This window comes from Haliotis cracherodii, unplaced genomic scaffold (assembly GCF_022045235.1).
Source record: "Haliotis cracherodii isolate W230 unplaced genomic scaffold, xgHalCrac1.p SCAF_21, whole genome shotgun sequence".
In the NCBI taxonomy this organism is placed as follows: domain Eukaryota; kingdom Metazoa; phylum Mollusca; class Gastropoda; order Lepetellida; family Haliotidae; genus Haliotis; species Haliotis cracherodii.
This window is the reverse complement of record NW_027266277.1, coordinates 11,222,932-11,367,110: the sequence shown is the minus strand read 5'-3', so window position 1 is coordinate 11,367,110 and position 144,179 is coordinate 11,222,932. Positions and strand designations below refer to the sequence as shown.

General features: G+C 38.3%; 5 protein-coding genes and 1 pseudogene across 7 annotated transcripts in view; 3 read left to right on the top strand and 3 right to left on the bottom strand.

Annotated features, from left to right (window-relative positions):
* Window positions 1–13,122: 13,122 nt before the first annotated feature.
* Window positions 13,123–13,790, bottom strand: LOC139471081 (uncharacterized; annotated as a pseudogene).
* A 16,958-nt stretch (window positions 13,791–30,748) lies between these two features.
* On the top strand, window positions 30,749–48,586 carry LOC139470817 (TAR DNA-binding protein 43-like). Of its 3 annotated transcripts, none has more exons than XM_071253114.1 (4): window positions 30,749–31,093; window positions 33,950–34,116; window positions 35,542–35,682; window positions 36,252–48,586. In XM_071253114.1, the coding sequence occupies exons 1-4, from the start codon at window positions 30,856–30,858 to the stop codon at window positions 36,981–36,983; spliced, it is 1,278 nt and encodes a 425-aa protein (XP_071109215.1). In that variant the 5' UTR covers window positions 30,749–30,855; the 3' UTR covers window positions 36,984–48,586. The 3 variants fall into 3 exon arrangements, with proteins under 3 accessions (XP_071109215.1, XP_071109214.1, XP_071109213.1); XM_071253113.1 differs by having other exon boundaries at window positions 35,542–35,694; XM_071253112.1 differs by having other exon boundaries at window positions 35,542–35,694; window positions 36,237–48,586.
* Window positions 48,587–57,314: 8,728 nt separating this feature from the next.
* On the top strand, window positions 57,315–101,176 carry LOC139470816 (lysophospholipid acyltransferase 5-like). The gene is made up of 13 exons (XM_071253111.1): window positions 57,315–57,492; window positions 76,695–76,802; window positions 77,404–77,510; window positions 78,275–78,412; window positions 80,814–80,921; window positions 82,053–82,123; window positions 84,271–84,379; window positions 85,050–85,136; window positions 86,261–86,427; window positions 86,845–86,992; window positions 87,738–87,896; window positions 88,663–88,787; window positions 92,385–101,176. The coding sequence occupies exons 1-13, from the start codon at window positions 57,405–57,407 to the stop codon at window positions 92,407–92,409; spliced, it is 1,440 nt and encodes a 479-aa protein (XP_071109212.1). The 5' UTR covers window positions 57,315–57,404; the 3' UTR covers window positions 92,410–101,176.
* Window positions 101,177–109,080: 7,904 nt separating this feature from the next.
* LOC139470892 (protein-S-isoprenylcysteine O-methyltransferase-like) lies at window positions 109,081–112,548 on the bottom strand. The gene is made up of 4 exons (XM_071253218.1): window positions 112,345–112,548; window positions 111,539–111,797; window positions 110,782–110,999; window positions 109,081–110,136 (listed from the first exon to the last, which is right to left on the bottom strand). Exons 1-4 carry the CDS (start codon window positions 112,546–112,548, stop codon window positions 109,954–109,956), a joined length of 864 nt encoding a protein of 287 aa, XP_071109319.1. The 3' UTR covers window positions 109,081–109,953.
* A 4,137-nt stretch (window positions 112,549–116,685) lies between these two features.
* On the top strand, window positions 116,686–134,033 carry LOC139470688 (ultra-long-chain fatty acid omega-hydroxylase-like). The gene is made up of 12 exons (XM_071252929.1): window positions 116,686–117,021; window positions 118,965–119,115; window positions 119,712–119,899; window positions 120,183–120,307; window positions 122,641–122,703; window positions 123,434–123,557; window positions 125,556–125,700; window positions 126,839–126,968; window positions 128,767–128,879; window positions 130,242–130,407; window positions 132,375–132,440; window positions 133,747–134,033. Exons 1-12 carry the CDS (start codon window positions 116,845–116,847, stop codon window positions 133,853–133,855), a joined length of 1,557 nt encoding a protein of 518 aa, XP_071109030.1. The 5' UTR covers window positions 116,686–116,844; the 3' UTR covers window positions 133,856–134,033.
* A 9,394-nt stretch (window positions 134,034–143,427) lies between these two features.
* Window positions 143,428–144,179, bottom strand: part of LOC139470977 (potassium voltage-gated channel protein Shaw-like) — a 15,521-nt gene continuing 14,769 nt past the window's right edge. The window contains exon 2 of the mRNA XM_071253293.1: window positions 143,428–144,179. This exon is cut by the window's right edge and continues 286 nt beyond it. Within this exon, the coding sequence (XP_071109394.1) occupies window positions 143,428–144,179 (752 nt within the window).

Below are 144,179 nucleotides of genomic sequence, written 5' to 3'. Positions count from 1 at the left end.
GTCGGAATAGTACTATCGACTCTGCTTTTAGCAGAGATTTCTATTGAATGTGGTGAGGGTATTGTCCCTTTTATATATTTGAAGAAGAATGGGGACAGGACTTTGCTGGATTGTGGTAGGGTCGGGGGCTTTAGATGGAGACTTTTGTGATGGAAGTTGAAAGATGTTGGCGAATCGGACGTTGTGGTGATGTTGATGCCGGGATGTTGCTGTCGCTGTTGGCCGATTATACCATGAAATAATGTGAATGAATAAATCATAATGAGTGCGTCTTTTATTGTTGTGGCTCCAGCTCAGATGCGTGAAACCCTATCATGATCAGTTCATCTCGTATGTTTTAGCTTCATTTGTGACAGCCCACTTCCTACAAAAACGGGTTAGTCTTTTAATGTATTAGTACCATTTCAGACGCGCCACTTCCTATTAAAATGAGTTGTACTTTTAATGTTTTAGCTCAAGCTGAGATCCATCTAGATCTCTTAGAAGATGCAGATACAGACATTATCGTTTTCACTTTTATGGTTATTGAAATGAATTGGTCTTTTAATGTGTCAGTATCAGTTGAGGCGCTCCATTTTTATTGAGATGAGTGTATCTTCTTTAGCTCCAACTAAGACGCATTACTTCTTTAATAATGAGCTAGATTTTTGCGAAACGATCGTAACCCTAAAATTATCGTAAAAGTATCGCAAGGAAATGTTAAAAAGCATTATTGATATCTTTAAATAGAAAACCGATATCTTTAAAACAATAGAAGATATTGATGATTCTGTAAAAAAAAATGTGAAAACACCTTGCCACCTGGCCGTCAGCTGGCTTTGTACACCGCCCAGTGCCTCACTGTGATGACGTCGCGCTTTCTAACACATATACATTGTATCAACCCCAAGTGTGCTACAAAGTTCTTATTATTTCATACAGTGTAACCAAATTGTAAATTGTCTTTCCAACAGTATCTAAAGTCAACCAATCAAAAAGATCTATTAGACCAGTAGGAAAATCCCCTAAGTTAATTACACCTAGACATTTTCGATAACAGACAATACTTGTGCCAAAGGTATTCTCATGTTCATGTACCAATAACTTTTATTTTTGTGAAACTATGAGCATATGCGCTCATTTCTGTCCGTGGAATAAGATTCAGTTTATTTCTGTTATAACTCTACGATAGGGAATCAAAACAGTTATCGCCATCGTCTTAACAGCACGTACCACGTGATCACGCGCACCGCTTTAGTTATACACATCACATTTTTTGGTATATCGGGTATCGCATTCAATTTATTTTTTTCAAAGTGAATAAGAAATGCTATTATCAATTTGTCGTCTTCAAACAATATTCCCCGAATTCGATCTACTTTATTAGTACGTAACATCAAAGAAACATGGCGGATTGGTGTTCCATATAATGCATATGTACCAAAATTGGTTTTAGAATTGTATTTTGTGGATGAAATGACAGACAGGTAGAAAGCAATGACAGAACTGAAAATACATTTTCGTGTTGTTTGATGAAATACTCGCGTCTTTTCTAAAGTTGTCTGCAAGGTAATCAGGATTAGGATTTTATTTTCTAATTATTTCCTCTGAAGAGTCCATTTTATTCATCACTTAAGGATAAATATTTCTCTCTTCTGATGAAAACGAGCAAAAGTGAAATGAGATGCGATCAAGCGCGCGCTATAACGGGGAGCTAGCGATAATTCGTCCTCAGTGATAACTGGTCAGTACCCATATAAAATCCCGATGAAATTGTTAGTGTTTTTCCATCAAAAATAAATTGACGGAAGTGGTCGTGATTAGTTTGTACGCAGACTATCAAAGAGAATGTTACGATGCGAAATCCCGATTACGCCCATGTATGTTTCTGTGTCCGTTCTCATTAATTGGTGATAAAAACAACTTCGGGGTAATTGACATCGGACCTTTTCAAAGGACAAAATGTGAGGGATCGCTAAACAGCCCTAACAGTACTCACGTTGACAGCGCTCAATATCTGACTTCATTATTATTTCTTAATAATTAACAAGATTAGGACGTACTACCACCCAAGAGTAAGTACATGCATGTAGATTCAATCAAAATCGTTGAAACGTTTTCATGGGTCAACAAACCTATTTTCGATCACTCGTAACTTGGGCGCTGTATGTCATACAAGCATATTGTTTCGTTGTGCAATCACACAGACCGCTTAATTATACTCCTGGTGTTATGAGGTATGTTGAATGGTTTAAATCTACCTAACAAAAAAGCTTCAAACGAGATGTAATTGGACAATTTTAATACTTGAAATTGAAAGCTCCAGTAACATAGAGTAGGCTATATTTAATACAAGGAAACGATAACTTGCACAGGTGAAAGAAGGCAATATTATTGTTTTGGCGGTACAATAATAAGTAATATCTAGGTCAAGTGAAAGAGAAAATTACGAAAATATGAATTACTTCCACTAAATTAAAGTAGTGTTCAATGTATATACAGTTCATGTGCTCAAAGCTCTGAACAAATTTGTTTCACAATGACCACTAGAAAACATACATCCTCGTCTCAGCATGTATTTCGAACTTGGCTGCCTCATTTAGACCTTTGCTCAAAATATACTTGTAGGGTCAGTCCTTGAAATACTTTTACTGTCATATTGTTTCATAAATACGACTTTAGAAGTGTATTTTACATCTAGGCATGTACATGCACATTCAAAGACATTCGTGATAGTTTATTTCCATTTCATCCCATTCTACAAAAGGAAAAGTTTGAAATAATTTAGATAATGATCGTGGGTGAATGAAAGTAATGGAATTATTTGTCATACATTCTTGGTGTTGAACTTCGAATATATAACTAACACATTCTTTAATGTTGATGGTTTTCAGTTATGTCTTTCCTTTTTTCTTTTGGCCCCGCTAAACTACTGCTTGGAGGGAACGTACACAAGTTAAACATGTGACAAACGAACCACAAGAACGCATTCATTTTGCTCCTAGACAAGATTTTTCTTTTACAAATTCTATTTCTTACTAATGATGCAAAACAAAGTAATTATTACTAAATACGTATGGCACTGATCGAAGTATTTGATAATTTATATAGTGAAAAAAATAAAATAAAAACTATTATAAACATCAAGACGAAATCACAGTTAGTCTACACTGAAATCATTTTGTCATTCAGAAATCGATTATGAATTTACCTATAATTATATTGCTTGTAGATCTAATCATGTTTACTGTTTATGGTATAAATTGAACCATGCGCGATTCTAATATACATGTATGAGGCTTAATTTTTTTTTAAAAAGGTTCAATATTGGTTCCATTTTGACAGTTTTCATACTGTAAAACATTTAATTCCCTGACTCCACTAATTGCACATTAATTTCTTGGAATATCAAACCTTTAAAGAGATATGAAAGGCACATTCGTCAACATACCAAAGTTAGAAAACGGCCCCAAATATTTTAACAGTGTTAGTCTTGTGATAAACGGTCTCATTCACTCGTCGGTCGCGGTGGTAATCTTCCCATTCGTGATGCACAAGTCTACTTTCTAGTTCTGTCCAAGAGAATATATTATTATTTGGAAAGTGAACCACGTGTATCCATTATAAGACCACAACATTAGATCAAATCACGCGCACCTGTCAAGACGACAAAATCACAGCGGCGTGAATCGCCGACCGTCTATTAAGCCTACCCAAATGAAATTGAATATTGTAACATCATTAAACGAAAAAAAAAAATAATGCTTTTGCTCACTGCTGACTTTTCAGATATCAACTAAGAGTTGAAGACTTGCAATAGATTATCATATGTTATCACAGCATGTACCATGACTCACGGTAAATACTATTTCAGCAAACCAATCATAGCGCCATTATCACAGTTTCAATGAAAGGAAAAAAACAAATCGAAATCGAAATTTACACCACATCATATCCAAAACCGGTTAAACCAAATGCAAAAAAAGGAATTGCTGTCATCATTTAAGAACCCGTGAAGATCCGGGGTAGAATAGGTGTCATATGTTTCAGCTCTGGTTGTGACGCGCCACTCCATTTAATGATTTCGTCTCTAGTTTCTCAGCTGCAGTTGTGATGCACCCCTTCATTTAATGAGTTGGTCTCTGATGTTTCAGCTCCAGTTGTGACACACCACTTCAACAACCCGTGAAGATCCGGGGTAGAATAGGTCTTCAGCAACCCATGACTGCTGTCAAAGTTGACAATGCTTGTCGTAAGAGGCGACTAAAGGGATCGAGTGCTCAGGCTCACTGACTTGGTTGATGAATGTCATCGATCCCAATTTCGTGAATCGATGCTCATGATGTCAATCACTGGATTGTCTGGTCCAGACGCGATTATTTGCAGACCGCCATCATATAGCTGGAATATTGCTGAGTGCGGCATTAAACAACAAACAAACAAACGCTTCATATAATGTGTTGGTCTCAAACGTTACAGCTCCTATTGTGAAAAGCCACTTCACATAATGAGTTGTTTTCTTTTGTTTCATCTCCAGTTGCGATGCACCAATTAATATAATGAGTTGGTCTCTAATATTTCAGCTCCAGTTGTGATGCAAAACTTCATATAATGAGTTTGTCTCTAATGTTTCAGCTCTGATTTTGACGTGACACTTCATGAGTTGGTCTCGATTGTTTCAGCTCCAGTTGTGACACGCCACTTCATATACATGTAATGAATTGGTCTCTAATGTTTCAGATCCAGTTGTGAGCACCACTTCATATTAGTTGGTTTCTGATGTTTCAGGTCCTATTGTAAGCACCACTTCATATACTGAGTTGGCCTCTAATGTTTCAGGTCCTGTTGTAAGCACCACTTCATATAATGAGTTGGTCTCCAATGTTTCAGGTCCAGTTGTGAGCAACACTTCCTACTTCTATGAGCTGGGGGTTCTATGATTCATGTACAGTTGAGACGCATCACTCAGACGAAGCAGATTATTTTTCCAGACAGAATCACTTTTTTCATTATTATGGTTTAAACTCGGCCCTACTTTTACTCCAAATAGTTACTATAGTCACAGTGACTTTTGTAAACATGTCCTTCAGCTATTGTAGGTTGTACCTAGACGACCAAGGTGCCTGGACATGGGTTACACATTGCAACTGTCCGTGGTCATGTGGGCTCCATTCTAAGAAAGCTATGTTATGCTGGACTTTCTCTGTGAAGAATGTGGTCAGTAGATATAGGGGTGTATTTTGCTGGTCCGAATGTTCCGAGTAGTGGAGAAAGTATAACCTTCCGCATTCATGGTGAAGTGTAAGAATGAGTTGCGGGTGCTGTCCACACCCAATGATACCCCAGTTACCGTAGAAAGGCAGTTGTAGTGTCAGCTGAGGTCGTCTGGAAGTCTGATTTCTAGAGCACATATACTGATAGGTAATGGCCTTCAGCTTCAGGTTCAAATGAACAGATACATTGAATCTGTTTGGCCATTATTCAGCACAATAGTTGGTCTCTAATGTTTCAGGTCCAGTTGTGAGCACCACTTCATATAATGAGTTGGCCTCTAATGTTTCAGCTCCAGTTGTGAGCACTACTTCATATTAGTTGGTTTCTGATGTTTTAGGTCCAGTTGTGAGCACCACTTCATATAATGAGTTGGTCTCTAATGTTTCAGGTCCAGTTGTGAGCACCACTTCATATAATGAGTTGGTCTCTAATGTTTCAGGTCCAGTTGTAAGCACCACTTCATATGATGAGTTGGTCTCTAATGTTTCAGGTCCAGTTTTGAGCACCACTTCATATAATGAGTTGGTCTCCAATGTTTCAGCCCCAGTTGTGAGAACCACTTCATATGATGAGTTGGTCTCTAATGTTTCAGGTCCAGTTGTGAGCACCACTTCATATAATGAGTTTGTCTCTAATGTTTCAGGTCCAGTTGTGAGTACCACTTCATATAATGAATTGGTCTCTAATGTTTCAGGTCCAGTTGTAAGCACCACTTCATATGATGAGTTGGTCTCTAATGTTTCAGGTCCAGTTATGAGCACCACTTCATATAATGAGTTGGTCTCCAATGTTTCAGGTCCAGTTGTGAGCACCACTTCATATAATGAGTTGGTCTCTAGTGTTTCAGGTCCAGCTGTGAGGACCACTTCAATTAATGAGTTGGTCTCTTATATTTCAGGTCCTGTTGTAAGCACCACTTCATATAATGAGTTGGTCTCTAATGTTTCAGGTCCAGTTGTGAGCACCACTTCATATAATGAGTTGGTCTCTTATGTTTCAGGTCCAGTTGTGAGCACCACTTCATATAATGAGTTGGTCTCCAATGTTTCAGGTCCAGTTGTGAGCACCACTTCCTATAATTAGTTGTCTCCAATGTTTCTGCTGCAGTTGTGACGCAACAGTTCCTACTTGTAAGAGCTGGGTTGTTTTTATTCATCAACAGTTGAGACGCATCACTCAGACGAAGCAGATTATTATTCCAGACAGAATCACTTTTTTCATTATTATGGTTTAAACTCGGCCCTACTTTTACTCCAAATAGTTACTATAGTCACAGTGACTTTTGTAAACATGTCCTTCAGCTATTGTAGGTTGTACCTAGACGACCAAGGTGCCTGGACATGGGTTACACATTGCAACTGTCCGTGGTCATGTGGGCTCCATTCTAAGAAAGCCATGTTATGCTGGACTTTCTCTGTGAAGAATGTGGTCAGTAGATATAGGGGTGTATTTTGCTGGTCCGAATGTTCCGAGTAGTGGAGAAAGTATAACCTTCCGCATTCATGGTGAAGTGTAAGAATGAGTTGCGGGTGTTGTCCACACCCAATGATACCCCAGTTACCGTAGAAAGGCAGTTGTAGTGTCAGCTGAGGTCGTCTGGAAGTCTGATTTCTAGAGCCCATATACTGATAGGTAATAGCCTTCAGCTTCAGGTTCAAATGAACAGATACATTGACTCTGTTTGGCCATTATTCAGCACAATAGTTGGTCTCTAATGTTTCAGGTCCAGTTGTGAGCGCCACTTCATATAATGAGTTGGTCTCTAATGTTTCAGCTCCAGTTGTGAGCACTACTTCATATGAGTTGGTTTCTGATGTTTCAGGTCCAGTTGTGAGCACCACTTCATATAATGAGTTGGTCTCTAATGTTTCAGGTCCAGTTGTGAGCACCACTTCATATAATGAGTTGGTCTCTAATGTTTCAGGTCCAGTTGTAAGCACCACTTCATATGATGAGTTGGTCTCTAATGTTTCAGGTCCAGTTTTGAGCACCACTTCATATAATGAGTTGGTCTCCAATGTTTCAGCCCCAGTTGTGAGAACCACTTCATATGATGAGTTGCTCTCTAATGTTTCAGGTCCAGTTGTGAGCACCACTTCATATACTGAGTTGGTCTCTAGTGTTTCAGGTCCAGTTGTGAGCACCACTTCATATAATGAGTTGGTCTTTAGTTTTTCAGGTCCAGCTGTGAGGACCACTTCAATTAATGAGTTGGTCTCTTATATTTCAGGTCCTGTTGTAAGCACCACTTCATATTAGTTGGTCTCTAGTGTTTCAGGTCCAGTTGTGAGCACCACTTCATATAATGAGTTGGTCTCTTATGTTTCAGGTCCAGTTGTGAGCACCACTTCATATAATGAGTTGGTCTCCAATGTTTCAGGTCCAGTTGTGAGCACCACTTCCTATAATTAGTTGTCTCCAATGTTTCTGCTGCAGTTGTGACGCAACAGTTCCTACTTGTAAGAGCTGGGTTGTTTTTATTCATCAACAGTTGAGACGCATCACTCAGACGAAGCAGATTATTATTCCAGACAGAATCACTTTTTTCATTATTATGGTTTAAACTCGGCCCTACTTTTACTCCAAATAGTTACTATAGTCACAGTGACTTTTGTAAACATGTCCTTCAGCTATTGTAGGTTGTACCTAGACGACCAAGGTGCCTGGACATGGGTTACACATTGCAACTGTCCGTGGTCATGTGGGCTCCATTCTAAGAAAGCCATGTTATGCTGGACTTTCTCTGTGAAGAATGTGGTCAGTAGATATAGGGGTGTATTTTGCTGGTCCGAATGTTCCGAGTAGTGGAGAAAGTATAACCTTCCGCATTCATGGTGAAGTGTAAGAATGAGTTGCGGGTGCTGTCCACACCCAATGATACCCCAGTTACCGTAGAAAGGCAGTTGTAGTGTCAGCTGAGGTCGTCTGGAAGTCTGATTTCTAGAGCACATATACTGATAGGTAATAGCCTTCAGCTTCAGGTTCAAATGAACAGATACATTGACTCCGTTTGGCCATTATTAAGCACAATAGTTGGTCTCTAATGTTTAAGGTCCAGTTGTGAGCACCACTTCATATAATGAGTTGGTCTCTAATGTTTCAGGTCCAGTTTTGAGCACCACTTCATATAATGAGTTGGTCTCTAATGTTTCAGGTCCAGTTGTAAGCACCACTTCATATAATGAGTTGGTCTCTTATGTTTCAGGTCCAGCTGTGAGGACCACTTCAATTAATGAGTTGGTCTCTTATATTTCAGGTCCTGTTGTAAGCACCACTTCATATTAGTTGGTCTCTAGTGTTTCAGGTCCAGTTGTGAGCACCACTTCATATAATGAGTTGGTCTCTAATGTTTCAGGTCCTGTTGTAAGCACCTTTTCATATTAGTTGGTCTTCAATGTTTCAGGTCCAGTTTTGAGCACCACTTCCTATAATTAGTTGTCTCCAATGTTTCTGCTGCAGTTGTGACGCAACACTTCCTACTTGTAAGAGCTGGGTTGTTTTTATTCATCAACAGTTGAGACGCATCACTCAGACGAAGCAGATTATTTTTCCAGACAGAATCACTTTTTTCATTATTATGGTTTAAACTCGGCCCTACTTTTACTCCAAATAGTTACTATAGTCACAGTGGCTTTTGTAAACATGTCCTTCAGCTATTGTAGGTTGTACCTAGACGACCAAGGTGCCTGGACATGGGTTACACATTGCAACTGTCCGTGGTCATGTGGGCTCCATTCTAAGAAAGCCATGTTATGCTGGACTTTCTCTGTGAAGAATGTGGTCAGTAGATATAGGGGTGTATTTTGCTGGTCCGAATGTTCCGAGTAGTGGAGAAAGTATAACCTTCCGCATTCATGGTGAAGTGTAAGAATGAGTTGCGGGTGCTGTCCACACCCAATGATACCCCAGTTACCGTAGAAAGGCAGTTGCAGTGTCAGCTGAGGTCGTCTGGAAGTCTGATTTCTAGAGCACATATACTGATAGGTAATAGCCTTCAGCTTCAGGTTCAAATGAACAGATACATTGACTCCATTTGGCCATTATTCAGCACAATAGTTGGTCTCTAATGTTTCAAGTCCAGTTGTGAGAACCACATCATATGATAAGTTGGTCTCTAATGTTTCAGCTCCAGTTGTGATCACCACTTCATATAATGAAATGGTCTCTAATGTTTCAGCTCCAGTTGCGAGCACCACTTCATATAATGAGTTGGTCTCTAATGTTTCAGGTCCAGTTGTGAGCACCACTTCATATAATGAGTTGGTCTCTAATGTTTCAGGTCCTGTTGTAAGCACCTTTTCATATTAGTTGGTCTTCAATGTTTCAGGTCCAGTTTTGAGCACCACTTCATATAATGAATTGGTCTCTTATGTTTCAGGTCCAGCTGTGAGGACCACTTCAATTAATGAGTTGGTCTCTTATATTTGAGGTCCTGTTGTAAGCACCACTTCATATTAGTTGGTCTCTAGTGTTTCAGGTCCAGTTGTGAGCACCACTTCATATAATGAGTTGGTCTCTTATGTTTCAGGTCCAGTTGTGAGCACCACTTCATATAATGAGTTGGTCTCTAATGTTTCAGGTCCAGTTGTAAGCACCTTTTCATATTAGTTGGTCTTCAATGTTTCAGGTCCAGTTTTGAGCACCACTTCATATAATGAATTGGTCTCTTATGTTTCAGGTCCAGTTGTGAGCACCACTTCATATAATGAGTTGGTCTCTAATGTTTCAGGTCCAGTTGTGAGCACCACTTCATATAATTAGTTAGTCTCTAATGTTTCAGGTCCAGTTGTGAGCACCACTTCCTATAATTAGTTGTCTCCAATGTTTCTGCTGCAGTTGTGACGCAACAGTTCCTACTTGTAAGAGCTGGGTTGTTTTTATTCATCAACAGTTGAGACGCATCACTCAGACGAAGCAGATTATTATTCCAGACAGAATCACTTTTTTCATTATTATGGTTTAAACTCGGCCCTACTTTTACTCCAAATAGTTACTATAGTCAGAGTGACTTTTGTAAACATGTCCTTCAGCTATTGTAGGTTGTACCTAGACGACCAAGGTGCCTGGACATGGGTTACACATTGCAACTGTCCGTGGTCATGTGGGCTCCATTCTAAGAAAGCTATGTTATGCTGGACTTTCTCTGTGAAGAATGTGGTCAGTAGATATAGGGGTGTATTTTGCTGGTCCGAATGTTCCGAGTAGTGGAGAAAGTATAACCTTCCGCATTCATGGTGAAGTGTAAGAATGAGTTGCGGGTGCTGTCCACACCCAATGATACCCCAGTTACCGTAGAAAGGCAGTTGTAGTGTCAGCTGAGGTCGTCTGGAAGTCTGATTTCTAGAGCACATATACTGATAGGTAATAGCCTTCAGTTTCAGGTTCAAATGAACAGATACATTGACCCCGTTTGGCCATTATTCAGCACAATAGTTGGTCTCTAATGTTTCAGGTCCAGTTGTGAGCGCCACTTCATATAATGAAATGGTCTCTAATGTTTCAGCTCCAGTTGTGAGCACCACTTCATATAAGTTGGTTTCTGATGTTTCAGGTCTAGTTGTGAGCACCATTTCATATTAGTTGTTTTCTGATGTTTCAGGTCTAGTTGTAAGGACCACTTCTTATTAGTTGGTCTCCAATGTTTCAGGTCCAGTTGTGAGCACCACTTCATATAATGAGTTGGTGTCTAATGTTTCAGGCCAAGTTGTGAGCACCACTTCATATAATGAGTTGGTGTCTAATGTTTCAGGTCCAGTTGTGAGCACCACTTCATATAATGAGTAGTTTGTTGGTCCCCAATGTTTCAGGTCCAGTTGTGAGCACCACTTCGTTTCTGGTGTTTCGGGTCAAGTTGTAAGGACCACTTCTTATTAGTTGGTCTCCAATGTTTCAGGTCTAGTTGTGAGCACCACTTCATATAATGAGTTGGTGTCTAATGTTTCAGGCCAAGTTGTGAGCACCACTTCATATAATGAGTTGGTCTCTAATGTTTCAGGTCCAGTTGTGAGCACCACTTCATATTTGTTGGTCTCTAATGTTTCAGGCCCAGTTCTGAGCACCACTTCATATTAGTTAGTCTCCAATGTTTCAGGTCCAGTTCATATTAGTTAGTCTCTAATGTTTCATGTCCAGTTGTGAGCACCACTTCATATAATGAGTTGGTCTCTAATATTGCTGAGTGCGGCGTTTTACAACAAACAAACAAAACCCATATGGGCGAAAATATGCAGTGTAATATCTTATTATACTTGCACAGTGTGCAGTTGCTGATTCTCGAAGCTGATTGGTCAGTTAAACAAAGATCAATTTTCATAGATAAGAATCTTAACTGCAACTGAAAATGAAAACACAATGAAAAAGACTAAACTTGACAAGTTGTGACATTGACATTGTTACCATGACAGTTAAACAAAGATAAATTTTCATTGGACAACCGTACAATTTTTCTCTATTTCCATTCATTCACAAATCTGTTTGACGAATTTTTCTACCACCCGAATCCAAAAACCGGACTTAGTACAGACAGGTTTGCCTTTTGTGAACGACGATGACATCGATAAGAATCTTAACTGCAACTGAAAATGAAAACACAATGAAAAAGACTAAACTTGACAAGTTGTGACATTGACATTGTTACCATGACGTCACAATCCAATGACATCACTAATGGCTCTGCTACAGAAGCTGTGAGAAGTACTTTTTACACTTAGACACTGCTTATCACGGTCTACAAAATGAAAAAGTTGGAAGGATGATGTTGGGTGATATATAAAATCTCACCCTCTTTTGATATCAACTCGTGCTGATATATTTCATATCAAAAGACATTCGGGTCAGGTTTTCTATGTGAACAAACTCCTGTGATCCATTCGGCTGTGTCTACTCCACAAGTGTTTGACAAGTCCTCCGAAAATACCACTTGGACATGTTACCCATCAGTCACATTTGTCTCAAATTACACACGATGTTCATTTAACTTGTCCGGATTAAACTGTAACGCCGGTTCTCTTGTCATTCCTGGTTTCGGCTGTCTCATATCTCGGGTCACTGTGACAGCAATCGTACTTTTCAAAGTTAACCTACTTTTCGTAACTTTCCTCTAACAATCATGACTTCTGTACATTTCGTCTATGTTTTACTTATTGGTTTTGTCATTTTTGTCGAATGACACATGAAAGAATTGACAGGTTTTCCGTGTTTCCTCTTCTCAATGTGAAATGCTTGCCTTTGCTCATGCACGGCGGCGGCTTGTCTGTCGGTGACGAGATCTTGTCAAAACAAGCCTTGATTAAAACCCGATGAACCCTTTTTGAAACTTGTATTCTAGTATCAATGCTAGATAGTTTAGGCTGTCTAAATCAGACAGAAATATAACTGCAATAATGTGATCTTTAAAGGTTTTTACCAGAACTTTATTTTCCACTCGTAACAACACGTTAAAATTGGAGTGAGTGGACAGTGTTGACACAAAACAGCTGATTCTTGATCGGCGAGTTTTTCTTTAATTTTATTATGGGTAATGAATATGATAACCCACTCGGTTCGAGTGATTACGGAAAATATGTCACTCGTGAAATTAATGTTCTAAGTTCCTCGCTAAAGCAACATTAATTTGACCTCATGGGTTATTCTTTAAGTATTTCATTTCTCCATAAGAACTGTGGGGTAGCCCAGTGGTTAAACCGTTTGCTCGTTACGCTGAAGTCCCGGGTCCGATTACCCACATGGGCACAATGTGTGAAGCCCATTTCTGGTGTCCCCCGACGCGATATTGCTGGAATATTGCTAAAAGCGGCGTAGAACCATACTCACTCCTCCATAAATGTCAAATATGATCATGTCATAGAATGTCATCTATAAGGTCTTACGTCAAAGGTGCAGGTGGCCAAACTTGTCATGGCGTATTTCACCATACGAAATGTTTGTGTTCAGTTTTCCTTTAATTGCGTCTGTTATTTTCTTGTTGTTTCTTGATTGTCAAATGCAGTATCAATCGCATGAAGAACATGTAGTTTCCGGGCGTCAAGCATCTAGAAAGAAGCTGTTGCGGTTCATCTCCCGGTGTAATTGTTCTTCTGCTTGCGAATTTATTGTGCCTTTCATTTCGGGAACAAACGTTATACGCCTTAGTTCCTCTTACGATTTTGTAATACCTTCATGAAATCTATCAAACAAACAGAATGTTTCCTTTGAGGGTGGCAAGTGAGTGTCGGAGTCCAGAGCATTGACTGGAGCTACTGTCAGCCATTCTTTCATGTAAGGAATACTCTTAGAAAATATCCCTTCATTAGCTTTCTGTATGGTCTCAGCAGTTGCTTCGGCCAAGCGTTCCTCGTTGGGAGAGAGCATGTTCTTCCGCCGCTTGTTTTCATGGCGTGACATCATTGGGGCTAGTCACTTTTGATGACCGGTGGTTGTCTTTCAGGCCTCAGTTTGTTTGTTTGTTGTTTTACGCCGCACTCAGCAATATTACAGCTATATGACGGCGGTCTGTAAATAATCGAGTATGGATTAGACAATACAATGATTGACGTCATGAGCATCGATCCACACAATTGGAATACACTTATGAAATTCAATTCCGATAAAAAGTTGAAATCGTTTGAAATTGATGCATGTATATGACAAGTAGACTTAGAGCGTCTTTAATGGCAGAATAATGACAGCAGTGGATGACCTCGCCAAGGTGAACACTACCAAGCTGACTGTCGTTCATTTCCCCATGAACGTCAGTATGTCACATGATTATGTTGTCAATCGAGCGGAGACATACATAACTACTTTAGGGGGATACCTCAATGTCTAAAAATAACATTAAAAATCATTTGGGAAAACTAAGGGCGACATCGATTCAGGCTAAGAATGATGCAGGCAGATCATGCTTATGTCAGGTTACGTCCATTCGAAGCTATAACAGAGAATGCTCGACTTACCACAAGAAATCACTGAGCTCCACACTGGCGTGTATTGCTTGGCATCTTTTCCTTTTACAGTTCGTTATCTGTGCATTGTTGTCTTCTCAGTCGCGATTTTGGAAAACGAAATAATTTTAGAGTAATTATGCTAAGCGTTGTATTTTGAATAGCACCTTGTCCAAAGATACGACACAGTGACTTGCATGATATGACATCTTAAAATGAAAAAAAGATAGATTATTAATAGATAAGTGTATACAGGCATAGACAGGCATACTGTCTTTCATGCCCATGTCTCGATGTCAAAGATTTCGGGTTTGCTCACAAACTACTCTGTACTGATGAGGATGGTTTTCTTGAAGATAAGATTTCTTTTCATTCAAGCAGGTGGAGAATATTTTTTTTATTTACACAAAATTATGAGCTGTGGGTTTTTAAAAAACAAAACAACCCCCACCCCACGAAAAATAAAATGGTCCATCCCTGACGCCAAACTCAACGATTATGAGTAGTTGTCTCCCTATGACCATAAACACCAAACGAAATCATTCAAAACAGCCCCAGGTCATTAACAGTTAGGTTCATGGGGTACATCAACAGTGAAAACTGACACGTTAACAAACTGTTGATGAAGAAACCAATGACATGTAAATAATTGAAATGGTAATATACCTAGAATACGTCGGATAGTATACTTCAATGTATAGTATACAATTCAATGGACTCGTTTATATTAATATATAGTTTTGGTCGAAAGAGTTTCATTTATATGTAGCTAATTAATTATGGAAAAAAATGGGCGACCGGTGGAATTGCAAATGAAGTCCATTGATTTGTAAACACAATATATTCGAGAAGATCCGGAGTAGAATAGGTCGTCAGCAACCCATGATTGTCGTTAAAGGCGACTATGCTTGTCTTAAGGGGCGACTAACGGGATCAGGTGGTCAGACTCGCTGACTTGGTTGATGCATGTCATCGATCCCAATTGCATGGATCTATGCTCATGGTGTCAATAACAGGATTGTCTGGTCTCGATTATTTACAGTACACCGTCATATAGCTAAAATATTGCTGAGTGCGGCGTTAAACAACAAACAAAACGTAAACACAATAGGGAACGCTAACACTGTATAACACAACACGACTTACCATTGCACAATATTAATTTATGTGATTCTATAGGTCTTTTGGTAGCTGTCTGTCTGTGAGTCTGTGAGTATGGTTTTACGCCGCTTTTAGCAATATTCCAGCAATATCACGGCGGGGGACACCAGAAATGGGCTTCACACATTGTACCCATGTCGGGAATCGAACCCGGGTTTTCGGCGTGACGAGCGAACGCTTTAACTACTAGGCTACCCGACCGCCCGTCTTTTGGTAGCATTAAGGGAACCAGTTTTTATTCTGTCTGGCCAGATGGTACAAAGTATTGCCCTTCATGTTGTTATACTTCTTTGTTGTATGATGATTATTATGATTAGATCTGAATCGCTTGACACATCCGGTATCAGTTTGGAGTGATATCAATATCACAACTAATGCCCCGAGGAAACTATATGTGAACAGATAGAGTGGCATGTAGGTTAATAGGGGTCGTCTCAAAATAAAGATAACATATTATTGATGAATGTATCCAGTGTATTATATTTCAAATCGATTTTTTATCCAATTAGTATACTATTATATATGGATAAAAGTCATGAACACAAGTAATTTCCTCACTCATTGATCTCCCAGTTGTGCAATACATCCTATATTGATAATAAACCGAATGGCAATGTAATACACTTTATAATCCATGTCTGTGTCACTCAATCGTTTTGTTTGTTTGTTGTTTAACGTCGCACTCAGCAATATTTCAGCTCTATGACGGCGGTCTGTAAATAATCGGGTCTGATCCATACTATACTGTGATTGACATCATGAGCATCGATCCATCCAATTGGGATACGATGACATGCATCAACCAAGTCAGCGAGCCTGACCATCCGTTCCCATTAGTCTCTTCTTTCGACAAGCATTGTCGCCTTTTGGGTTGCGGAAGATTTATTCTAACCCGGATCTTCACGGGTCACACCATCGTAGTATACGTTGACCAGCAACACACTCAGCTGACAAACATAGGTTACTGTGGACCTTTTCGGCAAATTCTACAAGCAGACACACACAAGTGCATGCACGTCGCTATATAAGTGCAAATAATCTTGAACGCGACGCTAAACCCCATTTCACCTCACCGCACACACCCCTGATTATACAGACACGCGAGGCATCTTTTTAATTTATTGAAACGTTGTACTGAAACGGGTATCATGTCGTACTAACTGTGTGGTCATAGGTTCATCAGTCTTTACCCCTCCAGTAATGTATTCATCAACCCCCGTGTACATCCGGGTTGGCTTTGGTATCCCTTTAAAGGAAGCCATCTACCGATGCCCAAAGGCGGGAAGACCAAAAGTAACAAGTGACGTCAATACGTCACAATTGAATTGCCTTTTTTGCACACTACAACAGTGTTATCACTACCACTACAACACCTTGATCGAACTCGTGTATTTCGCAAATCAGGTACGTATTGGTAGAAAGATCCTTTGGCGCTGACAGCCGTTTCTCGGCAAACGGCAAAGTCTTGGAGATTCCGGGTCTGAAAAAGGCGACTATGCTTGTCGTAAAAGGCGACTAACGGGATGGGGTGGTCAGACTCGCTGACTTGGTTGATGCATGTCATCGATCCCAATTGCGTGGATCGATGCTCATGACGTCCCTCACTGGACTGTCTGGTCCAGACTCGATTATTTTCAGACCGCCGTCATATAGCTAGACTGCTGAGTGAGGCGTTAAACAACAAACAAACAACCTGAAAAAGTTCCTTGTCACAGGATTAACCAGTCCAGACTCGTCAATAATTCGTGAGCAGGAATACTGCCGGCTGCGCCGTTAAACAACAATCAGTCTCTGTTACAAGGAGAAAATTAATGAAAGGTCTTTCTGACACATGGTTTAATTAACACGTCCCATTTTAATTCTGGAAACCCAATAGTCCAGAAACTCTACGGTCTTTGCCGACTCTCGGTCAAAGGTGTTTACAAAATTAAACATGCTGTTTTCATGGGAACATACTAAGGAAGAAAAAATGAAAAACAAATTGTTCAAAAACTCAAAATTTATACTATGGGCGAGACTATGTTCCTTTACTTAAAACTCATGTTTTTGTTTCGCAAATACATATATGTATATCTTTCAAGTATCATGACACAAAATTTAACTCATTTTAACTTAATTCAACGATTTTATAGCGATATTGAGATATTTCGACCATGGGCTAGAAAAAGGTTTGGCCCATGGGCGAGAATATTTTCCTTTACTCAAAACTCATGTTTTTGTTACGCAAATACATATATGAATTATATTGAATTATTTCGCCCATGGGCGAGAATATTTTCCTTTCCTCAACAGTTTTAGTTTGGCAAATACATAAAGGTGTTATAAGCATGACACATGGTTCAACTCATTCTACCTTAATTCAACTAATTTATGGCCATGTTTTCGTCAGTCCCTTTAAATAATTAAGTAATTGTGTACAAAGTATATTGTATCATGTGAAATATACTTTATATTATATCATTCCATTACTATTTAAAAAGGGCCTTTGGTTGGATGTTTCCTTTACAGAAGTTTTACAAATTTCACCTGTTTTACATATTGTAGCGATTTTTAATGAACCCGGCCTTACCTCTCAAAACGTTTTGACAGTTTATCATACAAATTCACGCGCGTGTACTCCAATTCATTGGAGTTATTTTCCACAACATTAAAGTTTAGTTTGTTTCTATTTCATTTCCCGTTGATAGATCACACTGGGCAATTACGTGACACTAGGTATGCAGTATACAGGTACGCGTGCGCGTATTTTAATGGAAAAAACTATTCGTTTTTTATTGTATAACGTCTGGCTGAATATCTCACATTCTAACGACATCTCGAAATAATTATTTAATTACATGCGGTGTCGAACTGACCAGTGGGAATTATGTTTCAATGCGATTGAGGAAAACGTGAGTGAATATTGTGACACTAAAGCAACTTTTAAATGCGTTGTCACTTTTGGTATGAAAATGGTAATAGTTAAGAAAAACGCAACAGCCTTCTTATGATAAATCTCATATTCTCATTAGTACGTTGTATCTAATTACAGTGTCGGCCTTATTTACAGGTGATTCTACAATACCTGCTTTCGGTCAATTACAATCTGCCATACCACGCGTGAAACAGTTATGCAGGTGTTGCTGTGGGCAAATACATAGCCTGTACATGTATATTTTTTGTGGATACATGTATAACATATTTTAGTTGATATGTGGATATTTTAAGCACAAAGACACAAAAAGTTTATGAAAGATGAATAGGTGCCTTGATATATATATTCAACGAGAATGAATCTTGTATTTTCTCCGCGATCCTGATGTGTATCATCGTTTAATGGGCTATTAATTAAAAGTATGCTGTGAGGCGATATCAAAGGAGCCGCTCAATTTACACAGTGTCGTCCGTTTCGCATGAACTACCACCCCACCCTGTCAGTAAGAGTTATGTAATCGGTACACAAATATATTTGATGCGATGTCAGTGTGGAGGGAGTTTGAATTACGTCCGCCACTGGCCACAGAAATCCTCAAAGTATAACAACAATCAACAAGGACAATGCCGTACTAATAACCTAGTGACTCACGTAACAACGGCTGTCAATCTGTCTGCTACAGCTACCATACCATCATCCCTGTCACAACTGGCGTATTAACGGCCTATTCAAAATATTAATTGTAGAAAAGTCGTTAATAGACTAACGTACGTCGTATTCAGTCCTCAACGGGATGTTAAATTCCTTATATCAGCTAACAGCCCTGTTTGTGAAAATATTTACTTGAAATAAGATTTGAAGACTAATAAAATCAATTAAAAGACCGCATAGACCATAAAACCGAATAAAATATGTCTTGGTATCATCTCTTGTGTATTTGATGATGGTAATGACCTGATATGTTATAACGTTAGATGAAGAAGGAGAAACATTAAAGTGTTTTACAATACTTGGAAACATGAGCAATAAGATGTAGCAACATAAACATGCATGGAATAGGGAAAATGGTAAAAACAAATTGAAAAGGAATTTTAATACAAAATTATTGAACTAAATAACTTGCCTGAACAGAAGGGGTACCCAAACTTGTTTGACACAGTTATTCGTGTGTTGTAGACTGTCGAATGGGACTCATGTGTGTACGTAGGGTACACATACCTATTTCAAGTTTTAGTACTCATTCACTTTCTCTTTTTGTGTTGATATGATTTCTATTTTCGTACATGATATGATTTCATTTTTATCTTTGGCTGCTCTGTTTATATATGTTCGAGTAGCTGTCTGTCCCTACTAAATTGGCATAGTTCTGCCTCGCTATTGCATCTCTTGACTACAGGAGATCTACATCATACAGCGGATCTAACTGCAATTCTTGTTTTAACCAAGCCCGGGTTTGACATTCCAGTAACTGGATTCAGGTTGATTGCAAGATATGCATACCTCGTCATAGTGATTGTTGTGAATTCCTCAAAGTTTTGTTTGTTTGTTAGTTGTATAACGCCGCACTTAGCAATATTTCAGCTGTATAACGGCGGTCTGTAAATAATCTAAGATGACTATGCTTGTCGCAAGAGGCGACTAACGGGATCGGGTGGTCAGTCTCGCTGACTTGGTTGATGCATGTCATCGTATCCCAACTGCGTGGATCGATGCTCATGATGTCAATCCCTGGATTGTCTGGTCCACATTCGATTATTTACAGACCGCCGTCATATCGCTGTGATATTGCTGAGTGCGGCGTTAAACAACAAACAAACAAACATCCAAACATCCAAGTTGGATTCAGTTCTATTTTGTGTGCTGACAAATGTAATAAAATGAGGGACTAACACATTGTTCTAATGTAAGGAATTGAGTCCTTTCATTCCGACAATATGAACCACTTTTATATTGTGATGATACAATAAGACAATGATGGCTTAACGTACTAACCTGTCACCTCGAGATCAAGCTTCCACACCCGCCCGTTCTGTCTGGCTTCACAACCGCCCGTTGCAGTGTGCTGAGATAGTCATGGATATTCATCATGGAGGTAAGCGAATCAGGTGACGGGTCATTCTCGTCGAGTGTGTTTGCCGTCACAAGGCGTTCCGGGAATCCATCCTTTATGAAAAAAAGGTCAAATTACCGCTCTCCCCCAACTCCCCCGCACTCAACAATATAACAGGTATATGACGGCGGTCTGTAAATAATCGAGTCTGGACAGGACAATCCAGTGATTAATATCATGAGCATCGATCCATGCAAAAATATGGGATCGATGACATGCATCAACCAAGTCAGCAAGCCTGATCACCCGATCCCGTTAGTCGCCTCTCACGTATTCGTAAAGGAAATAATATATACATCACTCACAATGAATACATGTTAAATACATCGCTCAGAGTGAAAGGTGGGAAGTATTGTATATACATCATTCAGAAGTAAGTAGTGTATGTATAGCGGACATGTTATATGCATCATTTGGAATGAGTGAGTTAAAATTTTAAGTCGCATCGGCAATATTTCACTCAGAAAGAAAGGTGAAGGTGTATTCATATAGGATATATAATATGCATTACTCACAATAAAAGGAAATTGACTATGTATAGCGGACATTTTATATACATCACTTGGAATGAGTGAGTGAGTTAACATTTTAAGTCGCATCTGCAATATTTCACATGAAATGACAGCTGAAGGTGTATTTATATAGGATATATAATATGCATTACCCACAATGAAATGCTGGTGAGTATATATATCGGACATGTTATACACATCACTCAGAATGAAAGGTGAAGGTGTATTCATATAGGATATATAATATGCATTATTCACAATAAAAGGATGGTGACTATGTATAGCGGACATTTTATATATATCACTTGGAATGAGTGAGTTAAAATTGTAAGTGAGTGAGTGAGTGAGGTAGGTTTAACGCCGCTTTTAACATTATTCCAGTTATATGACGCCGTGTGAGCTTAATGTGGGAGGAAAGCCCGAAGTGATGCAGGTCTAAGACGTTTACCACTTGGGTGAAACCCAAGAGCACGGGTTAAAATTTCATACAGGATATATAATATGCATTACCCACAGTGAAATGCTGGTGAGTATATATATATCGGACATGTTATATACATCACTCAGAATGAAAGGTGAAGGTGTATTCATATAGGATATATAATATGCATTACTCACAATGAAAGGAAAGTGACTATGTATAGCGGACATTTTATATACATCACTTGCAATGAGTGAGTTAAAATTGTAAGTCACTTCGGCAATATTTCACATGGAATGAAATTTGAAGGAGTATTTATACAGGATATATAATATGCATTACCCACAATGAAATGCTGGTGAGTATATATGTATATCTGATATGGTATATACATCACTCAGAATGAATGGTGGATTTGTATTCATATAGGATATATAATATGCATTACCCACTATGAAATGCTGGTGAGTATGTACATTGGATATGTTATTTCCATCACTCATAATGAATGGTGAAGGTGTATTCATATAGGCTATATAATATGCATTACCCACAATGACAGGCTAGTGAGTATGTACATTGGATATGTTATTTCCATCACTCAGAATGAATGGTGAAAGTGTATTCATATAGGATATATGATATGCATTACCCACAATGAAATGCTGGTGAGTATGTACATTGGATATGTTATTTCCATCACTCATAATGAATGGTGAAGGTGTATTCATACAGGATATATAATATGCATTACCCACAATGAAATGCTGGTGAGTATATATGTATATCTGATATGTTATATACATCACTCAGAATGAATGCTGGATTTGTATGCATATAGGATATATAATATGCATTACCCACAATGAAATGCTGGTGAGTATGTACATTGGATATGTTATTTCCATCACTCATAATGAATGGTGAAGGTGTATTCATATAGGATATATAATATGCATTACCCTCAATGAAATGCTGGTGAGTATATATGTATATCTGATATGTTATATATATCACTCAGAATGAATGGTGAAGGTGTATTCATATATGATATATGACATACATTACCCTCAATGAAATGCTGGTGAGTATATATGTATATTGGATATGTTATATACATCACTCAGAATGAATGGTGAAGGTGTATTCATAAAAGGAGTTACTGTATATATTACTCATAATGAAAGGCGAGGGAGTAGGTATATCGGATATTTTATCTACATCACTCAGAATGAAGGACGAGAAGCAGAGTATATACAACATACAGAAGTCGGTAGTGTATGTATAGCGGACATGTTATATACATCACTTGGAATGAGTGAGTGAGTTACAATTTTAAGTCGCGTCGGCAATATTTCACTTTGAATGAAAGTTGAAGGTGTATTCATAAAGGATATATAGTGTGCATTACTCACAATGAAAGGATTGTGAGTGTGTATATTAGATATGTAATATACATGACTGAAGGTGTATTCATATGGGAATTACTGTATATATTACTCATAATGAAAGGCGAGGGAGTATGAATATCGGATATGTTATCTACATCACTCAGAATGAAGGGCGAGAAGTAGAGTATATACATCATTCAGAATAAAGTCGGTAGTGTATGTATATCGGACATGTTATATACTCAGAATTAAGGGTTAAGCTGTGTTATATATGATAAACAGTGGATTGTTTTGCCCAGTCTGAATTATTTACAGACCCCGGTCATATGGCTGGAATATTGCTGTTAACATATATATATATATATCATGGCACCTGTATCTTATCAGCGGTTAATTATCTGCAAATATATTTGATCTACAAAATTATGAAACAGACCAGTAATTAATCGAAAGGTAGATTCTTTCTAAATATCTTCACCAGCACATGTTAGGCGTGACAAATCGTGAAGTACTTTCTTTGTGTGCAGGCTTGTCACTGAGGTGGTTTCAGCTTTTTTTTGTTCCCTTTGGGTTAGGCTTGGGGAATGGGAATGTTATATAATCTGTCTGGTTTGCTCTTTGTCCTGAACGTTGGTGTTTTCACCAGTATCCTTCGTCGTAAGCGTGCGATCAAACACCGCTCGGGATTTGTGCATCGAGTCCCACACAAATCTACTTTCCTTTTTGAAACATTAGGGACCAACCATTTGATCTTTAAGGGGGGTAGGGGGGTAGTGGTGAAGATAACAATAAGAAAATATAAAATTATGAGTTCAATTATGTTTTTCAACATAAACAGGTGCTAAATTATTATACATAAAGAAAAATAACGAACTGTATTCTTTCGACATTTTAGTTTAGGCTTCTGTACAGGATGATCAGATCACAGTTTAATCAAAGCTGTTGTGTATTGAAATTTGAATTGGTATTTCAATACACAACTTCTGCAAGAAAAAGATCACATATATGTGTTCCTATATATGTTTTCCTACAACGTGATAATATATATTCAGTAAAACAGGGGCTTTGTTATAGTTTTTAGACCCCTTACCCCCTGAAAAGCAAATGGTTGCTCCCTAAGACTTGAACCCTATAAATAGGAAAGCAAGACACACTGACTTCGGCACGCTGCTTTTCCGGGGGACCAAATGGGTAGAGTTTTTGTCAATGGTGCCCAAAGTCTTTCGGTTCCAAATTAGATCCACGCCGATTGTACTTTGGGAGGTTCGTTTCTAGGACCTGACTGTCCGTCAGGGTGGCTGTAATCAGCCTAGGGTTAGGGTCGCAACACTCGTTAGCGCCCAGTCTTTCTCGGCATTCACCAGTAGGCCAAAATGCTGATTTCACATTGACTGGTAGTTGGTAAGCTAGAGACAGGGACCCCCATGCTTTGTCCGCATGATGCTGTCTATACCCGGCATTAATTAGGGATTACGCACCATTTATTTCCTTCAGTAGGTAGTTCCCAGACAGAGCGATTCTCGGCTGGCGACTTGGGGGGGTAGCGTGCCCAGGACCTGCAAGGGCACGTGGTGGTAAGTATTGCCATATTTCAATTTGATATTCATGTTTCATTTCGGTTTTCACGACCCAGCATATGTTGGTTTGTTGTTAAATTATGATTTGTGTAGTAAGAATCAATGATTTGAAATGTTTTGTCAGCACCATACCCGTGCTCATGGGTTTCACCGAAGTGGTAAACGTCTGAGACCTGCATCACTTCGTGTTTTCCTCCCACATTCAGCTGACACGCCGTGCTATAACTGGAATACTGTTAAAAGCGGCGTTAAAATCCATCTCACTCACTCATGTGAAATATTCTTTGCTTTTACTTTAAGGTGCCCAGAAGTCCTCCGGAGGCAATTGATGGCCAAGAAGACACCCCATGGGCAGAAGAGGACCATGAAGGCCCGTGGAGGCAGGACGATGCCAAGAAGTATATACAGTTTAAACACCCCGGGGGCAAAGAAGACATCCTGGAGGCAGAAGAGGACCATGAAGTCCTCTGGAGGCAGGACGATGCCAAGAAAACCCAAGCGACCCCCAAAGAAGACATCCTAGAGGCAGAAGAGTTCGCGCCATATGGCTGAAATATTGCCGATGGCCAGAACAGTTCGCGCTATATGGCTGAAATAATGCCGATGGCCAGAACAGTTCGCGCTATATGGCTGAAATAATGCCGATGCCCAGAACAATTGCAAGAAGTCCTCTAGAGGCAGATCAACTGCCAAGAAGAAACAAGGGGGCACAGAAGAAGAGGAAAGAGGCCCAGGTAGGCAGTCTTTCATATAATCATTTTAGAAAGAACCCATAGAAAATATGAATTCTGTGTATTTTCCCAATTGCAAAGACATTATCGTGAGCATAAAACAACGAAAATTGCATGTCAACATGTTATTACACTATCTGGTGATGAAACGTGCTTATTGTATATGATGACTTATGGAATCTGTTTTATTACAATTATTCAATATTGCAACCAATATTTTTGCCGAAATCTTGTGTGAACTTGGATCAACAGATCGCTCCAAACTCACCATTATTTCCAGCAACCGCCATCACGCCTTAAAACGACCTCGTTTGTCACAGAATATGTACCCAAGTCATAAATGCTTTTCTCATATTAGTCAGATATAACAATTATTCCTGATACATTGATACAATGTCTATATAGAAGTGTGATAATGATGCTTATCCTTGACTGTCATTTCTTTCAGACGCAGGAACCCGGGTACTCTTGGATTAGAGGTAAGAGTGCGCCGCGCTCACTGCCCATGCGTCGCCATGTGGATGGAACAGATCCGGGGCAAATAGGACGCAAACTGATCCAGGGCGGGGGTGTATGCTTCACGTTAAGGGCTAACTGCACTAACCCCGCACTAACTGCACTAACAACTTGCACTAGGCGCATACCTTCTAATGGATTACTTTTTTTCTCCTACGGAAGCCGGATGTGTTGGACCTTATCGTGGTGTAGGAGTCCAGTCTATGTTTTGCCATACACTGCAAACACAACACAACGTTAACCTGTTGTTGCAATATTGTGATCTATTTATACAGAAGAAATAGAATGGATGTACAAAGAAAATACATATATATTTCTATAATTAATGACCAGTAATTATCGGTATCGTGCACATAGTCCCAATAACTGGATGCATGTGTAAGCTTTATTCTGAACAACTTCGAAAAAGGGGCCATTTTACAATCGAATGTATAACATAAATATACTATTTCATGCTTTGACAAATACGATGTATATCTCATCTCGTGAAGTCTGAAAACCATAGTTTCACTCGTTCCTCGTGAAAATGTTTTTTAAACGTCACCCGATGATATACATTTTATTTGACAATGCATAAAATAGCCTCTATTTATTATACACATGCAGTTATGAAAGCAAAGAATAAGTATTGATTTCACTGTCATAAAAATTAAAACCAGTAAAACAAAAAAACAGTAAAACCTGAATAAAACAAGTTGAGCAACAACCTCCCGTCTTGTGATATTGACAGCTTTCATATTACACCATATCTGTGTTCTTGTTTGACTTTATTACCACATGTATTAATGTACTTTCGTCACAAAATAGGTTTAATATATTTGTTGAAGGTTTCATTTTCTTCCAAATATGGAGAATATACAATAGCGTGTGAGAATGTGACTTTGCAAGCTGTTGACAAATCTTCGAAAAGGGGGCCATTTTAGCATCGAAATGTATATAATAAATATACTATTTCATGCTTCAAACACGATGTCTCATCTCATGTCTGAAAGCCAGTTTCACTCGTTGCTCGATGAGATATACATCTAATTTGACAAGCATAAAATAGACTATTTATTATACACATGCAGTTATAAAAGCAAAGTCGTATACTACTCAAAAGAAGTTAAGGATCACCTGATTCTTTCATATTACTATAGTTAATCGCTCATGTCATGACAGATTAACTTTACCATTATGAAAGAATCGGGTGATCCTTAACTTCTTTTGAGTAGTATATTTCACCGTCATAAGAATTAAACCAGTAAAACCTAAACAAAACAAGTTGAGCAACAACCTCCCGTCTTGTGATATTGACGGCTTTCATATTACACCATGTCTGTGTTCTTGTTTGTCTTTAGTACCACATGTATTAATTTACTGCGTCACAAAACAGCTTTAATATAATTGAAGGTTTCACGTGCTTCCAATTATGGAGAATAAAAAATAATATAAAAAAAACATTGCGTTTTGTTTTGATTTTAAAAGAATTGTGCTTACGCTGTCGATCACTCTGGCGACTGAAAATATGACTTTGCAAGCTGATGACAAATCTTCAAAAAGGAGCCATTTTACCATCGAAATGTATATAATAACAATACCGTTTCATGCTTTTTGTCAAATGCGATGTATGTCTCATCTCGTGAAGTCTGAAAACTCATTGCTTCTGAACTCGTGAAAATGTTTGTGAAACGTCACTCGATGAGATATACATTTTATTTGACAATGCATAAAATAGTCTATGATACGCATAACGCATTTATATGAAAGGAAGTCATATTTCACTTTCACACAAAGAAAAGCCAGCTGAACCGTAACACAAGATGACACAACCATCTTCTGATCTTGACAACTTCATGTCGTACAACTTAATAATACACTTGGAATGAGGAGCAAGTTTCACACGTTTCAAGTTTCAATTCATTTCCTGAGACCTTAAACCATGTTGTTGTTACCTCCCTATTCATACGGAATGACACGAGTTGTTTACGACTGAATAAAGAATGTTGTGGCGTATGCTGGAAACAGACGAAAACCAAAATAACACGTTCCTTTAAAAGAATGTACGATTCGAAGTTACATTTCTGCAAAATATAATAATAATAATAATAATAATAATAATAATAATAATAATAATAATAATAATAATAATAAATCACAAGGATGCGTTAAGTACACATCTATTTTTAGAAAGTTCATGTTACGCATGTACTTTCTATTCAGTCGCCCATGAGGCCATATTTCAATCAACCATAAATCCCATAGATTGTTCAGAAAACTACAACAAAAATAAAAAGTAGTTATTTACACCACAGACATTGAGAAGAAAAAAGTTTTTTCGAATGAATTATTCGTTCACAAGGTTCACTATAACTTTGTCCCAAGCGGTTACTATCCTGGGTCTCCCTTTCATTATTGTGACAATTTTCTAACACTACTGATGAATTTAGGGGTTTCGTAACTATACCTGAACAACTGACAACACCATCGGAATGTGTAAACATATACACTAAATTTTAAAATTGAATTGTCAGACAATTGAAGACAAAGTTAGAAATGCATGAAATTCCTGTACAATACACCCATAAACCCCCATGTGCCCACTGACGTTTAACTGAACTACTACAAACACAGTGGAATGAGTGAAATCCACAATAATAGGTTTCTGGCGTGCCTAAGGGACGCAACTCTGCACAGCGAGCACACGACTGGGCCGTCCCACTCGTCACTATTCGCAGGTTTCCGTAACCCACAAAGCTCCATTCGTCACCACTCGCATGTTTTCGTAACCTACAACAAGGCTAAAGACAACAAAAATATAAAGAAATGTCACACTTTCGATTTCAAAAAATCTATGTCCTACTGAAATATTAGAATTAGTAAAGTGAACTTGTAACTATGGAGATGGTAGCATGTGCTCAGGTCAGTCATGTTTCATGGTTTTCATGACCCATGTCAAAAGTACACACTTGAGGTCCTTGTCAGCTCAGCCGAGTTTAGTTTGTTTACAAATTATAGCTCTTATCAACTATATATAAATATGTCTGTGTCGGACATCGCTCTGGGGCATAAAGTTGATGTATACCGGATAGCACTGACATATATGGAGACAATCCACTTCCATAACTAGTGCTTTATCAATGATGTTTAACTTATCAAACGTAGGGTATTCGTAATACATATATGTACATTTAAAACGGATTTAATTGGTATATTCAATATATATTTTGGTGATTATCTGGTTTCTAAGATACCCCTACACAGACACTTGTGTTATGTCAGATCCGTGTCAAATACCTTTACAACATGAAAACTGAAAAAAAGAATACAGGTTGCTAGAAAAAAAACGGATTCCTCAATAAACATTCACAACCATATGATGGTTTATATTCCACAAATAATAAACCCACAGATACATAAGATTAGAACGAATTATATTGCAATTTGTAAAAGAGAAAGCTATCGGAAAAAGATCGGTATTAAATACTAACAGAAATTGTCAATGAAAACTTAATGTAATAATCAACGCCAATTTATTATCAAACGTTTTCTCACTTCTTAATATTATCTACATATCTCCTATGGTCTTAACGTTATCCGCCTATTATGTATAACTTGCTTTTCTTTTGCGGTTGAGTATATATGAATATACAATTTATTGTAAAATTTCCAAATTGATACCTATCTCACACGCTACTTGCCCACCCGTTCATTCCGCAGCACAGTTCCTCCAGACTAAAAAAAGAGAGATTGTTGCATTATTATTAATTGTAAATAATCGAGTGTGAGCCAAACAAAGCTATGGAAGTTTATTTTATAGTGTGTCATCTAATGATGACGCGCAATCAACCAAGTTACCGAGGCCGTTACAATTTCGCCGCCTCCTATACGACAGGCAACGGTGTGACTGGGATCCTATTGTCAATGGGGTCCCCACAAGCTGAAACAATGTACAAGATGTATTTCAACAGGTCATAGCGAAATGAACCCTTCCTAAGACCATCTTATTAATTCTACAATAATAATTTGGATATCCGTTTGGGTTCACTTTTGTTTTATAACTATGTCCACATTTTAAAGACATGTTTCTGTATGAGACTTAAATTACTTAGTTTATTTATATAAACTTAAATTACTTAGTTAATTGTGTAAACAATTATCACTTTTGTTCAATTTATTTTCCTTACGCACAAGGGACTCAGTTATATTGGTTTGGCGTTGATCTAACATAGTTTAAGAAACAAATTATCTTTCTTCTAAAAACATGCTAATGTAATTTATATGGAGAATTTGGTTTTCCATATTCCCATTGTCATGATAACAACAAATCATGACAAATTACCCACAAACTTAACTTTGATATGCAACACAATAGATTAGTTAAGTCTCCCCGTCTATAAATGTTCACTAAATGTTAAGATAAACCGCGATAAGCCATACGATTAAACAGACTTTCAGTTGAGCAGAGGGCATTTGCAAAGGGAAACCTGCATTTCAATAATAATACATACTTCTATTCATCAATGAGAGAAAAATTTACATAACAAACACCTCGTGTCGAGAATCAATCGGTGTCAATTTCCTTTCTATTTCCTGAAAATATAAAATGTGCTGTTCCGCATGCTTGGTCGCTGCAATAATTAATTATGAATATGCAGTCATATTACTGCAAATTACTGATGACATAATTCTAAAACGCGTTTCAAATGTTGAATTATGTCTAAATATCATACTTGAAAGGTAAACAAAGGCGTGTCGGTCAATCGATGACCAATACAGCTCATGTTTGACTAAATATTTACATGTACATCAAGCGACCAACCTCGCCCGCCATAATGTTTCAAAACGGGAGCTGCTCCGAGTGATAAGTGCGCCCTTTCGACGATAGTTTCCATCACAATAACAACAGAAATGACTTCATAAATCTCATAATGTGTTTAATCGGTCAATCGTGTGTACATACTGTCCACCACTGGAACATAAACGTCGCGATTGCTGACCAAATTATCCAGGAAATGAATTTCCAGAACAATGGGCACTGGGCCGGTGCGCGTTTCGACAGAGTTATCGTTCTTTGTTAGTTTCTGTCGATTGATCCCACCAAACACGATATCGTGCAATAATGATGTGTATAAAAATCAATAAAAACGCGTTTTAGACATTGAGTACTCGGAATCAGCATCCATTCAGCTAAAAATCACTCATCTCTTTACTTGTGAATTTTGCGATCGATGTTTTCCCATGATGCATTGCGCGGTAGCTGCCGCCATCTTCATAACTATCGTAGCCCAGGGGAGCTAGGCGGGCAAAAGAATTTCGGATAATTCCACCCGTTTCGTTCAACGTGCATTGCCTCAATTCGTCACATCATGAGTCAGTATATACAGGTTGCTGAGGATGAAGGCGATGAGCCAATGGAAGTCCCAGTGGAGGAGGATGGAACGCTGTTGTTGACAACTTTGGCTGCACAGTTCCCTGGGTCGTGCGGTTTGAAGTACCGTAACCCCGACAGCGGGAGTATGAGGGGTATTCGACTCTCCGATGGTCGCCTATACCCTCCGGATTGTGATTGGGGTCGCTATGTGTTCATTGCCGTGTTCCCGAAAGGTAAGCTTTCAGCCGATTCCACATGGGACGCATAATGAGCAGCTGACATTTAGAACCGAAACAACCGATTCTGTCGCTAGGAATTAGCTATCGGAATCGCGAACGTTGATGTAATTGGTCAGCATTTGTTGTCAGATATGTTGCCATTTGATATTTTAGACCCTTGTTCATCATATTTCGCATATATCATGCCCCAGTTCTGCTGTCAGGGCGCGTGAATTTGTATGTTTACAAGTACCAGATTGTTGATTTGACAGCTGGGCGAGTTTGACAGTTCGTTAGGGGAGGTAACTCTATACAAGCAAATGCCAAATCATTAAATTCAATGAAGTAACCTGCATTTTTCAAATTTTATGGTACGATTCATGTGTGGTTGATTTGATTTATTATGGAAATTCTTTATAGGTGATATTATGAGCATTTTTGTGGTGGCTAGTTATGATTTAGTAATTTTTTAGAGTTATCTTGAACATAGTTTAACACTGATTATGCAAAGGGATTGAGGTTATTGTTTAGAAGAGTGATGACCTTATTGTTTTCTTAAATATTAAACTAATTATTGCTCACTGTTTTAAGCAGAATATGTAATGACAATATTTTCTCTAGTCAAATGCGTGACTTCTTCATGTCTGTTGGTATTAATTATACAGGTTAAATATCTTATATACATGTTACAGTTGTGTGTACCTTTAGATTTCATATTGATGTTTAGTTCTGATGACAATAATGTATGGCATGATTGGTTGGTCGTATTTATATTTCTATATGAAAAGTCCATTTGCAATTTGAAATACTCAATAACATGGTAAGAAAAAACTTTAAATATTTTGTGTCTCAAATATTATCAGACTTTCCCCTCTGTTAGTGCCATAATCATGATTTTGGGCTAATCATGCTACAGGGGCAGTTGGGTAGCCTTGTGGTTAAAGCGTTTGCTTGTCACGCCAAAGCCCGGGGTTCGATTCCCGACATAGGCACATTGTGTGAAGACCATTTCTGGTGTCCCCTGCCGTGATATTGCTGAAATATTGCGAAAAGTGACATAAAACCATATTCACTCACTCACTGATCATGCTTCCGTATCAACTTTGTCAATAGTCAATGTACTCAGGATTTTTGTAATGTTAAATGTGTATATATTATTGTTGGCAGAATAATGAATATATTTCCATTTACTCGTTCTTATCTATACTACTGGAATTAGTATTGTCAATCTCTGATGTTGTGTAGACAGTAACCGTTTCCATTCTGTTGAATTTTTTTTGTTAGTTATATGCAAGTAAGTGTGTGCAGCTGTTACATTTTTCAAACCCATAAACATGAAAAACTATGCAAATCATACTGCTGTGGCACACATGCTAAAGTCATCATTGAAAGAATTTCAATGTTCTACTCTGAAGCTACTGCATCAGCAAGGCTTAAAGATGTTCAAAAGTAAGAATGATAGTCAAGGGGTCCTTGTACAATGTTTAATCCAGAGCACAGCATCTTGGCTTTGGCAGGTCTTTTTGATAATGACCCACTAGCAGCAGTTGGGTGTATGCAGAGCGCCAGATAACTTTTTGAGCAGTTGAGTCTTTACTCTAGGGTTTCCATTTATTTGGGTTGTTACATTTTTCATTGGGTAACCAATATTATTTCACTCTTCTGTTCATCACTCAATTGTTTTTTTCCCAAAATTAGTGAACATTTTAACATTTAAAAAATGAAATAATGTTTTAGATGTATTTAACTGTTCTAAATATACAGGCTTAGCTCAGAAAGTAAATTAGCTCATAATTGTTATATAGGGAACTAGCTCCTTTGTATGCATGCGAAAAAAGCTTCATTGGGTATTTACGTTTGCTGTTTTTATACATTTGAGTTGGTAGTCAGTAAGAAATGTCCCTATTCCATCTCAAACCAGCAGGGGTCACGGGTGGCCCAGTCGTCTAAGGTGCCGCAATTCTCTGTGCAGAGTTGCGTCCCTTGGGCAAGCCAGAAACCTATGATTGTGGGTTCTAATCCCGGTTCGCCCCGATTATGTTTCTAGGTTTGTCAGCACCATACCCGTACTCGTGGGTTTCACCAAAGTGGTAAACGTCTGAGACCTGCATCACTTCGGGCTTTCCTCCCACATTAAGCTGACACGCCGCGATATAACTGGAATACTGTTAAAAGCGGCATTAAACCCAACTCACTCAGTCACTCAAACCAGCAAAATCTTTGTTTTGTGTCTTAGCACTAAGATGACTTTGTGGAATGGTATCCAGATCAGAAAGTTAAACTCTGTAATACAAGGTTTCAAATCATATCATTTTCTTGGACATTAGCATTGTCATCCAAAATGTGACTGTCTAGAACACAATTATGTTTGGTAATGGTATTGATATATATGAATGTCTTAATGCCTTTAGTGTCTTGCAAAATAACTGATAATACCAAGTATGCCATTATCAGTTATGTATCACATCATTTTCAAACTTCCAGTTTACAATTTGTGCCAAAATCGTTGGAATCTATAAGCCTGAAGTTGTCACATGACATCATCCAATCATTTTCAGAAGATTTTAGCGTTAATCTGTGAAAATGTATCAGCTGACAAAGCTTACACCATGTACAAGGCTTGAAAGACATGTTACTGAACCAATGCTTTTAGTCTGGTTTCTTTAATTGCAGATTGTATTTTCTTTTACTTTTAGCAGTGTTTATAAGCAGGGCCCTTAGGCTTGCTCCTTTGGTATTTTAATCTAGGGACCCTTCTGAATCTTTAACGTTTAACATGCTATTACAAGACCCTTTGACCCTCATGCTAATTTCAAACACTACTTTCAGTTCAGCGTTCAGACTTTAACATGAGACATTTTCTCCTCTTAGAAAACAAACGAAAGGTTGAGGAGCCATGGGACAGCCTGCAACTGAAGACAAAGCGCGTGGAGAAGCAGCGATGTAGCGACCTGATTGTCCTGGGACTGCCATGGAAGAGCACTGAGGAGGACCTTCGCAAATACTTCTCACAGTTTGGTGACCTACTGATGGTCCAGGTATAACTGCTGAGTTTTATTATATTTTTCCTGGTTTATGGATTATTATGTTTAAATCTGTTCGGTAGGCGGGAGAAATGATTTAAAACAGACATTTCAGTTCTATGGATATGTTTAATGTATTTTTACCTGTGAAGATCCGAGGTAGACTATTACTTCAGCAACCCATGCTTGCCGTAAAAGACGACTATGCTTGTCGTAAGTGGTGACTAACGGGATCGGATGGTCAGGCTTGCTGATTTGGTTGATGCATGTCATTGTATCCCAATTGCATGGATCGATGATCATGATATCAATCACTGGATTGTCTGGTCCAGACTCGATTATTTACACACCGCCATCATACAGCTGGAATATTGCAGAGTGCGGTGTTAAACAACAAACCAAGTTAATGTATTTGCAGTACTCATGAAAACGGTTTCTTTTGCCTTTCTGATTAATGAATGGTATGCACCAGTTTTGTGGTGAAACAAATAAGTAGCAGTTGGCAGGGTTATTGAAATGTTAACTATACTTTAATGTACGTAAAAAGTAAAAGTAATTCATACAACTGAAATTTAGTGTTAAAGCTGGCTAGGTGCATGGCTGTCATATTTTGTGAGGGAAAGTAATATTTGGTCCTTTCTGGTATCTCTACCCAAGTCATATTATTACCAGTCTATAAAATTCCCCGAGATTTCAGTCAGACCGCTGGACATGCAACTTTGTAAGATTACCAGACAAGATAATATGTTGCCAGTCCAGAATGTTCTAGAATCATGAGAATAGAAATGTTAGTTCTCAGAAAATAATAATAAACCGGTGGATGGTCAACTATGTAACTTTAACCCCCGGTCATCGGGCTTGCAACTATTCAGAACTGACCGTCTGTCAGCAACATGGTCCATCTATGACTCTCCGGCAGTCAGGTATTTTAGACACTGTTATTTCCAACTAATAGTTTCGTAACCTACCATGAAATTCTTGTCCAGACTACAGTTAAGCGGTTATAATTAAACCAGTGTTCCCGTTTACTGGTAATTACTGGGATATTTTTACCAGTAAAATTCGGCTTTGGCTGGTATTTGATATGACTCCCTAGTCACTAAGGACCGAAAAATAAAGTACCTTATATTTTTTTAGTTGTTGAACAAAACATTGGTGATAATATTCATATAAGTATATTTTTCAAACAAAGTCAGCTGGTCTGTCACCATCAGGGTTTTCTCTTGTCTGTTGTTAGTGCAAGGAAATCACATTTCGCTTTGCTTCAAGGATAATATATATTTGCAGCGACATAGTCTCAAAATATATTCTTTTTTGAAAAGAGAGAATAGATCTAACTGTGGTACTTCAGAGATGACATCAATGCATTGAACATGATGTTGAAAGTATTAAACCAGGTATTTTTCATACATATTTTTAGTGATGCTTGTTGTTTTTTAGGTTAAAAAGGACCCAAAGACAGGTCAGTCCAAAGGGTTTGGTTTTGTGAGGTTCGCTGAATATGAGGCGCAAGTGAAATGTATCTCTCAGAGACACATGATAGATGGACGCTGGTGTGATGTCCGAATACCGAACTCTAAGGTAGATATACAGGTATAAACATTTTGTTATATTTTCTTATAGTTGCTATTCTATATTTCAGAAAGATTAATTTCAAGTAAAGAAGTAGCTTTGTTGCCTTTTATTGGGAGATGTTTATATGTTTGTGAACCTAATCTTGATTGTATTTACAATTTAAGTTGTCACAACTTGCAATTAGACAGGACAATTGTGAAAATCAAATGAATCAGAAGCTTTTTAATAGCAACACATAACTGCTGTGTACAGCATGGTAACTTTAATCGTGATATTGCGCTGACAAAGTCTTCTTGGATTACGTGATATCCTTATAGAAATAAATATATTTATGAATATTATTCCTCAAGATAAATTCTGTACATTCAGGATAACGTTAATGTGTTTTGGGTATTTAGGATGAATATGTTACAGTGTTCGAAATTAAAAGTTGTCAGCTTTTTTGCCTTGCATTTTCATCCAGGGACTCTTTTTATTTATAACATTAGGCTTAAGACTACTTCCCTTTGACACCCCTTGTTAGATTGGACACAATGTTACTAGATTGTGAGTTGTATTAGAATTGTTTTCTCCAGGAAGGAGCCCAGCTGATGATGAATCGCAAAGTGTTCGTAGGGCGATGCACGGAGGATATGACCGCCGACGACCTTCGACTCCACTTCAGCCGATTTGGAGAAGTCGTTGACGTCTTCATTCCAAAGCCCTTCCGAGCATTTGCATTTGTAACATTTGCGGATCCCGAAGTAGCCCAAAACCTGTGTGGGGAAGACCACATCATCAAGGGAGCCAGTGTTCATATCAGTGGAGCCGCGCCAAAGAACAACGAGAAACACACAGATCGACGGACAGGGCTCAACCACACCCCCTTTGGATTCAACCAGGCATATCCCCCGGGCACATGGGGACACGCTGGACGAGGGAACAGTCAAGGTCTCACCTCCCAGGGCAACAGCATGGGAACCAACTTGTCCAACAATCTAGGCTTGGGCAATTTAGGGCTTGGTGCACTGCAGTTAAACCACGCCATGCTTGCAGCAGCTCAGGCTGTTTTGAGTAGCCAAGGGGGGTGGGGTCCTCTTGGTCTAACTAACCAGGGGGGTAGCGCAAGTAGTGGGGACAACCCCACACCCAACCATGCCAGTGCCAACAGTAGCTTTGGCACGGTAGGGAATGGGACAACTAGTAGTGGGAGTGGTGGGGGTTTCCTGGGGTGGGGAGGGTCCCAAGGCAGTGATGGCCCCTCCCACAGTCCAGGGCATGTTGGTGGGTGGGGAGCCCAGACGAAGGCAGGGACAGGGTGGAACTGAAGTGAGTATAGGGCAGGCTGTAGCAGGGAAATGTTCATGTAGTAGAGTATTCTGTAACATAATTAAGTCAGATTGAGTTCTACATGTGGGTCTTGGTTTGAAGAGACAGGAAATTCACCAGAACCAGCAATGAAATGTATGATTTATGGGAACCAGAAAACGCTTCTTTTATTATTGCTGATTCATTTACAGTAATTCTTTTCAGTCTAGATCCTTAAAGTTTCAAAGGAGTGTCTGCAACTTTAACTACTAGTCAGAAGCCTAAGCATAGAAAGTTTTATTTTGGCTGGTAACACTAACATTTACTTCCCGACATTTGCTGAGGATCACACACCTTTGACTAAAGATGAGTATCTGGGTCCTCAGCAAATATTGAGTAGTACACACTAAACTTAATGCCAAAGACATGTTTTGACTGGCAGACTCCAATGTTTTTTTGTACAGACTGAAAAAAACCATTAGACATGAGGTGAAGGCAATATGAGATCTTCCCATACAGATTTAATAAGTCTTTGATTCTGTTACTGAATATTTTACGTCAGATTAACTCCACTCTGTTACATGTGAGCATGCTTGGTAATGTGTGGTGTGAAAGTTTGGCATCAAGCACGGACATCATGCATGAGTGGGACATCAGAAATCTCAAGTGCAAAGTTCTCAGTTGTAGAACGGACATCATGCATGCGTGAGACATTAGTAAATCACCCAGTCCACCTCCATTTAGTTAACGGCTTCTTGCCCAGTGCCACTGTCATCCTTGGTATGTTGATGCACAAGACGACAAGCTTGTCGTAGTGCGAAGGGTTTTACTTGTGAGTATTTGATAAGTGCTAACATTCATGTTTTAGTTCAAATTTAAATTTTTTGTGCACTTTTCAACAACATAACCACTGTTTGCCCATAGTTATTTACAAAATGTTTTTGACAAGGTAAAGATTGTTGTTTTAAATTAGATTTCTGTAGATTATTGTTGATGTATACATTATGCATCTTTGCCAAACTATAGGGAAGAGAGTTAAAGATTGTTGAAATTGTAACCTGCTTCCACTTCAGGTTCAAGTCATGACACAACTTAAATAGAACAAATTTAAATCATTAAGGTTTATACAAATTTGATAAAATTTGAAAGATCATGACATGTTGAAGTGGGCAGCAGATTTCATGAGGGGTGAGATGATACAACTGTGTACCGTTGCATTGTGAGTTTTCATGCGTCGATACGATACACGATACATTTTAAATCACTTTCTTGTCGTTAAATAACACCCACCCAATCCACCCCGAGAGCTTTTGTCAGTCAAATATTGCAATTAATTAATTAATTAGCCGTTCAAGTTCATCTCTAAAATTATTATGTGTCTACAGCAAGCTTTACATTTTGAACATGTTCTGAAATATTTATAGTCAAGAAGATACCATGAGATTTGAAGTTAATGTGTATATTGCGATACATAACATATTGTGACCTGTGTATCCTGATATGTATCGTATCGTGACCTTCCTGTATCGTTTCACCCCTAGTTTTTTTCATAGCTCACTATTACCTTCCTGTGTAGTGCTAGCCAGAATGTGTAGAGAAATAGTTACTGAAATTGTTAGCTCCTTGCTCTGTATTTGACACTCTATGAACCATTCGCAACACTACAGCATGTGTAAATGGGAGTTTTGAATGATGTCATTTCAAGAGAACAAAGTGTTGATTTGCCAGAACTGCATTGACTACCGGTACTTCATGTATACATCTTAGCAATTTTGATGATGCAAAGAATTGGTGAAATGTTTGAGGTGTTTTGATATTCTGATATAGTTTTGGACCTGGTATGAGTGAACCCACTCCCTCAAACAAATGTGAATATTATAGCCAAAATGTGGAAGAATTTTAAGAATTCTATTTTTGAAATCATGAATGTAAATTGCATGAAAGTCACTTTTAATTGTGCATACTTATCAAATTTGACAGTGCACTTTGTACATCATGCTCCTCAATATTTTATTAAGTTTGATAATGAGAGCAGTGTTTTAGCAGTGAGTGGATTTGAGACAGTGTTTGGTGATAATTTGTGTAAACATTTTGGTATTTGAGGCAGCAAGGTCTTGGCTTCTCTTGAGTGATTGGTCCAGTAGGATTTCGGTGCTTGTGTGACCTGAGGCTAGCCACATGCTTGCATATATGCGTTCATAACATTTTTATATGAATTTAACCAAAACAGATGACCAAGTGTTGTTTGGATTGAATTGTAATGCGTTTTGAGAGTGTTCTACAATGTTAAAGAGTGGGGGTGCTTTTTCGTTACCATGGTTACTGTTTGATTTGCAGGTCTCTGAGTGTATTATGTGTTTTCAACTGGTTTGAAAATGAAGCACCCCAACAATTTATTATTATTAATACCATATTTTTTTATTTTATAAACTACATCTACCAACCTTTCACAGTAGCACAGCCCTGAGTGCATAATAATTGTGTAGTAGTCTCATTTTAAACATTGTCTGGTTGGAGGGTGGCGTATGAGTGATCAATGGTTTCATAGCTTCCCTATCAATTCAGCTGAAGACATTTCAGAAATAGTACAATACACGGCAAGTGTCATTAAAATCTATGTGTTCAATGATATATTTGGAATCCTATTGTTTAGTCAGTTAATAATAACTGTCTCACTTCATAATCACTTGATAATCTGTCATGAACTATCTTGTTGAAAGGGAAGTTGTGAAATAATTCATGTCCTCAATAGTATCATGGTTACCAAGTCTTCAGCCAAGTTTGTTTTTTCATTGTGTAGGTATCTTGATGAAGGTTTAGAAATTAATCCTACCCTTCTAATCTAGCCAGTAAAATGTTCAAAGGGCTAACAAATCCTGCTGGCTAGTGGCTAGTTACTAGTGGTGGGACGATACACTGATGCATCGGTGGATCGCGATATTTAACTTCGCGCCACAAGTATCGATCACAGTTGCACACTAAGTAAACAATATCAATACATACCTTAAATGTTTACTTATATGGCTGTTACACCAAACACTAATTAGTAGTGAAAAAGTAAATATTTTCATCCATTGCACCATACTTGACACTGACAACTGTAAATCGTCAGTGTGCCAGATATTTGACTACCCTGTCTATGAAAAATATGGCTTGCGCACAGAAGACAAGAGCACATGCAAGTATCGCGATACGTATCGGATGATGTACAAGATATGGTGATATGTATCGGTTCGCACAGTTGGTGTACCGTCCCAGCCCTGCTAGCTATATCTATATTTTACTTTATCAGTGACTAAATTGGGGCTGCTTGCCTTTAGTCATCACATGTAGTAAATTGTAAACTGAAAGAGTACTTGTCACAAGAAAGATAAGCAAGCTTCTAAACCAAACGATATAGTAAGCGTTAGTCCATGTTGGTCAGGGCTTGTTTTTGTATTTTTGGTTTTCAATCTAAAGGTACTGAAGAGAATGAAAAACAATTATGAGTAATTGGTTAAAGCCTCATCACACTGAAGGACCAGTTTGTTGAAGATGTGGAAGCCCATATGCCCCTCCACAGTGACATAGTGTGATGTGGTGTAAAACAATACTCATACAATATGATGCCCTGGACTTAATATGAAACAAATTGTGTGGAATATTAAGACACAGATGAAGGATGACTTGGCTGAATGTTTGTTGACATATAAGTGTGGTGTGTGTGATCGTCCTGTTTCCTAGGTGATCGTATGTTAACTTGGAGTACTTCAGTCTGCATCATATATATCAGGAACATGGTGAATGAGAAAGTTGTTACAGTATTGTATTGCATTTGAGAACAAACTGAAGCCAATGTGAAGTTGAAATATAACCTCTGATTGTTCGTATTTAAGAGTTGAGCTGTTCGGAATTATGAAATTTTATCCACACACCACTCTTAGCGTGTGTGTTAAGTTTGTGAGATGGTGAGATGGTATGTCATCCTCATTTAGAGCAGGTGCACAACACAACTGGGCCCTGGTTGAGGATAATAGATGACTATTTTAATACTGCTGGGGAAAGGCTGTTCACCTCTATATTGAAACAACTGCCAGTATTTGCTGTCGATTGTGGTTTAAAAATGTGTGGATGGTGTTTTGGATATCTCAGCAGGATTTTCTCTTTTTCTATTTATATTTTAGCATGCATGAATTCTCATAAATGTACGTACTTGTTATTTATTGTATATAGTTGTTGATGTGGTTCCCACTGTTATGTGTTACTGATGTGTGTGGTTATGAATAAGACACTCACAAACATGGGAGAAAGGTGACTCCATCAATCGGTACTCTCAAAGGCTGGCTTGTTTGATGAGGCAATACGTTTCCATAGCAACCAGAGTATTGTTCCCATGGCAACCATAGTGTTCCATGGAAACAGTAGTAATACATACAACCCTGTTGGAAATATTAAGTCAGAAGACGAATCATCTTTCAGCTCATCATTTGGTCACATATGCTGATATATGTGCATGTAAGAAATGGACTAGAATATTTGATAAAAATAAGTTCAAATTTCATCTTTCTCCTTGAATTATTTTTCTTTCATTTTATGATTATCTTCAAAAAATCGATTCTCCCCATTGTTAAATTTGCACAATATTTTGAGATAGAGGCAATTTTACACCAAATGACTATCAAATATCTTGTTACAGAAACTGTTGCTGTTGTGTGTCTTTAATTTTACAATTTAAGGCCATTTTAACAGATTTTTTAGAACCGAAAGATTGCATCCTGTCTTAAAATGTTTCACTGAATTGTTATTTGCATAAAGGTTGGGATTTGCTGAGGTATGAAATGTATCACTTCAATGACTTAAGGCAACCTTTGAAGTACCACTGTCTGTTGAATCATTGCACTTTAGCCTACATTACATATTTATTGCTGCTGATTTTACGGTGTACCATGTAGAGTGAGGTCTGGGTGTGCAGTAGTGAACTGTTGGTGTATATCGTATGTTGGGAATGAGAGGAAAGCTAGACCCACACTTCATGATGGCTTCAAATTGGTACACTGGTTTCGTAACTTCAAAATCTCTTCAAATTGGTACACTGGTTTCGTAACTTCAAAATCTCTTCAAATTGGTACACTGGTTTCGTAACTTCAAAATCAAAGCATTTCTTTCTATGAAACCCTGTTGCCTTGAGGCGATATAAAGTGTTAAGATAATTATTTTTGATGTTTGACACTTCTACGAAACTTTCATGAATACACAGGTTTCATTCCCAATTTGAAAAATGGAAAGAAGGAATCCTAAAGTGGCCAACGCGGTCTATGACTTGATTTCGCTGGTTCTGCCTCAATGACTGTATAGGCTGTGATGTAACTGTAATGATTGATTGTGGATAAGCAACATTTACTCTCTCAGTCAATGTTTTGGAGGAAGTAGTCGTAAATCGACGCAGCTAAGAAATTATGATTTTGCAAGGATTCTTTATGGATCATGTACCAATTTGTCAAGACAACTGAAATCTGGATCTTCTTTTCCCTGCTGAGGTCCCCCTATTAAGTTTCACTTAGGACAACATGCTCAAAGCAACTTTTTTTGTGATTTGAGACCAAACAAATTATCTCTGATATCGCCTTGTGCTGTGGTTGTTCTGGGTAGAGTTACCTCCCTTGTATCTGGTGCACAAACCCGGTGAGCGTGTGTGTGTTGCCTTATTTGCAAAAATGGATCTTGCTGTGATCATTTAAAGCTCATCAGAGGTTCTGCTAGAACGCCAAGCATATGTTATGGCACGGTGGTTGCTACAGTTGTAATTTGTTTCATGTTTTGGTAGAGTTAGTAAAGAGTATGTTATGAGATCTAATGATATGGTGTCATTGCTATACATCATTAATATCTCTGTTCACTATGTTAGTGGATTCAGAAATGTTCAAGCTTACATTACTCTTTGTAAACCAGATTTGCTTTAATCTCTGTGTCATTTCTAAAGAAAGTCTGTATCAAGTTTCTCATGAACTTGTAGAAAATCGGCCTAAATCTGTTGTTTTTCATAACTTTATTTATTGTTTGTGCATGTATGGCATGATGCCAGTTGTTAGAAATTCAAATCAATTTATGCCATGAAAATACCAAATGTAAACCAGAAAACTTGTCTTCATGGGAGCATGTTGTCCTTGGTGGTGTTTGGGGGAAGGAGTACATGGGAAGGGAGAGAACTCTGTTGCCTCCTTGTGCAGTAAATGTGTTCCGTTCCTTGAATCTCTTGTAGCGCTGTCATTAGATAGTCATGAATCTGTCTTCACAGAATACCATGTCTGCTATCATGATCAAGGTTCTGTTTCATCCTTTTTCAGTTACCGTGGGAGAATTGACTAATTGTGCAAAAATGTCAACAAACGATGTTTAATCTGTAACCTGGTAACATTTTGACAATAAGAAGAAGGAAAGTATTTTCAAAAATTATACGTGTTACATTTCACCTTTTTGGAGCTCAGTTTCACCTTTTTCATGAAGGGACATTAATCTTGGTTGAAATTTATGAAAGTGGACATTAGTTTTTGGAGGATGTGAGTTATCTACTCCTGTTTGCCACGAAATGCAACAGGATTCTTGTAGTGAGTTTCCCTTGTCGTGCCACCGTGTGCCATCTCATGCGGATTTACGGTCTTCAGAAAACGTGCCATCTAGTACGAGGGTCGGTGTCAGCCTGCTTTGTGCGAGGCCCTGCACCACAAATGTCAGAATGGACAGTGGTAGCCATGTTTGGTTGTAGTCCCTGTAGTCACAGTGTAAGTCCCCTGTAGCTGTCTTCCAATACCACCATCAAATTAGACCAGAATTGTCTACTTTGGCTTTGATGACATTCGAGTAACCTGTGAACTAATATTTCTGACCAGTTCTCTCAATGGCTTGATTCCCTGACTTTGCAATTAACGTCATCTGTTTCCATGGCAACAGATAAGGAAACTGTTTCATTTCCTGCATATTCACATTGTCTCAATTATTTGTCTCAGAAGTAATCACTGCAAGCTGCAAAAGTGGTTATGGGTGTGTTAACAAGTGAGTCATTACCCCTTTTCAAAACCAAATGTAATCTAAGAGGATTTGATATTCTGGACCCTTAACTTTTAAAAATGCTGGATCTGCCCATACCAATAGTCCAGGGCTTAAACCCAGACTAATTCAGATAACGGTCCTTTGGCTGTTAGTACCATACTTAAGCTTGTGGGTTTCACTAAAGTGTTAAAAAACTACTACCAGAGTGACCAGTGGATACATCAAAGTTGATACATTACGATGTGACTGATATCCTATTCAAGGCAGTGTTTACAAAGGTTGGACCCCTACTCACTATGACTGGAATCCAGTTACTTCCCTTGGATCAGTATTCTAGTTATTGCAAGTGTTGGTGATGCAAGTCTTTGAGGGGTTCTCGTGTTAGTATAACCAAGGATTTGATGTCAGATAAAATGGCATGAGAGTAATGCTACCCTGATATTCTCTACTCTTTTATGTTTGACCATACACCATAGTACTGTGTTTGTGTGAGAAGGAACGAGAGACAGGTAGAAGACTATTCACCTATAATATTGATGTTATTTGTAAATTCAGTGCCTATCTATTTTCTTGAGATGAAGTGATGGTTTAGTATGTTTGTTTCATGTAGATCGTGTTACTCTGCAGAACCTAAGGGAACTTGAGTGTTACTTTCTAGGGGTGTAACGATTCATCAAGGCAGGACACTAATACAAGAAAGAAAACGTGTTAGCTCGTTTCTTTGACAAACAGTTGTGTTCTTACATAAATCAGAACTAGAGCTTTTTGTTTTCACTTTTCGCTATTAATACCATCTATTAACCAGGACGTATTAGTCTGTTTAAATGTTCATGTCAAGTTTAAATATTTATTTGAAAATATTGTTTCCATCAACGTTGTGTTAATTTGAATTTTGAAAAAAATATTGTTGGAAAATGTACCAATGTTTTATGAGCATGGTGTGTTGACAAGGTCTTGTTACACCCCTACTATTTTCTACAACCAGTTATCTGGCTATGAGAGCCCTGTGCTCCTCCAGGGAACACACCAGTTCACACAGTTTCTGGTAAATCATATTGAAATAACTCATTCCTTAAGAAATGAATTTTGCTCAAACATGAATGAATGGGAAATATAAAAATTTCATATTGAAATAATTTCTATGAAAATAAAGAATACTTTTTATGTAGATTTTTTTCTCTTCAAATATGCAATATCCAAAATGGCTTGAATGCAAGAGTTTGTTGTCCACAGTTATGGTATGTTTGAAGTAATTGAGATTTGATCGCCTTGGTTACATTAAACAGAATTACCTCTTTTTATGAAAAATTCCATTATGTATGATTGATCTGTTTAGTTTGGTATGAGTTGATATATGAAATCACCTGTTATCATTCGGCTTAGCTTTAATATATTTATTATGTGGTATTAAGTATGTGAAATCATGCAATCAGCATTATCAATGAGAATTTTTCACTTCCAAATTAACCAAATTCGTGTTTACAAGATGGCTATTAATCCCCAATTTTTTTAACATTTGTACAGTAATAACAGTCATGTTTGTCAAAAAGGAATGTATGACAGTATAACTTAACAATTATTGAAGTATTTTGCCGAAAATGCTTTAGAACTAAGTACCAGTTGATGACACTTGGTGGTGTACGAACATGCTACATGTTATCACACATATCATAGTGTTGCCAGTTTCAGTCATTTGGATATTGCAGGTATTACCAAAAGTACACATTTACGTTCCTGGGTTTATAGTTCCGATCTTCCATTTCACTCTCACGTCTTAGTTTCTCACAGTACTTAATTGATGCGTTATGTTTTTTTGGTTGTTTTTCAAGCATATTAATAACACAGTTCTGTTTAACAAACTAAATCCAAGAAATTCTTTGAACCCCATTTCTGATATTAACAAAGTTTTGTAATTACAAGGAGAATTGATCAAGGCGTTGCATAGCAATAGGCTCAACTGATATGCTTGAGTTAAGACTGTAACCATATCATGATATTCTGTTCACAATACACTGTTTCTAGCAAGTTTGAGGTCTGTATTTATTCAAAAAGCAGATTTGGTCCAGAAAACACTTTTTGATATCCGATGGTATTTAGAGGCCACACTTAGACATGGATCAGTCTGAATAAAAGATGTCACATAATAGGAAAATGTGAATCCGGGCCTCATTTACTGTTTTTCATTCTGAACTAGTAACATCAGTTTATACGATTCCATATAATGTGACTAAAATATACTAAAAAGGAGCCAAAATTGTATTACCGGTTAGGCAAGTAGACTCAAACGTTTTTTGCAAGGACTATAATTTATAAAATGATTTGGATTGAAACAGAATGAAGTACATGTATATCGTGAATGGGATCGTTCAGCTTATCATCACAGTTCACTAGAGAGTCTGTACCAGGAACTCCCAAAATAAGTAGATATTTATGGACTGACAGCATGGATGATGTAATAAAAAAAATTCTGGCATCTCATGTTTGCATTTTTTATCCTCAAATTTCGTATTTGATAAACTTGGATTTAGTTTGAGACAGATTGGTCACAATGTGACAGTTAATTTTGGGTTGGTTGCTTGTACATGTACTTCTGTTCATCGAGGGGTACTTGAATGGCTACCAGAGATTCAGAACATAAAGATTGGCATATTTGTGGAAGGAAATGAATGTCTTTGTCATAATTCTGTTTAGAATATGATCTAAATTTAAATTCATGAAGTTTGATTTAATTTTGAGACATATTGAACCTTTCGAGTTGGCTAGTTCATGCTGTGGTCTCATTGTCATTTACAATGTGCTTGTCTTCATGTTCTGTGTGTCAGGTGAACACGCTGTAAGATCCTAGAGCCAAGATAACTAGCAACTCTATGTAAAACACTGTCTTAGTCTCGAAGTCAACCACTCAGTTTCTCAGGAAGTTCTCTGCAGAAACTGGTTGCAGTGTCAGAGAGATGATCATCAGGGGGGATAATCCAAAACAATTTTTTAGAATTGATCACTAAAAAATGCATTGCAAACTATTTGTAACTAGTTTTCACAAGATCTGAAACATGAAAATGAAATCAATAAGGCTTAAGTGATACTTGTATAGTTTTTGATACATGGAATTGATTGTTTGGAATATGGAGGGAAATCGGTAATGTTGCCTGTATCCCCCATTTCTGTGACACTGCACAGTTGTTCTGTAACATCTTGTTATCTATTTTTGATACATTGTTGTGACTTTGTGTGAGGAGGTGACGTTAACCCTGCAAGTTCTCATCTTAATTACTGTAATATATTTTAAGCTAATTAGGACAGCCTGTTTTAATCACCACAACTGAACAAGCTCAGGACAGTGTCTCAGCTGCTTACATAACATTTCATTGTACTAAATTAGTTGAAGAATTACATCTTTTTGTGAAGATGCAAAAATTATCAGTATCTCAGTCAAGTATTCTGCTGGCAGAATTTGCAATTTCATAATCAGGACATTCCTTATTTTAGGTTGCCTTTTAAAAAAATTGATATTAGAACATTAAGATGTTCCAGTGATAAGTTTTGTGTACTTCTTTCCACAAAAATAACTCAGACAGGAAAAAGCTCAAGTATTTCTATATCTTCTACCTCAAAAGGATTTTTAAAAGTTAGATTATAGTGTGCAATAAAGGATGATTTTGTGCATAAGATTTTTAGATGGTTGCCATTGATCTTCATGCCAAAACCAGAAGGCCAGTAGACTTGATTTCTGTATTGCACAATCAGCTTGAGCTTGAGAGTACAGTATCACAGGTTGTAAAAATATCTGTCACAAAATGATGAAAGCTGCAGATATACCTGAAAAAATGTTGCATTTGAAAGTAAATTATCAGGTTGATGGAACATCTGGATTTAGATTGATTTCAGAAAGATTATGGTTTGTTGAAGCCTTATGATTGGAAAAATCACATGCTACAACAAAGTTGATAAAAATGAGAACTGAGGGCTGATGTGGTGCCCTTTGTTAGGGTGCTTTCCAATTATTTTTTTCCTTTTTACAGTCAGTTTTAAATAGCAGTTATACCCATGCAATGTCAGATGATTCTGTAACATTTTTAAATGGTTTATGATTCTATCCATGTCTTCAATGGTGAGAGAAAGTAACCCTGAAAAAAAAATGAAAAGAAGTCTTATAATAAGCTTACTCTGCTCTCATGGCAGCATGTTGAGATCATTTTTTTTAAAATGTAATAAAATTTCTGAAATGTTTTTTTTCAAAAGTATTTTCATTACCGATCAGTTTTTCATAAAGTCTGTAAACCAAGACAAAAAAATAGTCTGGCTGAAGTTAAAATTGCTTGCTTCCTCCAGTGAAGTTTGTTGAGATATTATGTCACTGTAGCACCTGTTTCAGTGTCCGGTATTGTTCACTGTGGTGGTGACGTGGGCTGTCCTACAACCAGCTGTGTAATTGAAATCCAACTCTGACTTTGAAGTGTGAGTGTAAGCGACAATGTGTTGTTTTCGTGTTATCGGTGTGTAACGTAGACAGCAGCTGACCGCCGGCTGGTGGTGAACGTACGTACGTGCAGCAGTTATACTACTTACCCAATAAAACTTGGCTTTATGCTAAAACTGGCGTGTGTTTTTGTAGTGTTTCACTTTCAATGTGATGAATAAATGTGTGTTTAGTCTGCACTATTCCAGCAAAATCAAGGACATACTGGAGCAGGAACACCATGGTTAATATTACCAAACAAAGACCCTGACTATTGGGGTATAATGACATGTAATCTCAATGCCGACTATTGGGGTATAATGACATGTAATCTCAATGCCGGCATGCATCAACCAAGTCAGCAAGCCTGACCACCCGACCCCGTTAGTTGCCTTTTACGGCAAGCATGGGTTACCGAAGACCTATTTTAACCGGGATCATCACAGGTCCCGCTGACAAGCACAGGCTGCTTGACTAACTTATGAGTGGATGGGTATAGGCTGCTAGAGCCAGAGACCATATAATCTATTATATGGTCTCTGGCTAGAGCTAAGAATGGAATGTTTTTCTGATTTGATTTTATTAACTATATGCAATGGGGTATGGAAAACAGACTTTTTAAAATTTAAACTATGAGCCTGGATATCTTTTCGAGAGAGTATAAATTTGTAATTTTGTGGCAGGTATTTTCACAGGCATCTTCCTTGAGGTGTTGGAAGGATAAGGGAGACAACTCACCTACATGCATGCCACTAAAATAATTATGTAAATTATCATCACAGTTCTGTCTCAGTTGACTTTTATTGTCAGTTAACTCCTTTGCTGCAGGAAGATGACCTTTGTTAACTGCAATTATCAAACAGTTAGTTTTCACTGCCCGCATTATGGTAATTTTTCTCCATTTTCGCTCCAATAGTGGTATTGACCGTCAATCACGTAACAAGAACACTTTGTAACAATCTTGGATAGAGAATAAGGCGAGAGGACGAATCACCAACTGATTTATTATCGCCTAACTGACACTTTAAGCTGGAGACTGTATAGGGTTGAAGGTTTGTCAGCCACAAGCCACAACTCACTTCAGCTCAACTCTGCAGAGGGGGTACACGGGTGGATTCGCTGTGCAGAGTTACGTCCCTTGGGTACGCCAGAAACTATGACAGCGAGTTTGAATCCCGGTTCGCCCCGATGATGTTTGTAGGTCTGTCAGCACCATACCCGTGCTAACCATAACCACCATTACCACCATAACCAACGCCTGAGCATCACTTCGGGCTTTCCTCCCATATTAAGCTGACACATCGAGGATATTATATGAGTGTATAAACATACAGAGACGAAGTTTAGTGTTTACCTTTTGTGACAGCAAGTCGCAACAGCAACGGAACCACAATTTGTTGAATGACGTCAACATTCTTCAGCTATGATGTCGTTTATTGTGTGACCACACGTCACAATAAGATTCGAATGACGTCAACAATGCTGTCCGGATGACGGAAACAAAACACTGTTGTCTCGTATCGTGATATGACCCTAGGGCACATATGATTTTTTTATGAACCCCGATATGTCTGGATGGGTAATAAAGCTGGAAATATTGTTCACCCCAAAACCCAAAACCCAAACCACTCAACCACTCACTTTGCAAAGTTGTCTCCCTTTGTCGTGCAAGGATAACTGGTTTAGGATTCAATCCCAGATTAGCCTGACTGATAACCGTCTGTACATGTGAGTTTCACCAAAGTGGTAAATGTCCATATCCCCTCTCCTCACATTAAGCTGATACCCTGTGTTATAACTGAATTACTGTTAATAGCACTTATACAATCTCGATCAGTGATTTCATTAAAGCCCATTATGTGTTTCGTTGTTTGTTGTTTAGGGTGGCAGTCGGCAATATTTCAGCTACATCATGACAGCTATATGTAATAATCAAGCCTGGACAAGACACGCCAATGATGACATCACACCATTGATCCACGCAACTGGGATAGGATGACATGCAATCAACCAAGAACGTACCTGATCCATTTTGTCGCCTCTTTTGATGGGTTGCTAGGGACATATGTTCTAATCTGGAATTGCTACGGGGAGGGTTTAGTGTGTGATTTGGTCAAGCAGGCCAGCCTATGGACCGACCATTTGATATCCTTGCCTATGGACCGACCATTTGATATCCTTGTAGAGTGGGGTGTCCTGATATATTTTTTGGAAAGAATATAGTTTGTTCAAGAAAAAGTGGAACAAAATAATTTGTCCTCAGGTTTGAATCGCTGGGCTCACGTGCATTTTCTTTATTGTTTGGCTCCATTTCACCATCTTCCCGAGGCAAGGGAGTTAACTGAATTTAATCGTCTAGTGTCCAGCCTTGCCGAACAAGGCTGGAATTATGGAGTTATATTTTGGCTGGACTGACGAGTCTTATGCACAGTCTCATCAAAATCCCGTAACGAAATCGAAATCCGGTTAATAACCAACATAGCAAAGGCCGTGTTGAATATCGTTCGATTGCTGGATTTGCAGAGCATATGTACCGTCGACTGGGCGTCAACAAATAGCATCCAAATCTTTTCATGTTTTTAATAAAGGTGCTCAAGTGATTTGATGCACTTCGCGAGGTAAAACCCGTTTTATTACAACACAGATCTTTAGTATCGATGGAATCGTCTGACCGGGCGCCATAATTTTGTTTGAAAGTGCAAGAGATAGGAGGGGTGGAGTCTGGTTGGTCAGTAGGGGGGACATCGAAGGGAAATAACTCGTAATAGTCACTGGAACAATCGAGCCTGAAAATTCCAGCCTAGTCCGGCAAGGGTGGAAACTGGCGGAAGTCTGTCTCTGGAACGCCTTTGCCTCGAGAAGATGGTGAAGGGAGCCAAACAATAAAGAAAATGCACGTGGACCAAGCGAATCAAACCTAAGGACAAATTATTTTGTTCCACCTTTCACAGACTACAATGGAAGTCCATTCTTGATGTCCCCTAGTGTATATGGGTAGAGTGAGTGAAGTCCATTCTTGGTGTCCCCTAGTGTACTTGGGTAAAGTGTGTGAAGTCCATTCATGATGTCCCCTAGTGTATATGGGTGGAGTGTGTGAAGTCCATTCTTGGTGTCCCCTAGTGTACATGGGTAGAGTGTGTGAAGTCCATTCATGATGTCCCCTAGTGTACATGGGTAGAGTGTGTGAAGTCCATTCTTGGTGTCCCCTAGTGTATATGGATAGAGTGTGTGAAGTCCATTCTTGGTGTCCCCTAGTGTACATGGGTAGAGTGTGTGAAGTCCATTCATGATGTCCCCTAGTGTACATGGGTAGAGTGTGTGAAGTCCATTCTTGGTGTCCCCTAGTGTACATGGGTAGAGTGTGTGAAGTCCATTCATGATGTCCCCTAGTGTACATGGGTAGAGTGAGTGAAGTCCGTTCTTGGTGTCCCCTAGTGTATATGGGTAGAGTACACTATTTCACCATCTTAATGTATTCACCACTCCATATTTCTCCATCTTAATGTATTCACCACTCCATATTTCACCATCTTAATGTATTCACCACTCCATATCTCGGCAACTTAATGTATTCACCACTCCATATTTCACTAACGTAAAGCAATCACCGGTGGATCTTTCAGCAACTTCACACATTCACCACTCCATATTTCACCAACTTAATTTATTCACCATTCCATATTTCGGGAACTTAATGTATTCCCCACTCCATATTTCAGCAATTTCACACATTCACCACTCCTTCATTCACCATCTTAATGCATTCACCACTCCTTCTTTCTCCATCTTAATGCATTCACCACTACTTCTTTCTCCATCTTAATGTGTTCACCACTCCATATTTCACCATCTTAATGCATTCACAACTCCATATGTCACCATCTTAATGTATTCACCACTCCATATATCGGCAACTTAATGTATTTACCACTCCATATTTCAGCAATTTCACACATTCACCGCTCCATATTTCACCAACTTAATTTATTCACCACTCCATATTTCGGCAACTTAATGTATTCCCCACTCCATATTTCAGTAATTTCACACATTCACCACTCCATATTTCACCATCTTAATGCATTCACCACTCCTTCTTTCTCCATCTTAATGTGTTCCCTACTCCATATTTCACCATAATAATGTATTCACCACTCCATATTTCACCATCTTAATGTATTCACCACTCCTTCTTTCTCCATCTTAATGTGTTCACCACTCCATACTTCACCATCTTAATGCATTCCCCACTCCATATTTCTCCATCTTAATGTATTCACCCCTCCTTCTTTCACCATCTTAATGCATTCACCACTCCTACTTTCACCATCTTAATGTATTCACCACTCCATATCTCGGCAACTTAATGTATTCACCACTCAATATTTCACTAATGTAAAGCAATCACCGGTGCATGTTTCAGCAACTTCACACATTCACCACTCCAAATTCCACCAACTTCATTTATTCACCACGCCATATTTCGGCAACTTAATGTATTCCCCAATCCATTTTTCAGCAACTACACACATTCACCACTCCTTTCTCCATCTTAATGTGTTCACCACTCCATATTTCACCAACTTAACACATTCACCCCTCATTCTTTCACCATCTTAATGTGTTCCCCACGCCATATTTCGGCAACTTAATGTATTCCCCAATCCATCTTTCAGCAACTACGCACATTCACCACTCCATATTTCACCATCTTAATGTATTCACCACTCCTTCTTTCACCATCTTAATGTATTCCCCACTCCATATTTCAGCAATTTCACACATTCATCACTCCTTCTTTCACCATCTTAATGTATTCCCCACTCCATATTTCAGAAATTTCACACATTCACCACTCCTTCATTCACCATCTTAATGTATTCCCCACTCCATATTTCAGCAATTTCACACATTCATCACTCCTTCTTTCACCATCTTAATGTATTCCCCACTCCATATTTCAGAAATTTCACACATTCACCACTCCTTCATTCACCATCTTAATGTATTCCCCACTCCATATTTCAGCAACTTCACAAATTCACCACTCCTTCATTCACCGTCTTAATTTGTTCCCTACTCCATATTTCACCATCTTAATGTATTCACCACTCCATATTTCACCATCTTAATGTATTCACCACTCCATATTTCACCAACTTAATATATTCACCACTCCATATTTCACCAACTTAACACATTCACCCCTCCTTCTTTCACCATCTTAATATATTCACCACTCCATATTTCACCATCTTAATGTATTCCCTACTCCATATTTCACCATCTTGATGTATTCCCCACTCCATACTTCACCATCTTAATGTATTCCCCACTCCATATTTCACCATCTTGATGTATTCCCCACTCCATACTTCACCATCTTAATGTATTCCCCACTCCATACTTCACCATCTTAATGTATTCCCCACTCCATATTTCACCATCTTGATGTATTCACCATCTTGATGTATTCACCACTCCATATTTCACCATCTTAATGTGTTGCCCACTCCATATTTCAGCAATTTCACACATTCACCACTCCTTCATTCACCATCTTAATGTATTCCCCACTCCATATTTCAGCAATTTCACACATTCACCACTCCTTCATTCACCGTCTTAATGTGTTCCCTACTCCATATTTCACCATAATAATGTATTCACCACTCCATATTTCACCATAATAATGTATTCACCACTCCATATTTCACCATAATAATGTATTCGCCACTCCATATTTCACCATCTTAATGCATTCACAACTCCATATTTCACCATCTTAATGTATTCACCACTCCATATTTCACCAACTTAACACATTCACCCCTCCTTCTTTCACCATCTTAATGTATTCACCACTCCATATTTCACCATCATAATGTGTTCACCACTCCATATTTCAGCAATTTCACACATTCACCCCTCCTTCTTTCACCATCTTAATGCATTCACCATTCCTTCTTACTCCATCTTAATGTGTTCACCACTCCATACTTCACCAACTTAATGTATTCACCACTCCATATTTCACCATCTTAATGTATTCACCACTCCATATCTCGGCAACTTAGTGTATTCACCGCTCCATATTTCACTAACTTAAAGCAATCACCAGTGCATCTTTCAGCAATTTCACACATTCACCACTCCATACTTCACCATCTTAATGCATTCACCACTCCATACTTCACCAACTTAATGTATTCACCACTCCATATTTCACCATCGTAATGCATTCACCACTCCTTCTTTCTCAATCTTAATGTATTCACCACTCCATATTTCAGCAACTACACACATTCACCACTCCTTCTTTCACCATCTTAATGCATTCACCACTCCTTCTTTCTCCATCTTAATGCATTCACCATCCAGTTCATCTTTTCCTAGGATAATTCCTTCACATTTCCCGAAGTCAATCTGACACCAGCGTTATGCACTCGACGACTCTTCAAACCGACCCTCATAAACCAGAGAGCATATAATACCATCTATTAAATGGTCTCTGCATAAACATAATACATTTAATTTTCATATGTTTTATGAAGTCTCAATCCTTTCAAATATCTACGAAGAGTTGTATGTATAATTCTATTATCTCCCACGATCAATCACACACATAATGCGTCCTTCTCGCGCGAAGTCGATCCTTTTTGCCGTATTGTCGCCACACAAGACGCTCTCCAGTCAAGTCAGCCTAGCCACACCTTTCGGGCGAAGTTTGTCCCTGGTCTATAAATAAACATGTATTTACCTCGTACATGGTGAATATACATTCTATCGCATAGCAATGACCTAAATAACCTCACGAGCGTATGGACATTGTCCATTCAAGCATTTCCTTCAGTGCAAGGCAAAGTCCGTTTATTAACATATATAAACAAAAGAACTCCATTGTAATCACCTCGGGGCGAACACATGTACCAGAAACATGTAACACATGGGCGACCGTATGTCGCCTTCACGGTTGCCACGAACAAGCCAAACTAAGAACGTGACGACATTCAGTGTAAGAAATTACATAATGTACGATTAGAGAGTCGGTATGAAAGTGGGAGAGGGGTAACATTTTTCCGATGTATATACTATTTTGGGTGATATTTATAATTATGTGAGAGAGTTATCGGTAAAATTTAAAAAGAGGAGGGGTTAAGCCCTCCCTACGGTCAGTACCTGTTTTTTTTCGAACCATATGGAGGCTATATAACTCCTACACTTTTAAAGTAATGATATATCGTGGATGCAAAATGACAAGTGATCTTACTACGCGTTGAATTCTCAAAGACAATTCGCGTCAAAAACAAATCGAAATGAAATAAGCGATAAATGGAGTCGGAAATGTACAGGTTGCACATATGACGTTTTAGTGTCATCGACTTGAATATCTATGTTTGATGAATTACACATATGGGGATTTGACATCATGTCAAGTTCGGAGTTCATGCCAAGTTCATCACCTATTCAGACACGGAAATCAACTTTTCATCTTTGTCTGTAGGTCACGGCCCTGTTATGTTTTACTGGAATTAAATCAAAAAGAGCTTTTTCGCAAGTCTAGCTCACATGTCACCCTCTTGCTCACGCGATATAACGAGATTATTTTAGTTCGGACGTGGATATATCTAGACTTACTCTAGTTTACTTTTCTATTTTCTGCGACACAACCTAAACTTGTTCGTGGCTTTTGTGAGTGGGGGAGTGAGTTGTGTTTTACTCCTTATTGAACAACAGCGTTACATTTCAGCTGTATCCCTACTTGTCTAGTAAATGCTAGACTAACATCTAGTCTCTGAAATGAACATATCGTACATAAAAAAACAGTTGTTCAGTTATCTTAATAAAAATATAATAAAAAAGTGCCCAGTGACTCTCTTCATTTTCAGAAGATACTTCAGTGATCTAGACTTGCCAAACATTATAAACTTGCATGGGCTGTATTTGATATATATTTGTATCAGGGTCTGTAAGACAGACTAAGTAAATGCATAAAGAGCCTAATTTGAGGCAGATCTTAAAGAAGTCATAACACATTTGATGAGATCGCCAAATAAGCAGGGCTGAGGTGTTGACGAGAAACAAATAATCAGGTTATACTTCTATAACAGAGATTTTTTTAACAGATTCAGAGAAATATAAAATGCAAGTATTAATTAAATGTTGTTCTTATTCTACATTTGTGAAATCCGTAAACCAAACAACAACAATAAACCGTTGTCTTGTGCTAATTTATATTCATATATTGCATCACAATGTCCGATTGCTGCAGTAAACGTCCGGGTGACACGGGTCTCACAGTGGGACATGTTTGTATATGAATTATTAATCGACCATCGATACCAGACGGTTTTTCATTACTATAAATTTGTTCATGAAGACAATATGCAGCGTCACAGGCAGAAAATGATATGCATTGTCACATACATGTCTAGGTTTCGCATGCAAATTGATTTAAAAGCTAACAGCAATTAGTATTTGTTTTACAACTATGTTATTTGAAGCCGATAAAAAGCTTCATAAATCGTAGTGAGGAAAGAAAAAGATAAACATATCTAAATGCCAGATTTGATCAATTGGTTTGGTGTCAAAATGTATTTTGGATAAACAAACAATGACGATATATTTTTTAGTTTTCTAATTGAATAAAATATGATCTATTAATCTAACTTCTTAGATACAAAGAGAAAACCTCAAGTATTGATATTTTTAAGTTAATATGTAACAAGATGTTTCATACCATGAAAAACACACGATCTCAAACCCGCAGCAGAACCTCACAATCGCCTTGCCCGTACAATGGATGCTCCCTTATCTCGAGGTCGCTCTCTGCAATTATCGCTCCCTTGAGGTCATGCGCGGTCACATCAGGCAGTTCGTTGCAACGTAAATTTTAGAATCCACATGTTGTTTGGCTTTGATACATAACACGTCATAAACAAACGGTAATGAGGGTAGAATGGTTGTGGCGGCAGTTGTAAGTTTTATCGCCACTTGGATTGGTGCGTCGGACAATGCGATTAGACTTCTGCTGTCCTTGTTTGCAGGTAAAGAGCATTTGTGTGAAGAACGCTGATACTAACACGATTTTCTGTATTTGTTTGTTTATTATTAGGAAACAGGTGGGTTTGCTTACCAACAAATGTCTGATATTTGTACTTTGTCAGTGACGTATCATAATTGTCAACACTGATTTGGTTTTCCTTATACATGTATTGGTACACATGGACTTATAAAATGATTTAGCATCTCATTCACAAACACTTATGTATTTATACTGATATCATTCATTACAGATGAGTCATGTTGCATTGTCTAAGGGTGTGTTTGGTGCATAATTCATGGCCCAATGTCAACAGAATTTTTTAGATGTGTTTCACAACTACATCATCAACCCATGCAGTTGCATGGGCTCAGTTTGGATTCAGAATATCCCAACAGGAGACCAGGTTATTGAAGGTGAAATTAAGCCTAGATGAAATGAAACAAGCTATCATGCTTTAATACATATTGTTCTTCAATAATAACCTACATTACAAGTACCTATAGTTGCGGTTCTATGTTGTGTAACTGGAACAGAATTGTGTTAAACATGTTACAATTGTGGTATATCTGAACTGTTTCTGTTAGCAAAATTGCAGGGAAAGACACGTTGGAAATGTGTACTGGATTTACAAGACCTGTGTCTGATTATAATTTTAATATATGTTTGAGATGTATATTAGACAATTCTCGCTTTTTAGCGGATGTATATAAGACGATTCTCCCTTTAAGCCGTATTTGAAATGACATATTTATCCATGTTTACCGTCTTCAGGTGTTCATGGCCCCATACAAACTAAATAATTGCCACATCACCATGATCACCCATCTTTTAATCTTGTTAATGAAGGCAGAGGTAATGGAAGGACTAATTGGATCCTTATTATCTGTTTGTAACCATAATAATAATAATAATGTAATAGCATAAGCAAGTAAATGCCAATTACACCACTAAGACCTGATCATCTGTTTCAGCTGGTTCATTAAGTGGGACTCATTTGTTGGTATGATTACAGATTCAACGTGTTATCTACTATACCACACATCTTTCAGACCCTTCAGTAGAATTTAGTCTGAAAATATGGCTATATGGCTGAACTTACCAGACTGAATTAAATGTAACTAGACTCAGGCTTTAGACTGGTGGCTAAAGTCACAGACTGCCCTTAGTTTGTCGCTCCTTCTCTTCATCATCATCTGTTTTGGTACATGTACAGAATATTTGACAATGCTTGAGGAGACTTTATAGTGTATTCCATTCTTTATACTTTAGAAATTGTCGTGCATCCACAGTTTCCATGATTTCTAGACATCATTTTAAAGATTTGACATGTATTAAAGCCTAGAACATATTGAAAAATGATAACATTTCACCTTGCTGTAATATGCTAACCAATATTGTGCCTTGTTTGAAAAGAAAACACAGAAATACAGCCTTAACATTTTGTTAGGGCTTGTATGTTTTGCATAAGTTGTTGATAAGTTTGTTGTTAACTCACTCTTCATAATAGTATAAAACCACCATGGTTTGGTCAATGTGTTGGTATCATTTGACATTTTGTTATTGTTAGAATAGATTGATTTGTATCACAATTCTTCTGAAATAATAACATTTGTCTTTCAAGCCTCTTTTAAGCCTTTCGTACATTTACCCAGTGTTTATGTTCTTTATATATATATATACTGGATATTGAGTCTATATATTAAAGCATGCCACATGACACCAGAGACCTGTGAAGATCTACTGTAGAATAGGTCTTCAGCAACCCATGCTTGCCGTAAAAGGTGACTATGCTTGACGTAAGAGGCGACTAATGGGATCGGGTGGACAGGATCGCTGACTTGGTTGATGCATGTCACTGGATTGTCTGATCCAGATTTGATTATTTACAGACCGTCGTCATATAGCTGGATTTTTGCTGAGTGCTGTGTAAAACAACAAACCAACCAATATATTGACCTGTAAATACATGGCTTGGACTGCTGAATACAAGGGCTGTTACCTGCATTGTCATTAATTATTCGCAAAAAATAGCTTATATATAATTTAAGTTGTATGATACTGGGTTTTCATTCTAAGAATAAACAACAGACAGATGAAATATCGACACTGGTCACTTTCATTGGGGCAGTTTGACCTTGTTGTCTAATTTCTCATTGACCTAAATATATGTGACCCTAATATACTGACATTATCAGTCAAAGTCACTTATGACATCATTCAAGAGTATGGCAACCTGCCAAAGTCATATGACATTGAGAATCGCTAATTGTTGTGAAAGGTCGAAATGAAACGGACTGGCTAAAGTAAGTTATGTCCAAGTTCCTGTGCTCCCAGTCCCTGTAACTGTCTGATATAAAACCCACCTGAAACACTGCAATGATTTCTTAAAAAGTCACAGCAGATTATGATATTTGCATGTTAAGATAATCCTCCTCTATTTACTGCCAGCTGCTCTCTCTTTTTTAAATTAATTTTGGGTTGACATATAACATGTTATACTTCCAACATTCCTTAATGATTCAAAACAACAGTGCTATTATTCAGTTTAATTAAACCAATACATTATCACAACACATCTAGTAATGTATGACTTAGATTTGATGCACTTTGCGAAGTTACACCTGTTTTATTACAATATCGATCTTGATTATCGATCAGATCACCTTCACGCCATTTTATTTGAAGCAAATGCAAGTGATATGAAAGGTGTCATCTGATTGGTCAGTAGGAGGGACATAGGAGGACATAACTCGTAATAGCCACTTGTGGAAAAGAACTATCAATATTTAGTAAATGTTGTATCCATTTCACCATTGTTTTTCAAATTTGGCATTGAGAAGAAAAAAAGAGACTTCTGGTGAAAGTATCCATATTAGTATTCGTAAATCTGAAAGATTTATGGGATCGATAAACATCTAACTATGTTTATCATCCCAAACTGTCTCCCACAGGAAATATGCTTGGATGAGATTAAGCGATGTCTACATTGTAGATATTGCTGCAATGAAATTGCATCACAATGCTTTGCAGACCATTGTGACATCATTGGTAACCATGACGTCACAATCAAATGACATCACTAATGGCTCTGCTACTGAAGCTGTTTGCAGTACTTTTTACACTTAGGCACTGCTTAGCACTGTCTACAAACTGAAAAAGTTGGAAGAATGATGTTCAATGATAGATAAAATCTCACCCTTGTGTCTTTTGACATCAAATATATCAACACTCGTTGATGATAGTGGAAAAAACTCCTTGGCAAGCCTCAGAGTTTTTCCACTTTAATCAACTTGTGTTGATATATTTGATATCAAAACATACTCGGGTGAGATTATCTATTTTTCAACTAATTCTTAATGCAGCACACTCCCATTCCTTTTACACTATAAAATCCACCCTAATTATGAGCTGTGAGATACCTTGGTGGATAAGTCAAAAATGGGTGTGCAGACACAGCATTTGAATGCATGTGTGTTTGCTCATTATCTTATGGCTTGTAATATGTGCCAAGATGGGCAGGTTTTTGTCTCATGTGTCTTGTACGGTAGTTGTATCATACTTCTAAGTCTTCTTACTAATTTAACCTAACTTAATTAATTATCAAATTTGTGAACAGAAAAATATTAATAACCCTCCATTTCTGAGCAATAATCATATTTGCCATATTGCTACAGGAGAACTACCGGTCCGTCTGTTTGGTCTGGCAAATTACAAAATTGAGTTATTTCCTAGCCTGCCTAGAGATAGAACTGTGCTTGTTGGCATATGGGAAGGGAGGTAATTCAAGTATTGGAAAGTGAAAATAGGACTTGGACATTGACTGATTTAGATTGTATCATTTGTGCAATTCATTTAATTTGTGGACAAATTATGTTTATTTTTCTCTGCAAATGAATCAGTTTTATCACAAATGAATTGAAATAACCTTCTGACTACATAATAAGTCATGTTCATCACTGTCTGCCAAATATGGTAATAGTCTTTTGTATTGTAACTAATTATTTTGCATTCCAGAAAGCAAAGGAAGTATTATGATAATTGTTTTGAGTTGGTTACATAGATATTAATTGTTAGAAACATGATAGAAGCAATATCAAAATGATAAATTAGATTTCTGCCTTTGAGGGAGCTACCTGCAGCTTAAAAAGGACTAATATTATATGGCCATCACTGTGGTGTAGTGGATGGAGCATCTGTCAGTGGAGCGGAAGTTCAGTAGTTCGATCCCATGGCTGCATCATACCATACTACATTTTTATATGGTACTTGTTGTTACCCTACCTGGAACTCTGCATTATGGGGATAAAACAATGACTTGTCAGCTTGGTGTCAGTATATTGTCTTTGATTGGGTTATTCATGTTAAACAGCGACATAGAAGCTAGAAGTGAATTAGGACTATGAAACTCTCATAAGTCCGGACTAGAACAAGCAGTGACACACACGTGGATGTATACACCCCATACGAGAGCAATAATCTTGGGACATGAAGTTAAGCCCCATTTCACCTTATCTCATCAATAGTATATATCATCAATTAGATCATTACCTCATGGGGACCTGCATTTGAATAATCCCTCAGGAACTTTATATAATTTGAATCCTGCATCATCCTAATCATGGCATATTCATGATATTGATTAAAAAAATCTATAAAACAAGATGTAATATTGGTCTGGTCCAAGTGCTATGTTGTCCATATTGCAGTGTAAAATGTATGTATTTTCAAGTTCAAGTCTTTATTATCTATACAAGGCCTCCAACACAGAGTATATTGCCTTGCAGCAGTATCATTTTATGTTCATAACAGATGATTCCACATTATTGTTATTATTTAACAGGGGAAAGGAAATGATGTCTTGACCACAATCTTATCCTGTTCAGCTGGTTGGGATAGATTAACTGTCATTGTTTGCCGAGTTTGTCTGACTAGATTCATGAACTATTACGACATGCACATCTCTGTATGTTTAACCATATCATGTATATTGTTACATGTTTTTAGTTTTATAAAAGGAAAAACTAACTTTTGGGGTTTAAATTTATTTTTTGCTCTGTTGGCATGATTAACTGAAGTTGTTTAGGCTCTTCATTTGTAGTAGATTTAATTGTTATTATATGGACTATTATTAGCTGAGCTGACAATACTGGATGGGACAGAATTTCAATTGTAGGATATTTAGTATTTTCATATCAGTCTGTGCAAAACACTTTTGAGTCTTCTAGCTCAAAAATGTATTTTGGCCTAAGTTTCGGTGTATAATAGTCTTAGCCTATGGACTGGTATAATGTGATCTTACTTAACCAAAGGCCCCGTGAAGATTTCGGGGTAGAATAGGTCTTCAGCAACCCATACTTGCCGTAAAAGGCGACTATGCTTATCGTAAAAGGCGACTAACGGGATCGGGTGGTCAGTCTCACTGACTTGGTTGATAGATGTCTTCGATCCCAATTGCGTGGATCGATGCTCATGATGTCAATCACTGGATTGCCTGGTCCAGACTCGATTATTTTACAGATATAGCTGGAATATTGCTGAGTGCGGCGTTAAACAACAAGCAAACAAAACAAACAGAAGAAATAGACTCGGGCTACAGACTACTTGCTAAAGTTTCAGGGTCACAGGAACATCACAGCTTGTATTTACTTCTGAGATGGCTTCTTTCTTTTTGGAGAGTTTTGCAGTGGCCAAAGATGCAGGAGATTGATGAAATACGATGTGATGGGTTTGGAGACCAATCTATATGGCCAATCAGTGTTCCCTGTGAAAATAGCCTAACTGTCATATTTCTGTTATTCAAAGGTACAAATTTATAATTTTATCAAAATCTGTCAAATGCCTGGTTTGGGGAAATGAGAAATGAGAAGGTCACTGTCAAGGTTCTTGTTAGTATTGAGTTGCTTGTTAACATTTTCATTCTGAAAGTATTGATGTGTTCATGTAAATGGTATGGAGTCTTCATATTTGTACTGCAATCTGTTTGCAACTAGATTTATTTATTTTTATATATTCATATATTATTGACTGCTTTTGTTGTATTTATGTTTGATAAAAAATGTCTTTTCCTGACATGATCACTAGTGCGGATTCTATGTTCGACTAGAATATGGCAGACATCTATCCAAGGTGAAGGTCATTAGATGATTTAGATCACAATACAGTAGAACACAGATATAACGAACTACAAGGGACCAGAGAAATCAGTTTCGTTATATCAATGTTTCGTTATACACATTTTCGCTCGGAAACGTCCACCATCTTGGATAAGACAAAACACAATACACGTAATTGCAGCATTGATTTGTATTAGCAGTGATCATTCAATTGATAACAATTTATAACATTGATTTTATAACATTGATTTAATAACATTAAATTCATAAAATTTTCCGAAGATTGTTATCAAATACATGTACAAAATGTAAACATATTTATCATTTTACGATTTACATACGGGATGTGTAGTCTGTGATTTTGCTTTGGCCTCGTTTCGCTGACCGCATTCGTGAAACGGCATCATTCAGATCAGCCAAACTGTCAAATGATGTCATGTCTGTTAATTTTTGTGTGTACTTAATGTTGATTTTGGAATGTCAAATTCCATTGCAATGTCTTTCTTGGTTTTTATGTCCAGCATCAACAGCATTAATAGTTCTCAATTTCGTCTCTAAACTGATAGCTTTTCTCTAAATATTGCCCGCCATGATAGCATATGCAAGTGAACTAACACTTGGACACAATCTTTTAAAATTTATATGTTTAATGTTTGTTTTACTGACAAGATTACATGTACAGGTAAGATTAACACAATGCAAATTTAACAAGGTTGATCCGTCACCGCTGATTGTATTGATTCACCGCCATTGTGTTGATTCGCCGCTAATTGTGTACAGCCACTGAGTGAGATTTTTCAGTTCGCTAGACACGTCACTAATTAGTGATAGATGGGCTTGTCGGTGATCAGATATCAGTTCGCTGTAGAGAGTTTGTTATATACGTAAATTTTATATGATATTATATAGGAGATAAATCAGGGATTTCTTAACAGTTCGTTGTATCCGTTTGTTCGCTATATCTGTGTTCATTATATCCGTGTTCTACTGTACTTCCGAAATACTTGGTTTGAAGTTTTCAGAGATTCAGACTGGCCATGTTTGTTTTCATTTCTTTCTTGGTTTCATCAAGGAAATACAATTCATAATTCACAGCTTTTTGTTGTTATAGTGGTCACCTGGGATCCTATTCTAATGCATTGGAATAGCACCCCCAAAACATTACTACAGAAAGTCCCAAGGACTTAGGCATGTTATCATGGACCTGGGCCACTTGTAAGAAGCCCAAGTCAAGTAATATGTTGTTCTGTTTGGTTAGCTCAGTTAATAAAAGCACATTTCATGCATATGTTAACTCTAAAATCTACTGAAATGATGCCAAGATACAAGTTCAAGTTAGTAGACTCTGGCACAGATGGTAAAGCCTAATGTAGCCTTAGATACATTGTCAGTCATGTTTAATTGTATGAGAACAGCTGGTTATGCAGGGTGTCTAGTAACAAGAGTATCATATGTACATTGATTATGATGCATAAAACGGTATGCAAAAAATTGTCCCTGAATATGTCAGGAATACTTCATCCTCTGCCAAAAACCTTTGAGTTTTGCCTTATTTTTGTCAATAATTTCTACTCTTTATATATATGCTGGTATTGACTTTATGATGACTTTATCAACTTTTGGTGAACTCCAGCATCAGATAAGTAGCAAAAGTAGTCTTGATATCTCATCCGCTTGTCCAAAGCCCAAGTCTTGTAAACCTTAATTTGTTTGGTCTTGTATGCTCGGGGGATATATATTTGGTCCATATATTAACAAGATACAATCGACTGTAAATGCTTTCATGATACAATTTTGGCATGTGGACAAGGAAATCATCATATGATGATCATTGGTACAGACTGCATTGGACTGATAAAATGAACATTATATGCATCTCCATTCTATTATGATATATGCCCTGGGACTCGTTGTCACCAAAGCAGAATTTCTCTTGTTAGTTTGCTTGAAGTCTACAACCAATCTTCTTATTGTGAGTTCAGTATAGACCTACATTCAAAACTAGTCAAAACTTGAGATTATTTATGAATTTTCTTTTGGGTGGGGAATTTATGAAGATGAAGATGGGAGTGCAGTCTGTGATCCCAGTTGTATTAAATTAAGCCTAAGACAGCCTGTAACTCGGTGATGTTGATGATCTTGTTTTATCATAAAAGAACAATGTAACTTGATTGGATGACTATTTCTAGGTTCATGTCATTCACATCGTGTTACACCCGTGAAGATCCGGGGTAGAATAGGTCTTCAGGAAGCCATGCTTGCCATAAAAGGTGATGATTCTTGTTGTAAGAGGCGAGAAACGGGATCGGGTTGTCGGGCACGCTGACTTGGTTAATGCATGCCATCGTATCCCAATTGCGTGGATCGATGCTTATGATGTCAATCACTTGATTGTCTGGTCCAGACTCGATTATTTACAGACCGCCGTCATATTGCTGAGTGCAACGTTAAACATTAAACAAACAAACATCACATTGTGTTACCCTAAAAGCACCTGGACTGGAATGGAGATAAAATACAGTGGATGAATTGTGAAATTGAAACAAAGATTTATTATAATATTGAAGTAAAAACTGAATATGCTGAGTATGGAATACTGTTTACATTTTCAATCACTGATCAGCAGTCTGCAACTTTACCCTCTAGCCCGAAGCCTGACACCAGTACACTGCCATATGCTAACACAGAAATGTACTAACAATGATACTAAATGCCTAGAATCAAGGTTTTTTGGCACAGACTGTATTAGGCACATTAATGTTCTATTTCACCTGAGTTCCCACGGGGATTATATAATAAGCCTATTTTGTGATGGCGCTGTATATTACCAGATTACTGCAGCATATTTTTGTTGTGGATTATCATGAGCTTTAATGCAGGTTCTTTTCAGCATGTCCAGAATTTGTAATTTTCTTGGTCATGGTTCATATTGTTTTCCATATATAGCGCCTCCTGGACACATGCAAATATTGAATGGACCCAAATAATTTACATTGGGAGTCCTGCATGGTATGGTTGTTTGAATCATTAAATTTAACAAAATTTTAGATTGCAATTATATATTGACATTTCTCTTCTGTTAGGAAACACAGTCAAAGGACAGGGTGTCAATGGTTGTTTTTCTTAAATCAAACACTGCAAATCCTATGTATAATATGCTAAATGCTTATGAGCTAGTGCAGAAATATGACATCAGTAAAATTCCATGAAATCAAATGAAGCATGCCACATGACACCAGAGACCTGTGAAGATCCGCTGTAGAATAGGTGTTCAGCAACCTATGCTTGCCGTAAAAGGTGACTATGCTTGTCGTAAAAGGCGACTATGCTTGTTGTAAGTGGTGACTAACGGGATTGGGTGGTCAGGCTTGCTGACTTGGTTGATGCATGCAATTGATCCCAATTGCGTGGATCGATGCTCGTGATTTCAATCACTGGATTGTCTGGTCCAGACTCTATTATTTACAGACCGCCATCATATAGCTGGAATATTGCTGAGTGCAGCGTTAATAAACAAACAAAACCTGACACCAGACACCCATTTTCCCCAATTTGTGTTCCTGAGAATCCCTTGGACTAGAATGTTGATAAAGTACCGCTGGCTATTGATATCGATCTAAGAGATCGATAGTCGCCAACTAAATATCGATCAAATATCTATAAATATTGGAGAAGTAACTTTCAGTAAATACACAAAGAGCTCCGAGACAAAACATCATATTTCACGTCACTGGCGAGTGGTGACACATTTATGCATGGTTTACTTTGTGGACGTTTAAGGTATAACAAAATTAGTTGCTTTCTGTCTTTGGCAGCAGACAAAAACAAGTCTGTTTCAGTTACTTAACACTTTATTTCATCACAATAGTTTATGTAAGATATTATTGATGACACAATTTTCATAGTGATTATTGTTAATATTTCTTCCCATCAACGATAATTCCGATTATCAATCTTTTTGGCCAGCCCTAAGATGTACCCAGTTAAGTCCCTCGTAGCTGATGTATTCCCTATGTCTGACAATTTGTGAATGGAAGTTAAAGCTTAGAATGACAGGCCAGCAAATGGACAGCAAAACACAAACTTTATTTTCCACCTTACTTTTACAGACAATGTCCTGTCATGTACCCTTTTCTTCATGGATCATCACTTCATATAATATGTCAGACAGTATTGTTGTCAAATGTGAAAGTGATTTCAGTGTCCTTACCATCAAATGATTGACAGGTAAACAGCTGTATACATGGTATAGCTTCATGAATTGGACCACATGCGATTATGACTGTTTCAGATAAAAATATCTTGGTTATCCAACAATTTTATGTACCTGGGTATGTTCAGTATGACAACTGAAATTTGAAACATTTTTGTCATAAACCATATGTTGTGTAGATTATATGAAAAATACTATATTTAGTATACTGATGGTGGAGTATAAAATTGATTAACAGTGTTTTTAGATATACTGTTAATGATAGTTTAAACAGCTGTGACCAAAGTGCTGTAAAGTGTGAACTTTATGATGGTGAAGTGGCTTACAGGACAGCAGGTGGCGGGGAACAGCAGCGTTTGCTACCACCTCTAATTGCCTCTGTGGGCAGCAGCAGTGGTTTAATCCCAGGTCATGTCATACCAAAACACACTAAAAATGGTACTTGTTGTTATCCTTCCTGATGCTTTGCAATAATAAAACAAGGACTTGTCAGCTCATAGTCAATATACTGTGAGACTGTGGAATCATTATTTTGTTCATAATTGGAAATATTTTTATGTCCATTTTTTCTTTAACCCAATACCAATAATCCTTTTTATTGGTCCTGTTATCAGTGAAATACAAGTCACATCTTCAAAGCCATAATATTTGTTATATCTATATTAATGTGTTGACATGAATAGGGAAAATCTAGTTTCCAAAAGTATCCAGGGTAATCTGCAGCATGGTACCGTACATGCATCTAAGTGGGCTTGCACTTTGAAACCAGTGTAAGTCTGGACTGGGATGTCACTCTTTGTCTGCCATATGTCCATTGTACATGTAAGATTTTGCATACTAAAACATGTTTTTAAAAAATCTACATATAAGGGCGATCATACTGGCGAATGATAAGCTGACTTCAAGGTCAAGGTCACTGTTTTTTTCATGATCATCTTGAGTTTTTTGTATAGGATAATTGGCAGACAAGACATATGCAGCCTGTTAGACAAAGTCTCCAGTTGACTTTCTTATGAAAGGTCAAGGTCAAAAGAATGCGAAACGACAACTGTCAAAGATCAGATTTTGAAAATGTGAAAATGTTTTTGATGCTGCTGTACTGAATTATAAGAACATATGTCATTTTTCAAAACTCATATGTAGAAAGTCCCATAATGCTTTTGCATGATTGAAGGCATCAATTATCAAAACATTGATTTGAGTTTTTCCAGTGGCATTCATACAAAAATGCTTGAAGCACCAGTGGCAATAGTCCTTTTATAATACTTTTAAATGGATTTATTTGACATGTGTTGTTACTGTAATTATACATAAGTTTTGAATGGTAAATATAGTTGTACATACCACATGGTATGCATAGATCATTTTACTTTGCTATGATGCAAGGAGGCACCTGGTTGTGATGGTAACGAACTGTGAGAATCTAATCTGTCACACTGAACTTATTTGTTTCATTAACATATTGGTGTGTAGAAGTACTAGACACAGTCTCATGTTCATGTAATAGCTTACAGAACGTGATAGGTGACTTGATACCTCACATGTAGATAACTCCTCGGTAGTAGACATGATTGAAATTAACAATTTTATCTCGCTTTTAAAGGCCACATGTTTAGCTCACCTGAACTGCAATAGTTTTATGTTTGTTTGTTTATTGTTTAACACCACACTCAGGAATATTCCACCTATACGAAGACGGTCTGTAACTAATCAAGTCCGGAACAGAGTATCCAGTGATGTGACATGATGAGCATCAATCCATGCAATTGGGATACCGTGACATGCATCAACCAAGTCAGCATTGGCTGCCTGTAGAACTATTGTAGTACTATGTTAGTAGATAAAATACCCCCACCCCCCTGTCTAGTCTTAACTATGTTAATATGATCTGTCATTTCATTTGTTGCCTTCGGGATTTTACTGAGTTACATTAGACATGCAACTGTCGCAAGTTGCCAAGTAAGCTGTAATGTAAGGCACAGCCTGTATATGCTGTATATGTTATGATGCATATCAATATGTTCTCAATCTGTTCATCATGATTGTTATGCTGATGCTGATGTTGATGAATAATGCTTGTCCAGATTCTATTTCACAGACTTTGTGAACTCTGTCAGTTGGCAGTGTGATGTAGGACATGTCAGATTGCAGTAGATATGTAGAGATGGTTATCTTGATGAAAGTCTGCTAGATGTTGTTTACCTATCAGAAATATGTTAGAACATAAGTACTTCTATCTGTTCAAACAAAAATGCTTCACACATTGTACCCATGTCGGGAATTGAATCCAGGTCTTCGGCGCGACAAGCTAACGGTTTAACCACTAGGCTACCCGACCGCCCCCTATCACTATGGAATAATTGACATCAAGTGATGGCAGTTGAGTGTAATATGCCACCATTTTACATAGTTAGCAGTATTCAAAATTCAGCTTGAAAGTCTAGGTGTCCTTGGTGTAACCCTAATGTTAAAAGATTTAAGAGATTTCTTGATTCAAATACCACAAGAATCCCCTTGTTAGAGTACTGTTTAATGGATGATTCCTGCAGTGTAATTCTAAACATGTCATTCCGATTTTTTAACATTATTTAGACTTGGCCAATGTGCAGTAAACAGTCAACTTCCTTTTGGCCTGATGTTTAGAAGTTCTACCACTGACATTATCATCAACATGATTAAGAAGAGAAGGGACACTGGTAGAGAAAGGCATGTTGATGTTAGCCATCAAGAGTGCAAGTATTGAGCATTGTACTGGAGATAGTGTCCAGTCACATTGTAATCTCTCCTATCAGCTTTATCAGAATGTAACATGATATAGGTCTATTCCTGACATCTAAACTGATACTAGCCTCCTCCAGGGATGAAACCTAAATACTTGTTGTCAAGGGTAACGAACTAGCGTAGCTGCCAGAGGAACGATTCTTATCATTTCATTGATGAGGTTTACATTTTTGGATCTTTATTATGCTATATATGCGTTTCTTGGAATGATAAAATGTGATAATGATCCTTTGGAAACTGTTAAGAAATCACTGGTTTTATTTTGGCACAGCGAGTGTTTTGTTGCCTGTTTTGTTTTGAGAACGTTTTGGTTGTTTTCAGAATGTTTTGGTTGTGTGGCTGCATTAGAAATCAAAATGAAAGCTTCATTGACCCAAGACATAGTAATAGTCATGATTGTTTTCTTGAAAAGTTCTTTGCATTTAAAACGTGTAAACCGTATTCGACGTAATAAGCGCCCCGCTTTAATAAGCGCCCACAGCGATATTTGCTAATATATTGGCTAGTGAACAATCCCAATTAGCACACCTTCCGATTGATCAGTGTCCACATTGCCTATTTATTTCTGTGTAATATGTGTAATATGCACCCTTAATTATGGGCAATTAGATTCTGGAAAAATATATCTGTTGTATATAAACATTTCAGGCTGTCAGCATAAACCACAAAATTTATCTTTCTCCAAAATAGTATTCTAATAAAAGCCCCCTATTTCTAATATTGAGAGCCCCCAGGGCGCTTATTATGTCGAATATGGTACATACAGAAATTGAAATAGTCCATGTCATGGTGTTATGGTCATAATTATGAGAACAGAATTTGTTTAAATCTTAGTATTAGACCTCGTATGTCAGCCCTGTATTTGTCATCAAGTAATCTCTTGGAACTTGGAGAACAGGATTTGTTTCAAATTTGGTGCCAAGGTGTCTGGGTGTTTGCAAAACTCGGTCGATAACATGGACCTTGACCATATTTTCAAGGTCATGGGAAGCATATGACCAATTTGCTGTTTGTTAGTGAAAATTCTCATGATATGTTTATAGGTTGTGTTCATATGAGGTGGTAATGACATTTAGCTTGTTTAGAAGAGTTTGCTGAACATCTTAATGGGTGCAACATTGGCCTTATTGTCAAGGTTGCAGACAGACCTCATTTGACAGATTTGGATAATGTACATATCCCTTTGCTGATCACTTCTTCATCCGTATGGAATTCAAGGATTTACTAGACCTACTCAGAGGCGATATTCGGCCCCAATTTAGTAAGCCTGTTGCAAATGTCCGTAAATTCCCCAAATTGGTATTAATCATTACCTAGTTTATGCTCAGACAGTACAACTAATGTAACAGCTTTGTCGAGGTGACTTGTATTTCACTGATAACAGGACCTATGTAGAGGAAGAAACTTTAATGCTTAGATTTACATTATGGCTTTGAATTGAATATGAAAGTACTTGTTCAACATGTTCAAATACCTTTGAGTTAAAAAAAACACTACAATTAACAATATCCAATTAGGAACCAAAAAAATATTTTTTTCCCATTTTTGCCTGCCAAGGGTACTTGTTTAAGATCAGTGATAAATCCCTGGGAATAATCACAATATTATTAACTGTCATGCCTTTTCTCTCAATGTGCCCGGCACCATTTATATGACTGGAGTTACAGGTATAGATGACATTCTTTACAAAGTCCAAATGCCTTTGGAACTCACCTGAGCTTGCTATTTATGCCCTAGACTAACATATAGTCTCTGAAATGAACATATCATACAGAAAATAAAAATCTAATAAAAAGGGAGCCCAGTGATTCTCTTCATACTGCAGTAATCTAGACTTGCCAAACATTATAGACTTGCATGGGCTGTAGTTGATATAAATGTATCAGGGTCTGTAAGACAGACTATTTATGCCCGATTGTTACTCTTGTGTCATTTCTCAACAGAAAACAAAGATACCTTTACCAGCTTAACATTTCTTATTGCATGTATTTTGTTATGGCTTATCATGGGTTCGAATCCTGGTTCGCCCTGATTATGTTTTTAGGTTCGTCAGCATCATCGTACCTGTGTTCATGGGTTTCACCAGGGTGGAAAACGTTGACACATGAATCACTTCGGGCTTTTCTCCCATATTAAGCTGACATGCTGTGAGATAACTGGAATACTTTTCAAAGTGACATTAAACCCAACTCAGTCACTCATTCTCAAAAAGACACGATCTCCACTGGAGGGTTTGTCATATCTTGAAACAGAGAGGCATCAAATAAAACTTACAAAGCCACAAAGGATTTACATTGGCTAGACAAAATGCATGCACATGAAGATTACAACAATGTCCTTGGTTCATTGTTATTTATTAAAGTGTGTCCAATTTAACGTCTTGTGTTCATTTCCAGCCTTGGTCTAGAGTTCTTATCATGCTTATTGAATGTCTTGTGTGAAACTGAAATATTGTCTTTTTGTAATTGGGGTAAGCATTAACTATTAAATTTGAATATGTCATAAAATTTGAGCAGGCAATCAGAGTGGGTTTTTAGACTGTTTGAATCCGGTTTCCTTGGACTGCCAGTTTGCCCATGCCTTTTGCCCCTTTAAAATCAACTCATCTCATAGACATCAGAGTGTCCTTATGTCCAGACACATCAATCAGATATGATGAAGTGCCAAGTAAACTGTGTGTAAACCACATGTCATAATCTTAAATTAGAGCCCTCAAGAATGGCTACAGTGGTGATTGGTTTGGTCAGCTAATTCCCTGAGAAGCTTATGGTGGTGTAGGAACTACTTATTGGAAGCAAGATGGGCAAATCTAGACATTGTTAATTTGTAAAGCACAAGCACCTGTCAAGCTGTGTGATCAAAGTAGCAAAGCATTACCTGCAGATTACCTTCAGTAGAAATCAGTCTCACAGTCATCTTGTGGACCCTGTTTGTGATTGAGAAAGAAATCATTGATAAGGAATTCTGACTGGGATATAGCATCCTCATCCCACTTCTCCACCACTCATTCTTCCTCTCCCCCTACCCCACACTCCCTCCAGCTTCCCTTCTCCATCCTGCTTTCACAAACCCCCTCTCCCCATTTCTCCCCCGCCCCTCCCTCCTCTCAATTCTGGATTCTCCACCCTAGGTTTTTCCTTCCCTTCCCCTCCCCTCCCCCTTTATTACCCCCTTTATATCTTATGGAATTAGCTTACCAAGAATCTATTGATCAGATCTTTGTTGACCCATTAACTCGTTATAGCCTTTTATAGATGCTGTGTCCATTTTTGGCGTGGAAGCTTAAATTGTACTCTGCTGTCCATCATGACATGCTTTCCTAGCTTTAGGTGTACTTTTAAGGAGGCTATTTCAGTTGTTGCCATTTTTAAGGTCTTAGATGATACTCTGTTTGTAAAAATATAATGACAGTATCAGTATGTATCAGCAGTAAGCTCTTGTTGATAATAGTGCAACTATTAAACTTTGCACTCAGTTGTGCGAGGATACAACTGACAAGATCCATTCATGCTGACCTACTTTTAAACGCCTAAATGATTATTTCCACATTGTCAACATGTGTTACTGTATCTTATGTATTTGGCGCCCACTGCTTATAAATGCCTGCTCATAGAATTTCATGTGATAATACAGAATTAGGACTTCTGGTTCTGTGGTGCTTTCAGTTATTTAATCGGGGGACTGCTTACATCTCTAAAAATTGAATAATAATGTTAACTTTCATCCTTAATTTCAAACACTGCTGTCATGCTAATGTTTTTTTTACTTACCAATTATTTACGTATAGCTTAATCCAATAAAAACATTAACCTAAAAAGGGGATTTAAGTCAATGACAACCTACTGTTATATATATTTGTATTAAACCATGTGTATACTTCATTGATATATATTTATAATATACACTGCTCAGCCACTAGCAGTGTTCGAAATAAATAAATGAAAAATAACCCAAATAGCCCACATCATATTCAGTGGGTCTCACTGTTTATGGAATTATTTTTAAAAGTGTTCGCTAGAATGAAAATGATCATAGTAATCTGGCTTCAGTCTTGTAGAACTGTCTGAAAAAGTTGTTTGTTGTTTTGCAAATGTCCTTGACAATCATGTTAGTCTCTAGTTTTAGTCATCTTGCAGTTCCACATCTTGAGTACTCAAGGTGCTAAATTCAGCAAGTATACGGTAGCCACTTCACCATGTTCACACAATAACTGCCATAAAACCTTTTGTCAGGACAGATATAAAATGCCAAGCTTTTATGACTGCATGACTGGTTATATCTTATGCATTAGGTGTTTCTAGTGTGCTACTGTATACTGAGGCATCTAGACAGGTCGTGCTAACTCGGTGAAACTGAATGATGTATGGAGAAGTTGCCTGGTTTGGGGACACTAACACAATGTTAAATAATTTGGCCCAAAATATAAACTGTGCCCACAAATCACTGTAAAGAGTTGGTTAGAAACCTTTAATCGTGGGCACGAATTCGGTTTGCCCCAATTATGGTTCTGGGTTTGTCAACATACCCGTGCTCGTGGGTTTCACCAAAGTGGTAAACGTCTGTGACCTGTATCACTTCCGGCTTTGAAATAATGTTTGATAATAAGTTATCAGGGTGTGAGTTCGTTCTTCTTCTCCATGCTGACCATGCTAACTGCACAACAGATTATCTGACCATTGCTTGACCTGTTAAGATCTGGGGTAGATGGGTCTTCAGCAACCCATGCTTGTCGTAAAATATGACTATGCTTGTCGTAAGAAGCGACTAACCGGATCGGGTGGTCAGGCTCGCTAAATTGGTTTATGCATGTCATCATATCCCAATTGTGTGGATCGATGCTCATGATACTAATCACTGGATTGTCTGGTCCAGACTCGATTATTTACAGACCGCCCTCATATAGCTTGAATATTGCTGAGTGCGGCGTTAAACAACAATCCTACCAATCATTGCTGACAGCACGACATCCTTTACTTGAAAATTAAAAACAAAAAGATATGATCTCAGACAACATCAGTTTACAGATCATCCTGCATATTTTGTACTCTTACACTGAGCAGGAACTGTGTCTGGGACAAGTACATTTATACTTTAATATTATTGAAATAAATGATCATAATCACCTCATAAGGATTACCGTGTTACAATGAAAATATTGTTTTGGCTAATGTGTATGTACATGTTCTGAAGATTGGTGGTCTGTGCTGTACACAAACAGGAAGTAAACATGTACAACGCGTGAAATGAAAGTAATTTTATTTCAAATAGTTAAGAATTTCAAATAGTTAAGAATCTTTTTTACATAATGTATCATTGAAAGAAGTCATATTTATTTTCCTGTTTGTGGAATATTTTACTGACTGCTCTTCATGCAGTCTGCTTATTTATGAACTTAGGCTGCACAAAATGATTTTAACCTGCACCAGTGCTGTCTAATCAGTGGGAAATTGCACATGGTTTTTAAAAAAAAAAAAGATCAACACCCTGTTTTTATTATTTTCTTTAACATATGCCTTGCATTGTTGGAAAAATGATATTGTAACCTTTTCTTGCAGACTTGCAGACTGTGTTAAAGTATCCCAATTGTGTTGGAAAAAAGAATGAGCACCTGTTTAAGTTGGGAAAAAATAATAACTCCTAATTATTGAAAAAAAGTATGCTGATCTCAAATCAAAATCGGGGCGGTCAGGTAGCCTAGTGGTTAAAGCGTTCGCTCGTCACGCCGAAGACCCTGGTTTGATTCCCGACATGGATACAATGTGTGAAGCCCATTTCTGGTGTCCCCCGCCATGATGTTGCTGGAATATTGCTAAAAGCGGCATAAAACCATACTCACTCACTCACTCACTCACTCAAATCAAAATCCCAGCATCCCCCTGAAATTTGAAAGGATGCTCTCTTAGCTTCGAAAATCTACCTCTCTTCAATTTTGGGTGTGGTGTGGTAGAGACATAAAGGTCTGGGTCCAGTTCCCTATATGAGAACTCCTTCAGTAGTACCACTCTTTTGATATGGCTGGAGTAAACCATTGCTCACCTCAAGTGGACATGCTACAGTGCTGGTACTCTGGGTACAAAGTGTCATTGTTATTTGCAGGCTACCCGCTGGCCTTCCTGTATCGGCACTGGATCATCCTTCAGCCTGCTCCGGTCAAACACATCTTCTTCACTGTCTGTGGCCTTGTTCTCTGTTACTTCAATTTCGGTGAGTATTGGAGATGCCAGAGTTGTAATTATTCATCAAACTTGATGCAGGAGAAAATATGAATGGTTTCATTTCTTGCAGACTATAATAAACCCTCCAAAGAATACAGTTTATTATTTTTAGTGTATATATAAAAAAAAAATTCAATTGAGCATCTCCTCTTTATGTTGGAAAAAATAATTGACATTAAAAAAAAGTGCTGATCACAAAATTACCCTTGCTCACGATCCAAAATGTACCATAATACTTGCATGTGCTCTTATCTGTGGTGTTTAAGCCATCTTTTTCATAGACAGGATGGCCAAATACCTGGCATACTAACGATTTACAGTTAGCAGTGACAAGTATGGTGCAATGGATGAAATTATTTACGTTCTCACTAATCATTTTCACTAGTAATTAGTGTTTGGTTGAACATTTATTAAAGAATACATTTAAGGTAAGAATCGATACCTTTTACTTAGTGTGCGACTTAAAAAGTAAGTAAAAAAGTAAAAAATTGCTATCCACCGATGCATCAGTGTATTATCCTACCACTAATGGAAATGTCCATAATATCTGTGTATGAGTTTTGACAAACATATTGTTCTGTTTGTTGCAGGTGATGCTGTCTCACACTCGCTTGTCAATATCCTGGTCGACTATGTCATTCTCTGCCTCATCCCGGGAACAGCGCTGTCTGTGGCCTTGGCTTTCGTTTTCAACACAGTGAGTAGATGTCAATTCAGTGATTATGGGGTATTGATTTACATTAGAAGAATACGCAGAGTTTGAAATTAATTATGTAAACTTGTTAAAAAGTTTTTTTACCAATGTTATTCTACAATGCGTCATGGTCATAGTTGAGAAGTTATGTTACCATTGTATTTATCAATATTCAGATAGTAAAATTTTCTAAACTCGACCCCACTGGGGATTCTGGGTTAGAATAGGTTCTCGGCCACATATTCTTGTCATAAAAGGCGAACACATTGGGTGGTCAGGTTCAGTGATGTGGTTGATGGTGTTGGACATTGCTCATAACATCGATCACTGGTTTGTTTGACTCAATTGCATACAGGTTGCTGGCATGTAGCTTGAATATTGCTCAGTGCAGTGTGAAATAAACTCATAAATCGAAGTCCTCATGACCTTCCTTATATTGTTATATGTAGTTTGAGACAAGCAGAAATCATCAGACCATATCTAGGGCCAATGCAATATATGGGGTAATGAAATTGAGCCTGCAAGGTTCACTGCAAAATATTACTGCAGGAGGCGCTGTTAGGCTTGTAATTGTTTCCTGTTTCCAAGGTAAAATATCTTAGTTCTACACATTGCACTGATTAGATTGAACGTTTAGATACAGTATACACAAGAAATGAACACAATGACATGGAGCAACTTCAAAGTCTAGAAAGACTTTACTATTTTTCATGATGTAAAGTGTTGAGATAAACGTTTAATTGGGATGCTTGTTGCTATGGTTACAGTTTTACCTGATGGCTGGGTATTACAAGGTGGAAACGGATGACTACCAGATCATGTGGACCATGCCCCACTGTGTGCTGACACTCCGCCTTACAAGTGTTATATTTGATGTCTATGATGGACACAGGAAACAGAGGAAGGTGAGGCTGCCCCCATTCCTATTGTGTAAAATAGCTCCCCTGCACACAGTGTCATTGGACATGACTAAACAAAAGTGGGAATCAGATGTCAGTTTGCACAGAGTGTGGTTTTATTATTATTTGGTGATCTTGGAAGATCAGGGTGGCCCAGTCGTCTAAGGCGCCGCGATTTGCTGGTGCAGAGTTGAGTCCCTTTCCCTTAATCCTTATTATGTTTCTAGGTTTGTCAGCACCATACCCGTGCTCGTGGGTTTCACCGAAGTGGTAAACGTCTGAGACCTGCATCACTTCTGGCTTTCCTCCTACATTAAGCTGACACGCGATGATATAACTGGAATACTGTCAAAAGCGGCGTTAAACCCAACTCACTCACTCACTCTACAATGGGGTGTCTATAGCATCAACGTTTGGTTGACTTCTGTGTTAGGTATAGGTCACAAGAAGTATTGTTCAGATTTCATGGAATTTTGGATTAATTCATGAAAAATCTATGCATTTTCCAATCATTTAAGATAGACTTACCATAAATAACTCAATAGCTGCTATTTGTCATGGTTGTGTCAGATTTTAAGGTTGTTTTGAAGGCCATTAACTCATTCAGGAAGATTTGTTATCATGGTATGGAGACTTCATATTTGTAAAACCACCTAAGTTTGCAATAAGTAATGTTCTTGCATGTGATTGTATGACTTTGCAGGTCAAGTAGTAATGTAAAGTAGACATCTCAAAATTCTTGTGTACACATCATTTACTTTGATGAAACTTTATTCAGATGATCTCTAGGTAGTTTATGGCTGAGATTGAGGGTCAAGGTCATTAAACGGGAAATGCATATAACTTTGTTATGAAGGTAGCTAGAGTCATAGGAATTTTTATTTTAGAGTTGTTCTGCATTGGGCATGTTTTTTCCGGGAGCAGGAAGTGATATTATTAAACCTGAAGTGTGTTTTAGCTTTGTTTTAAAGGTAGCTAGAGGCATAGGCTTGTCTGTTTCAAAGTTGTAATGCACTGGTAAGGTCAAATGTCACCTGACTTTATTTCTTATCGGAAAGTTTCTCGGTCATTCAGGAAGAGATTGGAGAGAACTGCTTCTGGTTTTTTGCATATAATGAACATGAGGAAAACACATTTCTTGTTTTATTTTACTTCCACTTTCATAAAAAGCTATCAAGTGGTCATGAGTGGTCATCTTAGGTCCCACATTTTGTTGTTCAGAGTTACATCCCTTTGACATGCTAGAAACTTACTGTCATTGGTTTGAATCCAAGATTCGCCCTCATGATGTTTCTAGGTTTGTCAGCACCATACCAGTGCTCATGGGCTTCACCGAAGTAGTCAGCATCTTCAGGTCTGCATCATTTGGGGCTGACATATCATGATATGATTGAAATAGTGTTGAAAGCGGCGTTAAACCAAACTACAGTAAACTATGTTTATAATGAGCACGCTTATATCGAACCGACCTGCTGACAGATAGAACAAACATATTTGTTTGTCCTGGCCATTTTCTGTTGATATGCTGTATGTATGCTTATAATGAACCACAGGTGATATCAAGCTAAAATCAGTGGTGTCTTTGAGTTTGTTATAGCAGTAATTTGTTGTAACTCTTGTCAAATCCCTCAGGAGTTCTTTGAACCTTTGGCAAGAGTAGGTCTCTGAGGTTGCTGCTCATGTGGAACTTATTTTCCTATAAGATTGAATAATTTTTGTGGTGTGATGATTCCGAAGTCACTTACTGCTAAACAGCAGAAAAATTGGTATGAAATGCGAGTTTGGGGACGTCAAGAAGCCATTGACGCAGACATGGTTCACATGAAGTTCATGCCCTGTGTGTATTTGTCAATGTGTCAACGGGCCCATTAACAAACCTCATCCCCGACTGTTATCAACTGCACAAACATTGCAGATCCGCAGTTTCAGTTGGCAGTTACTGTATTCGACATAATAAGTGCCCAGGGCGCACTCTGAATTAGAAATATGGGGCTGTTATTAGAATAGAATTTTGGTGAAAAAAAGAGTTAAAACATCGTAAATTTCGTGGTTTATGCTGACAGCCTGAAATGATACAAAAGAAAAGTCTGTGCCTATTAGACAGGACAGATATATTTTCCCAGAATTTATTTGCCCATGATATGGGGTGCATATTATACACGAATAAATAAGTCTTGTGTACATTGATCAATTGGAAGAGGTGCTAATTGGGATTGTTCACTGGCCAATATATTAGCAAATATCGCTGTGGGCACTTATTACGTCAAATACCAGTATGTTAGCAGTTAGCTGAATACTCACATTCATGATATCTATCACTTTACTTTGCCTTGCACTGGCCTGCTTGATGAACACAGAGAGCTTTATGTGTATTGTTATTGACAAATAAATCATGTTGATGTTTCAGGCGGAGTTGACACCTGACCAATCACAGACAGCGTTAGAAAAAACACCATCATTGTTAGAAATGTTTGGTCATTGTTACTATTTTGGAGGATTCCTCATAGGACCACAAGTAAGTCTTGAATGATGTAATATTATCCATAAGGGTAAAATGGTCATGTGTAATAACATTCCAAAACTTGTACATGTGCCTTTTGGCAATTCTTTTTGGTGATTGGTCAAATGAAGCAATAGGACATCACAGTGATTCATTGTTGAGAAAAATATGATATGACGTCATCCAGTATTCAGGACCTTCCAAACTGATTATATTATGTCATCTAAAAAAATAAGGTGCCTTTAGGGTTCACATTAGATTGGACCGTGAAGATTCTGGGGTCTTCAGCAACCCATGCTTGCCGTAAAAGGTGACTATGCTTGTCGTAAAAGGCGACTAACGGGATCGGGTGGTCAGTCTCGCTGACTTGGTTGATGCATGTCATCGATCCCAATTGCGTGGATCGATGCTCCTGATGTTAATCACTGGGTTGTCTGGTCAAGACTTGATTATTTACAGACCGCCGTCATATAGCTGGAATATTGCTGAGTGCGGCGTTAAACAACAAACCAACCAACCATTAGATATGTTTTGTCTTCATTTTCTCTTCATTTGTAATATAGAGAATAACCTACTCCAAACTCAGAATTACTGATTATCTGTCTCTTGTGAATGAATGCTGTAAGTCCCTCACCGAAGGCTTGGGATTACCACCGTTCATTCACTTGGGACAGAGCAATCCGAAATTCCTCATCCTCATTAATATCTGTTCCATGGCCAATCTGGAAATATTTGCACTTCTTTGACAGCCTTTGAAATACCGGCATGTATCTCTGAGAGGATAGCCAGTCCTGGATTACACATATCGCCTTGTAACACATATTCCATTTTTTGTAAACCAAAGAATTGGTAACTTGATCTCAGTTTTCCAAGCACAAGTTCCAAATGATATCAATATGATCTTATTTAAGAAGATTTGAGAACTAAATGTTAACCAGCTTATGAATTGGCCAACAGGTATGTGTAAATTGGTCTGGCTGTCATCTTGAAAAAAGGTACTATATGTATATGAACTGGCCATTCCCTCGAAAAAACCCATCTTGGCTGCTCTAAAAATATCGAAATTTCACTTGTATTTTTGTTTACCAATTTAAGCAGCTAACACAATGTGGTCACTAAAGGTTATCTATCTTGAATTTGTTTCAGTTCTCTATGCGGAGATACCTCGACTTTATAGACGGTGCTTTTCAAAAAACGAAAGAGGAGCCTCCCGATAGGTAGGCAAATGTTCATTTACTCTGTGTCCAGCAGTTGCCATGCTTTCACACTGGCATTATGTTGACTATGCATGGACTGTTATAGATTTTAAGCATTACACTTCTTGAACTATTTTTCACAAGACAATGGTTGTGTTCTTTGTCAATTTTAGAACATACGGAATTATTTAAGATGATCATCACCTCCTGCTTCATTCACAGATATAACATAGTACACTTGTGCAAGTCGCCTTCCTGCGAATTTCTCCCCTGTCCAAATGACTTTAACAATGAGCGACACATTTTTTTTCGCAAGATAATCTTTTCAAAAGTAGACAACAGCAGAAAATATGTTTTCCAGGTTATATTTCATTCCCCTTGTTTTATTCAATCCATACATGATATGTTACGATGTATAAAAACTATGCTGATGTGCATTAGGTGCACTAGGACTCTCCAGAGTCTATTTCCTGGAAAGAGTCACGTATGACAAGGTCCTTTCGATAGGCTGGTCTAGAACGGTAGAGGATGTAGTAGCCTTGAACTTTGGTGACCTTAACGTATCTTGCACCTGCAATACAAATGTAGCAATAAACTTTTCCTATCTCACACTAAAACATTTCTTCTTTCTTCTTTGATCCTATATGGAAACGTAACCTCTAAAATACAATTCACCGCAACACATCCCAACATCACCATGGTCATCGCCCAAACAAACGGGTCGAACACAGTAATCGCGGATTACGGATTTTCCCTACTAATGTATTACATCTGAGCAAGATCCTCTTTGCCCGGCCTGATTGGAGTGCAGGCATACTTTTTCTACATCGGACCCTCACGATTTATGCCGCGATTGCCGAGACTGGTGTAGTTCTGACAGGAGGAGCTTTTTATGTGATCATATTTCTGACAAATCATTTCGTGTATAAATTCACAAGGGCCATCAACAAGAAGTGGATCCAAGCACTCCAGCAAGAAATCGAAGGACACCGACAAACACAAGTCGTCTACCAAGAAGTCGAAGAAGCCCAGCAAACTACCTGTCCCCTACTCTGTTACAGTGGCAGCACCTCTGGAATCTTCCCTGTCTGATGGTGTTTCAGACAGTTTCTTGACAGACGGCGTTGCTACTTTACCTCATCAACAGTCCGTTGCTGAAGAATCAGGGTCCACTGCCGACTTCTATGGCAGTGTCTGTCTGTCAATCCTTCCAAAACTACACTGTTGGTTGACCCTTCTACCACTCCTAGACCATTTGCTACCTAGTCTATCCTAGACTACCAGCCGCTTTGTGTTTTTGGTGTAGACGATCGCTCTTCGCCTAAAGACAATTGCGCTCCTCTGTTGACAGTGGCGAACACAGATGCCATTGCTGCTGATCAACCTTCTACTACGGTAGATAGTGTTGTGTACTGTCTTGAAAAATTGATTGACTGGAGACCCCTTCAGGATCGATTAAAAATCATTCGCTGTATCGCTTGTTCTTTACAGCTACATGTTCGTGCATGTAACAATGTCAAAATAGAAAACATGTTCCGCATGTTCTACCTGATATCTTGCTGTTCCGTCTGACTAACGTTTTGGAATCATATGATCAGTTAGGTATGTTTTCCCACGAAAGAGCTCATGTCTTCTACGACACTAGGCAGTTTTTTAGATATTTTATTTGTTTGAATGTTTAGCATCTGCTTCTTTGTGTACATCTCACAGTTATAGTCTATATTGGCTGGGGTATCTGCGCCCCACCATCCAGCTAGGGGATAAATGCATAGTGTGAGATAGTAAAAGTTTAAGAATTTGAAAATTATACTCTAAATTGTATATTTATGTACCTATCCTATCTCACTCGTTATATGCGCTCTGATGAAAGAGAATGGTGTGGCAGGGGGATTAACGTGATGCATGGGATTACAGTGCATGACCTATTTGTTTGGGAGGTGACCATGGTGATGCTGGGATGTGTTCAGTAATCACGGTTCTAGTGTTGGACACATATTTAGGCAAGGTGGATGAAGTTCAGTTATCATGTCAGTTGAGCACCGTTTCATAATCCTTGTAATAAACACAAGTAAAACAAGAAGAAACTTCAAAGTGCACCGCGATTTACCTTTCTGCGAATACTTAAAACTAAAATGTCACTCACCCGCTTATATTTGTTTCTGTTTCAGTGTGTACCCTGGAGTACAGAGACTGCTACTAGGACTGGTGTATATAGTTATTTTTCAGACTGGCAATCTGCTAGTACCAGATGATTATTTATTATCTCTAGACTTTGAGGTAAGTTTTTGTTCTTTCAGGACTTCTTTTTTCTCATCACCAAATAAAGCCATTGTCAAACTAATAAGATTAAACAAATCTTTACGCACTTGAAATGAATGAATGAATGAATGAATGAATGAATAGTGTTGTTTTACGCCACATCAGCAATTTTCCAGTTATTCAAGGCGGGCACTTGAAAGAGAGATAATGTGATTTTAGGTTATTTTCTGATATTTTTTAGTGTCATTTCATAATAGATTGCCCTGTAGAGAATTGGATTTGAATAGGTCCTCTGCAGCTTGTCATGAGAGGAGCTGCTTGGGATGGTTGGCTAGCTGATTTGTTGCCTCTCATGACAAGCAGCAGAGGACCTATTCTAATCCAAGTTTCAGCACCAGGCTTGGTGCCTTGGTATATTGCGTATCATCATACAATGGCTCTGTGGGACACTTCTAAGTATTAACCACAGGTTTGTCTGCCACAGACTTGATTATTTGCAAACTGACGTGATGCAGCTTGAATGTTACACAACAAAACTGCAATCTTCAAAATTGGGATAACTCTTCTGCTCTGTTACCTATAAAAAGGCATTACTCCCAACATTACTTGGTATTGTTTGGTATTGAATGCATTTACTATTGTGCAAACATTTGACTGATATATAATCTTTCCTGGCTCTCTTTTTCAGAATGTTAATTTTCTCGCCAGATGTGCCTATGTTTTGATATGGGGGAAGCTTGTTATCATGAAGTATGTCGGTTCATGGTTATTAGCAGTAAGTAATATTTCCTTTGTATCACCATAAAGAAGTGCAATAAGCTGAACATGTACTGATGTATATACTCATACAATGGCTTGATATTTAACTGGTATTCAGACCAGGCTTTTTTGGTCCGAAAATTCAGGTCTGTATGTAAATGATAAAACACAATTCCCAGGGCTTGGTTGAGGATGTAAACACGCAAGGGAGGGATTTTCTAAATTCAAGAAATACCAGAAAAAACAACTCCAAAGACATCAGGATACCTTATAGTGAAACAATAGCGGAGTGGAATTCATCTAAAGTGTGCTACAGTAAGACCATGTGCAACATGCAGACAAACTGAAACCCTTTCATCACCGTCCCGAATGTTTACATTTTAAACCAAATCCGATGGACAGTGTTTTATCTGTCCTATGAGTCGAAACAAAAGTCTGACACAACATTTATCAACAATTGTATGTTTCCAACACACTTTCTTTAGCAGACATGAAGTATATCTTGCTGAAGTACATGTTCTTGAAAAAAATATTCTTCACTTTAATGTGGATAATCATCACCTCTGTAGCCTAGTGGGTCACTCACTGTTTTAAATTATTTGCATTGATAGTGCTTGTAAACCATTTGGATTTTTTAAAACTTGACATTTGTGGTCAGCAGAAAAAAAAGAAACTGCATTTTTGTTTTTGTTTTTCACATTTCAGTACTTTAGTATTTTCAAGTCGTATGTTGTGTAGTTTACTTGACCTTAAATTTGACAGCATTATAAAATATGGCATCGATAAGATATCAGTGATTTGAGGTTCAATTATTGGAGACGAGGACTTGACAAGTACACTGTAGGTTATTTAGGTGTCTGGTTTTTTCTTATGTATGAATTTCTTAAAAGCAATAATTCCTTTAAATACTTCACCTCTATTACATCATAGCTATTAATTCCTGTTTTAACTCTCAATCACACAATACATTATTCATCTGCGAGGCTGGAAAATGTCACTTCTTTCCTGGCTAGGATGTAATAGAAGTAGTGTTCCTAGAATTATACACAATGATGAATATTGTTTAATAGCTGTTGGGGACAATATGTCTCGGAATTGTTTTATGTGATGTGGTATTTCACGATGTGTTGATGTTTTCAGGAAGGCAGCATTATAATATCTGGTCTGAGCTACAATGGGAAAGATGAGAACGGGAAGGCCCAGTGGGATGGATGTACCAATGTTAATCTCACTAAGCTGGAGAGTGCTGTCACATTCCACCAGATGATACAGTCCTTCAATATCAACACTAACATGTGGATGTCCAAGTAAGTCTCATTCCAGATACCTACCTACTTTTCTTGATAAGAATTTTTCTTCCTCATTTCCAAAATGTGTCTCATAACAGTGAGAAGTCACATAGAGGGAGTTTCTACAGAAAATTAGTGGTGTCTTTTGTATTAACAGTGTTGATACACCGTTTGTGTTTTTAGATTTGTGGGTGATGAGTATTCGATACCAGAAATTTTGAACCTCTGTCTAACACTCGAATAAGATAGCTGGACATAAAATACTCAGTAACATCTGCAAATCTGAAAAAGCAACTTGTTTATCTCCAAATTCACTCTCACAAGTAGCTGATCAAAATAATTGACAGTAGATAGTTCCATTCTAATAAGTTGTCATATGGCTACAGTAGACATTAGCAATGAATACGGTAATTAAAAAAAGTACTTTCTCTTCAGATACATATTCAAGCGGTTAAGGTTTCTGGGCAACAAGTTTGTGTCTCAGGGCGTGACTCTGCTATACCTGGCTGTCTGGCATGGTCTTCACACTGGCTACTACATGTGCTTCATGCTGGAGTTCTTCATGACCAACACACAGAATCAGGTAACGGTGGCATCATCATCTTGTCTTGGTAGCAGCTGTGGTGCCAACAGGAATTAGCAAATTTAGATCAATATTTCGAATGACCTTATGCCATGCAATATGCAAATGATTTTCTTAACTCAGTACCAAGGGTACTTAGTATCTTGAGGGTAACAACAGTTCCCAATATTCCGAGTACCTCCAGTTGCAACATATTTACTGACCCAGCCTATCATAGTTAGGAGGTGACATGTTTCGGGACTACTGAAGTCAAACACACCCATGGGTTAAAGACGAAGTGACAGTCTGAGTCTAGTCCATGCTCTGGCCCGGACACAATTGCTAAAGGGAATATGCAGGTGATCCAACCCACCATCCAACTGTGGGATACTTGCATACTGTTGGGAGTCAGGTGTATTCCCCTTATTTATAACTTAGCCTGACACAACAGTTCATGACTGCCCATCCATCCTCTCATAGATTTGGACTTGTTACCCGTCTGTGTGCGATTGTATGAAAAGGTTGTTGAGTTGTTCAGGAGCATGCTGGGAGCGAAGTGGTTGGTTTGGTGTGTTCGGGTGAAAGTTCTATATTGTTCAACACTGTTCTATGATTGAAGCAAGAAGGAATATTGCATTCTGTTTTGTCAGGATAAGTATATAAATAAGGGGAATACTCTGATTCCCTATACCTTCTTGTTGAAATGTTTCTTGTTTTAACTGCATATCAAGTGCAGATTAGTTTAAGTGTGTGTTTTCTGTTGTAGCTTGGGAGTCTGGTAGATGCGAGCCCCCAGTTGAAGAGCTTGGTGCAACAACCAAGCATCAAGATTGTCTTGTGGGGCGTCAGCAAAATCATCACCACTTTCTCTCTCTCCTACGCCCTTGTTGGCTTTGGCCTTCTCACTGTACCCAAATGGACTAAGGCAAGTATTTGTCATCTCAAGAGATCTCAAGAGTTTGGTACAAAATGTCCGATTGGGCATTGTTTTAACAGAGACTTGGAAAAAAACTGTATGTCTTTATCTTTACATATAAAAGTCAGAAATGTGGGGATAGTCAGAAAGAAATGTGAACATTAGCAACTTGTAGTGTAACCATGGAGTTTCTTTGTTATTGTCGTTAAACAATATATAACCACGGATCGGGGTAGTCCTGTGGGAACCTGGGTCTTACACATTTCAGCTCAAAGCAGAATGTCCAGCCCGGAAAGTGATTTTGTGTATTTGTGTTATGTGTTTTATTGTGTATGATTTGTAAACAAATACATATTATTATTACATAAATTATGAACCCCAGGGGATAGTGGCATGGGCAAAGGTAGTGTGATTTCCAGTGTTGAGTTATGTCTCTTAGTAACTTGTATTCAAGGCTGGATCCATTGATTGATTGTTCCCAGATTTCCTGATGATGTTCAAATGTGATTGTGAGTTTCAACAAAACAGTAAAAGTCTGCATCATGTTTGGGTTTTCCCCCATAGTCATCTGGCAAGCTACTGCACTAGACTGAACTCCCTATTTTGATTGGGAATGTCCTGAAAATATGGGGCAATAACATTGCACAAATTTTGGTAGGACGGAATTGTTTCAATATCTTTATGGGTGATTATATAGTTTAGGATGTTTCTTATTATTCAAATTTAATTTACCATTTTAAATAGTTTGTCCTAACCATCCAAATGTCTTTGGCAGGTCTATGCATCAATATACTACATTGGTCATGTTGTCTTCCTTGGATGGCCTGTTGTCTACTTTTTGCTCAAGAAATTTGTATTGCCACGGAAACGAGCTGTTAATGGAATCCAAAATACTCACATGTAAGTACTAGGATTAGGAGTTTGTTCTTAAGCATAACCTTACTTACAGTGTTCATGTTAAATCTTTTAGTCATTTATACATGTTGTGTTGTAAAGATTATTGTGTAGCAACATGTGAAGTGAAATGATTGTGGGCAAAAAGAATCTCTGTCATCAGGATACTATACTTGTTTTTCACTCCTAGTAATGTCTGCCACTGTTGTTAGGTTTCTTACATATTTTGATGTTGAACCATTTTACAGTGCAAACAATATAGGAGAAAACATGAAGATGTATTGGGATACCTTAATTCTGTCTGCAAGGGATCACAACTTCTCTCCTGCTCACTTCAGCCAAGACATAACCTGATGCAAAACTAGGAAATGTTTTACTGTGCACTAAAACTAAAAAAGCATTCTTACCTGAAACTAAATTTTACCTGAACAAAATAGGTGGTGCATATAATTCACATGTGTACTTAAATTATTACAATCATGCTGTAATAGTATGCAATTTACTTCTTATTTTTGATAGTTATATATGATACTCTTTACACTGAAAAGTCTCATATTCACTACTGAATATATACAGCCGCTTTATGGTGTAGTTGCTAGTTTTTGCTCTCCTGACTGTAAGTCAAGTGAGCTTATGTAGTGACCTGTTTGTCCGTTATTGAATACTTCAAGATCTAAACTACAGAGGGAGACTACAGTTATGTCCACTAATGGCTTGGATGAACACGACCAGAAATCTAGAAGTGGAAGATCTATCCCAACTTATGGTCACTCGTGGTAGGGAAGACATGCCTAACCTTCTGAATAAGGAGGCTATAAAGGAACTGGACCCACAACAGCTGACCCCCGTGTTTTGGTCCCCAAGAAAATTCAGAGAAACAATGCGTGATTCAAAACATGAGGGTGTTCAGTCAATTCCAGAAATTCCACCATAATTCAGGATAACAATGCTTCCACTGTTACATCAGTCTATCACTCCATGCAACTATGTCATCTCCCTAGACATCCAAGACGCCTACCTCCATGTCCCTATCTATCAGGCACACAGGAAATACCTGAGATTTGTTGCCTGTGAAGATCCAGGTAGAGAATAGGTTTTCAGCAACCCATTCTTGCCATAAGAGGTGACAAACGGGATTGGTTGTCGCTGACTTGGTTGATACATGTCACTGTATCCCAATTGCGTAGATTGATGTTCATGATGTCAAATACTCGACTGACTGGTCCAGATTCAGTTATTTACAGACCGCTGTCATATAGCTGTAATATTGCTACGTGCTGTGTTAAACAACAAACAAACAAACCCAAGATTCGTCTTCAACAACCACCATTACCAAATGGCCATTGTCCCATTTGGCATTTTCAACAGCCCCGTGGTTGTTCACTCACGTTAAAAAGCCGATGGTTTCCTACCTACACCTGAGATGGATTGGCTTGATGCCATACATAGACGACTACCTCATGAACCACCTAGAGAGACAACAGCTCATTTCTCAACAGTATTTCTCAATGCGCTTGTTCCACTCAACTCCGAGAAGTTGGAAGTAACACTGATCGATACCACCAGTGGCCTCTTGCACCTTCCACCAGATCGATGGTTCAAGATTGTCACATATGTCCAGATGACACTAGCCAGCCCTCAATCTGTTCATCAGTGGCAATTGCTACTCAGCTTTCTCACAGTTGCACAGGACCTCACGACCAGGAGGAGGCTCAATATCAAGCCCCTATAACTGTTTCTGGCACCTTATCTACAGAGCCAGGAAGATCGAATTTTTATCACGTTGCAAGACTGCCTTCGCCAATACCTCAACGGGTGGCTAATCCCATCGAACACCTTAAATGGTGTGTGCTTGTTCAAAGCGTACTTTCACCTGTTTGTCAACACCTCACTCCAGGGATGGGGAGCCCACTTCTTGGACCAGACAGCCTCAGGGCTGTTGTCTCCAGAACTAAAGCACTGGCACATCAACAACTTGGAACTGGAAGCCATCATCCTGGCAGTACAGTATTGGGCTCATCAATGCCAAGCTGCTGATTGCAACGGACAACACAACAGCCCTCTCAAGCTCCAATTTGAACCAGATGTTCTGTTTTTACCATCTAATAGACAGCATTCTTGCCAGAACAAGAAACATCCTAGGATGTAGAAATGTCCTGGCCGATGCCAGGCCGGACCGCCCATCCCCAACATAGTGGAAGCTGCAACTGGAGTGCTTCTGTCTACTGGGCCAGCTTTTGGGGCAGCCAAACTTTTACCTGTTTGCCACAAGACGCAACACGCAGTTGCCAACGTTCATGTCTCCAATGCCGAACCCTCAGTGCTGGACTGTTGATGCCATTGTCTTAGACTGGGAAGGTCTCAGAGCCTACGCAATACCCCCACCAGCGCTGCTGCTCCGGGTGATCGGCAAGGACCTGGTTCCTGGACTTATTACACGTCGCCGGGGAACCAGCACTAAAACTTCCAGAGTGGTCCAATCTACTGCAGGACCCTCAAAGCCACCGACTCCATCCATCCCCAGAGTAGTTCCAACTTCATGCCTGGGTCATATGCAGAAGCCGCTAACCTCCAAGGTTACTCAAGGAGAGCCGTACTTACTTGCTTCACCTAAGGACGAAGAAACACCTTAAGGGTGTCTACATACCTGTCCGCCATCAATACTGTCTGCGCTGTCACTCAAGCCTGGAAGCTATCCACAATACCGGGTTGATGGGTATCATAAGGAGTTACAGGCCCTGTCCTCAACCATGGATCTCCACAGAAACTGTTTGATCCAGTCCATCATGCAGGTGTGCTTTTTCAGTACTACCACTATCCTCGCGAGCCATTACCTCCGGGATGTGTCCGTAGAAGACGTGGACATTTTGGGCAAAAGAGTTACTGAAGACACTGACAAATTGTCATTCATTTCCAGTTAGGACTTTGGTAGTAAGAATAACGTGTAGTATGTTATGCAGGATAAGTATGCAAAGTACACATAATATTCTGATTATGGAAAATTGTACACAATGATAACTATTGTTTGATGTTAGTTTTGTCTTCAGTATTTATTCAAAAACAAATCAGGTGAGCTACAGTGCCATGGCACTATTTTATGTTTCTTGTTTAACATTATGTGCAACATGTGCCCTAGTCTTGTGGTGTCTGCTGTACACATTGCTTCAGTGTCAGGCAAAGTTATGGTTCGCGCACAGTTCATGTACAGTAGGGTTATTTGACTTCCATGAGTTATTCAATTCGGAATCATGGTAGGAATATGGGTCCCCCGCAAACAGTGCTTGTCATAAGAGGCGACATTATTGATTGGATGGCTTTGTTGATTGTTTGTCTTAGCTCAGAATATCAATCACTGGATTGTCTGGTCCAGATTTGATTACTTACAGGCTGCCATCATATAGCTGGAATATTGCTGATTGTGGCATTAAAAACAAATCTGTTAACTGTGGATGTTATGAATTGACAATAATGGTGTTCTTGGATAGTTTGGTCGATCAGTACATCCTTATCACGTCCCAACAGCCAGGAAACTATTTGAAACAGTATCTGTAAGACTGGTGTCTGTGTATGTACCTGCCTCAACTGTGTCTCTTTGTGTTTCAGGTCTGAGGAAAAGAAAGACACCTAGGGTGGTTTGCTGTGATGTTTTTGTACAAATAATCTTGTAGCATAGAGAGAGTGTGAGTGTTTGCTTGAGATGAGACTGTGTCACTTTGTAAGACATTCCCACTGCGTTACTATCACAGTCATATCGATCAGAGAATGTCATTTAGCAGTGAAATAATTTACTTAGGACTTGAACTGACGTGTAGTGGTTGATGAAATTTCATTAATACAAATCGTTGTAGGCATGTCAGGATATTATTTTCAAAATGTGATTCTTCCCATGAAATATAACTCTGTATATAATACCCTATAATCAAAGCAAGTAATTAACTGTAACTCACAATGCAACTCAGTTGAATTGTTTGAGATATATACTGGTAATACATTGATGGCACCAACAGTGCTCATTCTACTTCAAGTCTAATTGAACCAGTAAACACATCTTAGATTCTGTATGGGACTCACAAAGATGATAGATACAGGCACATTACATCTAAGCAAGTTGTTGCAATTGCACACATATGCTACAGTCTGCAACTTTAGCCAATAGTCCGAAGCCGAGTCAAGTAAAATTCTGTTCTGTCTTGTAAGATCAGCTAATAAAAAGCCATATGATAACATTAAAATGTACTAACAAAATATGATTAAAGACAAGTTTGGACAAGTGGACTCAAATGTTAATTGGACTAGATAAGAAATTGCATATTATTGAAGAATTTAGATGACTTCAAGGGCAGATTGTACAAGGTTGTTGTTGCAATATTCTAAATCAGTGTTGAAGCATAGGAGTTACAATATTTACAATGATTTTGGTGCAACAGCGTCCTGGTAAAAGTATATCACTAGAGGCCAATCAATCTTAGCACAAGCAGCGATACAAGCCTACTAGCCAAGTCTTTTTGTCTGATGTTAAAGAGATCCCAAAGACAAGTAGAGATTCAGGCTTTTAAGGGGTGTCCTTACATATTATTACTATTAGAGCTAGTTAGTGTGTTATGTCAAGTTGCATCCCTGACTAGAAACTTTGAAAGTGTTTTAGTAATTTTTTTGCCAAGTGCCTCTGCTTTGATAAGAGATTAATGGAAGAAACTTATCAGTCGGTTAGGTGAAATAAGTGTATGCTTGTGGGTAATTGCATGTGTGTACAGGGTGTGTGTTTGCAAGTGTGAGTGTTTACTGACATTTGTATCTGTATATTTCCATGTGTGTATGTATGCTTGGCTGCATTGTGGTCAGTATCTTCATGCAATGCTTGACAACTTTTCCATATCACAAGCATGTGGAGAGAAACATGTACATAAGGAACAGCTAGGATGAGAATATGATAGCAATCTTTTTGTAACATTACCATTTCATGAAATAATATAATGGGTGTATTTCTAACATGTGAGCGTTAAATATCAGCACAATAGTGTTTTACTTTGCCATGGTAATGATGTGTAATGAATTTACAAGCAAACTGTCACTTTTGTGCTGAGGTGAGGTAATACACTTTCAGTTAGAATGGAAGCATGGCCGTGTTTTCGGAAGCTCTATGAAGCTGGGGACTTTCATAGTCATATGCAAATATTGAATACAGATTTGTTGTTGTCAGTATGGGGTGGTGGGGTAGCCTAGTGGTTAAAGCATACGTTCACCGTACCAAAGGCCTGGGTTTGATTCCCACATGGGTACATTTTTCTGCTGTCCCCAACTGTCTTACTGCTATAGTATGGCCAAAAGTAGTGTAAAACCGTACTCACTCACTTTTATCAGTAGACATTGAAGTCAGGGCAGAGGGTTTTTTTCATAATGAAAACTATTGGTCTCGTACTATTGCAGTTATGAGCAAGGAAGATTTCCAGAACAGTAAAGTGTCTTCTTTTCAAAGAAGAGTTCAAGTTACTGATAATCCTGCTGCTGTGAGTGACATTGTTGGCATCCTCGGCATTGGTAATCAATTTGTGACAGTTTTTCTAAAACGTGTCACCTAATGTGAATTATCTGAACTTTTAACCATGGCAACAAGCTGGTTGCAGGGTATGTTTATATAAGGATAACTTATGCAAACAGGAGTTAATGCCATGATTATTTGGGCCTAGGGACGTCATTCTCAGAGATATAGCCAAGTGGTTGCATCCAAACATGGGTACAGTGCATGAAACCTCCTATTCTTGTCCTCAATGGAGATTTTACTAAGGTGATGTCAAGTTCAGTCTCCTAGGACCAAAGACATAAAGGAAACAGGCTTCAAAAATAACGTGATTGTCTAAAACTGGTAAAATTAAAAAAGAAAATTTCTGCGAGGAATACCTCTGTTACCATTATGTAGCAACAGTAGCAGATCTTTTTTGAGGCCCAAAAAAATAAATTCATTTTTCTAACCTTGTAAACATTTTGTTATCAGTATTATGAGCAGGTGAGATCTGGATGGCCATTCCTGGATGCCGTTATTTGTAGTGATCAGGTCGCATCTAGAACACGGTCATGTTTCCACAGCTTGAGTGAAGTGTGCTTGACCACCACATAATCACACATGTGTGTCTTGTGCCAGCAGTTGTGTACAATGCTTCAGTATAATAATAGTTGTTGTTTTGAAGTTTCTACCTGTTACGAGGTACAGATAATGGTGTGTACATATGGGTGATCTACAGTTGATGAGTGAATATGTTTGGGAGTTAGTTGTTGTTTTTTGTGAGAAAATTTATTTAAGAAATGTTAGATGCATTTTTACCTGTTGGTTGATTATTTAATTTTATATGGTTACCGTGGTGATTGTATATCCATGGTTACTATTAGATTGACACAACTTGTGTTCGAATTTGAATCATAGTAGCTTGGTACCTATTTAAGATTCTGACCCATCACAAATTATTCCTGCATATATCCTGATGACAACGCTTACATTTTAATGTTGGAAAGCTTTTTGTAAACGAAATATGGAGCAAAATACGACCTGAGGTTGGAACTCACTGAATAGTTCATTCAGAAGATGCAACATCAGCAAGCCTAGCTAGGATAGTTATTCACTGTTAGATATGGCAGTATATTTGAAATATTCTCAGTTCTCAATTTGACACGTAGTGCATAGTAGATAGTAGAAACATTTTTCAAAATAGATATACATATTCAATAATAGTGGATTCTTGCTTTTTATATTATACAATTCTTGGTTGATGGGTCAAAATTTTTGCACTTAGATAGACAGGACATTGACATTGACATTGACATGCTAACATTGCTGGCATCCCTGGAGCCAGGGAGACGTCGCCAGTGTTGCATCTGGAGACCTTTGTGGTGAAGTTGATGCTTATTTATCAAGACTTTGTGCAGTGTCAGTTAATAACATTGGAGAACCACCAGCAATGCAAGAAGGAACTGAATCATGCAAAATTTTAATCAGGTGGGATAATATATGCAGTAAGTTTGGTTTGAATTGTGAAAAGAAAAAAAACTTGGTAAAAACAATGGTGTTTCCTTTGTGATGAATATTTTCATTGATTGTGCAAGGTTCAGAGATGAGCATGCTCAAAATTATCTAAGACCTTTCAAGAAAAATATTTGCTTTACTGATCAAGAAGAAACTGTGAGATCAATGGCTAGGTTGTCATGAAGGACATATTGATAAAACACGACTGAAAGAAAGGATTTGTCAATGCCCTTTTACCCCTATTTACGACCACATTTGTGACTTACTTGGTCCACCTACCAATTAACAACAAAAACCTGCAGTATTTATCTTTGGAGCTTCTTTAAAATTTAGTCACTGTTTGGCACCAGCAATTCCAATGGTGGTGTTTACAGTCTGCATGTTCTCATAAATACACCTCACAATTTTTGGTTATAAGGATGCTTCTTGAACTTCTATTGGAATTGGGGCAGTGGGTAGCCTAGGGGTTGAAGCTCTTCGCTCGTCAAGCCGAAGACCTGTGTTTGATTCCCCAAATGGGTACAATGTGTGTCCCCCGCGCTGATATTGGTGGAATATTGCTAAGAGTGGCATAAAACCATACTCACTCACTCACTCTACTAGAATTTGTTCAAGTTGAAAAGGAAGATTAAGGAGCCAATGTTTACCAAGAGGTATCAAACAAGAATCACATCAGATGCAACACTGTACCTCCAGGCTATAACTGGACATTCAGGGAGACTGGTAGGTTAGACCATCCTTGATTGTCAAGGGAAATATGGTCCATTCTGTTCTGATAAATACCCTTGACTCGTTCACCACCTTAGCTTTGTATTGGAAGTGATTTCACCATCTTGATATCTCTTTTCAATAACTTTCCACAGAATTGTCCTTGCACGAGTGTAATTCAATTTGATTGGTATCGTTACTGTTGTTATTTGAATTGGACGCAAAAAGAAGGTATGATAGAATGGGTGGAGAGTATTTATGAGAGTATTTATGAGAGAATGGAGATATTATACCCTGGATAATCATTGATTCAGTTAGATATACAAATACTTCTATCCTGGCATGACTGTCATCACTTAATGCCTTTCTTTGTCTTTATGTTAAGCTATGTAGATTTATATCTTCCGAGTTTGTGTATTTATGATAGTGACTTAAAGTACCATAGACACACAGCCCTGTTTCACAGTGTGATCATCGTTTCTACAACTGTCTATGTTAAACTATTGGCTTTGTGAAACTGGGACCTGTTGGTCTAGCACTTTAAATGCAAGCTGGTTTGTGTGGGGGATCCAGGGTGGGGAGAGGGCATAGGGTTCCAGTTGTGGATTGTTATTTGAAAAAGATCACATGGACCCCAGGGACATGAAATGTATGATACCTTTATTATTTAGATATGTTATAAATTTTGACCCAGATTTTCTCAAGATTTCATAATTTGAACACACACCGCCATTGAAGTTATGAATTCATAATTTTAGCCCCTCCTTTGGGAAGTCCTGGATCCATCGGTGAACTTTGCGCCAGTTTCCTGTATGTCTTCATAGATTAGCTATCAGCCAGTACCAAACTGATCTGACAGATGATTGGTGTTGAAAGATGACTGCACTCATTCATTCCCTTTGAGGAATTTGTGTGAAAACTTTTAATTTGAGTTTGATTTATGTCAATTTTCCGATTACCAAAGCAACATTGATCATTTGGTTTCATATCCTAGACAACTTGTTTTCCACATCAGATAAACTGGGATCAAAATTTTCAAGTTCATCTTTTATATTGAGATTCCAGAGGTATTATATTTTTGTGAAAGCATGCCATGACAGTTCCTGAAAACATATGTCTGTGTATTAGCAATGTGATAGGTGGCCCTAATTTCCCACACCTTGCAACTTAAATTTAATGTTTTTGTAAATATCTAATTGAAATAGTTTATTTTGACAATAAAAAACTTAATTTTGCAAATCAATTGCTCTCGATACCAGCTTATCATTATTTTATTTCCATATTTTACCAAATAACATATTGCTTGTCTAAATGCTGCTAAAAATTGAGAACACCTATAAAAATATATATATTCCTTAGTCTTTATCAACAGAGATGACATGCATAGATGGTGTGAAGTATGAGGTAAACAGTTTTGTTTACCAGAACTTAATTCGAGCTTCTTTTGTCAATGAATTCAACATATCTTTTAGTGTGCTTAGTTGAATGTTTTGTGTTCATATCTAGCATTCAATATGTTTATTTTGGAGTGCTTTTATCATGTGTTCCATGTTGTCTATCATTTACCTCCCTTAGGCCTTGTGAGGTTCCACTAGGTCCAATGCCACCTTCCCCCCCCCCCCCCGTCTTATTTAAGTTACATAAACAAATATTAGGCCACTAATTCATCTGCTGTTTTGACAGTAATTTTGTCTATATTATATTACTGACAAGAATGTATTATCACTGCATATAAGAGCTACAGTTCACAATTGCATTAAATACAGATATTTTACTGTGATCCAATGTCATTCTTCACTTTAGGAGGGGCTGTCGGGTAGCCTAGTGGTTAAAGCGTTCGCTTGTCATGCTGAAGACCCGGGTTCGATTCCCGACATGAGTACAATGTTTGAAGCCCCTTTCTTGTGTCGCCCTGGAATATTGCTAAAAGCATACTCACTCACTTCACATTAGGTGAAATCAGCTTCGAGGCCTCTAAATTATCTGTACATTCAGTGAAGCAATCTGATCCCTGTATCTCCTGAAAAGGAATATGATCGTGGAGTTGTAATTGCACAATAATGAATTGTTAGGATAATCTATTCATCCGTTGCTTCTCAGTGCCTTGGCACTATCACCCAATAGGGTGTACTGTCGAGAGTATATTTGTGTTCTGTGGCTAAATTTCCAAATCAAGGTGGTCAAGAAATGAAGCCTAATCATTTTAGAAAGTTGATAGGCTCAAGAACCCATGCATCCTTCCTTTACATGGGAGGGGCGGTGGGGGAGCCTTGTGGTTAAAACGTTTGCTTGTCATGCCAATGACCCAGGTTCGATTGCAGACATGGGTACACTGTGTGAAGCCCTTTCCTGGTGTCCCCCAGCATGATATTGCTGGAATAATGCTAAAAGCGGCGTAAAACCATAATCATATACTCACTCGCTCGTTTATATTGGGTGGTCCAAGTACAGGGTTCCTTCTATGGACAGGACCTTCTATGGAGGTGTCCTCTCATCTTCACACAGAGGGGTACCGTATCGGAGTAAAAGCTCTAATTTTGATGTGATAGGTGACTGTAACAGTTTTAATATCATGTTTGTACAAACACCTTTAAAAAAAAAATCACTTACAAGGGAAAACAATTTTTTGAATGTTATTTTAGACCAGTCAACCCTTAACATGGAAAAAGATGGGCTTGTTTCAACAATTGACACAATACCGTCTGCAAAATCCAGCTTAATAAGGCCTTAACAAAATTTAGTGACATTTTCCACTGAAATAAGAAATAGAATAAAATTACTTTTGATAATTTTCTTTTTTTTTGGTGGTGGGTAGGGGGGGTTCTATTTACAATTAGGTGAAATGAAAATAACGTGAGATTTTATCACCACTGTTCGTAAGAAATAGTGAATAATATGTATACAAATCTTTATTCTAACAAATAAAATACCCAGTTAATTATCTTTCAGTATCGTCTCACAACTGTTCTTCTTTGATAGTGTGACCTACATGTTTTTCATTCATTAGTAGCAGTACTAATCTGAAAGTTCAAATTATGAAAAATGTTTTTGTCAACCACCTGCTTTGAATTTAAGCTCAAAAATTTGTAAACCAACTGATAAGAATTGAAAGGCCTAATTTACTTCAGTCACAAACTGCTTAGACCTGCTTTATTTTATTGTTTAAATCATGGATCAACCTGCTCTAACTTTTGAAAAGTGGGAAAAAAAAGAATGTTACTTTCTGCTGAGCGACAATCTCATTAATGGTCGACAAAAAAGGACGAAATTAGAATCCATAGAAATACTGCATTTCATATCTAGTAAATAAGAATGTCTAAAAGTTAACTACAGCTTTGGTGTCCAATTAAAAAAAAGCCTGCCTCCAACTGTACTGCCCCACCTGGATGAATTTATGACTAAAAAAAAAGAAAGAAAATGTTTGCCTTGTCTCACTTTGACAGACAATATATGAATTTTTATGCAGGGTGCCAATTGTAGACTTGCCACAGACTCTAGAGCGAGGAAGCAAGCCCTTCTCAGTCAACTCCTTGACTGAACTCCATCCATTGGTCAGCTGGAACACTCTTCATCTTACTATTTTTCTTTACTTTCTTTAGTTTCTGCATTTTTCTAGACCTTTTTGTCTTGTATTTGTGGCCTTGACAGGTAAATCATAGTACAATCCCTCCAGTTTCTTTTCAGTCTACATATATCAGTGTCTCACCTCTTGCAGACCTCTAACAGTAAACTACCTAGTAGGATACACAGTTCAGTGAATCACATGATACAAGGCAAAAAATGGTACAGTAACAAGAAACAAGGCACGTGGTACATAAAACAAGATAAAACATGGTACAGTGAATCATAAAACATGGCAAAATGTGGTACAGTGAATCACATGAAACAAGATAAAACGTGGTCCAGTGAATCATGTGAAACAAGGCAAAATGTGGTACAGTGAATCACATGGCTCACAGAAAGCAGTGGACTCATGCAATACACTTTTGCATTATCCTAGTGGCAGCATAGGACTCGGTGAATATTTTCAAAAATCTGGCAGTTTCCTTTTTTGATGTTACTTTTCAGTTCACAAGCAGGTATAGAATTGAAGGACTTCGAAAATGTTTTTGTTGCTTCAACAGATCTACATTTGTCTCACATATCATGGAAATAGAACGTAGGTGTGTAATGCATCTCGGTCTGTTCCCACAGTAACATGCCATGCTACAGGACAAGGATAAACATATTCTAGATACCGAGCTACTGTTCAAGAAGTGGGCAATTGTCATGTACCTCACTGTACCATGTTTTACCACAGCATTGTAGCCATGGGATCTAAACACTGACCTTGTTTTCATATTGTAGAAGTTTACCATTCATATATTTTAGTGTAAATTATAGTTAATTTTGCTGGGAGAAAATCTATATTGCATTTGCATTACAATTCCATTTATCAATGATATTGTATTACTTATTAATATGATAAATATATTTTTGCAATATATTTTTGAAAAAAATGTCATCGAGACAAAGAAAAGCGTGCTTGGTGCCCTACAAAAAAAACCCTAATTATTCTTTTCATTGTTCCAAATATTTTCTTTTCTTTTACCATTGTAAAGTGAAGTTGGAAATGTTCTGAGTATTCAATGATCAGTTTTCCTATTAGTCAGGTGTATCCACTGTGAATAAATTCTTGAAATAAACAATCTGTTTGTTGTGTTTTCTGAACGTCTTTTAAGTAAGTAAGTCGTAGCTCAGCAACAGTTCTGTGGAGTAAGCTCATACAGGCTCCACCATGTTTCTGAATATTATACTTTAAGGATAACAACTGTAAAAGGATCTGTCAGCTGACATGATATGTCTTGATATGGTTGTATTGTAATAAAGACAACAAACCAACATTATCCATTCTAAAGTTTATTATGTACATAATAAATAAACCCTTTCTACGGGTCCAACAAACCGTACCACTTCAAGACCAGCACGGAAATGACTAACAAGAGCCAGAAAAATGGCCGATAGGATCTCGCTGACCACACAGGAATGAAGCAAGAGATCTGTGTCCACAGGGACCCATTTTCAAAAAGGGGCACTCATTCCATGCAATGACACTGACAAACAAGATTTCTGGACGAAGTCTTGACAAGAAGACCTGACCATCTCATATCATTATTAAACCTGTGAAGAAAACAGTTGCTTGATAAAGCAGTTATTGGGTATCCATTTATTGTAGTTATGTGAGTCAAGTTTATGCCACATTTAACGGTATATATAGTAAATATTGGGACTTGACAAAAGGAACAACTCTGCATAAAGTATTGCAGTCCATCTGACCACTGACCTATATTCCATGTATGGTCTACATTCAACAGTCTGTTCCTTGGCCCACCAAATGGTCAGTACTGGTCAAATAGCAAGACCTTGAGTGATAATCATAACAACCATTTATACACAGCCATTTCAAACACTGAACTGGTTGGATTTCATCAGGATAATCAGACAGTTTTCATCGTTCTTTAGAGCTGTCCTGATACACTTGTCTTTTGTTACACAATACAGTTATCATTGTCAGATGCTGCTGCTGCTGCTGCTGGTAGAGCTGACACATGTAATGAAACCTTGTCCAAGATAAGCATCACCATACACTATATATGAATAAATGTATTGTTTGATAGGCATTACTTTGAAGTTGACGAATGACAAAGTAGACAATTTATGGATAACAACTTTAATACGGCAAAGGCGACGTTTCGGTACAGATCCTTTTACCGTTGTCAAGCAAGACTAAGGATAAACGTCACCTTTACAGTATTAAAGAAGTTGTTATCCATTAATTGTGTCTACTGTGTACCGTTTTCGACGTAATAAGCGCCCAGGGCGCTCTCAAAATTAGAAATATGGGGCTCTTATTAGAATATTATTTTGGTGTAATAAACAGAGTTGAAAGATAAATTTTGTGGTTTAAGCTGACAACCTGAAATGTTTATGTACGACAGATATATTTTTCCAGAATTAAATTGCCCAAAATTAAGGGTGCATATAACACGAGTGTGTATCATACGCGAATAACCAAGTCTTGTGTACATTGATCAATTGGAAGGGGTGCTAATTGGGATTGTTCACTTGCCAATATATTTACAAATATCGCCCTGGGCGCTTATTACGTCAAATACGGTAATCATTATTTTTAAAAGAGAGGAACTCAAAGCTGATTTGTTTTTCCAAATAAACTTCTTGATCAAAGATGAGACTCATAAATGGACTTCAACTGATCAGAGTCCCAATGCTGTGGAACCACTTTGTAGACCTTCCAATGTGCAGATAAGGTATTTTGTACTGATACAGCGTGAAATGTACTGTGTAACATATCCTTGAATTAAAAACAAGTGCATCGCTGAATCCTTTCAGCCCTAACCATGTTTACTGTAGGACATCTGACAATTTCAATTCAACAAGAAACGTTGAAACCAATGATACACAATGTCACACTTGAAAATTTTATGTTATGATGGTGTATGTTTACAGAGACGATGAGATCCAGCAAAAAGACATTCACCAAATTTATTCAATCAAAATTTAGCTTCACAAATGAGAAAATCATATTACCCTGGTGTAACAAATCTTGTATGATGGCACAAAGTATTACACACATTGGTGGGTGGGTCATTACTGCCTCATGAAACATGGTCAACTATTAGCAATCACAGTGAGAGACTGCAGCCAATATTCCAAGCTGTAAATAATCGAATCAGAGTGAGTGAGTGGGTTGGATTTAACTCCACTTTGAACAGTATTCCAGTTACACCACCGTGTGTCAACTTGATGTGGGAAGAAATCCCGAAATCTCTGACATTTATCACTTTGGTGAAGCCCACAAGAACGGGTATGGTGCTAACAAACCTAGAAACATAATTGGGGCGAGCAGGGGTTCAAACTCACGATCATAGTTTTCTGGTGTGCCCAAGGGATGCAACTCTACACAGAAAAATGTGGTGCCTGAGACAACTGGGCCACCCCAAACGATTCAGAGCAAACAAGTGTCTGACAACATGAACAACCATCAATCAGTCAGGTTACACATTGTAATCACCAGATGCTCTGTTGTCAGGAAAACAGGACATATTCTACCCTGGAATTCAGTGAAACATGTAACTCACTTTAAATAACCATAGTAACATATATATACAACTGTGAAACAATTCCTGAATTGACACTGGAATGTAATACCTCTACAGTCAACACATGATGATGAGACCTTGCAAACATGACAATAATCTATCAAGGGAGACAACTGCAGTACCTTGGTATCCTTGTACCAAGGGAGACAACTGCAGTACCTTGGTATCCTTGTACCAAGGGAGACAACTCCTGCATTGTTTGATAAACCATTTGTAAACACAATCTGTGAGTGTGTTATCCTATGTTACATTCAAACATTACAAGCATACAATATGAGTATTTACCAATATCAAAATATTACAAAGAAAACATGAATTATGATCCTGACTGGGACTGAGATCACTAGGTTCTGATGTTGAAAGACATCAGTTACTTCAAATCTGGAAAATTTTGCGTCATGAAATAACTGCGAATGGGTAACAATAGCCTTAACTGAACCTGGAAAGCTTTGTGACACCCAGTTGAGATTACCAATTATCAAAGCTACTTTTGCAGGTGTTAAAGTTGATAAGTAGGAAGAGGCATGTTGAAATGGTAACTCAGTGTCAGTCGGTGATTTTTAAACTAGAGATACATGTGTTGCCGAGATGTGGCAGGTAAGTGAACTTCGACTAATGTAGACTGTTGACACTGAGTGAGAGTGTGTTATTAGGGAATCACAGGATGTGAGGGATTATTTGTTTAATCATGTACTGGGTGCTTTGACAACATGTGGAAGTGAATTCAATAAATATGTGTTTTTTGTTGATTGTTGGACTGCAAAAACAATTGTCATGAAACTACTGCAAGTATGTGCCAATCTCAGTTTTTGCAATACTTTCCTGCTCGCAATACTTTCCAAATTGACAGTACTTGTGGACATAGAAGTGTTCAACCAGCTCCGAGGTCGCAATTTCGACAAGGAGGTGGTCTCTGTACATTCTAAGCTGATGAATTATTGACAAACTGTTATTCCAGATTACCCATACTGTACTTACATCATACCTTTGTGAAAGACAGTCACCTGAGCCCTAGGACAACAGTCTCATTGTTTTGGCATGCTACATACCCAAGCGGGGATACCATCTTTGGGAAAATGGAGGTGCACATAAAATGAAAGAAATGCCAGTATATAATATCTGGTATATGATTAGGGAACCAGCTTGCTTGCCATGTGTCACCATATGATTAAGATATTTTAAACATTTATGTACAGATTTCATTTTGTCAACATAATTTGATATTCAGATAGAATCATGAGTAAAATAATACAAGCAACCCATGTTAAATTCTAAAACATGAGAGAAATTTTAATCTATTCAATAACTTAATATGATAACATGCTACACCCAAAACAATCCTTCATACACGGAAACACTTAAATTTCTTTGTCAAACTTTCTGTGTGATTTGAGACAGTAACTTCAACAAAAACTGAAAAATGTGTAATTAACTTTCATCATTTTGTACACAGAGGAAACATGACACAATCTCATGTTGGAATCGTACCTCAGAATTCCAGCTATATGATAGCGGTCTGTAAATCATGGAGTCTGGACAATCCAGTGATTAATATTATGAGCAACGATCTAAGCTGTCTGTGTAAGATGACATGAAATCAACCAAGTCACTGAGTCAGCAACAACCTATGTTCATTTTGCAATTCAGACAGTGAAAACGTTGCTCATGTATATTTAGAATGTTCTTATGTTAATTCTGGGACGAATTTAATGCTTTCATAAATGTTATTTTCGACATGTTATTACAAAACAAGATATCTATTTTGGAGGTACAAACAGCTTCATATTATATCACTTATTGATATTAGCAAAAAGACACATTTACGTAACACATATTAAAGGAATAAAACTGTTTTAAATCATATAGAGATATACTGAAAGATATTTACCATGTTGAGTTGTTCCTTGCAAAAAGAAATGGAACAATAATTTCTTTCCCTAAAAAATGGAGTTTAATGGGAAAAACCATAAAGCTTACTTAATCGATATCTCTGACAATTATAACAATGTATCAAAGGTGAACGTACTGTTATATCACTTCCTGTACATTTGTCTAATGATATCTACCATGTAATTTGATGCCTCTTATGATACAATGACTATGTGCCCTCTGGAATGAATAAAAACAATTAACAAAACATAAAAACAACAAAAAACCAAGTCACCAAGTCTGAATACCTGATACATTAGGTTGCCTCATAATGAGCGTATGTTGCAGGTAACTGACTTTAAAAGTCCAGTTTTGGGGCTTTCTCTTTTTTTTGAGAACAAATGTTTTTATTTTTCAATAATCTTTTGTCAAGTCTTGTTACTGTAATCACATGAGTCATTGACCAAGTGAAGTATTCATAGTTTATTCTTACATATATTCGTGAGGTGAGGTGAAATGGGGCTTAATGTCACATTCAAGATTATTGCACTTATATATAGTGATGTGCATTCATGTGTCTGCTTGTACTAGTCCCGACTTCTGCAGGTTATATAGTGCAAGCCCACTGAGACACCATGCTGCATGTCAACATAAACACGCAACTCAGCGACATTGTTTCTACTCAGAGCAGACCAGATAAAACACTGACCTTCCACTTTACAGGGCAGACGCTCTATCCAGTGTACCACATAGGTTGTCCTAGGGCTGGGACAAGTCCAAATTTACTACCTGGGTACCCAACCCCCCTATTACCCGACCCAACCCGGGTACCCACTATAGGTCTCAAGAGTTGGGAACACAATGTCTAATTGGGAATAGTTTAACTGTAGCCCTGGCAAAAACTGTTTAGATACATGTATGAAACCAGAGACCATATAATGGAGATATGGTCTCTTATGAAATGATCAAATCATGCAGACACTGAAGTTGACTGAAGCTTTATCTTTACTCAAACATATACAAGTCAAAAGGAATGTGTGCATCATCATAAAGAAATGGGAACATTAGCGACTTGTAGTGTAACCACTGAGCTCTTGTGAGTTTTTGTCATTAAACAATACGTCCCGTGACAAACCACGGATCCAGGTAGTACTGTGGGTACCAGGGGTCCTACTCAGGACCCACCCTACCCAAGTACCCGAGTTACCTGTCCCAGCCCTTGTACTAACAGTAAACAAACAGCAAGAACATAGAAAGACTATTTCATTTGTTCATACAAGAGCCTTAAAAGAGAGCAGGTGCTTTTCAAACCTAACTGAACCTGCAGGCCAGTTAATTGTATTATTACTTAAATCTACCTCAGCGATGACCACAATATATTTGTGGCCGCCAGAGATTTTAACACTTTTTCAATCACAAATTTCTGCATTACAGCAAAGATATTTTGGTCAAACAAGGAAAACCCCAAACACATCTATGCTACAAACAAGACAAAAAGACAAGCCATCAAGACACCAAAATTTTGAACAGAAATGGTAAATGTATGCTTCCAGACAGACTAGACATGGTTCTCGTTGTGGAATGACACCAGCTCACCAGTCTGCAGTCTTAAACATAACAATGCACATATTCTTCAAAACATGATGCTGTAATTTAATACTAACAATAAACATACAAAAGGATTTGTTGTAAAGTTCTACAAAACAGTTGTAAGGCAAAAGTTGAATAATCATGCCACATTGCTGACTTCTAAGATTCCGGAAGCTGGACAGAAATGTAACTGGCCCATGAGGTTACAACAGGCATACCTGGTTGTAATATGGAATGACTTACTCTCAATCGGCATCACTCTTTCCTCTACGTCACAATTTCAAGTCCCAATCCACTGGACACTGAATTCATTTGCAAGACAGGGCTTGCTTTTACAATGGGAAGGTGAGGTGAGGTGAAATGGGGATTAAAGTTGCGTCCAAGATTATTTCACTTATATAGCGATGTGTGCGTGCGTGCATCTGCTTGTACAAGTCCGGACTGATACTGATTTAGAGTGCTAGCCGACTGACATACCATGCCGCAGTTTAACATGAATGCCCAACTGACTCCGAGCCGACCAGTCCTTGCTTTAGCCCCTTAATGCCGAGCGCAAGACAGGGTAAGAACAAGTACCATCTTTTAACGTATTTTGGTATGACATGGCCGGGGATGGAACCCCGGACCTTCCACTCTCCGGGCGGATGATCTACTACTAGTCCACGGAGGCGTCTTACAAAGGGAGAACAAAATCTGGTGTAAATGAAGGGTAAAAATATCAAGTTGATCAGTAACTTGTCTTAAAGTTGCGCCAACATAATTTTTGACAAATTTCACTCATAAACACACTGATAAAGAAGGGAGATAATTTCATAACTTTTCCCTCAAAGAAACACACCAAGCTTCTTTCATTTCCACCGAGATAATACCCTACTGTTTGTCTGTTGTTGAAAGCTGCACCCAGCAATATTCCAGCTAAATGACAGGGGTCTGGAAATAATCAAATCTGGACCAGATAATCCAGTGATTACAAATGTGAACAAAGATCCACGCTATCGGGATACAATGACACAACCATGTCACTGACCTTGACCACCCCATCCATTAAGTTTCCACTTATGACAAGCATAGACAAGAATAATTAGGATGTGCGGTGGGCTGGGATGAAATTCTCATATTAACCAATTATGGCCTAATGAAGTGGTCAGTCAGGGTGTTTCCCACATGGTCAAACCATCACCATGTCCAGTGGATTGAGCTGGGCTGAATGTATAGCATCAGGCGACTATCAAAACATCATAGGTTTGTGAAGACTATACTCCTGAATTACCCATCAATACACATGTTCATTATGCAGTGTAGTCGAGTATACTGAACCAACAAATCAAGATTGGTTAGTTCCAGTGAGGGAGATGAATGAGTGCTCAGATCACATAAAAGGAATATTTCTTGTGCAGGGTTTGCTACAGTGTTGCAAGCATCTATTCTCCACATTGCTTCATTATCAGACAAGGTAGGTTTCATACAAAACTCAACACTGATGCACAAAGTTGAGATTATACGGAGCCTCCATCTTCCCAAGGCAACGGAGTTAACTGAATATAAAAGTGCCATTTCCATCCTTGCCGAACTAGGCTGGAATTATTGAGTTATATTTTGGCTGGACTTAGGAGTCTATGCATATCAAATTTGCATGACGAAATCGCATCTGGTTATAAACTGCCGTGAAGATTTCAGTCAATTGCAGGATTTTTACCGCCAACTCGGCGTCAAAAGATATTTTCCAAATCTGTTCCATGTTTATAATCAAGGTGCTCACATGATTTGATGCATTTCGCAAAGTAAGACCCATTTTATCACAATATAGATTTTGACTATCAATTAAATCGTCTTGACAGAAGGGACATAGCTCGTTATAACCACTGGTGGTGCTACGATTGTGTCCACAAATACCACCCTAGTACGTTTAGGTGAGAACTGGAATTTCATAGTTAATTTCAGTTAACTCCCTTGCCTCGGGGAAAATGACATGGCCTCATTCCATCGCTTGACTAATCTGATAGACACATGTCACGACTACACGTCATATCATCGCTATGTATACATGGGTGACGGAGACATGTGGTGTATACAAACCTGTAAAGTACTGACAATGAGTATCTGGTATACTCCAACCCTATCAACAGGACAACACCATGTACTGACCCATCAGTATCCTCTTGTGACCTTTGTCCAGCACATGTAAACTATGGACAAGACCTACGTGGATCTCGGATGCTATCATGATGGAATGGGACCTTGACTTCACAAGATTCTACTAACATCAGCGGTAGAAACTAACAGGTTTCATCCACTAGTCCTTGTAATGATACCATATACAATAGCAAAACCCTTCAAAAGGCAAATGTCTACTAGTCCTTATGATACCTTAACTATTGGGCAGTTTGGCAAGGACTACAGGACTAGAGCCAATTTCTAACACTGAAACAATGCATTTTGTGTTGACAACTGTACATATGAAATATCTCTTATCATCTATCCAGCCTGAGACTGTAACCACTAATCTTCAGTCTAATAAATATTTCTTTCTGTCAAGTAAACATGGAGAATTCAGCTGAAACAACTATCATGTACTAACACTAAAATCTATAAATAATGCCAAGTCTTCGCTAGTAGTAGTAGATTAAAATGTTTTGGCACAGACTGCCTATCAAATACTGACAAATAACAAAAAAACCCTTCAAATTTAACTGTAAATTTCAAACCAGCAACAACATGGATTTCTCCTTTGACAAATTCACCAACAGTCAAAAAAACATTCCTGTGCATAGTGTTGAAAGATTGTCTATCACATACTGCAGTAACTACACAAATCCTGCATGTGTTTACATCAAACCTCTGCACGGAATCCCTTGATAAACGGCAAGCCTGTGCCTACTTTCCTCTGGTAGTCAATATACTCTTCACCAAAGAAGTTCAGCAGGTACAGTTCCTCTTCGAAGATCCTCTCCTTGAAGAACCTCCAGGACACAGCAGTGTAGCCAGCGAGGCAGACCGGGTTGCACAGGACCAGCTGCAAGGTGCAACATCCATGTTTACCATCAAGTTTGTTATTTCATTGGCAAAAGCAAATAATAAACACTGAACTTCCAGTTTTAAATTGACAAATATTTCGTAATGTTAATTTGTTTGTTGTTTAACATTGCACGGACCAAAATTCCAGCTATATGACAGCGGTCAGTAAATAATCGAAACTGGACCAGACAATCCAGTGATTGATATCATTAGCATCGATTATGCAATTTGGATACAATGACATTCATCAACCAAGTCGGCAAGCCTGACCTCCTGATAGTCGTAACGTAAAGCATAGCCAGTGATGATGTTGGCTTAACATAGGAAATGTGTTTTCAGTTAGTGAGTTGAATTTTATGCCGCATCACAGAGCCATATCACACACACTGAACCCATGTGGGGAATCAAACCAAAGCTTTTGCTGAGCAAACACTTTACCCACAAGGCTACCTCACTGCCCTAATGTTTTTTTTCAGCTTGGGTGATGTCGTCATGGTTATCTGGGTTGCAGAGAACCAAATAGGCAGCAAGCCTGCTTGTCAGAGTAATCTTGTCTAATATTAACAGAGCTCCAGATAACTTTTTGAGCAATTGAGTTTTTACTCACTCACTCATTAACATGAAGGGGGATACTCCTACTGACCTGGGTCCCTATACTCCAGTAGAACCAGCCGACATAGGCAGGATGTCTGAAGAACCTGTAAACTCCATGAGTGACCAGTGAGTGATCGGCTTGTTTCGTATGCTGCACGTAGTGGTTGAAGTTTGTGTTGGCTGTCACCATACTCACTTTCCGCAAAAACTCCCCACCGATCACAAGCATGACTCCGATGAGGCTCAGAAATCGAATCTCCTTCAGACCTGATTTCACAAAAGATGTAAGGGTTAAATGAAGGCTGCTGGACTACATTCATGAAAACACAAACAAATGCCTTACTCGGGCCCTGACGGATATGCCGGGTACTCAAGAACAGGATGTGTGGGTCTCTGAGCCAATCTCAAATCTGGACAAGACAATACCTTGATTAACATCATGAGCACCGATCTATGCAATTGGCATAAGATGACATGCATCACACACCAAGTCAACAAGCCTGATCATTCAGTCCTTTTAGTCGTCCCTTACGACAAACATGGGTTGCTGAAGACCAATTCTAACCCGGATCTACATGGGGATACCAGAGAAGTTTGTTTGTTGTTTAACGCTGCACTCAGCAATATTCCAGCTATATGATGGCGGTCTGTAAATAATCCAGTCTGGACCAGACAATCCAGTGATTGTCATCATGAGCATCGATCCACGCAATTGGTTGTCAATGACATGCATCAACCACGTCAGCGAGTCTGACCACCCGATCCCGTTAGTCGACCAGAGAAGTAATTAGATGTGCAACTCTTACTAGGAAAAATAAACCATTCGATGGTGAACTCTGTCCAGCTGGCTAGTGCTGCCAGCTTGTATTCCCGACTGTGATCAAGGAGATAGGACTCCAAGGACAAGGCTTTAGGGTTGGTGACTGCAGTTGTGTAGTACTCGGACCAGTGGAAGAAGGCAAGAGCTGTGATGTACCAGCCGAAGTGAACCCATGATGTGTCAGACATGCTAATCAGCAGTCCAGTTCCAAAACATACTCCCAAGAAACCTGCACGCACACCATTCTGAAAATATTAAGGAATAAACGCTGAATGAAGGTGTTTATGAAAACACTAAAACACACTACAAAAAGACTTTCACTTGTATCCCCCCTCCAAAAGTTATATATACATATACCGTGTTTCTTCCAACTATATACATTTTATTTGGGGGGTAGGGGGAAACGGGTGAAAGTCTAACGCGTCAGGGGTAGAAACTAACATTTTTAATCCACTTGACCTCATAAATATAAGATGTAGTAAAACCTTTAATAAAATTTCTTCAAGACCTTATGATACCTTAACTATTGGGTAGTTTGGCAAGGACTATAGGACTAGTTAACATGGTTAAAGACACGGTAATCAATAATCACTCTATATTCGATCAAAGCCACAACTTCACCATAACATAAATAAAGGTATGCAAAAATCGTAAGAATTGATTTATCAAATAATCAGCGATCAGTATCAAAATACTCATGAAAAATACAATTACTCGAGGTTTTCATTCCCGTTGGCATAGGTGACACGTCGCTATGCAAACACTGTTCATGCGTACGAAGCCGAGACTTACTTTGTACATGTCCTTATTTTGGATATATAACCCAGCAATGACTGCATTACAGGCGATGACATAAGATCCTATTATGTAAACATGGTGATCGTCCCACAAACTCTCTATCAGAAAACTGAAGTATGTAAATACAGGCAGGAGACACACGCCACTTCCTAAACAAAAACATTTCAAGCTCGTTCGGCTTTCTCTGGACGCTGCCATTTTAACTATCCCGCACTAAAAATCCCTTCACATGTGATTGGTTAAAATGTAGAGCGCGCTTGAACTTGGTGCCCGACTTCATGCGAAATGGCGAAGCGCAACCGTTTTGCTGTATTTAACTGTAAAACAAAATCATGATCCTGTCCACGTTCCAGTAGCCAGGACACAATACTCGTCAAAACTGACCGTAGTATCACAACATAATACATAGGCGGACAGTTATATATGTATAAGATATATCTATATGTAAAAGGTATCTGAAATACCAAATTAATTGTTATAACGAGAGTCCGTATACAGACTGTATGCGCGCGTGCGGTCGGGACACGCCGACAAGCCATCAACCAAGTCTGACACCTGAGGCTTCGAGGCTGTAAATCATTTGGAACAACATAACAATGGGGGAGTTTCACTCAGGCATTGTATTTCTACACACTTTCTACGGTTAATTTAGTTGATAAAAACATGTCTTAAACATCAAGTATTTTAAGAATAACGTTTCATTAAAAAGTGAGTATTATCCCGTGTGTTTCTGTTTAGTCAATACAGTACTTATTAGGAATATGTATGATATACTCGCAAAATAAACTTGTTATTCGTAACATGTTGTGATATATAAGGTACTAAAACATATTAGTGTTATAATCTCTATTTATCCAAACTTTATTTAATGGAGTAGAAAATCTGCGACGTTACTACTATTGTGACGTCATTACAAATTACTTAATCTGTCTCACAGTCTATGAGCCATTATATTCCATTCTGCCCCGCCCTTTCTGTAAATATACAGCCCTAAAGCAAGTCTAGATTTCCGCAGGTTCTGTATCTCCCATCTCCTGGGGCTCCTTTTCAATTAAAATGGAGTTATTTGTTTCCATCAAAATTACATCATATATCACAGAGCCTAGGCGTTAGTCTAAAATTACGTCAACAAGGCTGGGTTTTTAAATAAAATCTACTTTTACAATGATCTTAACAAACGTCAATCAAACCTGAAAGTATGTGCAATTCAGCCAATCAGAGCGCCGTAGTTTGTGTGACCTTGACGGAGTGAGAACTTCCTCCGATATTCAACAAGTTTTTATATCTATGGACGTTTAATTCTATATATTGATGGTTCAAGCTGAACATCTGATCTACCCAGCAAGGCTCCCTTAATTGATAACATCACATAGATCGACATTTTCCTTGCTTGATGACCTTGGCAGTGGTGAAAAACGTCAATAGTTTGGTTCCTGAAAAATATCCAAACTTTAAAAAATTATGTTCATGGTGAAAATGAGTAGATTGTTTGATAGTGCTCAGTAAATATATTGTTTGTTGGATATAACTGGGCAAAATAAATTTTCTTAAACAATTCCGTACCCACCCCAAACAAATCAAATAGATGCTCCCTAATTGCAGGGGGCACGGGTGGCCCAGTCGTCTAAGGTGCCCAGTTGCGTCCCTTGGGCACGCCAGAGACTTATGACTGTGGGTTCGAATCCCGGTTCGCCCCGATTGTGTTTCTAGGTTTGTCAGCACCAATGGTCCATACCCGTCCTCGTGGGTTTCACCGAAGTGGTAAACGTCTGAGACCTGCATCACTTCGGGCTTTCCTCCCACATGAATCGTGGAATACCTAGTGTTTACAGCTAAAGATGCCAAGACGAAACTGAACAGCCACCCAGTAGGACTGGGATGGGTAACTCGGATACTCGGGTTGGGTGGGTACTGAGCAGAACCCGGTACCCACAGGACTACCCGGACCTGTGGTTAGCCATGTGATATTGTTTATTGACAAAAACTATCTAAAACTCTGGTTACTCTACAAGTCACCAATGTTCCCATTTCCTTCTGACTATACACGGGGGCACGGCTCGCTGGTAGAGTTGTGTACATTGGGCACGCCCAAAATCTATGATTGTGGGTTCGAATCCCAGCACCATACCCGTGCTCGTGGGTTTCACCGAAGTGGTAAGCGTCTGAGACCTGCACCACTTTTGGCTTTCCTCCCACATTAGCTGACATGATGTGATATGACTGGAATACTGTCAAAAGCTGCGTTAAAGCCAACTCACTCACTCACACCTAATTGCACTTATATTATTATCGTATATATTGTTCAGTTATCATTATATTATTCTGGTTGGATGTCAATATATGTGTTGTACAGACTCTCTGCAATTACATAACAATTTGACGTCAACTGCTTTGAGAACCGCTAAATTGCACATTAACGTTGTCATGTGTTCATGTCATGGGTTTATGCACATATTGCCACTACACCTCCCCACTCTCCGTACGGCACCCGTGAAGATCCGGGGTAGAATAGGTCTTTAGCAACCCATGCTTGCCGTTAAAGGCGACTAAGCTTGTCGTAAGAGGCGAGTAACGGGATCGGGTGGTCAGGCTCGCTGACTTGGTTGATGCATGGATCGAGGCTCATGATGTCAATCACTGGATTGTCTGGTCCAGACATGATTCTTTACAGATCACCGTCATAAAACTGTAATATTGCAAAACAAACAAAACTCTCCGTACGGAGAAACTCCATAAGCGATCTACAAGGATATTATGTGAATATGTCATAGTTTGTTTAGGACGCGAGTGTCACCAAGATCAATCTCATCAAAATCAGATCTTAGTTCTCTGCTTTGTTTAGCGGTAGCGAGAACTAAGATCTGATTTTAATGAGATTGCACCAAGATAGTATGACATGAACACGAATATAATGTTCAGAACTACTTATTACCGAAGAAGATGTCTACATGCAGAGACGAATTGCAGTGTTTACCAAAAAGGACAGGAAGTCGCAACATGACGCCGTTTCTAATATGAGGTCACAATAAGATTCGAATGACGTCAACAATGCCGTCCGGATGACGGAAACAATACTCTGTTGTCTCGTGACGTGATATGACCCTGGGGCACATATGTTTGCTCTCGTAGGTAATAAATGCATTTATCACACACGACCAGAGACACCAACACGGTATATGCATGGTCTCTGGCTCGACAATGAGGTCAGTACTGATTTACACCTTGTTGTGTCAATAACTATCAAAGTGTACGTGTGATAAAACATGTGGAAAATAGTGCAGGTCGTTATTTAGACCAGACCGCTAGATGACACCCTAGATAGCGTGCACTTCTAGCGATATCTCCTTCTCGTATCTACTTCGGAGTCTGCGATTCTGCTATCGTCTGTTTCCATCACTGGCCCAAGTAGTTTATGAATTAGAAAAAAAAAGTTAAAAAAATTATAACCACACAAATTAACAGATCGATATACCAGCATCCAGCATTTTCTAAAAGGGAGGTGTCAAAAATAACAAATTCCATTCTCAGTCAATTTTATTTGTATGACTTTATTTGTTTGTTCGTTTGTTGTTTAACGCCACACACACTAATAATACCAGTCCGGCTATGCGGCAACGGCCTAGACAATCCAGAGATCGAAATTCCAATCTCCTTCAAATGAGATCTTAGTGCATAGTATAGCCTAAGGTCTTATTTCAATGAAATTGTCGAAATTGTGAGAATGATCCATGTCGTGGGGACCTACGATGACAAGCAATCAACTATATATTTAGTTGTTTCTTACGACCAGCATATAGGTTCCTGTGTTTGAATGATTTAAACCAAATATACTGGATATTTTTAGTGGCTTATTGAGCTAATCACAATTTAATTTGGTGGTAGGGGTTCATGGACTCAATTAGTTACTCAATAACTCAATAACTAATAACAAACAAACTCATAGACGAGGCATCGCCTGCGAGTTTGTTTGTTATTTAATATTATTATTAGTTACGTATAAGTTACATGGTCCTGTGATAAGTGTCATCGCAAACTTTATTTTACAACTGTAGAACTCTGGTCGAGGAATTTTGAATGTGTAAACTATATAAAAACAAATAGACGAATACCCGCTTGAATAGGTGAGTTGAAATGCATCCTTCTTGACTGCTTATCCTACAAAAGAATAGGTCGCTCATTGTTTTAGCGGCCAGCAAGTAATTTCCTCACAGGCTCCAAACATTGAATCTCATGGACACAAGTGGTGCGCCGAAGTTAGCGATACTTGGCTCCTGTCTAGTGGTGTTGTAAAAGCGCACGACGTAGGGTAGCGTACAAGTAATGTACTGGGTCAAACGTGAGCTCAGCAGACCGGGTCGTCTCGCTCTTGTTGGCATTTGTTCTGTGCAGTACAGTAAAAATATAGTTTTCGCTTTGTGTTATCGAGGAATGTAATGACAGTTTGACTTTGAACATTGAATTTATATCATTTTGCTTGACAAGTACGACGGAAACATGGAGGGGTCATCTTTCAATGCTGCAACCATTTTAAACACTATCATCATTGCGTCCTTGGGATATTTGACAGTCAAGTCTATCAGTGGCATTCTCAAGTTCTTAAAATTCAGGAGAATATTTAACGCAATCCCTGGGGAACAGTCCTTCAATCCTCTGTTTGGGACTCTGCACAAGGTGAGATATAGCCGTGACAATGGCCACATTTACATCTGTATGACACGTTAACGGATTATTTAATTGATCTTTTATTTAGTAGGCCCTACTTGTTGTCTTTATCCTACCAGGTTATCAACAAGCCCCCAGTACCAGTTGCATATGGTATTGTGTAAGTGCACCGCTAGTATGTTTGTACTTGACCTTATAGTACGCTTACACTAGTGGCCCAGTTATCTGAGGTGCTGCAGTTCGCTGTGCAGAGTTGCGTCACGTGAGATTGTGGGTTTGAATCCTGGTTCACCACAATTAGGCATCTAGGTTTGTCAGTGGTAAACGTCTGAGACCTGCAGCACTTAGGGCTTTTTTACCCCCTTAATCTGACACGCCTTGATATAACTGGAATAATGTTCAAAGCAGCTTTTAACAACTCGCTCGCTCACTCACTCACTCACTCACTCACTCACACATGCATAGTTATTTTGTTAGTGCATGTTGTTAAACGCTGAACTAAGCAATATGTCAAATATGTAGACGGCAGTCTAAATAAACGATTCTGGTCCAGACAATCCAGTGATTGACATCATGAGCATCGATCTACACAGCTAATATAAGATGACTGCTAATGATACTTTGACATGTGTTGCCTAGGGATGTGATGTGATTATTATCCACGAATATGATACATTTGGAAAAACTAATATGCATGAATTTTGCATGAATTTTTATATTTTTATTTTTTTTTAAATATAAACACTATTTAAAAGGCTTGATACTTCATGAAAACTGGCCTCATATTTCTCATTTCATCAATTAATCAATTCACTTTTAATAAGTTTAAAATTATTTAAGATAAAACACAATTTCAACACCAGTTAGAAAAAGACTGAAATAGAATTTTAGTCTTAAATCTATGTACATTGGACATTGAATATAAAGCATAAACTAATAATGATGACAAGGACTCATTTTGCCAACAAAGTCATTCCATTGCTGTATAATGTCCCATGTGTCGGAAACGATGGATTAAGATATAAATCAGTACAGGATTAGAATATGCATCACTACAGGTAAGTGTGTCTCAAGGATCATATCATCTGAGAATATTATCGATGCATTGATATAATTGATGAATCATGATATATTGATGAATCGTGTTTACAGCTAAAGATGCCAAAACGAAACTGTACATCCACCCAGTAGGGCTGGGATGAGTAGCTTGGATACTCAGGCTGGGTGGGTACTGAGTAGAACCCGGTACCCACAGGACTACCCGGACCCGTGGTTAGACATGTGATATTGTTTAATGAAAAAACTCTATGGTTACTCTACAAGTCACCAATGTTCCCATTTCCTTCTGACTATACACGGGGGCATGGCTTGCTGGCAGAGTTGTGTACATTGGGCACGCCCAAAACCTATGATTGTGGGTTCGAATCCCAGTTTGACCCGATTATGTTTGTAGGTTTGCCAGCACCATACCCGTGCTCGTGGGTTTCACTGAAGTGGTAAACGTCTGAGACCTGCACCACTTTGGGCTTTCCTCCCACATAAGCTGACACGCTGCGATATAACTGGAATACTGTTAAGACTTAAAAGTGGTGTTAAACCCAACTCGCTCGCTCGCTCACTCACTCACTCACTCACTCACTCACTCACTCACTCACTCACTCACTCACTCACTCACTCACTCACTCACTCACTCACTCACTCACTCACTCACTCATCAGGTACCCGGGTAGGGTCGGGCAATAGGAGGGTTGGTACCCAGGTAGTAAATTTAAACTCATCCCTGCCCTACCACCCAGACATTCACTGCTAATTGTGTCATGACATGTTCACTGACAGTGTTGCCATATTGAGTTCTCCAGTTATCAATGTGAAATCATGATGTGTATTAACTATTGCTTCATTACTAGATAACATACATCATGTTTGTACTGATATTGAAGTTTTCCTTCCAGTTTCCAGGGCCTAATGAAGCAGGCATTGAATATGACTTCAAAATAATGCAGGATGTTGCTCCAAAGATAGTAAGAGTTTGGGCAGGACCATTCCTTCCTGTAATTATATTACATCACCCCGACACTGTCCGACACCTGCTCAAGTCCTCAGGTAGGTTTTACATTTACTTGGTGATGTCAGACACCTGTTCAGGTAGGTGGTTTGCATTAATTGATGCTGTCAGACACCTGTTCAAGTCTTCAGGTAGGTGGTTTAGATTTACAAGTGATGTCAGACATCTGTTCAAGTCTTCAGGTAGGTGATCGATGCTGGCCCATTCAGACACAGTATTCTGACTCCAGCTGACCAGTCTAATGCCGAGCCCCAGGCAGGGTAACAATAAGTACCATCTTTTAACTTTCTGCTCTCCAGGCTCTTTCACAAGACCACAGAGGCAGTCAAGTGGTATCTTAATATGTTGGAAGCTTTAATGAAAGTATGGCTGATTCAGTTTTTGCAATTTATTGTAATTATATTGGTGGCTGCTCCAGTCTGCCTCTACTATTAATCTAGTTGGTCGGCTTGGAGTGTGGAAGGTCGGTAAAAGATGGTACTTGTTACCTTGGCACTAAGGGTATTAAACAAGGACTGGTCGGCTCTCAGACACAGGCACACGTTCATGCATGGTGCTATATAAGTGAAATAATTGTAAACGTGATGTTAAACCCCATTTCAGCCCACCTCTGCTATTAATCTGTTTCTTTCAGAGCCGAAGCCCAGGGGACAGTATGTATCAGGGCCGTATGACATGGGAGTGCCCTGGTTGGGGGAGGGTCTGCTTATTGCAAATGGAGCCCGGTGGGCTCGGAGTCGGCGCCTTCTCACTCCAGCCTTCCATTTTGACATCCTCAAACCTTACATTTCCATCAATAATCAATCTTCTAATGTTTTATTGGTACGTATTTGTTGATTATCTGGCCCAGACTTGATTATTTACAGACCGCCTTCATATAGCTTGAATATTGCTGAGTGCGGCGTTAAACAACAAACCAGCCAACCAGATACTTCTCAAGAAAAGTATTGATACACATGGAAAGTCGAGAGGATTTCCAGCACCCTATCACATTAAACAATGTTTTCAGCCAATCAGATTACAGCACACACTTCCTATCTTTTGACAGTACCGGTATTGCTTCAGTCATCATAAATATTCTATGTTGAAATCATCTCCTCCTCAGAACAAAATAACAGAACACAGCAAGACAGGGAAAACCTTTGAAGTGTTCAACGTCATCAGCCTCTGCGCCCTTGACATCATCCTCAGATGTGCCTTCTCCTACACCAGCGACTGTCAGACTGTTGGGTAAGTCTTGGAAAAATACATTTGAACAGAAGGAAACAGTTGTTCATGGTTTGTTTTGGTATAACTCTTCCAAATACGCTCATCGTTTAACTTGGAAGTGCTCGCCCAAACACACCCGTTACTAGACCACTTGCGCATGTTCTTTTTTGTAAAGCTCTTGCTTTTCATGTAGCATTTTTTAGTTGGCATTTATTCGTTGTGGGATGAAGACGCCCTTAGACCTCCAGGCAGGAGATTGCTTTTGCTATTATTAAAATGAACTTCCAATATCGGGAAGTTAAATCCACTTTATAACAGAAAGTGGTCAATTATTCACACTTCGCCAAGTATAGAGAAAAAGTGTCGTTTTGGGGGGATTTATTCAGTTTTGTAAAGAAGGTTTGTGTTTCTGTCTTTTGTCTCATTAATTATCCGACATGATCTTTTTGACTTGTTGTTTATTCAACGGGGAATAAGAACTACCTCATGCCCGACACTGATATTAAGTCATGAGGTGAGGTGAAATAGGGTTGAATTTTTTGTTAAAAAATATTACACATATATGGTGATGGGCATGTGACTTATGCTGGTTTCATTGTGTTACCCCATTCAGATACCATGCCACAGTTTAACATGGATACCCCACAGTATTCTGACTCTGAGCCAATACGTTCTTGTTTTATTCATTAATGCCAAACACCAGGCAGGGTAACAACAAGTATCATCTTTTATCTTCTTTTGGAATGCTTTGGCCAGGGGATGGAACCACAGCCCTTCCGCTCTCCGGGCAGACACGATCCACAACACCACAGAGGTCCTATTATTAAGAATATCTCTCACTTAGTATCAATTATCTATGGGACTTATGATGATAGGTAATACTATTTAATAGTGCCTCTATTGCCCAAGTCATTGACATATATAACTGAATGTGGACCAGTGGCCTTGAATACATTAATCTTAATAGAATGGAATACATTAATCTTAATAGAACTGAATACATTGATCTTAATAGAATTGAATACTTTAATCTTAATAGAACTGAATACATTGATCTTAATAGAATTGAATACATAAATCTTAATAGAACTGAATACATTGATCTTAATAGAATTGAATACATTAATCTTAATAGAATTGTATACAATAATCTTAATAGAATTGAATACATAAATCTTAATAGAACTGAATACATTGATCTTAATAGAATTGAATACATTAATCTGAATAGAATTGAATACATGAATCTTAATAGAATTGTATACATGAATCTTAATAGCACTGAATACATTAATCTGAATAGAACTGAATACATTAATCTGAATAGAATTAATAAAGTAATCACAAAAGAACTGAATATATTAATCTTAAAAGAATTGAATAGAACCTGAATAGAATTGAATTCAGTAAGCTATTCTTGTAATGAATACGCTTATAACAGACTGACTGATATAAGGAACTTATTGTTTAGTCCTGGCCATTTGTTATATATATTCTGTATATATGCTTACAACTACGGTTATTACTAACTTCAATTAGTGGTCCCTTGGAGTTTGTTATAACCGTAGATCACTCTACATTAATCTTAGTTGTACTGAATACATTAATCTGAATAGAATTGAATATATTAATCTTAATAGAACCGAATACATTAATCTTAATAGAATTGTATACATTAATCTTAGTAGTACTGAATACATTAATCTGAATAGAATTGAATATATTAATCTTAATAGAAACGAATACATTAATCTTAACAGAACCAAATACATGAATCTTGATAGAACTGAATACATTAATCTTAATAGAACCAAATACATGAATCTTAATAGAACTGAATACATTAATCGCAAAAGAACTGAATTCATTAATCTTAATAGAATTGTATACATTAATCTTAATAGAACTGAATACATTAATCTTAAGAGAACTGATTACATTAATCTTAAAAGAACTGAATTCATTAATCTGAATAGAATTGAATACAGTAATCGCGAAAGAACTGAATATATTAATCTTAAAAGAATTGAATACATAAATCTTAATAGAACTGAATACATCAATCTGAATAGAACTGAATACATTAATCTGAATAGAATTGAATACAGTAATCGCGAAAGAACTGAATATATTAATCTTAAAATAATTGAATACATAAATCTTAATAGAACTGAATACATCAATCTGAATAGAACTGAATACATTTATCTTAATAGAATCGAATACATAAATCTTAATAGAACTGAATACATAATCTTAGTTGAACTGAATAGCTAGAACTGAATCTATAAACTGAATAGATAACAATAGACATACAAGATAAACATTTTAATCTTGTATTGTGTTTATTTCAGAGAGAATCATCCTTACATTCAGGCTGTCAACAACCTCACGACACTGTGGTCGGACAGATCTCTGTAAGCAGTCTCATTAAGTCCTTCAGGGACATGGGTGGCCCAGTCGTCGAATAAATTCAATGTACAGAGTTGTGTCCCTTGGACATGCCAGAAACTTATGATTGTGGGTTCGAATCCTGGTTCATAACGATTATATTTCTAGTTTTATCAGCACCATATCCGTGTTTGTCAGTCTCATCAAAGTGGTAACCATCTTAAATCTGCATCACTTTGGGCTTTCCTCACACAGTAAACTGGAATACTGTTCAAAGTGACGTTAAACCAAACTCAGTATTCTACAATACTCTTTTCATTGTGAAAGAATCCCCATTAAGATCTGGATTAAAATTGGTCTTCAGCAACCCATGCTTGTTGTAAGAGGCGACTAACAGGATCAGGTGGTCAGGCTTGCTGACTTTGTGACGCATGTCATCATATCCCGATTGTGTAGATTGATGCTCATGATGTCAATCACTGGGTTTTCTGGTGCAGACTCAGTTATTTACAACCACCATCATATAGCTGGAATATTGCTGAGTGTGTGGTTTAACAACAAACAAACAATAGATTTTGTGATGGGGATGTTTACCTAACTAGGTACACCTTACCTATTGCCTCAGGCCAATATGACTGACCATAGACCTATAACAAGGCCAGTATGGAAACACCCACATCATGACATACTAGTCTTATGCCTACGTCAACTGTCATCGTCATTTGAGTGTGAATGTCTTTCATGTTTCATATGCAGAAACCCCCTGCTATACACTGACTTTGTGTATTTCCGGAGCCCGAGTGGCCGCAAGTTCCTCAAGGCTTGTGACTATGTGCATCAAGTTGCTGAGGAAATTATTGAGTCCAGGAGGAAAGTTGTGGTTAGTCATTTCTTGTTTTTATTCTTTCATATGAAGATAAAAGCGACAAATACCCAAGGGGTTATAATGTCCTCGTGGAAGCTGTATCTGACCCTTGCCCTTGCCCACGGAGTGGATGCTCCATCAAGATAAGGTCTAACTCCTGTGTCAGAGATTCAGCGCCCATACATAGATATCTGTCCTCATGGAAGCTGTATCTGACCCTTGCCCTTGCCCACGGAGTGAATGCTCCATCCAGATAAGGTCTAACTCCTGTGTCAGAGATTCAGCGCCCAAACATAGATATCTGTCCTCATGGAAGCTGTATCTGACCCTTGCCCATACCCACAGAGTGGATGCTCCATCCAGATAAGGTCTAACTCCAGTGTCAGAGATTCACCGCCTAAACATAGATATCTGTCCTCATGGAAGCTGTATCTGACCCTTGCCCATACCCACGGAGTGGATGCTCCATCCAGATAAGGTCTAACTCCTGTGTCGGAGATTCACCGCCTAAACATAGATATCTGTCCTCATTGAAGCTGTATCTGACCCTTGCCCATACCCACGGAGTGGATGCTCCATCCAGATAAGGTCTAACTCCTGTGTCAGAGATTCAGCGCCCATACATAGATATCTGTCCTCATGGAAGCTGTATCTGACCCTTGCCCATACCCACGGAGTGGATGCTCCATCCAGATAAGGTCTAACTCCAGTGTCAGAGATGTTTTCTGTCAGGTATGCGGCTGTGGTAGCGGCCAGGACCCGGTTGTATGAAGCCTTCATTAACTAATGGCTACATTAAACCCTAATGATACATTAAATTCCTAATGCAACATTAGTTAATGGCAACATTAAAGTTTGATACAACCGGCTCCTTCACTCAACCGCGTTGTCTCCTACCAGATGCAACATATTTAAGAAATAAATGACGAGTGGGAATTGTTTATCATACAATAAAACACTGCAGGGAGAATAAACCACAAGGGGCGCAGCCTTAAATACTACTATTGTACGATAAACGACCACGAGTTGTTTATTTCTTATATGAGATATCAACATTTTGTACGGCCTTTTTAATGATGTCAATGAAATATAAATGCTTTAAAAACATTTACCCGGTACCCTTATTTAAATAATGATGACTCCCTGGATACAATGCGACATAGGCAATGTCGGTCATGTCCATTTTATGAATGGGGGGATTACATTTGGTAATTCCTGGATATTCTCACAATTTTCAAGTTGATTACGTTTGCCTTTTCTCCCGCTACCGATTGTCATATGTCACTTTTGAATGCGATCAATCAGCCCTTGCATTCATCTGCGTTGGCCAGCTAACATCTATGGGGAACAACTCACAAGACACTTCCCTCTCAAAACTAACATCGATGACATGCATCAACCAAGTCAGCGAGCCTGACCACCCGATCCTGTTAGTTGCCTCTTACGACAAGCATAGTCAGATCTTCATGATAGAACACTGTTTTATCATGAAATAGACCCGTGAAGATCCGGGGTAGAGTAGGTCTTCAGAAACCCATGCTAGACGTAAAAGGCGACTACGCTGACTTGGTTGATGCATGTCCTTGATCCCAATAGCGTGGATCGATGCTCATGATATTAATCACTGGATTGTCTGGTCCAGACTCGATTATTTACAGACCGCTGTCATAAAACTGGAATATTGCGGAGTGCGGTGTTCAACAACAAACCAACCAATTTATCATGAAATAAACCACACTTTGTCTTCATTGTTCTTTCCGATTTATCACATAGCTGTCATATATAACAAGATAACAGCACATAGGTGTGATATGTGGAGTGTAGCTTAATGTAGGCTTCTGTGTTTCTCTCGCGATATGAAGAAAGTACACAATCAGGGGCAAGTAGTTCCGAACTGGTGACCCTGGTCCTCGTTACATTTGTGTGTAGAGTTTCACTCTTGTGTTTTGAGTGCTGACAATAAGAAGCAAATGTCATGTCAGAATAAGTATATGATGTATGTTGTATTTTCAGAATGAGAATGGTCCGACAACTCAGGACAACGGAAAGAAGAAGATTCTGGACTTCTTGGACATTCTCCTGACGGCCAGAGACGAGGATGGGAATGGTTTGACCTCACTAGAGATCAGGAACGAAGTGGACACTTTTCTATTTGAGGGTATAATTTATTACAATTGTATGATGGCACAAAATATAATGCGCTGATACTTGCGTGAGCTGAGCTGAGCTGAGCTGAAATTGGGTTTAATGTCTTATTCAAGATTCTTTCACTTATGTAGTGATGTGCATGCATTTGTGTGAGTGTCTGTTTGTACTGCTTTGTTTTATAGTGTGCCACAGGCATGCACTCCATCCACTGCACCATGGAGGCTTTCTGATATGTCATTGAATAGCAGCAGTCTTAGCAAATATGATGAAAGTCATGTGATGGGGCGTATATGTACATTCACTATATAATAGATATAGTTGATGCAATTAACCAATCTGAAAAATGTGACATCACGTCTATAAATATTCAAATGAGGTCAGCTAGTTGGAACTTTTTGTCATATCAATTCCACCTGTGAAGATTTAGGATAGAATAGATCTTCAGCAACCCATGCTTGGCATAAAAGGCGACTATGCTTGTTGTAAGAGGCGACTAATGGGATTGTGTGGATCGATGCTCATGATGTCAATCACTGGATTGTCAGGTCCATATTTGATTATTTACAGACTGCCGTCATATACCTGGAATATTGCAACAACAAACAAACAAACAAACAAATCATATCCATACATTGATGTGTTTCCTACCTGTTTGAAAACCTGTTACCTAAAATTTAATGTCTTTTAATCACTTGAAACCTAAACATGATAAATAGACAATGGGGGTACTCGGGCACCCAACCTGGTCTAGGTCCAACTCCTGAAAATGCTACCATGGAGGTCTAAAGTTTTACCAGTTATGTGATGATGATCCAATGATTGTAATGTATCAAGATGCCCATATGGAGAACCTCTTCTATACTGCTGTGATTATATTCATATGCAGTTTCTAAAGTTGCCTCAGTGGACGAAATTATGTTTTAACATTTTAAGAATAACGTATGATAAGAAATCATTACCAGTGGTTGAAATTGGGCGTCAATTTCTGGTGTTCCCTGCCGTGATATTGCTGGAATATTGCTAAAAGTGGCGTAAAAACTTGCTCGCTCGCATCCTCCTTCCCTCCTTCCCTCCCTCCCTCCCTTACTCACTCACTCACACAATAATCTGTAACATGGGAAATATGATGCATATTTCCCAACCTGCAGGTCACGACACAACAACGAGTGGTATGTCCTGGATGTTGTACCACATGGCTAAACACCCAGAGTACCAGACTCGAGTCCAGGAAGAGATAGACACCATTTTGAAGGGGAGGGAATCGGACAACATACTTTGGTAAGTGAGTTAGCAAGAGAGTAAATGTGGCTAAGTGGTGATATAAATAGTATTAAGTTATTCAGTAAATTTTGAAATATTTATATTTTTCTTTCCAAAGGGTTGATGTCTTCCTCTTTTAATTTAAGAGGCGATTATTTGGTGATTATAATCAGTGGATTCTGGGACAGAACACATCACAGCAAATCTGACCATTCATGCCCCAAGTGCCCCCTGTGAGATATGTGATCAAGGTCAATGTCCACAAGTTTCTTTGAGGGGTACAGGACATATTCCTGAAGCAAGGGAGTTAACTGACTGTAAAAGGCCAGTTTCCACCCTATCCGAACTAGGCTGGAATTTCTGGGCTTGATCGTAGTGCCACCAGTGGCTGTTATGTCTCTTCTGTCCCTCCTATTGACCAATCAGATTCTGCCTCTCATATCACTTTCATTTGCTTCAAACAAAATGGGGGCGTCCAGTCTTATTGGTAGTCAAGATCTATATTGTAATAAAACGGGTCTTACCTCACAAAGTGCATCACATCACGCGAGCTTCTGGAAAATTGAGAATTTGGAAAATATCTGTCAAAATCCAGTTGACGGTACACAAGGTATGCAAATCTTTCAATCAACCGAAATCTGCACAGCAATTTTGATTGGACAATGCATAGACTTGTTTAAGACACCATAATTCCAGCCCATTTCAGCAATTCGCTGTGCAGAGTTGCATCCCTTGGGCACGCCAGAAACCTGTGATTGTGGGTTCGCCCCGATAATGTTTCTTGGTTTGTCAGCACCATACCCATGCTCGTTGGTTTCACCAGAGTGGTAAACATCTGAGATCTGCATCACTTTCGGCTTTCCTCCCACATTAAGCTGACACACTGTGATATAACTGGAATAATGTTAAAAGCGGCGTGAAACCCAACTCACTCACTCACTAGGTTGTGAATATGTTGTATTTGCATTATAAACATTTTTGCTTTTGAGGCTAAAATTCCAGAACCTGAAACTTTGCTTGAGTGATCATGATCCCTTGCAGCCATTTGAAAATGTGAAGTTGGCCATTTCTGCTTTATGATTATGGAAATTCCTATGCAGTAAATATATGACATGTATATGACATGTGGAATGACATATGATACAATTTTGGACTACTTTCTTTTACCCTGCTGTCCCGTGAAGATCCGGGGTAGAATAGGTCTTCAGCAACCCATGCTTGCCGTAAGAAGCAACTAATGGGACATGGTTTGGTGACTTGGTTGATGCATGTCATCGTATCCCAATTGCGTAGATTGATGCTCATGATGTCAATCACTGGATTGTCTGGTCCAGACTTGATGATTTACAGACCGCTGTCATATAGCTGGAATATTGCTGAGAGCAGCAAACAAACAACAACAAAATTTTTACCCTGCTTTGACCTTGACCCCCAATTTATCCAGTGTCCACACCTGAAGCCTTGGGGTTAATGTCGTTGAAATTTTGTGTTTGTGATCCCAGCAATGGTGTCTCTACAAGCTTCTCACACAATTCTGATCAGATATTAAACATCCTTGCCATGGCAGCTATTTTGAAAATGTCACTTAGATCATTAATCAACCATTTCTGTATTAGGCAAAATGATGATGACATGGAATATGTTTTGAAATTCAACGCAACTTCTGTTTTAACATTCTATTTTTGCTTATTCAGGTTCACCCTTTTTTGTGGGTCTGGTCTGATATGATACTAGTATTCCTGAAAAGCTCTGTGTCTGTATTTTTCTAGTTCGTTGTTGTCTGTGCCATGACTGATGAGTGTCTCCATTCTTTCAGGGAAGATCTTCCCAAACTGGAATACTTTTCTCTGTGTTTGAAGGAGTCGATGAGGAATAGAACACCAGTCCCTTTCATAGAGCGCGAACTGACGAAGGACATCGTCCTTGATGGTATGTACTAATTATTCCCCACCCCAACGTTTTCATTTCCCAAACTCGGAAACCATAAGGGATAACTTTACAAGACTTGGTACACACTTTCAACCTGTGGTGTATATGTGCCTTTTGCTATTAAGGTTACCTTTTTAATACATTTTATATCAATTTTTGAAATTTGGACTTTGTTTCTGAAATAAGTGAAGTAGGTTTAATTCTGGAGCAGAACTGGAAATTCTTTTCAGACATGTCTTTAAGAACTTGGTATACACATTCACCATGTAGATTAGATGTGCCTTTTGCTTTTATGATTCACCCAAATATTTTGTTTTTATACAAATTTTATAAATTTAGACTTGTCTGTTATGTACTCCATGAAACTTTGTAAATATCAGTGTCAGGCTGTTACAGAGTCTTTGTTCTTTAAAGAGTTCAAAATCATGTTTCATTTTCTTAAATAGCACACCAGTAGGCAATACAACAAACAAAGCTATAAAAGCATTCATAGTAGATAATTAGAAATTCACCAGGTTTTGAGGGATCTGCCAACTTCCCGAGACAAGTGTGTCCACTAGCCTATATTAAAGCCTCGTTTCTTCCCTTGCCACATCAAACCTCTTTTCTTGGCTCGATTGTGGAGCCACCTCGCTTAGATAATGAGTTGTGCTCCTTCTAATGAAAACACAATATCCAAATCACCGTCCAGACCTTGTTATTTCCCCGATAATGAGTAACTGAGTGGATACCACTCATTATACTGACTCCGAGCCAACCAGTCCTTATTTTATCCCCTTGTGACAAGCAACAGGCAGGGTAACAACAAGTACCATCTTTTCACATCTTTTAGTAAGAAATTGCCAGAGGTTTGAACCACCGACACTCCACTCTCCTGTCAGATACCCTATCCATATCTTCAGAGATGTGAGCGATTGGTATTGAGGCACGCACGGATATTTATATATTTTGGCCTAATATGCATATTTTCATATTACACCATATTAAAATACACATAGGGGCGGTGGGGTAGCCTAGTGGTTTAAATGTTCGCTTGTCTTACCGAAGACCCGGTTCATTTCCACACATGAGTACAATGTGTGAAGCCCATTTCTGGTGTCTTCCCACTGTGATATTGCTGGAATATTGCTAAAAGTGGCGTAAAACCATACTTCCTCACTCAAATACACATGAAGTTGAAACAATAGGAGATTAACAAGCTGTGTTTTCAATTTTGACGTTTCAGAAGTAGATTGAATATCTGTAAAAAGAATTTAGACCTAACCTTGAAACCACAGTTGGCTTATCACGTTCTACCACGACACAAAACCAAAATAAAGGGTAATAGAGTTAATGTGTTGTTTACTGATTCACTTTCTTCAGGATATCACGTCCCCAAAGGCACTTTTGTGGCTGTGCAGCTATACAATCTGTGCCACAATCCCCACGTGTGGGAGCGCCCCCTGGACTACTATCCTGAGAGATTTCTCGCTGAGGAGGTGAAGGCACAGGACCCCTTTGCATACGTTCCATTCTCAGCTGGACCAAGGTATTTATTTTGGAGATTAACCTACTGTGTTTTCTCTGTTGTGATTTTTTCTATAGATTTCACACTGCTATATTGAATATGGAAATAAAAGATTGAGAAAGAAATTATTTTGTATAAATAATACCTTCCACATCACTCAAATCAGATGTTGCAGTCAGAGGTGTTTTTTAGGATTTGAAACATCTGACCAATCAGAATGAATGTGTCTTTTTTTCAAATTCATGGTAGTCATGAATTAGTTTGGCCTGGTCATACAGCCTTTATTTTGCATAAATTTAATAGGGGTAAAACTTATATACTTATCCTTTTGTATGTTAAGGCTATTTACAATTAACAACCTAGCTGTTTACTTGTAAATATTGATATAAAGTTGATGGATATAACGAACATGCTCATAACGAAATAACGGATATAGAGAACTCACGTTGTGGTCCAGTGTGTACTCTGTCAACGATCATGTTCAAGTGTATAACAAACTGTTAAGTCCTGAGCTGAGCTCCTCATGTGTCATCTGCCTATTAAAGTATCCGCAGCCAAGCGCTGCTGTTCAAAGCGTCAATAAAAAATTGGAGGCAATTGATTTACTCTTATGTACTGACACCTTGTCCTCAAATTACACCCTCAATAAACAATAGTAACACAGTGATTGAAGTGGATATATTCTGTACATGTACAGTGCACACTTTTGTTATTTATCGAGTTATATGATGTCACATGACTTGATAAAAGAGGTCTGACGACAGAAATGCGTATTACGAACGACGGATATAACAAACTAAGATTAGTGGTCCCTTTGAGTTCGTTATAACCGTAGTTTACTGTAGTTTCAAGAAAAAAGAGTTAGTTTTATGTAATGATTCTTTAGGAGGTGATCTGTCCGAGAGCTTTGTGAATACTGAAATATTGCCAATGTTAATTGCCAATGTAGGAAAAGAGCTGTTTTGGGCATCAAGTTTATGAGTTATGTCAGAAACATATATTATACATATCTGTATGAAAATTGTCTGACGTTTTGAAATGTCTGGCAGTTAACTCTTTCCTTCCTTTCACTTGCCACTTCTGAATTTGTGGCATGATAAATAGAATATAATGGGCAAAAACAGCAGATGTTTCAGAATTCAAGTGAAAATCTATCTCTGACCCAGTACCTGACCTAAGATGAACTATTCACAATAGGTTTGTTCTATTTTTATCAACATTTGCTAGGAAATCAGCTCAGGTCAAAGATTTGCTCATGTTCACAATAAAAACAAAGCAAATTAATCGCTCATCCCTGGGTCTGCAACAGCTCGAAGCGCTTGCACACTTTTCCAATATGGCGGCACAACTACCACTTGGTTGCCTTGCCCTAATGAAGAATGTAATAGAAGAGGTCCAATGACGAACTGATAAAATTTATGACTACTTTGAAGATGTGGAGCAGACTGAGGATGATGGGGCCTTAGCTGCCTTTGCTCATTTCTCAGTTGATCCAGTCAAGAATGTCTTGTTCCGCTGTCATTCTAAGCCGTCATTTTCTTGTAAGCGACCTCAGTCAGCGATTGGTATGATTGCAAGCAGCTGAAAGTTAGTGCCTTGTTGTAAGGCGAATTGTTGTACATCGCTTGCAAGCGATTGGTGCTTTGCAACAGACCCCAGGTATTATTTTTTTAACAACTTGCTTTAAGAGTTGCAGATTCCCTAAAAGAGACCTCAGTTGTGCTTCACGAACAGTATAATATACAGAAAAGAAAGACCAGATAATAATAATAATAATAATAATAATAATAATAATAATAATAATAAAAACAACAACAATAATAAAATTAAAAAAATTAAGAAATATGTTGTCAATGTTTTATTCTCAGCTCCTTGGGGTGTATAAAACCCAAGCTGCATGTAAGGTGCTAGAAGGTTAGCCGTCACATTACCATTTCAACCTACAGATGGTATTGCTGATAAAACCAGTATTTTCATTATCATTTCAGGAACTGCATCGGACAGAACTTTGCTATGCATGAAATGAAGGTCGTCCTTGCAAGAATACTTCACAGGTAGGTTCTCTTTAGTGTTGTCCATGGTACAGTTTAAGTTAAAGTGGTATCATTTGGGGTATATGTGTTTTTTTTGCGCCCACAAGAGGAGGAGATCCTGCTATATCGAATTTTTCTTACTGGCATGATTTAATTTGCCATTGTAAAAGAATTAAAACAATTTGAACAACTGTTCGACTGAGTTCAGGTTAACTTGTGCTGTGTCATGTGACTTTCATTGACTCGTAAGCAACATGCTGCTCATTGCTTTGTATTCGTAGCTTGGTAGTGGGTGATAAGGCATTTTTTCTCATGCTCAGAAATCCTTGAGCAGCCTGTTTTCTTCATGGGTGATATAAGGGATTTATCCACATGCTAAGAAATCAAAGTAAAGCCTGTTTTCGTGGTTGGGTATAAGGGATTTAATCTCCCGCTCAGAAATCTTTTTCCTGTTTTATGAAGATCACTTGGACCAATGAGATCTCAACATTCTGATATGAAGATCATTAAATTGTAGCAGTACCTCGAGGGGTACCTGGGGTTTTATGCATCCTGTGTTAGGTTTTAACGAGGGACACATAAAAGCCCATGTAAACCAAGTGATCCTGCTACAACAAATTGATCTTACAGACATGTTTTAATATGACATTGTAAAAGAATACAAAACAAGTTCAAAATTGATAAAAAACAGCTGTTCGATTGAGTTGAGGTTAGCTTGTGCTTTGTCACGTGACTTTCATTGGCTCAGAAAAAGTGTGCAGCATTTTGCTTCAAAGCGGGGTATAAGGGATTTATTCTGCCTCTTCGAAATCCTCTTGCAGCCTGTCTTGCTAGTGGTGGGGTATAAGGGATTTATTCTCCTACTGAGATACATAGAATTTTATCAAGATCATGTGGACCAATCAGATCTCATCATTCTGACATGGAGCTATGATAATGTCAGTTGTCAGTCATCTGTCTGTCTGTTATCTCTAAACTTTTGACTCTTTCTTCAAACTGGGTGAAGGGATGAGCCTGCAGGAACGTGTGTAGTATTATGAGAATCAGCCATCCAGCTGTGTTTACCTGAAACCACAAGGCAAAATAAGGAGCAGAAGCTTTGTTTAGATGGTCCCAGCTATGATGTCTCTGTCCGCATAATTGTGAACAAGTTTTAAACAGTGGCGGATCCAGACTTTTGACTGCTGCACCTTGTGGCTTAATTATTTATTAATTCAGTAAATCAAACTGAATTTCTCAGTTGATGATGATAATTATTGAGTTCATTTAAGCACCATCCCCTGTGTGTAATTGTGCCCATTATTGACAAAATCATGTTTACTCCAAGGTTCACACTACGGCTTGATGAAGATCACGTTGTCAAGATGAAGAGCATGGCTGTACTAAGGACAGAGACTGGCATCATGATGTATGCCACGCCGCGGACCCCGGCCTGATCTCCACCTGATGGCACCAGCGTGTACACCAAACACACTTCCACGGGGATAGTACCATGGTACAGGAATTACCAATGTGCTTCTTGTCAACTGCTCCAACTTGAATTTTTTGATAGACATTACTTAGAAGTTGACGGATGACAAAGTAGACACAATTTATGGATAACAACTTCTTTAATACTGTAAAGGCGATGTTTCGGTATAGATCCTTATACCATTGTCAAGCAAGACTAGGTGTTGATTGCCACGTCTCCATGTAGACGATGTATGAATTGTTTGATAGGCATTACTTAGAAGTTGACGGATGACAAAGTAAACAAAGTATCAAATAATTCATCCGTCGTCTACATGGAGACGTGGGAATCAACACCAGCTTTGCTTGACAACGGTATAAGGATCTATACTGAAACTTCGCATTTACAGTATTGAAGAAGTTGTTATCTATAAATCGTGTGTACTTTGCTCCAACTTAACTGTCAGTCTCTAATACTGACTGTTTATTCTTTACAATTCTGGTGTATATTCTTTAAACAAGGTCATGAAATAAGTCTCCAATTAATTGCGACCTCATTGTGCAGGTTGAGCCCCCAATCATGCTCTGATACTATGTTCTTTGATACGATATTGTATTTCAAAGTTCAAGTTACACCATAGTTACAACATAGTTAATTGGCGATTAAATTTTATTTTACGGGCACCAGTTTGGTGTCGCACCATGTAAACACAAAATGGCGATGTGTGTTAAACAAGCGACCAACCATTGTAGAAAAAACAATGCAAGATAAACATATTTTTATTGCAAATATAAGGTTTGTGTGTGCACTTGTGATGTGCTTCATTCCAGGTCACTTTAAACACGGAGTATAGGATTTTGGGTCGATTTTGAAGGCATGTACATGGGGTCGCTTTATACACAGCGATATACAGTATATCTTTGTGAAGATTAAATGCTCATCATATATTAATCATATTAGGCATATTATCTTTATCACAACTCAAGAAGTGTTAACATGGGCAATACAAACATATTCCAAGTGATCTTCAGGGTCAGGCATTTGTTGTGTGTTTGTGTTGAAGGTCAAGGTAACTGTGAGTGGCTTGGTTCTCTTTGTACAGAATCAACCACCTGGGGTGGTCTGACATGTAGTTTGTAAGTGCTAGCATCCATGTTGACAACTACAAATCTTCTTGCATGTCATCGTCTGAAATTGAAAAGTTTATGTGAAAAGTGTGTACTGATTTCCAGACCACTGAGGAAACAACAGTGAAGGGGTCAGCTCCTGGTGAACTTTCCAACACACATCAAGTTTTACAGGCTGGCCTCATTAATGATGTAAAGTTTGGCTCAGTGTGGCACGACATTCCACTATGAGCTGTGTCAATAATTGTGTTTGTGTTTGTTGTCAAATTATATTCTCTTGTACCATTTTGATGGCTCAAAATGAGACTAAGTTCCTAATGTTATTATTGCATTGGAGCTACATAACCTTTCCATGTACTGTTTTAACATGCATGAACATTTACCAATGAGAGTTATGATTTAGTTGCGAAGTTCCCTGTAGTTGTGTTCATTGTTGACCCATGGTTGTGTCCGAGTGATGACAGATTGTGTCCGAGTGATGACAGGCTGTGTCTGCTTTGGGGAGGAAGAGTCTGAGATGAAGGAAAACAGAAGATTCTGAAAAATTTAACAGTGTAACAAATTCTTGAAAATCATTTATGTATGAGTGTTGTTCCAAAGTTGGATGTCGGTTAAAATCTTGATTCCTTAAGTTTTGGGTGGGGTTGTAACAGGTCTGAAAGTTTTCAATCCAAAAAATGAACTTTTCCGAGATTTTATGGTTAGGGTCACTAAAAACCATCTCTAATTATCTTGTTTTCATCCTGCAACTAACAGCAGCACAATACAAGATCATGCCAGTTGTAAAAAATTGTTTGGTAGGTTGGTGTTTTATGTTGCACATTAACTTTTGTTGAAATGTATGCTTTAAATCTTTGATTTTTTATGTTTTTGCATTTTGAAAAATGTTGAGTTTCACAATTCTGTTTTAGAGAGTGTGTAGGGATACATTTGAACTGTGCCGTCAAGTGTTGCAGCTGACTGTGCAGAGTTGCTTCCCTTTTCCATGCCAGAATCTGCTATTACTTGGCTTCATTCCTAGATTTGCCCTGATTAGGATCTATACGTTTTGTCTGAAGATGGGACCACCAGGAAGCACATAATACAAGTGTGTGAGGTGGAGTGAAATGAGGTTCAACATCTTGATCAGTATTATTGCACTTGTATAGCGATGTGCATGCATGCATGTGCATGTGTATGTGTGTGCTTACTTGTACGTGTGTATGTATGTGTGTACATGTGCATGGTATATGCTAGCCCTCTGAGATACCATGCCAAAGTTTAACTTAGATACCCATCTCTGACACAGTTTAATGTTTTATCTCCTAAAGCTGAAGTGTACACACAAAAATCACTTTCTGTCTTATTTGAAACAAAACCCAATTATAGAATTAGTTAATATCAATGTTTGAAAATATATCCTCATTTTTCTCACAGTGAAAATAGTAAGCTCACAATAAGTGTGAAAATGTTATGTTGTTATGAGGCTAAACATGCTTGAGTTATCCCCCTTAGATTATGAAGTATTTGGTGCTGATTAAACTGGGTCCCTGTTTAGTCTCAACGCAATACATAAGAAGTACCAGTTTAGGGTGAGACAACATGGCATCCGATACATTGTCTGCTTCCTAAGTTCCCTTGACCCATCAAGAAATCATAAAACTATAAGCTTATGAACCAGTGGAGGATATTGATGAAGATGACTGATTAATATTGGATGATGTGCCATTTTTTGCTCATCTTTAGTTAAATAGATGATGAAATAATAAATAACAGGATATGGCAGATTTGTGTGCTATTAATAGGACTATAATGATATGCTAGTACTTCCTTACGGTATCACAATTGCGTGGATCAATACTCATGATGTCAATCACTGGATTGTCTGGTCCAGACTTGATTATTTACAGACCGCCGTCATATAGCTAGAATATTGCTGAGTGCGGCTTTAAACAACAACAACTTCCTTACGATACGATTCATCTCTATGAATCTAATGTCATGATACTACTGTGGCAGTAGGCGATATACACATGTTCATTTGAATCATTGTATTTATTACATATGTATCTATTCATGAACAGGGCCACAGGTGGTCAGTCGTCTAAGGCGCTGTGATTAGCTGTGCAGAGTTGTGTCCCTTGGGCATGCCAGAAACCTGTGATTGTGGGTTTGAATCCTGGTTCTTCCCGATTATGTTTCTAGGTTTGTCTGCACCATACCCATGCTTGTTGGTTTCACTGAAGTGGTAAACCTCTGAGACCTACATCACTTTGGGCTTTCCTCCCACAAAGTTAAAAGCAGCGTTAAACCCAATTCACTCACTCTATTTATTAACTCATGAATTGTTTCCATCATATTAGGTGATACGTAATTCTTGATGTGATTAACTATTATGTAAGTGTTGTTGGTTTGTTTAAATAAAAAATCAGTATTTTGTATGTATGGAATTGTGGAATCAACTTTTCCACAGTGTAAAGCATTGGATGCTGCAAAATGTGCTTTTACCACAGTGTAAAACATTGGATGCTGCAAAATGTACTTTTACCACAGTGATGTTTTGCACTTTTTTTCTGATCTTTAAGTCACTCAGATTATTGAATATTTGTTGATTATAGAAGTAGGAACAAGTGAGGCTTGTCAAACCGAATTTCCTGTTTCTCTTGACCTGCCCGCAAATGAAATCGTTATGTTATGAAAAACTTTGTGAACTCAAATTTCAATTTTGCATCATGTTTCATCCTTTCGCACACACCCAACTCAGTCTGTGTGTCAGATTTGCAGTGGAACCTCTTCATTCATACCTCCATCTGCAGAGGGTGTGGCCAAATCCTAAAGTCATGTGCTACATAACAATCAAGTTTGCTTTGATAGATCGTAAGCTACTGAGGAAATACAATAGAGTAAACTACGGTTATAACAAACTCAAAGGGACCACTAATTTTAGTTCGTTGTTCAGAAGTTATCTGTATCTGTATCTGTATATAAAAAATCCAAGCTCCCTGAAAGTCATGGAATTTTATTTTTTAACAGGCCTATTATGAGTATGCATGCGTTGTGTTGATCTCAGATTTTGAGCCTGAGAATTAATATCAGTTATTGCTATCGGCACTTAAGGTGCAAGATCAGACTTTGTTTCGTAAATAAAAATTCTATCCCAGTTCTGTAATGATGTCATTCATTATTTTGATTTTGTGTCAAAATGGGCACCAATTGACAGGCCAAATTTGATTTCAGTTGTAAAAAAATCCTTTGTCTGACTACTCCATATGCATGTTAATGATGTAGATTAATCAATAGCTCATTTCACACATCTAATAACATTGCAGCTTGACTTTGACATTTGCACCAGACCATGCAGTGTTGCACTCTTTAAAGGTGCTTTCCTATCATGATCATTGGCTAAAAAAAGGGACATAGCCATAGATGACAATCACTTACTAAATGTAATTTGTCTCGCTCATGAAATAATTTGATTGAACAAAGCCTAATAGCAAATGGTTCCAGGATATTTAACATAATATACAACTCAAAACAAGTTAAGGACCACGTGATTCTTTCATGTTACCATTAATTACCGTAGTTAGTCTGTTTTGGCATGAATTAACTACCGCACTATAAGCTATGTTTATAACGACCATGCTTATAACAAACTCATGGATATCACAAACTTATTTTTTGGTTCTGGACATTTGCCATATATGATGCAAATATGCTTATAACGAACTACGGTTATAACAAACTAAAATTAATGGTCCCTTTGAGTTCATGATAACAGTGGTTTACTGTAATATGAATGAAAGAATCGATCTGGTGCCCTGCATGAAATAGACACATTGACTGCTGAATTAGAGTTATCTTTAACTGTAAAATTAATACACTTTATGAGATGTGAAGTATCAGGCAAATGAAAGTGGACTTCCAACCCTGTTGTGGGTGATTCATCCTTAATTTTGAAAATATTGGATTTATGCAAATGTTATACAATTATATGTTTACAGATATCAACGAATCCCAAATACCACCTTTACAAATGTACATTGTCCATCACTACCTTGTTTCTTGCTATGTTCTGTACAATGAAGCTTCTACAATTGTACATGTATTGTGACAATATGCAAATTTGACAAATGCTTGAATAAAAGAATTGTTGCTTTTTGAGAATGCTTTATCACCTTATATAATACTAGCAATGCTAGCAAATAAACCAAAGTACTACTTTGACGTTTTTAGATAAGTTTCAATGGACTCGCGGGAATTGGAATTGAACCCACTTCTTCAAATGTGACAAATGGACACCTTGAACCACCCCACCTATCCTTTCTATGAGGACAAGTACTTACCAAAACATGGGCAAGGCTTGTCCATCCAATGGGGATTCTGGATCAGAATTCTTCCCCAGCACCTCATGTTATTCCATCCCATGGGGATTCTGGGTCAGAATTCTTCCCCAGTACCTCATGTTTGTCCACCCTGTGGGTATTCTGGGTCAGTATTCATCCCCAGTCCCTCATGTTTGTCCATCCAATGGGTATTCTGGGTCAGAATTCTGCCCCAGTACCTGATGTTTGTCCACCCTGTGGGGATTCTGGGTCAGACTTCTTCCCCAGTACATGTTTGTCCATCCAATGGGTATTCTGGGTCAGAATTCTCACCCAGTACCTCATGTTTGTCCACCCCATAAGTATTCTGGGTCAGAATTCTTCCCCGGTACCTCATGTTAGTCCACCCTGTGGGTATTCTTGGTCAGAATTCTTCCCCAGTACCTCATGTGTTCACACAATGGTGATTTTCCTGTTAAGAAATTTAAGAATTGTTCCCCAACAGCCTTTAGTTTTAGGTGGTCTCCCTCGGTGACTAAAAGTCAGCGTTAGAAATGGTCCAAGCAATTCATGCTTGTCATATGAGGCGACTTGGTTGACCTTATGGTTGGGCTGATAGCGTATCATCGTATCCCGATGGCGTGGATCGCTGCTCATAATATCAATCCCTTGCTTGCCTAGTCACATCTTCCCGAGGTAAGGTTGGTTGGTTGGTTGTTTTATTTTGTTTAAAGCTATTTACAGACCGCCGTCATATAGGAATATTGCCGAGTGTGGCGTTAAACAACATACAAGAAAGGTATTGTGTGGTCAGACTCGATCACTTGGTTCACAGGAATTTGCAGTTCTGATTAAGATAATTCAAATCTAATACATACGTGTTAATTTGTACAACTTGCACAAAGGGTTGTCCAGTTATGTGTTTGGAGGTATATTTGTTAGAAGCGAACTTATCTGAGGCTAATGATTTTAGAGTGGGTTATGATCTGAGTGCTATGGGTTGCCTGTTATCTCACACATATAATTTCCACACCTAGTTTGCACTTTACGCCAGATGGAATCTGTTTCGGCAGAAAATCTAGGCTTGCATTGACAATTTATATTTATTTCAAGATAAAACATTGTTTTATCATGACGTCATTTCTGGAGATTCGAACATGCGCTCACAACATAATGATGTTATTTTTGAGAGGGGAGTGTCTGGTGAGTTATTGCCCATAGATGTAGCTGGGCAACGTAGATAAACGCTATGGCCGAACAATCGCATCCAAAAGCCAGACAGATACCATAATCGGAATTTGGAGAAAAGTGTACAGGTGATCGACGTGAGGATTGTGAGAATATGCAGGAAATATACACCTGTGCATAAAATGGACAGAAATTTATATACGGGTATATATTTTTAAAGCTTGCACATTTTATCATCATCCTTAAACAGGCTGTAAATAATGTTGATATCTCGTATAAGAAATAAACGACGAGTGGGAGTTGTTTGTCACAACTACATGATAGGGCCTGAAAAAATGTCAGCTATATTCTGTACAAATTAAATCAAATATAAATTTGGACAGTAGTTAGGGACTGGCTATATAAAGCGTACATGTATTTGTGTGTGCGTGCGTGCGTGTGTGAAAACATTCCACAAAATGGGGGTGGGGGCGTCGGCGGAGAAATATGATATAATCCTTCTTCCAAAACCTCCCCACCCACCCCCATATAAATGGCCAATCCCTTATGCGTTTACTTCCGAGTTCGATTCTCCAAATCCTCTGCTTCAGCAACTCCTTGGCGTGATAGGTTTTGTCATACTGTAACGCAGAATTGTTCCAGACTGTCTCAGTATTGAAATACATCATCTTATTTCCTCCATGACGCCAGGGAAATCTCTCGGCTGTCAGCTTAATCCACTCTCTTGGTGTACTGATAAATTCTTCTGTGTCCATGAAGTTTATCCTCAAATGCTCTCTGCCTCAGGCTGAACCCATCTCACTCACTTACTCACAGAGAGTTCATGAAACTCATATAAAGTCCGAACAGTTGCAATTCAAGAGACCCTATGCTTATATACAGTGCGTTCATACATGTCTAGGTCGACGTTGAAACCGCCGCCGTGTTCTTGTGGGTAGAACGTCTGACCCAGAGAGCGTGACGTCGTTGGTTCGATCCCCCGGTCGCGTCATACCCAAAATAAGTTCAAGATGGTACTTTTTGTTACCCTGCCTGACGCTTGCTATCAAGGGGATAAAACAAGGACTGGTCGGCTCCGAGTCAGTTCTATCTTAAAGTGTTAACTATACTTCAGTGACTTTTTGTGCCAAGTTATATGCATATAAGTCCTATGCGCACGGTTTTAGAGTGTAAAGATTCAACAGTGTAAACACACATTTAGGAAACTTGCCAGCAATCTTGAATTTTGGCAGATTTGTCAATAGTCGAAAACGTTCAGTAGTTGTGAATATCTTTTTAGAAACATAATATGGCTATTTCGCAATACAACACACACTTTTTTTCATCAAAACATTGAACCTCATCTGAAATATGGAAGATATATTGATAATTGGTGGCCATATTGGATTATGCAAATTAGACATATTTCCCAAACTGGGATTGCTTGGGACTTTTAGTATGTTGTTTTCGGGACCTTATAGAAATGCATTGTGGTGAAATAAATTCTGTTGCAATTTGTTCCAAGTGAAACCTTATTTTGCCTGGACTACAATACATAGTCCACGTACAGAAGTTGTGTAAATTAAACTAATTCTATAAAGGAACCCTGCAATCTCTTAATTTCGGGATAAGATTGGAATGGGAGTGAATGTTTTAATAAATATATACTCTGGGTCTGTAAGAGAGACCAGCACTAAAAAGATCCAGATTCCACCTCACCTTTCTCTTGCACTTGCTTTAAACAAAATGGCGGAGCCCAGTAAAGACGATTCCAACGATAATCAAGATCTATATTGTGATAAATTCGTTCGAGTGTTGAATTTGCAGAGTATGTGTACCGTCAACTCGGCGTCGACACATATTTTCCAAATCTTTTCATGTTTTTCATCAAGATGCTCAATTGATTTGATGCACTTCACGAGGAACAGCCCGTTTTATTACATTAAAGATCTTTATTATCGATGAGATCGTCTCGACTGGGCGCCGCCATTTTGTTTGAAGCAAATGCATGTGATATGAGAGATGAAATCTGATTGGACAGTAGTGAGGACATAAAAGGAACATAACTCGTAATAGCCACTGGTGAAGCTACGATCGAGCCCAGAAATTCCAGCGTAGTTCGTTCCCGTGTGAACACCCTTGCCCCGGGAAGATGCTCCAGCTTGATAACGGTGCAAGAATCTACATCGAAACGTCTCTAAATGTAATGAACCACAACTTCTTGAGAGGGTGGGTGAGTTGGGTTTAACGCCGCTTTGAACAGTTTTCCATTTATTTCACGGCGCGTCAGCTTAATGTGGGAAGAACGGTTTCAGACGTTTAACACTTAAGTGAAACCCACGAGCACAGGGCAGACAGACAAGGAGATCTCTCGTGGACTAACAAGAGCTACTGACATACAGACTGTAGACACCGTGTGTCTTTGAATGTGCGAGGTGCAGTGAAAGGGGGTTCAACATCGATGTGGGGCGGTCGGGTAGCCTAGTGGTTAAAGCGTTAGCTCGTCACGCCGAAGACCCGGGTTCGATTCCCAACATGGGTACAATGTGTGAAGCCCCTTTCTGGTGTCCCCCGCCGTGATATTGCTGGAATATTGCTAAAAGCGGCGTAAAACCATACTCACTCACTCACTGACTCAACATCGATGTCCATGATTATTAATAACAAACAAATATAGCACTGTGCATCCACAAGTGTGTGCGTGTTCGTGCGCTTTCGCGTGCGCGTGTGTGACTGTCCTGGTATGGGTTTAAAGTGCCCATCGAGATACCATGCCGCATTTATCACATTATACCGACTCCGAGCTGACCAGTCCTAATATACCTTAATGCCGAGCGCCAGGCAGGGTAACAACAATTACCATCTTTGACGTATTTTGTTATGACGTGGCAAGGGAGTCGAACACCCGACCTTCCGCTCTCCGGACAAGGGCTCGATCCAAGCAGTCTCTGTATCAGTGGGTCCTATTGCGAAATGAAATTTTTCATTCTCACACTTTCTCTGACAGGACTAATTTTGTTTGAAATCTCGCAAGATACCTGGCAGCTCGTTGATCTCTGCACCTTCCTCTGTTCAAGAGCGCGTGTATCTAGGACCCTTGAGTAGCTGTAGAACAAGATAAAGGTGTTCACGAAGATGGGAACAGTTACGGCCAACAGCAAGACACCGCTAATCGCACACCCCGCCGCGATCAGTTTGCCACCAAATGATCTCGGGACGACGTCACCATAACCGACCGTTGTCATGGTGATCAGGGCCCACCAACATGCATCAGGAATACTTCCTACTTGGTTATTGTCTTCTGTGTAAAACATGACGCTACCGAACAGCAGAACGGCCAAAGCAAGAAAGGATAACAGTAAAAGTAGTTCTTTGGCACTGGATCTAAAGGAGTATATGAGTACACGGAAACCTGTGACGTTTTTAACAAGGCGGAGGAATCTGAAAATGCGCATGAACTGCACGCATTCTATGATGTCAGCGGAAGTGGTTGTGAAACGTTTCGACGGGATAAACAGTTCCAGTCCAGCGCTGATGTATAAGGCCGCCAGAGCGATGAATTCAAAAATGTTGACAACGCTTGTGACGTACAGCTTTAAACTTGGACAAAACAGAAGTCTCAATAAAAACTCGAACGTGAAAAAAATGAGAGCGGCGTACTCAATGTATTTCAAGAAATCGACTCGCGCATGCGCCTGGGCTATTTTGGTGTTTT

What these genes read in the sequence shown, in the direction of transcription:
- LOC139470688 (XM_071252929.1), top strand. Translation starts at nt 116,845, where the DNA reads ATGGAGGGGTCATCTTTCAATGCTGCAACCATTTTAAACACTATCATC. An exon ending in CTGTGGTCGGACAGATCTCT is followed by an intron (nt 122,704 to 123,433) that starts GTAAGCAGTCTC and finishes TTTCATATGCAG; the next exon opens with AAACCCCCTGCTATACACTG. An exon ending in GAATCGGACAACATACTTTG is followed by an intron (nt 126,969 to 128,766) that starts GTAAGTGAGTTA and finishes CCATTCTTTCAG; the next exon opens with GGAAGATCTTCCCAAACTGG.
- LOC139470892 (XM_071253218.1), bottom strand. Translation starts at nt 112,548, where the DNA reads ATGGCAGCGTCCAGAGAAAGCCGAACGAGCTTGAAATGTTTTTGTTTA. An exon ending in AAAATAAGGACATGTACAAA is followed by an intron (nt 111,798 to 112,344) that starts GTAAGTCTCGGC and finishes TAATATTTTCAG; the next exon opens with AATGGTGTGCGTGCAGGTTT. An exon ending in ACTGGAGTATAGGGACCCAG is followed by an intron (nt 110,137 to 110,781) that starts GTCAGTAGGAGT and finishes TGCACCTTGCAG; the next exon opens with CTGGTCCTGTGCAACCCGGT.
- LOC139470817 (XM_071253112.1), top strand. Translation starts at nt 30,856, where the DNA reads ATGAGTCAGTATATACAGGTTGCTGAGGATGAAGGCGATGAGCCAATG. An exon ending in CATTGCCGTGTTCCCGAAAG is followed by an intron (nt 31,094 to 33,949) that starts GTAAGCTTTCAG and finishes TTCTCCTCTTAG; the next exon opens with AAAACAAACGAAAGGTTGAG. An exon ending in GTGACCTACTGATGGTCCAG is followed by an intron (nt 34,117 to 35,541) that starts GTATAACTGCTG and finishes GTTGTTTTTTAG; the next exon opens with GTTAAAAAGGACCCAAAGAC.
- LOC139470816 (XM_071253111.1), top strand. Translation starts at nt 57,405, where the DNA reads ATGGTTGTGGCGGCAGTTGTAAGTTTTATCGCCACTTGGATTGGTGCG. An exon ending in GATTCCTCATAGGACCACAA is followed by an intron (nt 80,922 to 82,052) that starts GTAAGTCTTGAA and finishes AATTTGTTTCAG; the next exon opens with TTCTCTATGCGGAGATACCT. An exon ending in ACTAACATGTGGATGTCCAA is followed by an intron (nt 86,428 to 86,844) that starts GTAAGTCTCATT and finishes CTTTCTCTTCAG; the next exon opens with ATACATATTCAAGCGGTTAA.